Below are 109,405 nucleotides of genomic sequence, written 5' to 3' on the forward strand. Positions count from 1 at the left end.
TTTCATCCTTCGCCTTTTCTTTACGGTCCCCACCGTTCTCTTTCGGGCCCCTGACATCTGCAGGCTTTTCCTGGCCGTTTCTGTGCCCTCCAGCAAAACACTTAACCACCCGAGTTTGTTTGTTTTTGTCCTTTCCTACCAAATAGGGAGGACCTTGAGGTCGGCACCCAAGGTTCGCGCCGCTCACCACTGTATCCCCCAGGCCGGGCACGTAGTAGGTGTTCAAAACGGGTTTGCCGACTGGTTTTCTGGAAAATGTGCGCACAGGTTTTTAGCGCTATCGCTACGGCTGCTGTTGCTGTTCTCCTTTAAGATCAGGGAGGCTGGGGTGCGGGAAATGCTGTCGCCTGGGAGTGAACGGGGGCACTGAAAGTGGGACATGCTTGTAACCCGGACCTCAGATCACACAGCGATGCCCCGTGGAGGGTCAGGGTCTCAGTTTCCTATCTATCAAAGCGAGTGTTGGATTGGAGCGGATGTGTCAGAAGACGCGTTATTTCAATGAACACACTACTGTACTTAGCTCTGCGCTTGGGCACAGTGCGTTAGGAATGAGACAGCCCCAGCCTCCCGGTCGGGAGCCCGCTGGGCCCTGTCTCTCCCTCCCTGCGGCCGCCTCCTCTCTAAATCACCGGGGAAGTTAGAAGCACTGCTCCCACCCGGCTGCCTTGCCCACCTCTGAGGGTGGGGCATGTGGGAGGAGCCAGGAAAGCTACCATTAAGCAAACTCACTTGAGTGGGCATGCTATTCTGGGGGGACGGCAGCCCCTGCCACCCCTCAGGTGGGTCCTTTGGATTGTGAGGTGGTCTCTGACAAGGGATGGGGCGAGGGCTTCCTCTGACAAAGGAGGGTGTAGGAGCTGTTCCCGCAGTTGGGTGGGGAGCCTTAATTGACCACGAAGATGCTATCTGAGATCCTGAACAGCGGGTTCAGGCGGGCTGCGCTTGGCTGCTTATAAAGACACCAGCCGCTGCCTGGCTGGCGTGGCTCAGTGGTTGAGCATTGACCTATAAACCAGGAGGTCAGGGTTCCATTCCCATTCAGGGCACATGCCCGGGTTGAGGGCTCAATCCCCAGTGTGGCAGTCGATCAATGACTCTCTCTCATCATTGATGTTTCTATCTCTCTCTCCCTCTCCATTCCTCTCTGAAATCAATAATATCCTTTTTTTTTTTTTTTTTTTAAAGACACCGGCCATTGGATTTAGGGCCCATCCTAACCCAGTATGGCCTCTGTTGACTACATTTACAAGAACCCCATTTCTAACTCAGGTTACATCCCCAGGTGCCGCTATCTCTTTGGGAAACACGATACAACCCACAACAAAGCTCAATCAGGAAAGGACTTTCTGGTCAGAGGGGAACAACAGGAACAGAGGCTGTGGGCTGCCCAGGTAGGTTACCCTCCTAGCTGCCTGCCACGGCTCTCTTGCCACTTATCCCCGCTCATCTCCGTTCTGGTACCCGGCCGCTGCCTGATCAGCCGGGAGGGAGCTGGCCGTCCGCACATCCGGCCTCCTCAGGCCTCCCCTTCCAGCAGACCCTGCCCAGTCCGGGGCCCTGAGGAGAGCCCAGCCTGCCTGTCCCTCCTCTCCCTACCTCGTGGTCCCTGCCCCCACCCGAATCCCGCATACAAGATGGACAAGGACAATAAAAGCTGTTTCACAAGCAAGTGGTGATTAATCGCCAAGTTAATTAAAGAGGCAGTAATTACACTCAGATTTCAGAGGAAGGAGCGGTGTCTTAGGCAGGGGTGGGTGGTCAGCCTAAGCCTCCCCGAAAGGATCTGAAAAGGCAGAAAAAAAAATAACATTTTTTTTAAAAAGTGAGTGCTTCCACCGTAGCTGTCATGTTATATTTGTCAGAATCAGGTGGGGCGGGGGGGGGGCTTAGATTTTTAAACTTGTCTCTGTACTTTTCCGTGTCTTCGAAATATTTAAAAGCGGGCGGTTCAGTACAGCTAGCCTCCAGTGTGGGGGGTTATAAATGGCCTCACATACCTCAAACTGTGCCTCTCACTTTACACAAGGGAGAGGACCTTAACATTATGCATAAACGGACTCCCGTTTGCCCACCCGGCGCATCCTAACACCAGCGACGCTCTGACTTCATTTCTGATTGATTTTCCCTGGCAGAGGCACAGAATTCTTTGCTTTAAGTGTCAGGCTCTCTCTGTCAAGTAGTTAATGACCTATAAAGCACTTAAAACATACTGGAGGAGATGCCATTTGGAGGCACCCCGTGGTGTACCCTCGCCTATTGTCAGTAATCACCACTCATTTATTTGCTCTTATTGGTTTGGAATTTGCTATCAGGTTTCCCTAAAGCCGAGCCCACCAGGAAAGGCTCAATTCCATATGGATCCGGATGGGTGCTGGGTTTGGGGGCGCTGGTCACCTCTCGGTACACCTTCCCTGACTACCTCATTCATCCTGCAGCTGTGGCCACTGTGACCTTCCCAGTTTTTCCTTACCATCTGTCTGCACCCTTGACCTGTCTCCCGAGTCCTGACCCATTGTTATCTTTGGGACACCTCCCCCTGGTGGCCACCAGGATTTCTCCTTACTTTTCGGCTCCATGTCTGTGCTTCTGGTCGTGTTTGCTGAAACCAGCCTCTGTCCATTGGATGGGGGCATGGACACCCCTTCACCCTTATGCCCCGAGGCCAGCAAGTCAGCAGGTCTTGTTGACCTCCCCTCTGAAGTGGCTGTCAAGTCTGGTCCCCTGCCCCAACCTCTGCCTCCTCGGCACAGTCTCAGCCCCTTAAGCTTTTGCCGATCTCAGCAGCTTCCCAATCGGAAGAGGCCACCCTCCCCGGAGCCTCTCCCTCGAGTGGCCTCCTAAAAGAACAGTGTAAGGGATTTGGCTCTCCTGCTCCCCAACCTCCATGTGCTCCTCAGGCCTCAGCCTGGTATCCAAAGCCCTTCACAACCTGGGCCTGGTGTCATCTCCCCGAGCGCCTCACCTTTCCCGCCATCTCACTCCACCCATCTTCAGGCTGTTGTTCATAATATCCTCTCCCTGAACTACCCTCATCCTCCGAGGCCCCACTTCCAGGAAGCCTTCCTTGGTTTGCTCAGGCAGAGTGACTGCCCTCCTGGGGCTCCCGAGGGCCCTACCACAATGTGCTCCCCCTGGGTTCCTGTGCCTGCTGCCTGGGCACTCCGGTCATTCAGGGACATTTATTGACTGTCCCCTGGGAGAGGAGTTGTTGGGAACATCAGCTTTGGATTCAGACAGGCCCAAGTTCCAGCCTGGCTTTGTACCTTGCTGGCTGAGTGACCTTGGGCACTCTCTACTCCTCTCTGAGCCTCAGTTCCCTCCTCTGCCATGCCCCAGGCGCCTGCCCCAATTGGAGGAGGACGCTAGCCTGGTGAGGTCAGTGCTGAGTGACAGATGAGGCCCAAGGTCAGGTGAGCAGAGGCCATAGCGACAGCAGCCTCCAGGTGAGAGCTGCAAGAGGCATCCACAGGAGCCGGGGCTGGGGCGGGGTGTGGAGGGGTGGCGGCGGGGGGGGGGGGGGGGGGCGGGTGGCCAGGGCGTAGCAGGGCTTCTCCAGGAGGACCCAGCCTGCAAGGCTGAACAGACGCTTCACGAGGGAGAGTGTGTTTGTTTCATGGGTTTCTGTAACCAATTACCACAAACTTGGTGGCTTAACACAGCACACATTTATCCTCTTACAGTTCTGGAAGCCAGATCCAAAGCCAGTGCCACTGGGCGGACACCAAGGTGTCGGCAGGGCCACCTCCATCCATCCAGAAGCTCTGCTTCGTTGCCTTTCAGCCTCTAGAGCCTCATTCCCAGGCTCATGGTTCCTTCCTCCACGTTCAAAGCCAGCAGCGTAGCATCTGCAACTCTTTCTGGCTCCCAGTCCCATTGCCTCTGCCTTCTGTTACCTCCTTCTGAATCCCGCCTAGAATCCGGGATAATCTCCCATCTCAAGATTCTGAGTCACACGGCAAAGTCTCCCATGGGTTCTAGGGATCCGGCTGTGGACATCTTGGGCGTGGGCGTCATTCCGCCCTCCACAGACGGCACAAGCTCTGGAGTTACTTCTGGGGCTTGAAGCTCGGCTGCAGCATCTGCCAGCTGTGTGGCCTTGGGCAAGTTGCTACATCTCTCTGATCCTCAGTTCCCTTATCTATGAAACTAGAGGCCTGTTGCATGGGTAGGGTCCCTAGGCCTGGCTGGCAATCAGGGCTGGCCAGGGCCTTCCTTTGTTCCGGGCCGCCTCCTGGTGGTCAGCGCACGTCATAGCGAGCGATCAAACTCCCAGTCTCCCCGCTGAACTCCCGAGGGGATACTTTGCATATTAGCCTTTTATATAGAGAGATGGGAACAGTGTCTAGCTCCAGGTAAGAACTTAGTAAGCATTTAATTATTAGGCAGAGGGAGCTTCATGTGCCAGGCCTGGAGGTTGAGAGAGGCTGCAGAGGAAGGGCAGGAAAGGCGACAGGGCAGGGCGGCTGGGGTGAAGGGGTGAAGGGGTGAAGGGGTGAAGGGGTGAAGGGGTGAAGGGGTGGAGGGCGGAGCTGCATCAGCTCCCAGGGAGGTGTGCGCATGTGTGTGTGCTCTGACAGAAAGTGTTCAAACGGGCAGATTTTGTTTCCTCTTATTGATTTATAATTCACATATCATAAAATTCACCCCGGGAAAGTGTACAATTCAGTGCTTTTTAGCATAGTCACAAGGTTGTGCAACCATCAGCACTACTAATTCCAGAACATTTTCATCACCTCGTAAAGAGACCCCACCCCTGTTAGCAGTCGCTACCGCTCCCCGAAGGCGGGGTGGTTCTGGGATGGAGCGACCGAAAGCTCCCCGCCATCTCCAACCCCAGGCTCGATCCCAGAAAGAAGGCTCAGTCCTCCAGCACTGAGATGGGGGACAGGAGCGGCTGAGGGGCCCCTCCCAGCCCCTCACTTCACCAGAGGAAGCAGGGACCGCCCACTGCACGGACAGGACGGGGTGGGGACAGGAGGCGGAGGGCTGAGTCAGGGCTCCCTGTATCCACCGCAGGTACCATTTTCATAGCTGGACCCGGGCACTTGGCTCCAGGGCACCCCCACCCCCTGGGACTCACTGCACAGACTGGTCCTAACAGTCGGAGGCCGGCAGCCCTCCCCACGCACAGCACGGGGGCTCCCCCTACAGGAGGCAGTACCTGCGGGGCTACTGGAGGGAGTTGGGGGCATTGGAGGCTGGGCCCTAAAAGGCGGGAGTTGGGAACGTTTTAAGGGCCTGAGCAGCCCGGAGCCTCCCCTACTGACCCAGCCGCTCTTGGGGTGGCTGTGACTGGGACCGGAGGGGCCCACAGGGGCTCCTCCAGTGCTCCCTGCACCCCCACTGGGCTTAGCTCTGCTGGTTGCTCGGAGGGCCCCGGCCCCACACGGTCAGGGCTGCCTGGCCTCGCCTAGAGCCCGTGAAGCGGGAGGGACAGCAGTCGAGCTGCAGAGCCGGCGGGGCCTCCCCTGGCAGCGACAGGGGCTTCTGGGATCAATTAGCAGAGCCACCCTGCCAGGGCTCGGGGCCCCTGACGCCCGCTCCGCAGGCACGCGGCATCGATCGGGGCCTCTGACAGCCCGGCAGCCAGGAGGTGACGCGGCTGCTGCTGGCCCAGGGGCTGCTGCTGGCCTGTCTCCTGGGCCGGGCCGGGGCCTGGCCTCCAGCAGCCCTGCACACAGCCCGCCCCTGCCACCCGCGGAGGGGCTGGGCTCCCAGTGCCTCTCCAGCTGCTGTGGGTGCAGCAGCGGCTGCCTCCACTTTCACTGTGTCAGATGGGTCACGTGCGGATTAGAGATCGCTTCCTGGAAATGGAGGGGGGCGCGGGGGGAGGAGAATCATTCGCCCTCTTTTGTCAAGAACCGGCACTCAATCTCCAGCTGAGGAAAAGGCGCACTGACTCTTTACACAAGTGGCTCGTCAGCCCTCTGATGAGTCAGGCACAGAAAGAGGCAAGCAAGGTGTCCCCCAAGGAGCCTCCTTTCTGACCAGCTCCCTCTGGCCCAAGTCACCCCAAGGCCCGTCCATGCTCCCATCTACGAGGTGCCAAGCTCCCCACCTCTGAATCTGGGCAGGAATTCCTGCTCAAGTGCCACCTCTTCCATGAAGCCTTCCCTAGAACACCCTCCCCCACCAAGCAGTTCATCCATTGCTCTGACCTCCTTTCCACGAATCAATTCACGCATATCCCTCTCCCCAGGAGGCTCTGGCTTCCAGAGCAGGGGGCAGGGGTGGGGGGAGACTAAATGGGTGGGCTGGAGGAGGAAGGAAGGGGGCACTGGGGAGAGAACCAGGTCAGCTGGGACCCACGGTGGGAGCCAAGGCAGTGAGGTCTGGCCTATGGCACTCACTGGGGATGGGGATGGGCCGGGGAGGGGGGGGCGGCGGGCAAAAGGGGGACAGAAAAAGCCCTGCTCCTCCTCGGCCCCTCGGGGTCCACACAGTGGTAAAATTAAACCCTCTCCAGATATAGCCTTTGCAAGTAGGTTTTCAGGTGGCGGGAGGATTGTAAGTGGGGAACGATGCCAATTGCAGCAGCATTATCCCAGATGATAGAGCTTCCAGGAGGCGCCTCACACCTCCAGGTGAGCTGCGCCTGCAATTGCCAGGGAGGCCTGAGACCAGGCCCCTCCACCTCTACTGACTCCATCTGCCCAAGGAGATAGACCACTGCAGGGGGGGGGGGCCGACCCCACGGTGCTGAGACCCCGGGTGTGAGCAGTGTGAGCTGACAGGCCATCTGGGAAGAAAATTGGTCCCTTCACGGGCTTCCCCGAGCCTGGATGCACCAAGCCCTCTAAGGCTCCTTCTGCCCCCCTCCCCGCCCCGGAACCCCCCCGCCCTGTACACAGCGGGAGCCGGCCCAGCGACGCCCCCTCTGGGCCGTATGACCTTTAGCCAGTCCGCTTCTCTGGATCATCTGCTTTGGTAAAAGGGGGAGACCAGCCCCCGCTTCACAGGCCGTTTCCAGGAGTAAGTGGGATGCTGCGGATAAACGGCCTGAGGAGCAGAGACCGGCCCCGCTCGGCGCAGGAGCCGGCAGCGCCGGTGAGGACACGTCCACACCCTGACAGGTGCCGTGTGTCCGAGGGCGTCCCTGCAGCCCCTGCGGGGACGCAGAAGAATTGTGAACAGCGGCCAAGGCCATGACGGGAGCCTGATCGAATTAGGGTCCTGGCCTGTGAGTCCCCGCTGTGAGCAGAGCCTGGCGGCTGATGAGCTGTCACCACAGGCCCCCACCTCGGGGGCTGCGTGAACACAGCAAGGCTAATACAGTAGCCCTGACCGGTGTGGCTCAGTGGATAGAGTGTCGGCCTGCGGACTGAAGGGTCCCAGGTTCGATCCCGGTCAAGGGCATGTACCTTGGTTGCAGGCACATCCCCAGTGGGAGATGTGCAGGAGGCAGCTGATCGATGTTCCTCTCTCATCAATGTTTCTAACTCTCTATCCCTCTCCCTTCCTCTCTGTAAGAAATCAATAAAATATTTTAAAAAAAGACCAATAACACTACAGAAGGTGCCATGTAAGCTCTTCAGACCCCACACAGGACGGTCTACCCTACGTGCCTGTATATGTGCATCCACGTGTGTCAGTGCAATAACCGTGGCCTGCCCGGAAGAGAGCACACCCAGATGGCTCAGTGGTCAGCTCCGGGAAGGGGCTGGGATGGAGGGTCGGAGGTGGCAAGAGCATCGAAGGAATTCCACTTTCCTGTGCTCTGTTGTACCGCAATAGGCCCCGCCTCACCCGCGTAGATGCGTTAAAAAATGCATACTGCCTGGCAGTGTGGCTCAGTGGTTGAGCGTCAACCTATGAACCAGGAGGGCACGGTTTGAGTCCCAGTCAGGGCACAGGCCCGGGTTGTGGACTCGATCCCCGGTGAGTGGCGTGCAGGAGGCAGCTGATCGATGATTCTCTCTCATCATTGGTGTTTCCATCTCTCTCTCCCTCTCCCTTCCTTTCTGAAGTCAATAAAAATATAGTTTTTAAAAAATACATACCAACACCTAGTGCAGAGGGCAGGGCCTGACCCAGGCTCGGTCAGGCTCGGAGGCTGTGGCTACGACTGCAGGTCAGGGGGGCCTGGGGAGGAAGGTGTCTCGGTGCCTCATGCCAGGTCCCCAACTCTTGGAGTCTGGATTCGGGGATGCAGAGGCCCCACAGGTGGACAAGGGACATCCGCGGGCACCCAGGAGGGACAGAGAGACGCACTCGGTGAGCCGGCTGGGCCGAGGCCTCAGCCACCCCTCCTGGCTGAGCGCTCTGCCAAGAAAGCGATTGAACGACATAAAAACCCATCCCGGAAACCCCAGAGGCACCCTCAGGGTGGAGCGCGGCCTATCAATTCGAAGGTAAAAAGGGCAAATGTGCCTGTAACTTGATTTCAGGAGAGTGAGGGCTGGTGCCAAGAGGCAGTGGCTGTGCCCCTTGCCAAGGACCCGCGATGCTGGCTGTGAAGGTGGGGTTCCCCCTGCACCCGGCACGTGTTCCCATGGAAACTCTGCTTTGCAGAATCCTCTGGAAATTGTTGCCTGGGAGGGGCCCCCGCACTTCCCACACCCGCTCTGCGGTTTGGTTTCCAGGGACGGTTTCTCTGGCAAGAGCTGAGGGAGCAGGGCAGAGGGCGGGCGGGCGGCTGGGAGCCCGGGCAGGGCACAGTGGGCATCAGAAGTGCGTTTCAGACGCCGAGGCTCTGAAAAAGGTGGCGGCATGACCCAGGAGCAGAGGTGGTGGGGATGCCGGGCACGGGAGCACAGGGCAGGCCCGGCAGGAGAGCATCCCGAGACCCCCTTCGATGGGGCCTTGGGGCTGGGGCCGGGCGGACAGGGGGCAGCAGCACCGGCAGCCTGGCCCTCGGGGCTGCAGTTCTAGGCCCAGGCCACCCCAGGGTGGCTGCCACCCACCTTAGGGTCCAAGGCTCCCTTCTCCTGGGCCTCACTTGCTCCCCATCGGCTCCCTTCCTGGGGCGCTCTCTCCACTGCTGTCACTCGCTAGCCCCTCCTGAGCACCTCCCCACATACACCCCCCCCCCACACACACACACAGATACACACACACAGATACACACACACAGATACACACACACAGATACACACACACAGATACACACAGGTGCTCCCTTTGGGGCAGCCACAGAGCCTGGGCCCCCAGCCCGCAGCCTGCTTTTCCTGAAGGATTTGTGGGGAAGGGACAGCACACCAGGCCCCCCCACGCCCTCTGCACCCCCGCTGAGCCTGTGCAGAGCAGGGTTCCCCCTCCGTCCCCTCTGAGCACGCTGAGTGGTCTTGCTTGTCACTGAAACCCAGCTCAAGTGGACATGGCTGCTGAGAGGCGGAACTGGGGAGGCCCAGCCACCAGCCCCAAAATGTCCTTCAAGGTGGTCCCTCTCTCCTCTGCACCCCTTCAGTCACACCCAGGCTACCAGCCTGTCTGTAGGTGCTCTCTGTCCCCGCCCCCCTCTGCCACCTGCGCCGGCTGGGGTAGCCTGCCACACCTCGCCCCTGCCCTGCAACAGCCCATCTCCATGGGCTCTCCGTCCTGGGGGGGAGGGGGAGGGGGGAGGGGGAGGGAGGGAGGTGCTCAGTCTTCTTTGCTCCACATCTGGTGTCTCAGAACTCTTCCCCCCACTCCCCCTCCACCTTCGCCCGTGTCAAAGTGCCTCCGAGGGTCCCCACTTCACCCTGACCCTCCTCCTCCTCCTCCTGCCTCTGTCCTGCTCACATGAAAGCCGCCTGGCTCCCAGCCTTGCCCTGAACCAGGCTCCGCTGCGCTGGCAATGTCTGCTCCACAGCAGGCGACTGGTAGGTCCCTGGGGGCCCCAGAAGCCACAGGGAGGAGTTGGGGTTTTGCTCCTGGTGAGGTGGGAGCGGTGGAAGGAAGGAGGACAGGACCCGGGTGGAGAAGAGTGTGGGGGCAGGGCAGCCTGCTGGGGCCCAGAGCCCGGCCTGGGGGTAACCCTGCCAGGCTCCCCTCCCTACCCTCGGGGCCAACTGGAAAAGGCTGGTTTCCAGCCAGAGGGCCTGGGGCCCAGGGGCTGAGGACGAGAGACCCAGGCCCAGGGAAGCAGCCTCCTGGTCTGGCTGGCTTTGGGTTTCTTGGGGAGGCTCACTGCACCCCGAGCAGCAGGCTCCCCTCGCCCCCACTCCCACTGGCCGCTGCCCAGGCTGTGGAGCCAGAACCTGGACGGGCCTCAGGGCAGCTGCGTCTGGCTAAGCAGCACGGGGTTCGCTCAGCTCCAGCCTCCTGCGCCCAGAGGCCTCTCCATCAACCTCACCCAGCTCAGAGCCCTGCTTGCTGTGCGCTCGCTGCGGGGGGCAGGGGGGGGGCAGCCAGCTGGGAGGTGAGGACCCAGGGAGGCTCCTGTCACCCAGCAGAGGGGGGGCGCTTCTTCCGGAAGTCGGCCCATAGCCACCCTCCACCCCGACTTTCTACCAGGATCCGGCCCCCCACCCTTCCCTCCACACTCGAGGTTTGTGTGTGAGGGGCAGTTGGGGGCGGGGAGGGAGGACTGGCTTGTCCATTTTACAAATGAGAAAACAATGGGGAGCTGAGGGAGGGGTGGGGACAGCCCAGCAGCCTGGGTGATCTGCCCCTTAGCTCCTGACTTCCTGCGAGATGGGTTTCCACGCAGAATGGGGGGCCCCCGTGCACACTGGGTCTAGTGGAAATGGCACAGGGCCAGGCACTGGGGGACCACTGTCCACACGGGGCCTGAGCTTCTGCAACGTGAAGGGACCCCTCCACCCAGCCAGGGGAGGCCCCGGGCACCAAACCATGGAGCTGGACCGCGATGGAGAGAGGTGGCCGGGAGGGCAGGGGCTGTCCTCCATCCCCGGGGACCCTGGCCGGTGTAATGCAGATAAAGACAGAGGAGGAGGGTGGGGTCAGGACAGCCAGACAAGGGGGGCTTAGGGTGGAAGGAGGAGCAGCTGAGGCCAAGAAGGCCTGAGGGGCAGGGGATACGGAAGCAGTTGGCACCACGGGTGCAAAGGGCCAGGCGGGGGAGACAACCTTGGGGTCCTTGTTGGGGGCAGAGCTTTAGGTTGTTGAGCTCCTGGTTAACCAGCACTCCCCCCCGCCCCCCACTCAGGACATGCTGGATCCCTTCCTCTCTGCGGTGACCAGACCTCCCTGCCCCCCTCCCCCCCACCGCACTCGGCCACCTGCTCAGCCTCCGGCTCTGTCCCCAAGGCCAGCCCAGGGCCACCGGGTGCGGTCACCTTGCACCTTTGGCCTCGGTGGGCAGGGGCAGAGAGGTGGGGGCATAGTCATCGTTGCTCCTTTATTTCCCACTTGCTGTGCACACAGCACTGACCAGGGTCCCTTGCCGGGTCCCCCGTGAGAGTCTCAGGGGGCCTTGTAGGCCGTGGTACCGGCTGGTGCCAGGACAGCGCAGAGGGTGAGGAGGGCTCTGGGAGTGGGGGGCCCATGAGAGCCCTTGAAGGCTGAGGAGGGGCCCCGGGCAGAGGGCACAACTTGGACAAAAGCCTGGAGACGAGAAACACGCGGTGGGTGCCTCTGGGGGTGGGTGCAGGCCGAGGCAGGAAGGCCTGGAATGTGGGGGTGAGTGCCGGGTGCCCCGAGGCCTCACTCTTGGTCCCGATCAAGTCCTCTGGAGGGAGGGGGGCCCCAGAGCCTCTGATCCGCGCGGGACCTACGGGCAGGCAGAGCTGGTCCTAGAGGTTTTCATAGACGAGGTTAAATTCGCTCTCATCCTGAAACCTGTGCGCATTCTCCTGGGGAAAGAAATGAAAAATAACAGGTAGGGAAAGGACAGACCGACACCAGCCTAGTTCTGGTCAGAGGCAAAGCAGCCGATGCTTCCTGTGCGGCTGTGACAGGGAAGCCTGTCCTGTCCCAGCCCAGCTCGCCAGCCTCTTCCCACCACTCCAACCCTGCTCTCTGCCCTCCTGTCCCCCTCACCCCCCCCGCCCCCCTCCCTGTTGCTGCCTCAGGGCCTCCCCACCTGCTCCTCCCTCTGTCTGGGCTATTCCTTCGACCCCACCTGTTCCCCCCAAACCTCCTACTCACCCTAAGACCCCCTCCCAGCCCCGGTCTGTCCCTCCCCAGAGCCCACCTCTCGGACGGAGCCCCCATGTCTCTGTGTGTTTGCCAGGTCAGTGACCCTATTCTTGCAGCCCCAAGGCTCCTGGAGGGCAGGGACATGTCTTAGCATCCTGGCCAGCACCCCAAGGCCTGGCACAGGGTGGGCACCGCCTGGAATGGCCCAGACATCTTTAGGGGTCAAGGCCTAGTATCAGAAGAGCTTTGAGATTCACTAAACAGTACCAGCCGGGGCGCCCTGTGCCGGGGGAGACCAAGCATCAGCCCTGCTCACTCCCTGATGCTCCTCCAAGGTGCCCACGGCCTACCCCCGCCCACGGGTTCCTGCATCCGCCTAACAGCCCCTCCTGCTTTCCCGGGTCCACATCTCCGCTGTCGATGTTACTTCACTCGGAACTCATTTGAACGCAGGGGCACTCGGTTTTGCAGCCAAGTGTCACTCATCCACTTTACAGATGAGCAAACTGAGGTGTGAAAGAGAATCGTGATTAAGTACAACGCCTTGGCCCCCAGCGTGACAATCAGGGAGCCCTGCCCTGCCCAGGCCAGGCCAGGCGGGCGCCAGCTCAGACTCCGGCCGCTGAGTCCAGCCAACACCCGCCTGGGGGCAGCTAGGGGACTAACACCCTCCGCCTGACTAGCCAGTGCGGAACTCATGGTGCCCAGTGGGAGCTACCATGGCGTGCGTCGCACTGGCACCTTCTGGGCCCCCTACAGCATCCGGCCCTCATGGCACATCTGTGAGGTGGGTGCTGTCCAGCTCCTCAGTTCACAGGCAGGAGCCTCGGGCACGGGGGTGGGGGGGGGGCGGCTGCCGGCTGGTCAGGGGTGGAGCAGGGGTTCCAACCTCCCAGTGCTCACGGGGCCAGGCCAGCTGCCTGGGGAGCGGCTCCGATTCAACAGCAGGGCTCCCCCGTGGCCCTATTTCCCCCCATGTCACCATGAGAGGGTCGGACGGAGCTAAGAGGAGCCAGGCTGGCTGCCCCTGCATACCTGGGAGAGAAAGGACCTCCTGGGGGGCGGGCTGCCGGCCTCGCTCTGCATGCAGGCGTAGACCTCCGTGTCCTGGCGCTGCAGGGCCTGCAGGAGACGGCGTGAGGGTCAGAGGGATGGGAACAGAGGGGCAGGGCCTGGCCCAGCAGCTGCGAGAGCTCAGAGGATGGGCAGAACCCTCTGGGCCAGTCTGTGAGGGGCTGCCCGCCTCGCCCGCCATACCGTGCCTGGTCACGCTGCCCACCTCTGTACCTGCATTCCCTCTCTTAGAGCCACTGCTCCCCTTTCCCGCCTGTACAGGGTGACTCCTCACCGTCCTCCCCCTGCCACCTCCCTCACACCACCTCAAGGCTCCAGCCAGCAGCCCCAGACACTATGGCCATAGTGGCAATGATGCCCTTCTGCCAGCCACCCTTACTCCCCTGGCCCAAAACCCCTGCCCGTGAGGGTCCCACCCAGCCACACCATCCAGATCTCCCGTGACGCCCACCCCAGCCGACACTCACAGATGACCTGGCACCCACTGGGGTCACACTCCTCTCTCATCAAGCTGCACCTGGTTAGCCTGGGTCTCGGAACCTCTGGCTGTGCTTGGCACACTCGGAGACAGCACCAACAGAGGCCACAGAGGGCTGCTCGCTCACCGGGTGTGTGTTTGGGACGACACACACCCTCGGCCCAGCCGTGAGAGGCCTGACCAGGGCCCTCGGGATGGTGGAAAGAACCAGGGCTTTGAAATCAGACAAGACTAGGTTCAGCTCTTAGCTCTGATCCCTGCCAGCCATAGGCAGCGCCTGAACCTTCCTGTGCCTCTGTTTCCTCGTCTGTAGAATGGGAATAATCACATCGATCTCGCAGGCTCAACGCACAATTAAGCGAGATACTGTGCATGACGGGCCCAGCACAGGGTCTGGAAAATAGTAGGTGCTTAATAACTGCTGAATCATCATCAGTTGAATGAGCATCCAAGGAGGCCTGACGCCTCCCTCCCCTCTCTGTGGTCACAGCCTGGACCCTGCTTGGGACTCGGAGCAGAGCCACCCACAGCCTCAGCAAGAGGCAGGAACCTTCCCTTCCCACATGCCCATGTCACAGGGATGCCGGCTGGTTGCCAAGGCGGTGGTTTCCCTGGCAACAGGCAAGCAGGGGTTGCTGAGGCAGGCTGAGAGACAGGTGGTGCTCTGAGGCAAGAGGGGGGGAGACGCAGAGGCGAGGAGGAGGCACGGGAGGTATTGGGGCATGAAAGCCGTGTAATAAACCATCGGGCCCTTGGGAGACCCTCATGTCATGGGCATCACTCACAGGGCTGGCAAGGTGGCCCTGGGGACCAGTTCAAGGGCCTCGGAGTCAGAAAGAGGGTGGGTCTTGGGAGAGGGGCGCCAGCTCGGACAGCCCCCGGCTTTAGGCCACAGCGGCCTGGGGGCAGCTAGAGGCCTGACGCCCTCCGCCTGAGGGCCATGTGGGCACTGCACTGCGCTCAGTGGGAGTTATGGCACCGCACTGTCCGGGCCTGCGCTGCCCTGTCAGGGCGTCGTGCCTGCCCCGAGCACTGCCACCACCCGCGGCCTGGCACATGAATGGCGCTCTGTGCCTCAGTGGCCCTGGGCCTCGCCCCTGTCCACCCAGGCCTGGACCTCCACAGAGGTGACGCCCCTCCAAGCTGGACACGCTGGTCACCGAGAGAAGCGGGGAAGGGCTCCTTGCTGACATCCAGGCCGGGAGCAGGTCCGGGCTCCTTGGTGGCTCCCCCTCCCGCGTGGCCAGCTCACGGGGGCCGCCCGCCACACGTTAGTGAGCCCAGGGGTGTCTCAGCCTCACAGCCCCTCAGAGTGGAGCCAAGATCGGAACTCAGGCCTCTGGTCCCCGCTCCTCGTGCTCCCGTGTGGCCAGAGGCTTTCCGAGCCAGGGGACAGCTCCCTGCCCAGGACCCCGCGGGCCTCTGGCCACACCGGCCCCTGCCCACACCGGCCTCTGACCACACCGGCCCCTGCCCACACCGGCCCCTGCCCACACCGGCCTCTGCCCACACCGGCCTCTGCCCACACCAGCAGGTGGCCGTGCTGGCAGGAGCAGCTGGGGGCTGAGGGCAGGGAGGTCTGAGAGGGGCTGTCAGTCAGCAGCTGGCAGGGAAGCGCTGACAGGTCCTGGCCTGCTGCCGCCTTTGCATCCAGGTGTGACCTGCATCACCGGGCTGGGACTGCAGGGCAGCCTCAGTGACAGGACAGCCTGTGAGGGTCTGAACCAGACCCCCACCTTCTTCAATGGTGGTGAGGCCTGCCTGCCTCAGGCTGTGCCTGCGGGGAGAGGAGGCCAGGCCTCTGAATGGGCTGCACTGGGCTGGTCTGGGCTGGGCTGTGCTGGGCTGGGCTGGGCTGGGCTGTGCTGGGCTGTGCTGTGCTGTGCTGTGCTGGCCTGTGCTGGGACTTTTTGTCTGGGACTCAGCCCCTCCATGTCCCCTCCTGCTGCCCAGTGGGCAATGGCGCCAACCCGAATGGTATTGGCCCTGGCAGAGCTGTGAAGTCAATGCCAAGGCCTTCCTCCAGGCAGCCTGAGGACAGAGCTGAAGTCGGCTGCCTTGGGCCAGGGCCTAACCAAGGGTCCTGGATATTGGTCCCCTGTAATACCCACCCCCGTGACCAAGGAAGCGTGGAGAAGGAGCGCCTGGCATGTCTCAGGCGAGCAGCCCCCTGCAGTGCCAGGAGCCCGGGCTGGCATAGCCCCCACTGCAGGCTTTGGTGCCAGGCTGTGGGGCTGGCGGTGGGAGCCACTGGAGGTCTGAGTGGGAAGCAACAGCATTGGTGTTGGGCAGGCCCTGCTGCAGGGAGGAGCAGGAGGAGCAGGGATGAGTGGGAGGAGTAGGAAGGAGCAGGAGGAGCAGGAAGAACAGGGAGGAGCAGGGAGGAGCAGGAGGAGCAGGAGGAGCAGGAGGAGCAGGGGGAGCAGGAGGAGCAGGAGGAGCAGGGGGAGCAGGAGGAGCAGGAGGAGCAGGAAGGAGCAGGGAGGAGCAGGGAGGAGCAGGGAGGAGCAGGAGGAGCAGGAGGAGCAGGGGGAGCAGGAGGAGCAGGAGGAGCAGGGGGAGCAGGAAGGAGCAGGAGGAGCAGGAGGAGCAGGGGGAGCAGGGGGAGCAGGAGGAGCAGGAAGGAGCAGGAGGAGTAGGAGGAGCAGGGGGAGCAGGGGGAGCAGGAGGAGCAGGAAGGAGCAGGAGGAGCAGGGAGGAGCAGGAGGAGCAGGAAGGAGCAGGAGGAGCAGGAGGAGCAGGGGGAGCAGGGGGAGCAGGGAGAGCAGGAAGGAGCAGGAGGAGCAGGAGGAGCAGGAAGGAGCAGGAGGAGCAGGGAGGAGCAGGAGGAGCAGGAAGGAGCAGGAGGAGCAGGAGGAGCAGGGGGAGCAGGAGGAGCAGGAAGGAGCAGGAGGAGCAGGAGGAGCAGGGGGAGCAGGGAGGAGCAGGAGGAGGAGGAGCAGGAGGAGCAGGAGGAGCAGGAGGAGCAGGAAAGAGCAGGGAGGAGCAGGAGGAGCAGGGAGGAGCAGGAGGAGCAGGGGGAGCAGGGGAGCAGGGAGGAGCAGGAGGAGGAGGAGCAGGAGGAGCAGGAGGAGCAGGAAAGAGCAGGGAGGAGCAGGGAGGAGCAGGAGGAGCAGGGGGAGCAGGAGGAGCAGGAGGAGCAGGAGGAGCAGGAGGAGCAGGGAGGAGCAGGAGGAGGAGGAGCAGGAGGAGCAGGAGGAGCAGGAGGAGCAGGAAAGAGCAGGGAGGAGCAGGAGGAGCAGGGAGGAGCAGGAGGAGCAGGGGGAGCAGGGGAGCAGGGAGGAGCAGGAGGAGGAGGAGCAGGAGGAGCAGGAGGAGCAGGAAGGAGCAGGGAGGAGCAGGAGGAGCAGGAGGAGCAGGGGGAGCAGGAGGAGCAGGGAGGAGCAGGAGGAGCAGGGAGGAGCAGGGAGGAGCAGGGAGGAGCAGGAGGAGCAGGAGGAGCAGGGGGAGCAGGAGGAGCAGGAGGAGCAGGAAGGAGCAGGGAGGAGCAGGAGGATCAGGAGGAGCAGGGGGAGCAGGAGGAGCAGGAGGAGCAGGAGGAGCAGGAGGAGCAGGAAGGAGCAGGAGGAGCAGGAAGGAGCAGGAGGAGCAGGAAGGAGCAGGAAGGAGCAGGAAGGAGCGGGAGGAGCAGGGGGAGCAGGGGGAGCATGGAGGAGCAGGAGGAGGAGGAGCAGGAGGAGCAGGAGGAGCAGGAGGAGCAGGAAAGAGCAGGGAGGAGCAGGAGGAGCAGGGAGGAGCAGGGAGGAGCAGGAGGAGCAGGAGGAGCAGGGGGAGCAGGAGGAGCAGGAGGAGCAGGGAGGAGCAGGGAGGAGCAGGAGGAGCAGGAGGAGCAGGGGGAGCAGGAGGAGCAGGAGGAGCAGGAAGGAGCAGGGAGGAGCAAGAGGAGCAGGGAGGAGCAGGAGGAGCAGGAGGAGCAGGAAGGAGCAGGAGGAGCAGGAAGGAGCAGGAGGAGCAGGAAGGAGCAGGAAGGAGCAGGGAGGAGCAGGAAGGAGCAGGAGGAGCAGGAAGGAGCAGGGAGGAGCAGGGAGGAGCAGGAGGAGCAGGGGGAGCAGGAGGAGCAGGAAGGAGCAGGGAGGAGCAGGAAGGAGCAGGGAGGAGCAGGAAGGAGAAGGAGGAGCAGGAAGGAGCAGGAGGAGCAGGAGGAGCAGGAGGAGCAGGAAGGAGCAGGAGGAGCAGGAAGGAGCAGGAGGAGCAGGAGGAGCAGGAGGAGCAGGGAGGAGCAGGAAGGAGCAGGGAGGAGCAGGAAGGAGCAGGGAGGAGCAGGAGGAGCAGGAGGAGCAGGAGGAGCAGGGAGGAGCAGGAAGGAGCAGGAGGAGCAGGGAGGAGCAGGAGGAGCAGGGAGGAGCAGGAGGAGCAGGAAGGAGCAGTAGGAGCAGGAAGGAGCAGGGAGGAGCAGGAAGGAGCAGGGAGGAGCAGGGAGGAGCCGGGAGGAGCAGTAGGAGCCGGAAGGAGCAGTAAGAGCAGGAAGGAGCAGGGAGGAGCAGGAAGGAGCAGGGAGGAGCAGGAAGGAGCAGGGAGGAGCAGGGGGAGCAGGAAGGAGCAGTAGGAGCAGGAAGGAGCAGGGAGGAGCAGGAAGGAGCAGGGAGGAGCAGGAAGGAGCAGGGAGGAGCAGGAGGAGCAGGGGGAGCAGGAGGAGCAGGGAGGAGCAGGAGGAACAGGAGGAGCAGGAGGAGCAGGAGGAGCAGGGAGGAGCAGGAGGAGCAGGGAGGAGCAGGAGGAGCAGGAAGGAGCAGGGAGGAGCAGGAAGGAGCAGGGAGGAGCAGGAAGGAGCAGGGAGGAGCAGGAGGAGCAGGGGGAGCAGGAGGAGCAGGGAGGAGCAGGAGGAACAGGAGGAGCAGGAGGAGCAGGAGGAGCAGGGAGGAGCAGGAGGAGCAGGGAGGAGCAGGAGGAGCAGGAAGGAACAGGGAGGAGCAGGAAGGAGCAGGAGGAGCAGGAGGAGCAGGGAGGAGCAGTAGGAGCAGGAAGGAGCAGGGAGGAGCAGGAAGGAGCAGGGAGGAGCAGGAAGGAGCAGGGAGGAGCAGGGAGGAGCAGGAAGGAGCAGGGAGGAGCAGGGAGGAGCAGGAGGAGCAGGAAGGAGCAGGGAGGAGCAGGAAGGAGCAGGAGGAGCAGGAGGAGCAGGGAGGAGCAGTAGGAGCAGGAAGGAGCAGGGAGGAGCAGGAAGGAGCAGGGAGGAGCAGGAAGGAGCAGGAGGAGCAGTAGGAGCCGGAAGGAGCAGTAGGAGCAGGAAGGAGCAGGGAGGAGCAGGAAGGAGCAGGGAGGAGCAGGAAGGAGCAGGGAGGAGCAGGAGGAGCAGGGGGAGCAGGAGGAGCAGGGAGGAGCAGGAGGAACAGGAGGAGCAGGAGGAGCAGGAGGAGCAGGGAGGAGCAGGAGGAGCAGGGAGGAGCAGGAGGAGCAGGAAGGAGCAGGGAGGAGCAGGAAGGAGCAGGAGGAGCAGGAGGAGCAGGGAGGAGCAGGAAGGAGCAGGAGGAGCAGGGAGGAGCAGGAGGAGCAGGAAGGAGCAGTAGGAGCAGGAAGGAGCAGGGAGGAGCAGGAAGGAGCAGGAAGGAGCAGGGAGGAGCAGGAGGAGCAGGGAGGAGCAGGGAGGAGCAGGAGGAGCAGGGAGGAGCAGGAAGGAGCAGGAGGAGCAGGGAGGAGCAGGAGGAGCAGGAAGGAGCAGTAGGAGCAGGAAGGAGCAGGGAGGAGCAGGAAGGAGCAGGAAGGAGCAGGGATGAGCAGGAGGAGCAGGAGGAGCAGGAAGGAGCAGGGAGGAGCAGGAGGAGCAGGAGGAGCAGGAAGGAGCAGGGAGGAGCAGGAGGAGCAGGAGGAGCAGGAAGGAGCAGGAGGAGCAGGGAGGAGCCGGGAGGAGCAGGGAGGAGCCGGGAGGAGCAGTAGGAGCAGGAAGGAGCAGTAGGAGCAGGAAGGAGCAGTAGGAGCAGGAAGGAGCAGGGAGGAGCAGGAAGGAGCAGGGAGGAGCAGGGGGAGCAGGAGGAGCAGGGAGGAGCAGGAGGAACAGGAGGAGCAGGGAGGAGCAGGAGGAGCAGGGAGGAGCAGGAGGAGCAGGGAGGAGCAGTAGGAGCAGGAAGGAGCAGGGAGGAGCAGGAAGGAGCAGGAGGAGCAGGGAGGAGCAGGGAGGAGCAGGAGGAGCAGGGAGGAGCAGTAGGAGCAGGAAGGAGCAGTAGGAGCAGGAAGGAGCAGGGAGGAGCAGGAAGGAGCAGGGAGGAGCAGGAAAGAGCAGGGAGGAGCTGGGAGGAGCAGGAAGGAGCAGGAGGAGCAGGAGGAGCAGGAGGAGCAGGGGGAGCAGTAGGAGCAGGGAGGAGCAGGGAGGAGCAGGAGGAGCAGGAGGAGCAGGGGGAGCAGGAGGAGCAGGAAGGAGCAGGAGGAGCAGGGAGGAGCAGGAAGGAGCAGGAGGAGCAGGGAGGAGCAGGAGGAGCAGGGAGGAGCAGTAGGAGCAGGAAGGAGCAGTAGGAGCAGGAAGGAGCAGGAGGAGCAGGAAGGAGCAGGAGGAGCAGGGAGGAGCAGGAAGGAGCAGGAGGAGCAGGGATGAGCAGGAGGAGCAGGGAGGAGCAGTAGGAGCAGGAAGGAGCAGTAGGAGCAGGAAGGAGCAGGGAGGAGCAGGAAGGAGCAGGAGGAGCAGGGAGGAGCAGGAAGGAGCAGGAGGAGCAGGGATGAGCAGGAGGAGCAGGGAGGAGCAGTAGGAGCAGGAAGGAGCAGTAGGAGCAGGAAGGAGCAGGGAGGAGCAGGAAGGAGCAGGGAGGAGCAGGGGGAGTAGGAGGAGCAGGGAGGAGCAGGAGGAACAGGAGGAGCAGGAGGAGCAGGAGGAGCAGGGAGGAGCAGGAGGAGCAGGGAGGAGCAGGGAGGAGCAGGAGGAGCAGGGAGGAGCAGGAGGAGCAGGGAGGAGCAGGAGGAGCAGGGAGGAGCAGGGAGGAGCAGGAGGAGCAGGGAGGAGCCGGGAGGAGCAGGAGGAGCAGGGAGGAGCAGGAGGAGCAGGAGGAGGAGGAGCAGGAGGAGCAGGGAGGAGCAGGAGGAGCAGGAGGAGGAGGAGCAGGAGGAGCAGGGAGGAGCAGGAGGAGCAGGAGGAGGAGGAGGAGCAGGAGGAGCAGGAGGAGCAGGGAGGAGCAGGAGGAGCAGGAGGAGCAGGGAGGAGCAGGAGGAGCAGGGAGGAGCAGGAGGAGCAGGAGGAGCACGAGGAGCAGGGAGAAGCAGGAGGAGCAGGAGGAGCAGGGAGGAGCAGGAGGAGCAGGGAGGAGCAGGGAGGAGCAGGAGGAGCAGGAGGAGCAGGGAGGAGCAGGAGGAGCAGGGAGGAGCTGGAGGAGCAGGAGGAGGAGGAGGAACAGGAGGAGCAGGAGGAGCAGGGGGAGCAGGAGGAGCAGGAGGAGCAGGAGGAGCAGGAGGAGCAGGGAGAGCTAGGTGCAGGACGGAGGGCACCGGCCTAGGCAGGTGCACGGAGCGGATGGGAGGTGTCCAGGAGCTGTGAGGGAGAGTGGCCCCACGTGATGATGCCCCCGCGTGTCCACCCTGTGCCTAGCACTGAACCCCACAGAATCCGAGGCACCTGGAAGGTGAGAACAGTCCTCCACTCACCCATATGGCAGATGGCTGAGCACCTACTGTGTGCAGGGCACTAGGCTATGGGGGGTGGGGGTCTGAGACAGACGGATCATGAGGCTAACAGGTGGCCATAGGGCCAGGAAGATGGGGAGGTCGGCCATGGAGGCGGGGAGGTTGCAATTGTAAAAGGAGGCCAGCAAAGGCCTCCTGGCAAAGGGCCGTCTGAGGAGGGACTGGGGAGGAGGGAGTGGCCCACGGACAGTCACAGGACACTCGGACCAGAGGCACCGCCAACACCGGCCGTGGTGGGGACATGCCTGGTTGGTGGGAGCAGCAAGGAGGCCGGTGTGAAGGGGGAGTGAGTGACACGAGCGGTGAGAGGAGGCACCGTTCCAGGACGGTCAGCCTGAGCGCAGGAAGGACGGAGCCATCGCTCACCACCACGGGAGGTGGGGGAAGGGAGGGGGGGTGGCTGGAGCACGGCTCATGGGGAGAGATTGGTTTGGTCTGAGAGAGGAACCGGTGGAATGTCCAGAGAGAGTTGACTCTGTTGGCCAGAGAGGCCTGGGCTGGAGACAAATTTGGGGGCCACCCGAGTGTGGGTGGTCTCAGAACCCTGAGGCAGAATGTGACCACCCAGGGAGAGGAGTGAAGACCAAAGAAAAAGGGTCCAGGACCGCACCCCTTAGAGGTCAGGGTTTCAGTGGTCCCTGCGGAGAAGCCAGTGAAGGAGCCTGAGGAGGTGTGGCAATGAGTGTGTGTGTGTTGGGGGGGCAATTAGGAGAGAGTGGAATGTTCCAGAAGCAAGTGAAGAAAGTGTGTCAGGGAGCAGGGAGAACTCAGTGGTCGATGCTCCTGGCTGCTCAGGAAAGGTGAGGACCAGGAACCGGCCATTGGGTTTAACGACGTGGAGGTCAGTGGTGACCTTGAGAAGAAAGGTTTTGGGGAAGAGGAGGTGGGAAAGGGAGAGAGACAATGAGCACAGGGAGTCTGACAGTTCCGGGGAGTCTCGGAGAAAGCGGGGTTGCTGGAGGGGGGATGGGCTCAAGATGAGGAATCTAAGATGGGAGGAGTCCTGGCCTGTCTGCAAGCTGTCCACGTGATGTTGTATCGTTAGCCCTGTCTTACAGATCATGGAACCAAGAGTCAGCTAGTTAAGCAGCAGAACTCAGAGCAAAACGAGTGGGCTTTGAGCCCGTCTGCCCGGCCCACTCAAGTCCATGCTGCTGGATAGGGAAGTTGGTCCTAGAGCTGTCTTTCCTGTCTTAGTATATCATGAGCATCTCCCCACATGAATAAACAGCAAAAATCGACGTGATTAAAAGGAGAAATACACAAATCTACAATCATATGGGCAGATTTAAACTCACTTCTCTTAACACCCGTTAGACAAAAGAAAAATATATGTAATATTTTAACAACATCAACTTGATGTAACCGACATGTATGAAACGCGTAGCCGGGTACAATGCAAGTTCTTTTCAAGTACACATGGAACATAGGCTGACCCGTAAAGCAAGTCCCAGAAGACTTCAGAGGGTTAAAATCATACAGAACCTATTCTCTGATCGCAGTGGAATTGGTGAGAAATTTAAAAGACACACAGAATAATAACTAGAAAATAATTAAACATTTGAAAATTAAGCAAACCACATTCAAATCACCCACGGGGCAAGGAGGAAATCTCCATGGACAATTTAAACTGAAAGATAATAAAAATATATTAAAACTTGGGGGAAACGGGCGTTGGTTAGAGCACCCTCCTGATACCAAGGATGCGGGATTGATCCCCAGTCAGAGCATATGTAAGAAACAACCGATGAATGCATAAATCAGTGGAACAACAAATCTCTCTCTCTCTCAAAATCAATAAATAAAATATTAAATAAAAAACTTGTGGGATACAGCTAAAGCCACACATAAAGGGAAGTTCATAGCGTTAAGTACATATATGAGAAAAGAAGAAAGATTGGAAATCAATAATCTATCCATAGAGAGGACGATACAAAACTTTCCCCAGAGGTAGGGAACAAGACAAGGATGCCTGCCATCAACACTCCTATTCACCCTCATACCAGAGGTCTTAGGCAGCGCAGTAACGCGAGAAAAATAAAACAAAAGGATGAGGTTAGAAAGGAAGCAATGGAGCTTCCACTTTCATAGATGCCATGGCTGGGTTCATAGACAATCCAACGGAATCTACACAGAAACCATTAGAATTAATGAGTGAATTCAGCCAGGTCACCCTCTATATAAAGTCAATATACAAAAACCAATCATAAGTCTACATACGAGCAGTAGACAATCAGAAAATAAAATGAAAATGAGGGTAACACCTGATCCTAAGACCCCCACTGTGAGAATTAATGAGATAATGGGCGGGAGTCCTCACCCGGTGCCTGGCACACAGGAGGTGCTCAACAAATGGCTCCTGACATTATCATCCCTGAGATTAATGTCATTCTTGTCTGCCAGGTCCGATCCCAGCTGGTAGGGACTGGCCAGCAACGCCTGTGGCCTCCCTCTGCACCTTCAAACCTCCCCAAGCCGCCTGCCCCAGCTCCTGCCCCGCTGCCCCACACCCCAGAGGGGCTACCCGAGCCTCTGAGGCATCTCAACACAGGCGAGAAAGGTGCTCCAAGCAAAGGTGAGTCTCCTTCATCAAAAATAATCTTGTAGAAGAATATTCTTCACGTGGAAAGATGCTCATGAGATAGTGTAACATGAAAAAAAATAGCTGTATTACTCCAATTTAAAAAAAATGTATGTGTGAATGTATGTATGGGTCTCTTTGTATGTTTTGTTTTTTCAATGGACTAGAAGGTATGGAAGTCAATGTTACTAGTATTTATCCTGAAAGAAGACAGAATTAGGATGATGGCTATTTTCTTCCCTTGATATATATGAGAGAGATCACGTGTGTGTGTGTGTGTGTGTGTGTGTGTGTGTGTGTAGAGGAAGAGAGAGAGAGAGAGAGAGAGAGAGAGAGAGAGAGAGAGAGAGAGAAGAGAGAAGAGAGAAGAGAGAGAGATGTTTTATTTAACAGCCGACAGAAGGCGTAGTGGTAAAACCCACAGTGAGTTGCTGGGAGGGAAGGAGTGTGTGTGGAAGTCTGGGGCCGGGTGGGGAGCGGAGGCTGGTGGAAACTCCCTGGGTGGAGGGGCTGAGGACCCTGGGGCGCTGGCCTTGCTCTGTGCTATTAGGAGCTGTCGGTGCTGCCCCACAGGGACTGTCCCTCTGCCTCCCCCCCGTCAGCACCCGCCCTTAGTGAACGGGGCCATGTCCTAATGCCCTCGGTGGGGGGTGTTGTAGAGATCCAGGAAGGACCCACGTGTCATGTGCGAGCCAGGCTGGTGGGGACAGGAGCAGTGACAGCGAACACGGCAGAATCCTAGCGCTGGAGGCAGCCCCGGAACACGCCCCCAGGGCGCCTGCAGGACCCGCAGGGCTCTGCACCCCCCGGCAGCGAGCTGAGATCTCAGCCTGGTGGCTCTAGATCGGGGCTGGAGACCCCAGCTGACAGCGCGGCACTCATCCTGCACGTTCTCGACAATGAGCACATGTTGCTTGTGGAGCTAAAACAGGCGGCACTGAGCAAGAACACTTGTCGCCTTCCCGGCCGCCAGGAGGGTGGCTGTGTGCTGCCCGGGGGGCGGGCTTCGTTGGGTGGGCACACCCAGCTGGGCACCTGGTTGAGCCTCTCCCTCCAATAATGACGAAGACCATTAGTGAGGGAAGATGCTAGGGTCCATGGAAAGGCGTCCCTGCCCTCGTCTCCTCTTGGTCATAAGGATATAAAACCATGGCTGTGTGTAGTGTTGGGGGGGTGGGGTGTGTGAAGAATTGAAAGTCATTGATGTCACCCAGCCGGTGTGGCTCAGTGGCTGAGCATCGACCTATGAACCAGGAGGTCACAGTTTGATTCCTGGTCAGGGCACATGCCAGGGCTGTGGGCTCCATCCCCAGTGGGGGTCGTGCAGGAGGCAGCCGATCAATGATTCTCTCTCATCATTGATGTTTCTCTCTCTCTCTCTCCTCCATCCTTCTCTGCAATCAATTAAAAAAATATTTTAAAAAAAGAAAAGAAAAGAAAAGAAAAGAAAGGGTTGGTGTAAAGGGGTTGGGACGGTGCCCGACCTTTTCCTCTTTTTGTGATTCTTGTTGCTACGATGTTTGCGCAATAAAAACAGGAAGGAGCTGGTGAAGCATCTGGTTGGATGAAGGAACCGTCTTCGTTCCTCACCAACTCCTGCCCTGAGACTCTCGTTCCAGGAGGGGGGCGGCCCAGGAGGGGCCTGGGGTCAGGGCCACACCCAGAATCTCGGTTCACCTTCATCGGAAGCCCGCCAGGTGGGACTTCCTGTTCCAGTTTACAGATGAGGAACTGAAGGCTCAGAGAGGTCACAGCGAGTGCATGACCGAGGGTCATCCGCGGGAGCATGACCAAACCTGGGAGCCAGACCCACGCCAGGCCGGAGGGAGGGGGGCCAGGCCTGAGGAGGGGGGCCGGGCCTGAGGGAGGGGGGCCAGGCCAGAGGGAGGGGGGCCGGGCCGGAGGGAGGGGGGCCAGGCCTGAGGGAGGGGGGCCAGGCCGGAGGGAGGGGCCAGCCCCGGACTCACCGTGTAGAGGGACTCGTCCGGAGGCTGCTCGGGGCTGGCCGTGCTCGGGGCCGGGATCTTCGAGGCCGGGATCTTCGGAGCCAGCTGCTTCCAGGACGCCCGCATCTGCTTCTGCGAGGAAGCCCGCCAGGGCTGTCAGGGTGGGAACAGGGACTCCCCCGTCTCCTTCCTGGCAGTTCCACCGGGGAAAGGGTGGCAGGCTGCCGTGAGGCCACACGCAAACTGATCGCTCAGCGCCTGCCCCCTGCCCTCTCCAGGGATCGTGCCAAATGCCTCGGAGGCCTGAATCTCACCACTCACCTGCCCAGAGAGACGGGAAACGATACAGACCCACGAGGCACTGCCCACGGACGCGGGCCTGGCTCAGGGAGGCGGGAGCCGCGGGCAGGGTGCCAGCGAGGCAGGGTCCCCCCTGTTGGGGGCGGTGCTGAGCAAACAGCGGGCTGCCCTCAGGGCTCTGTGGCCTCGGGCAGGCCACTTCCCCTCTCTGGGCCTCCGTTTCATCAGTGACCCTCTTTTGCAAAACTGTCGCGAGGACGCAGGGAAGTTATGAGAGGGTGAGTGCGGGGCCCTCAGGCGGCCCTCAGCAGCCAACGCACAGCGGTCAGGCTCCTCTTGCGAGCTGGGCGGCATGAGCCATGGGGCTTAGGGCCCGGTGGGGAGCAGAGGAGGGACCAGCCTTCTCCCAACGCACGGCACACGGACCCACCCACGGGGACAGCCTGTGGCGCACGGGGAGGGGCGGACGCCTCGCCTGGCAGGAGGGATGCCTAAGGCCTGAAGCCTGAGATGTTCTTTGGCAAGTCAGGGAGGAAGGGCGGGGGGAACAGCAGGTGCCCAGGCCTGGAGGTGTTGAGGAACTTCAAGGTGGTCAGCGTGGCCAGAGAGAGGCGCACCTGCCCAGGGCGGGTCAGGATGGCCTCACAGGGGCGTGAGGAGGATGGACAGTGGGAGCTTTCAGCGGGAGGGGCCAGGACGGGAATGTGGTTTCAGAAAGCTCATACTGGCGGCCATGTGCAGTGCTAATGGTGGTGGGGGGCGGGGGGAGGGGGAGCCCAAGGGCTCAGAGAGAAGAGGCAGCAGGAGGTGCCCGCCAGCTCCTTCCGAGGAGGGGGCCCAGGGAGGCGGTGCCATCACGCCCCTCCTGGCAGGCACCGCACAGCCAGCAGCAGAACAGCAGCCTGTCTCTGGGCAGAAGCTAATTAAAAACCCTGGCTGCCTGCCAATCCCCAGCCCGTTACTCGGGATTAGCTCTCGAGAGCTCCTTCACTCTCAGGCCCAAGCCGGCGCCACCCCCAGTCACAGGGCGATGGCTGCTCAGGAAGACGGGGCCTCGCGGGGCGCCAGGCGGGGCCTTAAACACGTTCCCTGCTGGGTCTCACGCGCCCCTCAATAAACCTGCAAGACAAGTCTTCCTGAGATCTGTCCCCCCGTGAGGGCGGGAAGGCTCAGAGAGGGCGGGCGACTTGCCTGAGGCCACAGAGACAGGACCTGGCAGGGGCCGGGTTGGAACCCGGGTCCGATGTACCTGCCGGTCCCTGGAGTTCCCCCTCCTTCCTTTCACTGGAATGTGTAGGCCTCGTAGACAGTGGGACGGCCACTGGCATCCGTGTCACCCTTTACAGTGTGCGGAGAACTTGTTCTTATTTTCACTGAGTCCTCATAGTAGCCTGACAAGGTGGGCGTGGAATTCCCATTTTAAAAAAGGGGGGATGCCAGGCTGGCGTGGCCCAGTGATTGAGCATCGACCTATGAACCAGGAGGTCACGGTTCGATTCCCGGTCAGGGCACAGGCCCAGGTTGTGGGCTTGATTCCCAGTGTGGGGTGTGCAGGAGGCAGCTGATCAACGAGTCTCTCTCATCATGGATGTTTCTCTCTCTCTCCCTCTCCCTTCCTTTCTGAAATCAATAAAAACATATTTTAAAAAGGGGAGGGACTGAGGCTTGTCCACCTAGTCACCAGGGCCCACCGGGACACCCTGCAGGGCGGGCAGGCAGCCCTGGGCCGTCGGGGCATTCCCAGCGACTGCGAGGGGCGAAGGGGCAGGGCCGAGGCCCGTGGGCATCCCTACCTTCTTCCAGAGCAGCAGGGCCGTGCCCAGGATGCTCAGGGCACCCAGGATGCCGATGAAACTAAAGAACAGGATCTTCTCGGGGACCCTTGGGGGCTCTCGGTAGCCTGTGTCTAGGAGGAAGGCAGGGAAGCAGAGGGGTTAGTGATGCCTCACCTCACAACCTCCAGGCCCCCAATCCCTGGTCCCCTTTAACCAGGACCCCCTTCCAGCCTTCCCCAGAAGGACCCCAGACTCCGCCTCTCCCAATGTCCTCCTCCTCACACGCCCCGTGGCTGAGCCCCTTCCTGAGTCAGCTGCCTGATGCTTCCCACGGGTCCTGCCTCAGGGAGCTGGCTCCACGGAGACCTGCCTGTGGGGCCCTGGGCAAGTCATTGTCATTTCATCTCCGGGGCCTCCTTTCTCCACTCGGAGACAGGGGTCATGAGGGCAGGTATGGGGAGGCCGGAGGGGATGGTTTGTTCGGGCCAGGCCTGCACGGGGCGGAGGGAGGGGTGCTGGGGAAGCAGTGAAGGGCACAGCCCAGCCCCTGCCCTTGAGCCATTCATCCTTCCCTCCCTCCCTCCCTCCCTCCCTCCCTCCGGCTGGCACAGAGCCGCAGAGCGCTGACCGCGTGCCAGCACATCCGTGTCTGTTACTCATCACGCACATCCTGTCACCAGGCCTCAGCCCTTGCGTGCAGGGTCTCGCTCACCCCCATACAGGCCTTTGACAGGCAGGGCGTGGCCATGCAGACCCGGCCCAAGGTCACAGCCTGGCAAGCAGCAGGACTGGGAGCCACAGCCAGGACTCGGGGTTCCGAAGCCCGGGCCCCCGCCAGTGGGCGTCGGAGGGCAGGTCCGAGAATCGTGGCTTCGGTGACAGACTGTTAATCTCTTGGTGCCGTCACTCCTTTGAGAAAACACGATGAAAACTAGGACTCTGTCCTCAGAAAGACGCACACGAGCCAAGCGCTCGCTCACAGGCCACCACACACACGTGCAGACGCCGGCACGCTCCTGCCGGAGGACGCGGAGAGCACCGGGCGAGGGGGCTGGGCCAGGCCCGCACCCCAGGCCTCTGCCCTTGCCACACGAGAGGGGTGTCCTGGCACCTGCGCTGCAGGGGCTCCCCAGGAGGCTTGGTTCTGTTTAGCCAAAGGCGAAGGATGAGGCGAACACACCCCGCTTTAGACCCTGTGCCCCAGACTCTGCTGCGTGAAACCTCTGGGGCCGCTGCCCTGCAAGAGCCACGGAGGCCTCACCTCGGACCAGGATGAAGGTGCCCGGGCCCTTCACTCTGGAGCTCGGCCAGTGGACGGAGCAGTAGTAGGTGCCGGTGGCTAGCGCGCTGGGCAGCCTGGGCGTGACCTGGCACTCCGTGGTGTGGGTCTGGTTCTCTTGGCCGGCGCTGGGCTGGCAGCCCGTCTGCTCCTCGGCGCTCTCCTGGCCCTGGCGGTTCACATAAAAGTAGCCGACGGTGAAGGTTTTGAATTCTGGGGTGTACGGGTAGGTGATTCTGCAGCCGAAGGAGACGGCCTGGTTGGCCAGAGAGGCCAGAATGGGGGGGCCTGTGTGGGCCACCGACTGCCCTCCTGCAGAGGAAGGAAAAGGAGACACAGCTGACTCTGGGGGCGCTGCACCCCGCCTGCGCCCGGCGGACCGGCTCTCCCACTCCTCACGCCCTGCGGTGAGGGGGTGTGTGCCCAGCGCCTTACACACGATCCCTCTCCCAGCACACCCGGGCAGAGTGTGTCAGAGCTACGTTTTCCAGAGAAGAGGGGTCCGATCGTCAGGGAGGTCAAGCTGCTAGCTCCCCCCGCCCCTTTTTTTTAAAATATATTTTTATTGATTTCAGAGAGGAAGGGAGAGAGAGAAACATCAATGATGAGAGAATCACAGATCGGCTGCCACCTGCAGTGCCCACACTGGGGATGGAGCCCGCAACCCAGGCATGTGCCCTGACCGGGAATCAAACCGTGACCTCCTGGTTCAGAGGTCCGTGCTCTCTCAGAGGCAGCAGCCACAGGCCCGGGGCTAGAAGATCCGCCCTTCCCACCACGCCCTGACCTGTTCCCATCACGCCCCCGCCCCAGGCAAGAAGCCTCGTGGGCTAGCAGCTCTGGGTATGAGAAGAACCGAATCTGGTGAAAGAGGAAGGAAGCAGGAAACAGAATAAAGAAACCCTTCCCGGCAGAAGAAACACCTCCCAGCTGTGGACACACGGGGCGGAGGGGGGGGGGGGGGAGGCGAGCCAGGCCCGGACACACGCTGTCCCCCAGCCCAGCTCGGAGGAGAATTCGCCAGGTTCTTATGGACTCCAGCCAGCAACGCCGGGAGCAGCTTTCACACAACACAGAGGCGTCCACATGGGCCGTTTTGGCCGTGACCATGAGGTTCAGTGAGGGTTACAAAGGCAGTTTTGTGGGAGCTGCCTCCTCCCCACCCCCCCTACCCCCCATTAGCGACCCTAGGACAGCAGTTTGAGAGCCCCAAAGCCACAGCCTGCCTGGCCGGCCTCCGCCTCCTGCCGGCTCCTGAGATGCCGGACAGCGGGCAGCGGGCAGCGTCTGGGCCGGGGGACACCTCCCACACCAGACCCAGCTGCACAAGCCACTCGGCTCAGCGCGCCTCGTCCCCCCAGCACCTTCCCTCTCGGCCGCCACACAACAGACAGTTCTAAATTGAGGTCGGCAGCGAGCAGCCAAGAACATGCTGGCCAGGTTGTTAATCGGGAGAAGATCATGCGTCTGAGACGCGCACAGGAAGCAGCGAGATTTATTCTGTTGGGAAGGCGAGGCGTGGGCTCCTGCCTGGATGTGGTGCTGGCGCCAGGCCAGCTGCTTTCTGCTCAGGTCTCTCCACTCAGCCCTGAGCAGGATCCCGGGGCGAGGGCGGGCCTGGAAGAGGGGGGACAGGGACAGGGATGGCCTCACACCCATCAGTCCCTCGAAGCTCCAGCCACACTGATACTTTGAGTTTTTTTATTGAGCAACTAGAGAGAGACCCCCTCTCCCAAAGTCACTGAAGTTCCAGGGAGTGGACTGGCATGTCTGAGTGTCACGGTGGGTCGGCTTTGTCGCACGTCATTCACATGACGATGCTCACACGGGGGGAACCCACTGAGCTGCCCGGGGCTCCCCTTTGGCCGGCGGAGCAGACGGGGATTGCACAGCGACTCTGCATCCCTGCTCTGCTGTAGGGTGGCCGTTGTCGTTGTTGAACTATAACAGTAATGAGCTGTAAACAAGGAGCTTTGACCCAGGGCTGGGGTTTGTGTGAGATGGGGCAGGGGCTGGGGGGGTACAGAGGCATATGCTGGAGTCCCAGATGGACCGTGAAGGACGAGAGGCGAGAGGGGTGAGATGAACACCCCTCGCCCCGCCCAGCAGCCCCAGGCTCCCGTGGGCTGTGCCCTCGGCCTGGGGCATCCACCTCCTCCCCTCCCAGCTCCTACGCACTCCTGAGCCGGTGGGGAAGCGCTGCCCGCTTTCATCCCGTCCTCCCGTGTGGTGCTCGCATGGCCCTCCAGGCGGCCAGCGCAGACCCCGGCTCGTGTTTCCTGGGGGTCGGGAGGTTGGAACTGGACCCAGACCACCAGGAAGGCGGGCACGCGGGGCCTCTCGGAGGCGCGCCCCCTCCCGGCTCCTGCTCCTCCTCTCCGTGTGTCTGAGAGGCGCCTCCAGGCGTGGGGAGGCGGGCACGCTGCAGCTCCACGCGGCCACCTCCCTGTGGGTCCCGGCAGGAAGGCCCACCCGGTGTCTTACAGAGCTCCCTGCATGTGCGGTACAGCCAGAGAATGCGGATCTGCTGGTGCGTCACGCCGTCTCTACAGTTGGGGGGTCGGGGGGGCTATAAAAACAGACGACTGTTGCTCGGGATTCTTCTGGGATTCGTTACTTTAAGGTCAGAGGGTCAGGATCGTGAAAATGCAGAGAGAGGAGAACCTCAGGCCTCCGTGAACCTGCTGCCTCCGAAGCGGGGAGCGGGGATGCACGCGGGTGCCCGGCTCTGGCCTGGCCGCGGCCTCCACTGCCCCTTGCTTTCACTGAGGTGTCAGCACCCCGGACCCGGACCCCAGCAGCCCAGCCCCCCCTCTCCTGGACCTCCCGGGGTGCAGGCTGCTCCAGCTGGCTGAGGCGCATCCCCCAGTTACGCTCGCTGCTGCGGGCAGGTTCAGAGTCATTTTCAGCCACGATGTGCGCCTCCAACAAACATCTTAGGGGTACTGGTGAGGTCCCAGCCCCCCCATATCTGAGGCCTGGCAACGTCCCCAGTCTAACAGGGAAGCAGAGGGAGCCTGGGTGGGCGGCCGGGGGGAGGTGGGGGAGGGACATGCGGGCGTCCGGGTCTGGAGGTCATCAGCAAACTGAAAGCCGGAACGCAGCCCTCGCCGGTGTGGCTTAGTGGATAGAGCGTCGGCCTGCGGACTGAAGGGTCCCGGGTTCGATTCTGGTCAAGGGCATGTGTCTAGGTTGCAGGCTGGATCCCTGGCCAGGGGAGGCAACCAATCGATGTGTCTCTTTCACATCGATGTTTCTCTCTCTGTCTCTCCCACTCCCTTCCACTTTCTCTAAAAATCAATGGATGATTTCTCTAAAAATCAATGGAAAAACATCCTTGGGTGAGGATTAACAAAAAGGAAAAAAAGAAGAACAGAAAGCAGGGACACATATGCACAGCGGGCTAGAACTGGCCCAGGAACAGAGCGGAAGGAAATGTGTAGGAAACACCGGCTGAGCGTGACACATGCCCTGGGTCAGCTCAACACCACAATCCCACACGCCAACGACTGCGGCCTCAAAACTGCCCTACAAAACCCAGAGGAGCTGAGGGGCCCAAAGCCGGAGTGCCCAGGGGCGGAGCTGGGGTTTGACCCAGGCTGTCTGCGGAGGAAGAGAAGCAGCCTCCGGGCCAGGCAGTGGGGTCAGGACCCCGCCGTGAGGCCCGGCACAGGGCCGGGGTGCCCGCGGCAGCACCGGGCACAGCGGGCATCAGGGACCAGGGGGCGGTGTCAGCCTCCAGGCAGAAGGCACACATGTTCACAGACAGGCCAGCGCCTGGCTGCAGGGTGGGCATGAGGGCAAAGGGGCTCGGGAGAGCGCAGGGCACCCAGGCTGCCCACGCCTGCTTCTCACCACAGCCCCAGGGCGTCAGGGAGACCACGCAGAGCTTGGGGTGTCCCCGAGCAAGTGGCGCTGGGATGGCACAGTGAGTGGTGCCCATCCTGTGCCCGGTGACTGCATCATTATCTGTCACTGGTTCAGGCAAAAGGAGTGTGGGACACGGTGGGCGGGGCAGTGAGCCAGCCTCGGGGGTCCTTTAGGATTTTGCTGGTGGGAAGCCGAGAGGGGCAAATGGCCCAGGGTGGGGGGGCGGGGGAGCCTCGGATTCCTGGGCTGAGGAGCAGGGAGAGCCATGGGAGCCCCGTTGGCACAGCCCAAAAGTGCACGAGGGAGTCCACTCCCAACCCTGCCAGCGCGGGGCCGCCTGTCCTGGCACCTGGCTGGCAGGCTTTCTCCGCCCCTGCCCGCTCTCCCTGCCCCCCCCCCCATGGCATCTTCCTGTGAATCAACGTCTGGAAGGGAGCCGCGGGAGCCGTGAGTGTGGATGGTGCAGAGCAGAGAGGGGGTGCACCCGGCGGGTGGGGCCCATGGGGATGGGCTGGACTGGAAAACAGGGGCAGCCTGGTGTCCGGGAGGCCCGCTCCCCAGGCCGCCACCCAGACCGCTGCCACCGAGAACTTGGCTGTTCGTGGGGACCGCCATGTCCTCCCCTCCCCAACCCTATACAATTCCCAGGCCCAGAGGGTTCCGGGGACAGCACAGGCTACCACCCCTACGCGCTGCCTACCCCCACTTCCAGGGACGGTGCATCCTCCATCCCTCACTTCTCACAGCCCCAGGCACTGCTGGGAAGCTGGGGCCTGGCCAGGAAGGGGGGAGGGGCGCGTGGGAAAGCGCAGGCCTGGGTTTGGATCCTGCTCCGGCACCTAAAGGCTGTGCAACCTTGGGCAAGTGACTTTCCCTCTCTGAAGCCCAGTGTCTCCCCCGCAACACGGGAGAACAACAACGCCAGCTTATATGGGCTTGTCGGGGTCCACAGGGGCCGGGAACGCGTACAGCTCCGCAGGGCCAGCCCGCCTTTCCCAGGGACAAGCAGGGGGCAAGGAAGTCAGATGACTCCCGAGGCCGCCCCGTGACACCCCAGCGCAGGGCATGTGCGGAGGGGGCGGCCTCCCGAGCCTCGCCCGTCCTGCTGCCGGCACCCGTGTTGGGAAACACTTCCTACCCCCGCTGCCGCCTGATTCCTTCCTTTGCCGGCTCTTCTTCTGAACCCGTGGCCACTGGACGGCGGGTTTGAGTGCTGACAGCTCTGGGAACCAACCCCCCCACCCCCCACTCCCCAGGGATCCATAAGCTGCCCAGCTGGCCCAGCCCACAGAGGAGACCCAGGGAGGCGTCTGAAGTCGATGTACAAGGTCAAGACAAGCAGTTGAACAACAGCAGCCACACGGAACATTCTGTGTCGTAGAGGCACCGCTCGTGACCTCCTGGCTTCAGCTACGTTCACACAAGCGGATTCAGCCGGGGTCGCGCTAAAACGTGCATCCTCTGACTGCGGGCCACCGTTTAAGGAAACCTTGCAAGTCCCTGGCCTGGAGGGTCCAGCCGTGTCTGCAGGCCCTGCACAGCCCGGCTCAGCGGCCCTGGCCCTCACACCCCTGCCCGCAGGTGCCAGGCCTGCCAGGCTCTCGAGACGTTGCCGTGCTGTTCCCACACTCAGTGTCCTCCTGCTCCCTTGCTGTCCCTGAGCGCGTACCTCCGCCCCGAGCCACTCCTGGGGGCACAGCCGCCCGGCACAGCACACTCTCAGGCACCCTGTCCGGCCGCGGGCTGGTAGGACCTATCATCCCGGGCACACTCCCCTTTTGCAGAAGGGGAATGGAGGCTCAGAGGAGGGAAAAGCTTCCCTCACGCAGCACAGCCAGGCGGGGGTAGCGATGGGACGTTACGCCGGGTCCCTGGGGGTCCTTGACCCCGCACTCTTACCCACGAGGCTGTGCTGCAATTGTAAAGTCTCAATGCAGAAGAAAAGACTTCAAATGGAAGCCCCGGCCCTTGCAAAGGGAGCGGAAACCCCGAGGCCATTTTTCTAGACTTGGGTCATCGAATAGGCAGATACGATGGCGATGGAGGCTTATAGGAGTCTGGGGACAATGGTACTCAGAACGGACCCTGCAGCGTTAGGGGGTGCCTCCTGCTGCCCCTCCAGCAGAGCCTGGGCTCCCAGAGCAGACGCTGGTGGCCTGTGAGCCTCTACAGACGGACTCTGTGGCAGCCGAGGGTCCAAGGACGGCCAGCACCCTCCCTCACCACCACGATGACATCCCCGCACCCCAGAATCCGGCACCGTCCCCATCTCTCCCCTTCCTCCCCACTACCTAAGCTGCCTGGGCCCCCCCAACTCCTGGGCCAACTCCTGGGCCAGGCCTGGGCCCCAGCCCCCCTCTGCCTGGAACTCAGTCCCCTCTATGTGCCAAGCGCCAGCCTGGTCAGCCGAGGGTGTGAGAGCCCCGACGTGCTGGTCAGAGGCGTCTGTTCGGACTCAGGTCGAGTATAAAGGAAGCACTTTGATGCCCCAGCTCCAGGGGAAAGCTGTGCCCACGGCCTGTGTTTTAGGCACCGAGTTCCGCCCCCAATTCAATCCTGGCATCTTCTGCAGCCAGGCCTCTGTCCACAGGCCCCTCAGGGCCGCAGGGAGGACACAGCTGGGGCTGCAGGTTTTATCTCCGCGCTCGGCCGTCTGCCGGGGCGTGAACGCCAGGATGCACCAAGCCACGGCCAGTCCTTCCGGACACGCATCAAACAGGGCGGCGTGTGGCCAAGTGGCTGATGGGGAGGCGCGGGGCAGGCGCCGGAAGGCAACCTTTGAACAGAGCGGATGGCGGAGCTGTGAGCACCGGTGCCCACGGAACGCTGCCATCTGCCCGGCTGTCACATCTCTCCCACCTCCGCCTCCGCCTTCGGGAGACGCACGGAGGTGGCTGCCCAGGGCCATCCCCCTGGCCCCGCAGTTCTCACGCCTCCAGACCCGGCACCTTGAGTGCCCGGTGGCCGCGCAGGACCGAGCCCAGCGCAGCGTGTCGGGTGTTTGGCCCCAGCGACGTCAATGCCTCACATATTAACTGGTGTTTCTCTCGCAGTCGCCTCCCTCTTGGCTGCGTTTGAAAAGCAAGTTGCTCAAACTGTGGCGCTCATTTGAGGGGGTGCCCCCCCGCAGCCTCTGTTTCTCCCTTTGCACCCCCCTCCACCCTCGAGGAAGGGTGTCAGGATGGGGTGCGGATGATTTTAGCGTCAAGGGGTGGGGTGGGGGTTCTGGTCCTTGCCGCTGAAGAGGGAGGGGAAATGGAGAGAGGGGAATGGACTCTGCGGGGTGCCCCGGGGGGGTGCCCACCTAGAGTCCCACCAGGGAGGTGGGGCCCCTGTTGAATGCCAGCAGGGCGGGTGGGACGAAGGGACTCAGAGCTGCCGAGACCAGAGGGGGGCCCGGGCAGCCAGCTGGGGGCGGCCCTGGGACCGGGCCCTTACTTGGCTTTTAAATTATAACTCTTCAGCCCCCCCCCCCCATTATTAAAGCGAAACGTGCTCACTGTAGACACCACAGAAGGATCAAGAAGGACGCGGAACTCACTGCAGTCCCGCCTCCTGACATCCCAGTGGGAACATGTGATCTTTCCTCCCATCTCTGTACCACGTGAACTTTGAAGGGAGAGTAGGAGGCAGCCGGAGGGTGCGGGGGGCAGGGAGGGGGATTTAAGCACAAGAAAGCCCTTGAGTGAAGCTTCTAGAAGTCTTGCAACAGGGCACTGAGTGGGAAGACTCAAGAGCCTGGTGGAGTTGAAAGAAAGGATTTGCGGGGTGGGGGGGGGGGCAGGGGAGGGGGGCAGAGGGCCAACACTGTCGTGGAAACCTGAGCGCCTCTGAGGGCTTCTGAACTGGGGAGCGACACGGTCATCTTTCCTGGAGAAATGTGACCAGAGGAAACCTAGAGACGGCCACGCAGTCTCCTCCACGGCCGGAAACCCTCGCATCAGGCTCCCCCCAGAGTCTCAGCCCCCTCCCCTCCAGCCTCCCTCTAACATACAGATGCTCTGCCTGTCAGTACACTAGCTCCTTCCTGGGACACCTCCAGGGACGCCCCTTAAATCTCTCCTCCCCCAAGATCCCGTCCGCTCCGGGCCAAAACCGCTCCATGGTCCCTCCACCAGCCAGCCCGTCCCTGCTCCCTCTGGCCCAGTCCCCTGCCCTCCCCGCAGCAGGGGGTCAGCACAGACCCAGGTCGCTAAGCCAGCGGTTCTCAACCTTCCTAACGCCGCGGCCCTTTAATCCAGCTCCTCAGGTTGTGGGGACCCCCAATTTCATTGTGACAAATTGAACATAATTAAAGCACAGTGATTAATCACAAAAACAATATGTGATGATATATGCGTTTTCCGATGGTCTTAGGCGACCCCTGTGAAAGGGTCGTTCGACCCCCAAAGGGGTCGCGACCCACAGGTTGAGAACCTCTGTGCTAAGCTGAGGCTCCTGCAGTTTCTGGCCTTGACTCTGGCCCTGCAGACACCTCCCTCCAAGGCTCCCCCAGCCTACACCTTCTCTCTGTGCCCTTTCTCCGGCTTTTCTGAAGGTTGGTGCTTGTTCCCTGGCTGTGTCCGCACCCTCACCTGCCCCAGGTGAGCTCAGACATGCCCCCACGCCTCGGAGCTCCTGCACCCTCAGATCGCAGGTGAACACCCTGGGCCAGGGCTGGTCAGTGGGAGAGTGGGCAGAGGAATAGCAGAGTGTGACCTTGATGGGCTGACGGACAGGCTGGAGTGGCCAGGTGGGCAGGTGAAAGGACGCCTTCCAGCCCAGTGAGCACAGGAGCAGAGGCTCAGGGGTGGGGGTGGGCCCTGGCCGGTGTGGCTCGGTGGATAGAGCATCAACCTAAGGACTAAAGGGTCCCAGGTTCAATTACGGTCAAGGGCACATGCCTGGGTTGCAGGCTCATTCCCCAGTGGGGGGCGTGCAGGAGGCAGCCGATCAATGATTCTCTCTCATCATTGCTGTTTCTCTCTCTCCCTCTCCCTTCCTTTCTGAAATTAATAAAAATATATATAAAAGAAGTAGGGATGGAAGAGGGGGCTGCCGCCTGGGCGGAAGGGGGTCTTAGCTAAACGCACTGCTGCCAGGCCCCGCGATGGCGTGATGCTGTCTGTGCTGTGCACGGGGACCCAGGGGGTCACCCTGTAGATACAGGCTGTCTCCTGGGCCCCTAGCTCTTCAGGACGAGGTCCGAGAAGGGGAGGCGCTGATCACAGGGTTTGCAGGCCTACATTTTAATATGTGCTGCCGAGGGCCTGCCAAACTGTGCCCTTGACCTTATGCTGCGCTGTGAGGAGACATTCCCCGCCCTTGGCTTTGGGCTGTGCTCGCTCCCTCAGTCCCTCCTCATGTCCCCCGCCCACCCCCCATTAGCAGCAAGCAGGGGTCTGGCCCAGACCTCGGAGTGGCTCCAGCTCTGGCCCCACCCTTCCCCCACCACAGCCCACACATCCCGGGGCGGGAGGGAAGCAGATCTCTGCCAGGCCCTCCACCCAACCTGGTCCCCAGGGCCTAGGCCCCCCACCCGCCCAGGCTGCTGGCCAGAGGCCGCGTGGGAGGGGCTGGCACCAGGAGGCCAGGTGACGTCCCACAGTCTCCCAGGTCCCAGACCCAGGCCCGCAGACGGTCCTCACCAGGGGCCAGCAGCTTTGCCTGCCAATCTCACATCTACCTCCTCCCCTCCCCCTCTCAGCTTACTCCAGTCGCCCCTTCCTATCCTCTGTCATGGATCCCATCCCAGTGCCTGACACCCACACTCCTGCTACAGGGAGGCCCGCCCAGGCCCACAGACAGGGAGCAGGGGGAGGGCCCGAGGGAGGGGCAGGAGGCAGAGCCCGCTCCGGGTCCCTGTTCGCCCAGCCCTCCTGCGTCCACTCTCCCGGTCACCAGGCACGAGGGTCTGGTCACTCCACCTGTGCCCGGAGGAGCCTAAGGCTCAGGGGCCAGGAGGCTCACACCAGGCCCACACCAGGCCCACCCTGGGCCCAGGCGCCTCCCCTGGTGGCATCGATCTCCACCCGCTTGGAACCCCTGGGGGGCGGCCTGTCGCTGAGGCGCTGAGATCATCCTGTGACCCTTCATGTTCCTGGTCCAGCACCATGCGGGCGCCCTGCCCTCCGGGAGCTCACAGTCCACCAGGGAGGCGGGCAGCCCGAGAGAAGCAGCCCGATGGGAACGTGTCCCTGGAGGCACCGCACACACGTGTGCACGGAGACCACACGCGAGCATTCCAGCCCCGACGGGAAGCACCTGATCGTAACTACATGAATGGCAGCACTTCCATTCGGTGGGACGCTCCCCAGCAGGCACTGACGACCCAGTTCGTGAAGGGCCAGTGAACAGTTTATGCCTCGCAGGCCATATGGTCTCTATTGCAAAGACTTGACTCCGACGCAGGGCGCCAGCGGTCCTAGATGACCTATGAACGAGTGTGGGGGGCTCTGCTCCAATAAAACTTTATTTACAGACACAGAAATGTGAATACAGCATAATTTTTATGAGTCGTGAAATATTCTTCTTTTGATTCCTCCCCTCCCCCAAACATTAAAAAAAATCTAAGAACCACCCAGCCAGTGTGGCTCAGTGGTTCAGCGTCAACCTATGAACCAGGAGGTCACGGATCGATTCCCGGTCAGGGCACAGGACTGGGTGTGGGCTCGGTCCCCAGTGCGGGGCGTGCAGGAGGCAGCCGATCCATGATTCTCTCATCATTGATGTTTCTATCTCTCTCTGCCTCTCCCTTCCTCTCTGAAATCAATAACAAAACATTTTTTAAAAGTCCAAGAACCATTCATAACTCGTGGGCCGTACCAAAAGGCCGTGGGCTGGGCTTAGCCGCAGGCTGTGGTCCGCAACCCCTGCTCTTCAGGAATAAAAATGAACCAACGCCGGCCACACCATCAACCCGATAGATCTTCAAAAACACGACACTGAATGAAAGCAGCCGCCACAAAGGCAGATACGCGGTATCATTCTGATCATCCGCGCAAAGGCCAAAGCGGGCAGGACGGTGTCGCAGGGACACGCAGCGAAGGGGTGTGGGTGCCCGGGGCCACCGGGGCTCAGAGGCCCGCACTGCCCTCCTCCTGGGCCTGGCGGTGGGCACACAGGACTTTGATTTAGAGGATGTGCTGTGCTTTTCTGTGTGTGCATCACCTCTCACACTTTAAAAAGAGAAAGCAGTGGCAACAGGCCCGACAGCATCGGCGTCTGAACCCCTGCCTGGCAGGCGTCTAGAATCCGCCCGGAACGGCGGCCCAGCGGGACCCACCCCACGGCTCTGCTGAGCGCTGCTCCTCGCCAGTCAGACCTCCCAGCTCTGCCTTCTGGCCTCCCAGCCTTGATCCCTGCTGGGCCTGCCACCCACCCACCTGCTCTCACCTGCTCTCTCTCCTCCCTGTCTCGCTCCACACACACCCCCATACTCCCCTGCCCACCTCCAGCGGAGAGGTGCTCTCTGCCAGCCTCCAAAGCTCTTTATTGGGATTAGACGCAGGTGAAAGGCAGAGGCCGGAGCTGTGAGAAGGCAGGTGGGAAGCTCCTGATGTCAGAAGGAGAGAGGACCGGAGTCCAGAGCAAACGGGAGGCCAGGCAAACCCGCATCGGTAACTCCAGGAGAATCTCAGCTTCCCCCAGGCTGAGTGGGGTTGTGTCCTGTTCGCCTCTAGGTCCCCCATCTCCCCCCCTCCCCCCGTGCCTAGAACTGGTCCTCCTCAATGGATATTTGAGAAATAACACAGCCCAGGGCTCTGGAACGGCCGGGAAGAGAAAGGGGACTGACATTTGTTGAGGACATTGAGGCTCAGAAAGGTTAAGTGACCTGCCTGAGCTCACACAGCAGTGGGTGGAAGAAGGCAGGACTTGCGCCTGGCCTGCCTGGCCCCACGGCCCTTGGGGGTGGCTGAGCCTGGTGGAAGCAGGGCTAGAGCAGGTGTCCAGGCTCAGGAGAGCAGGTGCCCCTGAGACCACAGGCGGCTGCCGGGCCCTCTGAGAAAATGGAGCAAGAGAGATGCCACCCAGGGTGTGCTGGAGACCCGGGAAGGTCAGTGGCCCCGAGGAGCCGTGGGCTCACCCGGACGTTGAGCCTGTCAACTGACTTGCGTTTGGTTGGCTCTGCTAGGCTGGCGGGCGCGGACTCTCAGAGCCCTAACCATGTGCCCCAGCCACTGGGTCTCCGTATGTGCTAGCAGGCGGGCACGACTGTCACACCCATTTACCAGATGAGGCAACTGAAGCACCACGGCCTCAAGAACCTGCCCAGGGTCCCGGGGTGAGTTCAAACTCAGGCTGATCGCCCCGGGCTTCCCTGACCACACTCCCCGAGGGCCCCTGGGGACACAGGTGAGGGGTGCGGGCTGGGTCTGCGGGCGTCGATGGAGCCGGCTGCACCAGGCTGATGGCTGGAGTCTGGGGGTGGGGGGGTTAGAGGATGTGGGAGCGACAGGGTTCCTTCATCAAACCCTCAAAGCCCAGGACAAGACTGCAGGGGCGGGGCCAGGAGTGCGGGCGCTGTCTGCCGCCCCCAGACGGCCTAGGAGCCCACAGGTGGTTTTCCCTCTTGTGAAAGAGCAGTTTCTCTTTTCATGATTTGCTGCAACGCAGGGGAAATCTGTTGTTTGTTTGCAGCCGAGATGTTACAAAACGCCGCACTTCACACTGCAAAGCCTCCCCCACTCAGCCTCCAGGCTGTCGGGGCCTTTCGGGGAGGAGGGACCCACAAACAGAAACCATGGGAATCTGGGGAAATTACGCTCAAAATGACTAAGTGTGAGGTCAAAGGCATAGTCCCCAACAAGCTGCGTTTCCTAGGCCGGTCTCTGCACTGGCCCGGCTCCGGGGGGCGGCGGGGGGTGCTGGGGGGTGGGGGGGGGGACCAGACTCAAGGAGACATGTCACCGGCGGGGCCTCGAGGCCTGCGCAGGCACCGGGCATTCTGCTCTTGCCTCCCTGGGGGGTGGGGGGGAGATTATTTTTCCTTGAAGAAAGTTCTTTACAAAGGAAGGTGAGTAGAAGCCCAGAGCCCACTGCCTGGGGTCCTAGCTCAGGGCTCGGGCTGACCCAGCCCAGAACCTGACCTCTACTCGCCCGCTAAGCCTCGGACAAGCTCCCGGCCGCCCTGAGTCTCCGTGCCCTGCCCCTAAGTGGAGCCGGTAGGGACAGCACCCCAAGGGCACCTCGAGGGGCGCTGAGCTCAGAGAGGCCGATTCATGGTCATCGCAGCTGCTCCTGCTCCGTGTGGGCGAGGGCAGAAGGGCGCGGGCGGCTCCTGACCCTCACGGAGGTCGGGGTGAGGAGGGAGAACCGCCCCTAGTCGGGGGTCCGTGTCAGCGCTGCCCTGAGCACGAGGGACCCCCGTGTGGGCAGCCCTGGCCGGGCACACTCCTAGGGGTCCCCTGGCCTGGATGAACTCACCCCAAGGCCACCCACCCGGGTCCTGCCTTGGACCCGGGCCACCCAGCTTCCAAGGGGGCCCGGGACCAGGAGGGGACTCAGCGTTGGCCCCGGAGAGGCCTGGCTCCCGTTGTAAAATAACGACGCGGCCCCTGGCTGTGTTTCAGGAAGGGTGGTGCCCTCCTTCCTGGTCACAGCGACAGTTCTGTGCTCCAGGTTAGTCTCTGGCGGGCAGCTGCTGCCGCCCCTCCCCTCCCCTTCCCTCCCCGGCTGACACGGGCACCACCACCACCAACACCAAGGCGGCTCTGCACTTGGCGGGCTCAGGGTCCTGCTTCTACCTTAGATTCCTTGGGACTCTCACCCCTGCACCCAGCCCCAGTGCCCGCCCACCTTGTCCGAGGGACGGAGGCCAGGCTGTGCTGGGAGGGGGGCTGTCAGCACGGAGGGCCGAGTGCCGGCCCCACCCCTTCCACAGCCACCTTGCGAGGCATCAGCTAAGCAGCCCCTGGCCCCGAAGGCTTCCCTGTGAAGTCTGCAATGTTCAAACGCAGCAGCAAATCCCCCGAGACGGGAATTAGCGCAGGCGGCGGGGATGAAAGCGGCTCTGAAGTGCAGAGCCAGCGACCGGGGAGAAGGAAGACAGATACCTGTGAGCCGCAGCGTCCAGGGGGACAGGAGCAGGCCCAGGAGCCAGGGGGCCGCGAGGGGGGCCGCGAGGGGGCCCGGCAGGACCCACCACCGCGAAGGCCGGCTCTCCATCGGGCCTCCTGGGCAGCGTCTCTCCTTCCTCTTTAGTTCCCGGGGCAGGACAGCCCGCTGGTAGCCACAGTTCCCCTTCGTGTCCCCACACCAAGCTCCTCCCTGGCCACCCTCTGCTTCCTCAAGGCTCACATAGCCTGCGCCTCTCAGTGACCCCAACTTCCTGCTCCAGCAGTGGGAACAGCCCCCCCTCTCCCCGCCTCCCTGCCAGGCGCCAGGCGAGGCTGCCAGGTGAGGCTCTGGGCTCTCCTATAGAAGAGCTGGGGGTGCTGAGCCTCCTAATCTGCCAGGTGGGGGGCTCCTCCCCTCCGGACCCCTTTCCAGCTGGTGGCGGGTCCAGAAGACACTGGTGCCTGAGGGGACAGAGATTTCCAGAGGAACTCCAGGGCCTGGCTCAGCCGCTCACCCTGAAACTGGCTAAAGGTGCCCACGTCAGGAAACCTTCCCCTTAGCAATAGCCCAGGAACCCGCCCCCCCATAATGATCTCATCAAAGAGCAGGGCTTGGGGTGGGGTGGGAGGAGGATCAGGAAGGGGCAGGTGGGTGACGGAGGAGGGGCAGGCAGTCAGGGTGGGGGCAGGAGCCACCATTCCCAGCCCCACACGTGGGGCGGGTCATTAACCCAGCAGGGCCACCCCGTCCCTTCAGAGGCCCAGCGGACGCCCCTCTCGGCCCACCTCCTGCAGCCTCCCCAAACCTGAGCTCACTTCCCCCCAGGAGACCCAGGAATGGCTTCCCCATCTGGCCCCAGAGGACAGCCCCGTCCTCGCGTCCAGCAGCACTGACATGGGGACGGTCATTATTTGCCCACCTGAGCTATTCCCCCGGGCATCCTGGAGCCCAGCACCGGCTGAGCTGGGGGGCGGGGGAGGGGACAGGTGTCTGGAGGGACAGAGGGCAGGGTCGGGCGAGGTGGTGAGGAGCCCCGTGCTGGCGCTGGGAGGAAGCAGGGCCCAGGAGGTTGGGTTCCAGCACATGCCCTTCACCTTCTTTCTCCATTAACCACGACCAGCGTTATTATCCCCACCGTACACAGGGGAACAGTGCCCCCAGAGGCCAAGCAGCTGGCCCAGGACCAGGGCAGGTGCGGGCCGGCCTGCACACCCCACTGCGTGAAGCCAAGCCTGCACCCCCCCCCCACCGCAGCCCCCACGGGTCCAGTTTCCATGTTTTGAGCAAGCTCCCCCACACACACACCGCTTTGCACGTGAGCGATGAAAGCCACAGGCTTCCCCACCAACGCCAGGAGTGCTGCGAGGGGCAGGCAGGAGCGGGACGCCCACCAGGTGAGGAAGACGTATGAACGCAAGACTGTTTCTACCGGCAGGGGGCCGGCGGGGGTGGGGGGGGGGCGGTGGTATTGACTGCCGATCCATCACGGTGATACATGCAGCATGTGTCACGGGGAGACACAGATAATCTGCTTCACGCTGCTCCTGAGCTCCTGTGGGGAGAGGCTGTCTAAGCACCTCGATGCCATGGTGATAGGCGTCACGTTAATGCCTCGCGTGGAGGGAGCGTTCTAAAGGCATCGGGCTGTGCCTCTAGGTGTCTCTTTATGACTCGGCATCAGGAGGTGGCTGAGTGCCAGGCGGCCTCAGAACAGCCACAGGGGCGCCAGCTCCGAGCCTGCCTCCCCTCCCCCACTCTCAGCCCCCTCCCCACCTCCCTTACACGGCAGCCGTGCTCTCTGCAGCCCCGGAGCCTTGAGCGCTGCCACCTGCCTGGTGCCTCCTGTTCGGCTTCCTCACCTCTGCCCCCCAGTGCAGGGCACAGAGCCGGCACCTAGTCCGTGCTCAGTAAACACGAACGGGTGCGTGAACGGATGGGGAGTGGCGTCAGGGGATAAAGGGCCTCCCCCCAGGCTGGCTGTGCCCAACACCAAGCCTGGCACAGAGTGAACCCCCGCGGGCTTCAGTCGGGCAGGCCTCCCCGGCAGGTCCCCAGGCTGCAGGGCACGGATGTGACTGGAAAAGAGGCGGGTGGGGTCTTGGGTCACTGTTGAGTGTCTGAGCCACAGAGAGCCACCACGCCTCCGGGGAGAGGCGGGAAGGGGCCTGGCAGCAGCCAGTGGGCCCAGGACCCAGAGTGACAGGAACCATAGAACCTCATTTTCATCCAAACTTTCCACCTCCTCTCACCCAAGTGGGCGCCGGGCAGGGAACTCGCGGGACGTAGACCCATCAGGGGTCCCTCCCCACCCCTTGGGCGGAAGCTGCTGATGAGCAGGCGGGAGGGGGCAGAGGACACAGTTCTGCACAGAGGGACCCCCCCCCCACCCACCCCACCGCCCCAGCTACAGCAGAGTCTGCAGGTGAGGTCCCTGGGGGACAGTGCACTTCAGAGCTTGGTTTTGTCCAGGCACCTGTCTGCTTGTCCATCCATCCATCCGTCCACCCTTCACATTTCGCTGAGCATCTGTTTGCACCTGCACTGGCCTCAGCGGAGGAGGAAGGAATGGCAGGCCCAGGCCGAGGGCCCCGTGCCGGGGCAGGAGCAGTGACCCAGCAACAGCATCAGCTGCGAGCCCCTCCTGACACCAGACCGTTTCCACCAACAAACCCATTCCGTCCTCACGCAGTCACATCACAGAGGTGGCCTCGGAGGCCCAGGGCGGTAGCATGAAGTTTGCCTGCCCCAGGTCACTCGGCTAAGAAATGTGTCCAGGGCAAGCGACTCAGATGGCCCCAGGCTCTGTGCTCCCAACCACTGCCCCAGCCCGTCTCAGCGGCAGAGCCGTGTATACAGAGAAGGAGGGGGGCTTCGTGGAGGAGGTGGCAGCCCTGAAGGAGGAGGAAACGGGGGAGCACAGCTATCCCTGCGGCCCTGAGGGGCCCTGTCCACATGAAGACTAAAGCTTCCCCAGCTGGACCAATCGCTGGCCTCTGTTTCGGTTTCGTTCCCACATCCACTTATTAGGTACCTACTGTGTGCCAGGCAGTGGACGTGCAAAACATGTCATAGCTTTGCCCTCAAGGTGCTCCCTGTCTAGAGAGGAAAACAGATGCCCCCCAGGATTTTCACCTGCCCCGGGGGACCAGGGGGGAGCGGGTGAGCAGGGTGAGCAGGGTGAGCAGGGTGAGGGGGTGAGGGGGTGAGGGGGTGAGGGGGTGAGCAGGGTGAGGGGGTGAGCAGGGTGAGGGGGTGAGGGGGTGAGCAGGGTGAGGGGGTGAGGGGGTGAGGGGGTGAGGGGGTGAGCAGGGTGAGGGGGTGAGCAGGGTGAGGGGGTGAGGGGGTGAGGGGGTGAGGGGGTGAGCAGGGTGAGGGGGTGAGGGGGTGAGCAGGGTGAGGGGGTGAGCAGGGTGAGCAGGGTGAGCAGGGTGAGCAGGGTGAGGGGGTGAGGGGGTGAGCAGGGTGAGGGGGTGAGGGGGTGAGCAGGGTGAGGGGGTGAGGGGGTGAGCAGGCGAGTGTGAGGCCCGGCCTGGCTGCAATTGGGTTCCGTTGCCCAGGAACTGCCCACCTTCTCTGGATTTCCTCCCAGAATGCACTGTGGGCAGCAGATGCACAGGAAGCAGAAGTGCCCGGGAAGGGGACCGCTCTCCTCCCTCCGGCCATGGAAGTCACTTCCTTCCTCCTCACAGACTCTGCGCCAGGAGGAGCCCACCAGCTGGAGGGGCCCCTCACCGTGACCCTAGTGCCTGAGAACCACAGCATCCCATCCTCCGGGCCCGGGGTCCCCCTGCCGGGGCCCCACCTCCACGCTCTCCCTCAAGCCCCCTGCACTGGAGAGGGCTGGTGGAGGGCAGTCCCCTGTCCTGGCCACACCTGGGTTTGCCTTCGGGCCCCCTTCCTGCACCAGTAGCAACGGGCAGAAACCTCAGGGGGTAGGTGTTTCTGCCCGGATTTTACAGATGCAGAAACTGACGTTCAGAGAGTGTAAGCCACCTGCCCAACGCCACACAGCGAGTCAGCAGTGGGACAAGGACGTGGGCTCCCATGACTGCGCTTTTAATCGGCACGATCCCCGCAGTCCACGCGATCCCCCCAGCGGGCTGGTCTTACAACCTCCTCCTACGTACGGCCTAGTGACACAGCAGAGTGAGTGGCTGCTTGGGGTCCTGGTGGGGACCAGCGCCCAGGGTTTCCCCATTGGCCACACCCCAGGGTTAGCGTTCGTTGCTAACTGGTTTGGGGAGAAGCAGAAGGCCCACTGCAGCCTCCCCAGCCCCTGCCTCACCAAGAACAACCCTGAGGATCGGAAAACACGGATGGGGCATCCTTTCGCCCGCAACATGGATCCCACGTTCACCGTGCCAGGGCGCGTTAGGGTTAGGCCCTTGTACAACTGTGTCCTGAGAGACAAGCACCGGCCAGGAGGCCAGACACTGGAGGTCCAGGGCGGGCGGGATGGGGGGGCGGGGCAGGCGCCCAAGTCTGGAAGGTCCTGTAGGAATGGTGCCCCCTTCCCCTCCCCTGGTTGTCCTGTGTCAATGGCGCCACCTGGTGGCCAGTGGGAACGCCCTCACCTGCAATGTCTCCCTCTCTTTGTCGCTGCTTCTCCCTCCAGGGGTCTCAGGCTGCCCAGCAAGGCCAGGCCAGGGCTGCAGAGGCAACATGCTGAGCGCTGGAGGGGGCAGGGGAAGGGGCCGGCTGGGCAGGGGAAGGGCCGGCTGGGGAGGGGAAGGGCCGGCGGGGCAGGGGAAGGGCCGGCTGGGGAGGAGAAGGGCAGGCGGGGCAGGGGAAGGGCCGGCTGGGGAGGGGAAGGGCCGGCGGGGCAGGGGAAGGGCCGGCTGGGGAGGGGAAGGGCCGGCTGGGCAGGGGAAGGGCCGGCGGGCCAGGGCGCGCTGGGCGCTGTGGGAGCGGAGGTGCTGCAGGACACAGGAGCCGCCTTCAGAGCTGGCCCACGCGGTCCCAGAGCTGCTGAGGCCGGAGCTGGCCGTGAACTCCTCCTGCGGAACCTTCACCAGGGGAGCCGGTTACGGCCACCAGGCGACCATTCCCGCGGCTGTGCAGTGACAACCGTCTGGGAACCACCCCCCCCACACACACACCCCTGTGGGTTCTACGGGGCAGAGGCCTCAGGACCTGTGGGCTGAGGGGTACGTGTGGCAGCCACTCGGGATCAGGTTCCGGGCCCCGCCCCAGAGGCCTGGGCCCAGGAGACTTTGGGACGCTGGTTCTCACTTGGAGAAACTCACCGCCTGAGGCAGGTTCCCGAGGGCTGTGGGCGGCTGAGAAGGGGGGGGAGGCGGGGTGGCTTGGCCACCAGCCAGGAGGAGCCCTTCAAAGAGATTTGGTTCCCCTCCCCCCCCACCCCCCACCCGCCTTGGGAGCCAGTGAGGTCTCCGACCCTAGAGCCAGGCCCCTCGGGGTGCACGTCATCCCCTAAGCCCAAGGGGGCCGTTCCCCATCTACCATGTGGAAGAGGTGAACGCAGCCTTGGGCACGGATTCCTGCCGATGCACAGCTGGAGCCCCCTCCCCACCCGAGACGAAAGCGCTTGGCAAAGAAGAGATGCTGGTTGAAAGCTATTCTGCGAAAACCGTTCCTGGGGGTCCCTCTGAGGCCTCTTTCCGAGGGGCGGGGCGGGGGTTTGCAGAGAACAGCAAGGGTCCCGCAAGGGGAGAGGGGCAGGCACAGGCCCGAGGGAAGGCTGGGGGGGCGGCAGGGGGCAGGGTGGGGAGCGGGGCTGCGAGGAGGGGCAGGAGAGGGAGCCCAGCCCACAGGAGTCTGGCTTGGAGCTGGTTGCTGTCAGGGCTCCAGAGGTGGGTGCTGGGGGCTGGGCGGTGGCAGGAGGTTCTCCTGGGGACCCTCCCAGCAGCGTGGCCTCCTCAGGGAAGCTCTCCTGCCGCTCCTGCCGCCTCTCTGCTCTCTGCCCAGCAGTCCTCTGCCCACTGCCCCGGGGCTGGGCCAGCCCCTCCACCCCCACGGGGAAGCCGGGGTCGCAGTCAGAAGGCCTTCGGGTCGTGGACAGCAAAGAACCAGGCCGACACCTCCCTCTTCTACGGGCGTCCCGAAGTCCCCCAAAGCCCCGCAAGGAGCTGTGGGTCACTTGCTCCTCACTCAGCACAGCTCCCCCGGGTGATCGGGGCCAGGCCCTGTCCGGGGCCCCTCCGAGGACAGAGCTTGGCACCCACAGATCGAAGTCACAACCCAGCGGAGCCCGGCAGGAAGGGGCACCGGCCCAGAGCGGGCTTCCTGCCGTGGAAGCCCATGCCACGGCACCCCAAAGCCTCAGTGAGAAGCTTCCAGAAACAGACGAGGGCGGGCAGGAGGAGGGGCTGGGGGTCGGGTCCAGGCCGAGCAGCTGAGGCAGGAGAGGGGCCCGGGGAGCCGGGCTGGGAAGGCCTCCCTCACCCTCTGATGAAGCCACCTTCTCTCCTGTGTCAACAGTCAGGTGAGTAACCACACTTGCCCTCCTGCTGGAATTCTGGTGCTGCCGCTGGTGTGGTTCTCCTGGCTTCATCGCACGCACAGATGCAGAGTCAGGGCGCGCAGTCAGGCAGCTCCCGCCCGCCTGGACCTGGCGTCGCTGATGACTGACTCGGTGTCTGAGCCGAGAGACTTTCTCCGGAAGCAGCTGGTGTGGAAGGTTCGAGGCTCTGCATTCGCTGCAGCGACATCCCTTCTCCCCAAAAGGCCCTCGACCCTGGAGAGGCAGGTGGTCCTTTTGGGACCGGAGATCCCCGAGAGGCGAGCTGGTGGGCAAGAACGCAGCCTGTCCTCCGTGGGGCGGGAAAAGGAGGGACGCCAGCTGTGTGCTGGCCGGGGACCGCCTGCCGGGGACGGTCCCCCAGGTCACCCGGAGGGCGGCCAGGGCTTCCTCCCGAGAGCCCAGCCCACTGAGGCCCACAGCACCGTGCGTCCGGCTGTTCTCGTCTGCCTCGGGAAAGGGATTCATTCACAAGCAGCCGCCTGCCTGGCAGGGAGCCTGCGCCTGCGCCACCCTTGCCCGCGCCCTGGTGGCACCTTCTCCTTCCCCTCGTCCACCCGCCGGTCTGCCGTCAGCACCTCTGGCAGAGACGCACCGGACGCGGCCATTCCTGAGCTGCGCGAGGGACGGGCCGACTCCTTGTTGGGTGCAGCTGACCCAGAGCGGGCAGGAGGCCCTTCGTCCGCTGGCCAAGGGCCTGGGCCTCACTCCTCACCCACAGCCCTCCTGCCTCGACACCCCCCCCCCCCCGCGTCTGAGGGGAGGTGGCTGGGGGAACGGACACCCAAGGAGGGAACGGAACTCATCTCTGCCAGATGTTGGGCTGCGTCCGTCCTCTGAGCCACCCTGCCAGGTCCTGCTGTGCACCCATCTTACAGGTGAGGAAACCGAGGCTGGGTTTTCTAAGGCCACACAGCCACCGCAGGCAGAGCTGGGGTTTCAGTCCCGCCCTGCCTGCTCACGAGCACTGTGGCAAGCTTTGGGGGCTCCTGCCCCCCACCCCCACCCCCCGGCTAGACTGTGAGCTGTCAGCCTGGTCACCTTGCCATCCCCAGCCCCGCGCCTGCTCCACCCGCAGCAGCCCTGCTTCCCAGGCGATGCCCCTTCATCTGTGCCGGTGCTCAGGCCGCGCAGATGTAGCTCTTGCTGAACAAGCAAATGGGAAAGTGGGCGAGGAGTCCCTGTGTGAGGCCCTTCCCCTGACACAGCGGTGAGCGGGCCCCACGGGGACTCCTAGCCAAGTCAGCCACAGCTGAGCCTGGCTTTGGTTACACACTTGAAGAAAGTAGGTGTCAGAATCTGCAAACAGACGTTGGCCCTCCCAGGAAAGAGCTGGCCAACATGAGTTACAAATCGGCAACGCGGCCTCAGCAGGGAGCGTTCTCCCTTCGGTCAATCCCGAGGTGGTCAGGGGTGCCCGGGGACAGGGCTCCGTGCTGAGGCTGAGGGCACAGGGCAAATGACACCCACCGACCCGCCCCTGCCCTTCCCCTCAGGCGGGACCCCAGCCTCCCACGTCACAGCTCCCCTCCCAGGGACACGTGCCGAAGCCAAGGGGGACGGGAGGAGATTGCTAACAGCTCCTGGGCCCAGGGGTGGGTCGACCACGGTCACGGCTGTGGTCAGGTGGGAAGGGTGGGAGTGGGAAGCCCTGGCTGCTTGGGAACAGGGGGTAGAGTGAGGGTGGGGAGCAGGCTCAGTGGGCTTCCTAGGTCACTGCCCCCCCATAAGGGCCTGGGCTCCTGCCCCTCCCCCCTTCTCCCCCAGCCCTGCCCCTCCTCCCATCTCTACTGTTCTTGTCCCACAAGTGGCCAGAGACTCTCAAGCTCACGAGAAGCCCCCACCTGATGAACAGTCGTGGCCTTGGAGTTTGCCCCCGGGCCCTTCTCGCATTTCCTTCCCGTGGGTGAGAGTTTGTGCCGCTGCCCCCCAGCCCCCCAGCCCCATCTCCAGGCCAAGACATCCCTGGCCCTGTTCACTCCCCCCACGGAGGGCTCCTCCCCCCGCAGCTCCCTGGTGCGCTGGGATGACCCCTCCCCCATTCTGGACAGTCACCTCGCTTCTGGGAGGGTCCCCTACCTCCGTCTGGATCCCCCACTTCCTCTGAGCTGGGATCCCACCTGGCAAAGCCCGAGCCCTGCCCTCCCCGCAGCGGCCCATCCGGAGGGTCTGTAGGGAGAGGGACAGTCTTGGAGCCCCGCTCCCCGTCCCGGCTGCCCCACCCTGACCCCGCCCCTGGCATCACTGGCCGAGACTGGCCACTGGCCACTTCCATTTAGAACAAGGCGCTCGGGGAGGGAGCCAGAGCTCAGGCGGGGGTAACGCTCGTGCACAGAGCTTGGCCCAGGGAGGAACTGAGCCCTCCCGGTGGCACAGGCATCAGGGGAGACCGGGAGGGAGCCGGGAGGCCTGCAGGCCCTTCACACGCCCAATCTCACAGCCCCCGGGTGACAGTTCCCAGCTTGAACCCAAACTGAGAGGCGAGTCAGCCGCCGAGCCCCCCTTCTCCGTACACTGCCCGGGGCCAGCCCAGAGGAAGCGGGTGCGAGGCCTCTCACTGGAAAGAATAACCCGCCTTACGAAGCCTGACTCAGGCGTGGCAGCGAGCATTCACCTCCCTGCACACGGGAATAGAAACCACCAGCCACAGACTCTAAGACGGCCAAATCCGGCAACATCAGCTCAGGAGAGTGACCGGGCAGCCCACGGCCACCGCCCGGCACCGGCCACGGCCTCTCTCCACTCTCGTCGCCTGTCCCACGAGGGCGCTGCCGCCCACAGCTGCAGGGAAAGGACAGACTGGACCGCGCGCCCTTCCCAGGTGAGCAGCAGGGATGCGGGGCAGGTGGCGCTTCCTCCTGCAGGGACCCGTTTAAATGCTCCTCACGGGCCGACACTCGCTGCCCAGCGTGGCCTCGACCCCTCGCTGCAGGGCCCGCGGGGAGCTGTGTGAACGCGACATTTCCGTGAAACCAGCAAGACACTGACATCCTTTCCACGCGCTCGCTACACTCACCCCTCCTCCCTCGCGGCCTCTCGGACAGACGCTGTGATGGATGGAGTGGGCCTCCGCGGGGGAGAGACGGAACTGAGGTTAAAATGTCCCACGTTGGCAAACTGTACAGAAACGGGTGACCCGGGGACACCGCAGTGACAGTGCGACTCCGTGGCGACACCACGCTGGTTTTTACTGAATGGCACTGACAGGCACATGCGGGTGGCCATTGCCGGGGAGGTGCCGGTGGGGGTGGCCTGTGCCTTAGAGGAACCCAAGTCTGGATGTGGAGGCCGGAGATCTGGGTTCGAGGCCCAGCCCTGCCACTTCCTACCTGTGGGCCCTCAGCTTCCTCCTGGGCGAGGGTGAGGGCAGCAGGAGCGGAAAGTGCCTGTGAGCTGTGCCCGGCTGTGCTGTGCCCGGCTCTTCCCTCTAGTAAGAGCCACCTGCCTGGGGAGTCCCGCCATGTGGGGTTCTGCTGCAGTGGCCCCAGGGGCCCGGTTTGGGGAGTTCATCTGCCCCCCCAGACATGGAGAAGCTGTGCTTTTTTTAAAAATCAGGCTCCTGAGCCAAATTCCAAATTGGTTGTGGTTTACCAGCAAGCTGACCCCCAGAATCCCATGGCCCTGGCCTGCGCCTGTCCCTGTCCACCCTGGTCCCTCTGCCCGCCCTGGTGCCTCTGCCCTGGTGCCTCTACCCTGGTGCCTCTGCCCGCCAGCCCGTGCCACATCAGCAGCCAGGCTCCAGGCTCCAGGCTCCAGGCTCCAGGCTCCAGGCGGAGACACAGGGAGGCCTCATTTCATTTTCCCTTCCAGGCTTGATGGATGATGGTAGACTCCGCCTCCAGCTGTCAGAACTCCAGCCCGCACTTTGCCGACAACTCATCACGCAGGACCCGCTCCTCTTCATCCTGGCATCAAACGTCTGTTTGATCGGCTTTTCATCCATTTTCCCATCCATTTTCCGCAAATGTGGCGGTTTAGGGATGTTCTGAGTCTCGCAAGACTGTGCGTGCTGCACTCTGGCAATAGATCAGTGTGGTCCCAAACGTGACACCGGGGGCCCTGCTCTCAGCCACCCCTCATCCCCCCTCCACACGCTCCCCCCTGCCAGCCCGGCCCCCTCCCCTTGCCAGAGCCAGGGTGCGGGACAGAGGGAGCCCGTCCACGCTGGGTGGAGATCTGGTGCCCCCTGGAGGCCCATGGGGAGGGCAGGGCAGGAGGGGAGGGGCTGGGTGGCAGGGAGTGGGTGGGCCCACAGCCCCTCTGCCCAGCCTTCCTGGGTAAAGCCACGGATTGGGGCTGGCTCAGTCTGCGCATCCCGCGCCTTTGGGAATAAGCAAGCTTCCGCCTTTGGTAGCAAATCCCGGGTTCCAGGGCATTGTTTCCACCATTTCCCCTGGAGCGCAGAGCCTGTGGGGCTGGGGGCACCCGCCCCGCTTTCAGAGAAGGGGGCTGGGGATCTGAGACGCGGCGCCAAGGTCACGAGTTCCTGGCCGGGGGGGCCCAGGTCCATCAAGTGAGAGGAAAGGCCAGGGGCCCTGGGTGGGGGGGTCTGCAGGGAGCCAGGGCCCTGGGTGGGGGTCTGCAGGGAGCCAGGGGCCCTGGGGGGGGGTCTGCAGGGAGCCAGGGCACTGGGGGGGGTCTGCAGGGAGCCGGGGGCCCTGGGGGGGTCTGCAGGGAGCCGAGGGCCCTGGGTGGGGGTCTGCAGGGAGCCAGGGGCCCTGGGTGGGGGTCTGCAGGGAGCCAGGGGCCCTGGGTGGGGGTCTGCAGGGAGCCAGGGGCACTGGGGGGGGGTCTGCAGGGAGCCAGGGGCACTGGGGGGGGGTCTGCAGGGAGCCAGGGGCCCTGGGTGGGGGTCTGCAGGGAGCCAGGGGCCCTGGGTGGGGGTCTGCAGGGAGCCAGGGGCACTGGGGGGGGGTCTGCAGGGAGCCAGGGGCACTGGCGGGGGGGGGGGTCTGCAGGGAGCCGAGGGCCCTGGCGGGCAGGGCAGCAGGTGGCGGGAGTGGACCCTGGACCAGGGCTCAGATGGAAGCGTGAAACTCCAGGGGTGAGGAAGGGGGCAGGACCGAGCAGGGTGAAGTCAGACCCAGCAGGGGTGCTGGGGGCAGAGGGCAATCAGAGCTCAGCAAGTGCGATCATCAAAGGTCCATAAAGGAAACGCTAATCACCCCCTCCCTGCCCCCAAGGGTGCCCGCACCCTCACGCTCGCCTGCACCTTCCCACCCTTCTAGCTACACACACACACACACACACACACACACACACAGGTGCACACGTGCGCGCACATGCACACGCACACACGCACGCACGCACACGTACACACATGCACACACACGAAGCAGAGAACCTCAGCGGGGCACCTGGGCTTGTTTGTTCCTCCCGCGTCCTCGCCCTTTTTAGTCCAGTGCATCTTGCTTAGGGCTGGAGCCAGGCCCACTGGGGCAGCTCCAGCCTGCGCCTGGCTGCCTGGCCGGTCAGCTAAGTCAGGAGGGGCCTGGGCAAGGCTGGAGAGCAAAGACCTGCCTGGGGAAGGCACGGGGCCCAGGGAGGGAGGCAGAGGCAGGGAGCTGGAAGAGGCAGCGGGAGGAGCAGGGGACAGCCCTGCCCAACAGCATGTCCAGGAGGACATGAGTCCCCCCAGGAAAAGCAACGCTTGGGGGTGAGCGGTGGGGGCGGGGGTGCTGGGCAGGCCCAACTAGCAAGAGCTCCCTAGCACCCAGGGTCCGTTGTAGGGGCTCCTCTAACCCACAGTCACCTCCACCCACTCCGCCCTGTCAGCTTGTCTCCTCAGGGACACACAGGGGACGCTGCTGGGGAAGGAAGAGGGAGAAGTAGCAGGTTTACTAGGAAAAGCGAGTTTGTGATTCTCCGCTGCTGTGGCAACTCTAGCTCACCTCCCGGCCCCTCCCCCAGACCGACAGAGGAGACGGGGAGAGCCTGCCCCAGTGCTGGGGGTGCTGAGGTCTGGGGGTGCTGAGGTCTGGGGTGACAGCAGAGGACAGAGGAGGCTGCAGGGCCTCGCCCCGTGGACGGAAGGGCATGTGACCTGGCTTGGGAACGGGGCCACTGCAGACATAATTAGTTCTTTCATCTGACATCACCCCGGGTTCAGGGCGGGCCCTAGATCCGCTGGCTGGTGTCCTGTGAGAAGGGGGCGCACGGGGACCCAGGCAGGAAGGCCGTGTGGAGCCGGAGCCGGAGCGGAGCCATGCAGTTACCAGCCAAGCCCCGCAGGGCCAGAGGCTGCACAGGCCAGGAAGGGTCCTTCCCAGATCCCCGTGGAGCAAGGCCGGCTGGCGGCCGGTGTGGGACGCTGACCTCTAGGCTGAGAGGGGACAACCCGCTGTGTCTTAAGCGCCTGCTTGCGGTTCTTTCTATGTCAACCTTAGGAACTGAGACACTGAACGAAGCAATCAAGGGTCAGCTGCAAGAACGGGACCCTCCTGAGGAGTCCATTCACCCCCACTTTACCCCCTTCTGCCTCCCCCAGCCCCCCTTTCCCTCTGGCTAACACGCCCGGAGCCAGGTTCGGAGCAACCCCTCACAACAAGCAGCTGTCGGAGAAAGAAGCCGCCTTTACGGTGAAGCCACACCACCTTGTGAAGAGTGTGGAGAATCGGGAAGAGCGTGGCACCCTTTGGACCCGCAGACCCGGGTTCAGACTCCGGCTCCATCCTCTTCCTTTCGCCCTGAGGCCGCGGCGCGAGGGTGATAGTCCTGCCCCCTCACTGTGTCAGGGTTCAAGGGGGAGCGAGGGCTCAGCCTGTGCCTGGCTCCTCCCACCACTCAGAACGGTGCTCACGCAGGGCCGGTCCCTGACAAACACGCCAAGGCCATAGAATCGGATCGGTTCCAAGCCCCTAAATGTGGATGTGCCACAGCCTTCTTCTGCTCTTATTTGGAAACAGTGAGCGTTTTTCTTCTCTAACTTGACATTTTTTATTTTAAAATGTACATTCAGTAACATGTTTAACTCTTTGTTATACAGCCCTCTGGGGTCTGACGAACGCCCGGGCGTGGAGCCACTCCCACAGTTACTACAAAGAACAGCCCTCTGCCCCTTTGTGGTCAGCCCCGCCCCAGCCCCTGGCCACCCGGGGCCTGCTCTCCTTCGCCTTCTCCAGGGTGTCATCCAAGTGGAATTACATAGCGGAAGTGATGGGTGTTGCTTCTGAGATGAGGCTGTAAGAGAATAGGCTGCCCCTGTCCCTGTCCCCACTTCCTCTCCCTCTCCCTCTCTCTCCTACTCACTTGCTTTTTATTAAATACTAGAGGCCCGGTGCACAAAATTTGTGCACGGGAGGGGGGTTCCTCGGTCCAGCCTGCACCCTCTCCAATCCAGGACCCCTCGGGGGATGTCCGACTGCCAGTTTAGGTCTGATCCCACCGGGCCTAAACTGGCAGTCGGACATCCCTCTCGCAATCCGGACCGCTGGCTCCTAACCACTCGCCTGCCTGATCGCACCTAACTTGCCCCCCTGCCAGCCTGATCGCCCCAAAAGCCTCTGCCTGGGCCCCTGGCCTAAGCCGCAGTCTGGCCTCCCTGTGCAGGAGGCAACCTGGCGGATCAGGGGAAGGCACCACACCCATTACCCCACTGCTGTGGCCACTGTCAGCCTGAGCCTCAGCCATCTGCAGCTGCTGCGGCTTTGTCCGGAAGGACGTCCAGAAGACGTCCACTCTAATTAGCATATTACCCTTTTATTAGTATAGATATTGGGGTGACATTGGTTAATAAAATTATATAGGTTTCAGGTGTACAAACCTATAATTCATCATCTGTACACTGTACTGTGTGTTTATCACCCAAAGTCACGTCTCCTTCCATCACCGCTTACCGCCCCCCTTTACCCTCTTCTGCCTCCCCCACCCCATATCCCTCTGGTCATTACCACACTGTGATCTGTGCTCAGTGTATTTAAAAGAGTTAAAATCACACAAAGTATGCCCTCTCATCACAACGGAACTAAATCACAAACTTATACTGGAGAGATCTCTGAAAATGCCCGAATATTTGGAAACTAAATGACACACTTCTAAATAACCCATTTGCCGAAAAGGAAGTCAAAAGGGAAGTTTGAAAGGATTTTTAACTAACTGAAAAGGAAAACACAACAATTCAAAATGTGTGGCACTACTGCCTACGGGTTTTTGGGAGATGCTTTGATGAAGTTGAATAAATTCCCCTTCTATTCCCAGTTCGTTGAGAATTTTGAGGTTTTAAAATCATGAATGGGAGTTGGGTTTTCTAAAATGCCTTTGCTGTGTTAGTTGATATGACTGTATGATACAGTCTTTAGCCTGTTGATATAGTGGGTATGTTAATTGATTTCTTTAACGTTGAGACAGCTTATATACGTAGAATGCATGCTATGAGTACTTGGTTACGCTACACAGGGTGGGAAAAAGGAGGTTTACAGTTGCTTGTATGGAAAAAGGCACGCAGGTGGTACCATTACAACAGCTTTATTAACTCAAAGGAATGCAACTCAGAACTGTGAACCTACTTTTGCCCACCCCTGTATAATTCTTTTTATATATATATATATATATATACTAGAGGCCTGATGCACGAATTTGTGCACTAGTGTAGTCCCTTGGCCTGGCCTGCAGGATCAGGCTGAAACTGGCTCTCCAACATCTCCCAGGGGATCCCAGATTGCGAGAGGGTGCAGGCCAGGACAAGGGACCGCATGGTCGGGGCCAGGGAGAGACGCGGGAGGTTGGCCAGCCGGGAAGGGACTGTGGGAGGGCTCCAGGGCGTGTCCGGCCCATCTTGCTCAGTCCTGATCGGCCAGACCCCAGCAGCAAGCTAATCCACCGATTGGAGCATCTGCCCCCTGGTGGTCAGTGCACATCATAGCGAGCAGTTGAGCAGCCATAGCATATCATTAGCAATTACGCTTTGAATGGTTAAATGGCCGACTGGTCAACCGGACACTTAGCATATTAGGCTTTTATTACATAGGATTGTTGAATTTGCTTTAACATTTGGTTGAGGACTTATCTAAATTCATGAGAAATATTGGCCTATAGTTTTCTTTTTCTTGTGCTGTCTTTGTCTGGTTTTGATGCCAGGGTAATACTGGCCTCATAACATGAGCTGAGAAGTATTCTCTCCTCTGTTATTTTCAGAAAGAGATTGTGCAATATTGGTGTTAATTTTTCATTAAACGTTTGGTAAACTCCTCTATTGAACTTGCCTGGACCTAGAGATTTTTTTTTTAACGGAAGATTTTTTTTATTATTATGAATTCAATTTCCTTAATGGTTATAGTAGTTTTCAGATTATGTATTTCATCTTGGTTGGGTTTTGGTAGTCTGTGGTTTCAAGGAACTGGTCTGTTTCATCTACGTTAGTGACTTACGAGTATAAAGTGCGTGGGACTCCTTGAGGACCCTTTGAACAGCTATAGGATCCGTATGATATCCTTGTTTCAGTCCTGATACTCGTGATCTGTATTTTCTCTTTTTTCAGTCTTTCCAGAGGTCAGTCTTTCTAGAGGTGGACAACTTTTATTTTTTATTTTTTCAAAGAATCGCCTGTTGTTTCATTGACTTTCATCTATTGTTTCCCTGTTTTCAGTTTCACTGATGTCTACTCTTCATCATTTCTTCCCTTCTGCTGGCTCTGGGTTTGTTTTGTTCTTTTTCCGGTTCCTTTGAGGTAGGAATTTAGGTTATTGATTGGAGACTTTTCAAGTATAAGCACTTCATGCTCTGTAGTTCCCTTTCACCTTCACTGCACCTGCATTCCGCAAAGTCCCAGGCATTTGCATTTTCGGTTCTACGTGGAGGGCTATTTTTGAAGGTGGCCCAAGAGGTGTTTGGAGGAGACAAAGAAGCTGTCTGCCAGAGCCACCCTCCTCCCTCAGCGGCACCGAGGTGCTGCCGGAGGTGGCTGTCCAGCCAGGGACTCCGTTTCCAAGCTGGCCGTGGCTCCGGCGAGGCCCGATAGCAGCTCTTGCTGATGGGGGGCCAGGGAAGTACCGTATGTCACTCCCACGCCAATGTCATTAAAAAGTCAACATCCTTTCTCCCCTCTCTCCCTTTGCACTGATGGCCGAAGTGTCTGGGGGCAGTGGAGCCAAAAGGTGGGAAGTACGTGGAGGAAACCACGAACCAACCTCAAACACATATTGGTCTGCTTTATGGGTGAGAAACATGTCTTTCCTGTTAAGCCATTAATGCTTTGGGAGGCATTTGTGAGCAGCAGCGAGAATTTCCTTGCTGTTAACCTCAAAAATCAGCATTGCAACTTGAAACACGTCTTCCAATAACCCCTTAAGGACACGGCATCCATGAACGTACTTGAACTTACTGATTTTATCCAGAATCAATTCTTGGGTATTAAAGGCCTTAACTTTACTGCCTTATTATACCCACTATAATGGGAACATTACAAAAAAAAAAAAAAGTGGAAAGATTTTAGACATGAGACCTGATCAGAAATCCCGGTTCACAGCATCTGGGAGTGATTCAGAAAACCACAGCCCTGCCTGGCCGGTGTGGCTCAGTGGCTGAGCACTGACCTACGAACAGGAGGTCACAGCTCCATTCCCTGTCAGGGCACATGCCCAGGTTGCAGGCTCACTCCCCAGTATGAGGCATGAGGGAGGCAGCCGATCAATGATTCTCCCTCATCATTGATGTTTCTATCTCTCCCTCTCTCTTCCTCTCTCAAATCAATAAAAATATATTTTAAAAGAAAAAAAAAACACACAAAACAACAACACAGCCCCGGAGCTACCGCCTCCCACGTCCCGGTGGCACCTCAGCTTTGCCCTCTTCCCGTCTGACCGACGTCGGGGGTATGAGCCTCACTGTCCCGGTGCCTGCAGCCCGGGGGTGGGCACGTGGCCGCCGCAGGAGGGCTGACGCCTGAGCTACTGAACCGGCCCTCCGGCGGCCGGGCTCCATCGCTGTGTCAGGCAGGACGCGGCCCGGACCCGCACACAGCACCCGCCCCCCGCCTGCCCCCTGCCTGCCCCCCGACTGCCCCCCGCCTGCCCCCCGCCTGCCGTGCGTGTCCAATTAGGACAACAGCCGGCTCCAGGCTCGGGCCTCTGCTGGGTCATTTGCTGAACCTCTCTCGTTGGCGGCCTCTTTTTCAGCCAAATGCACTTCTGTTTAAAATAGAGAGCGGACGGCTTTATTTATAAAAGCCAATAAACGCCTCCCGGCCCGGCCCGGCCCGATGAGGGCCTGTGCCCATCTTTCCTCTCCGCGCCGCCTCTCCGATGACCAGTTTGCGCTCTGCCAACGCCTGTCTGCTCCGTCCGCTGGTTGACAGAACGAGGCACCTGGGTGGCTCTCAAGACGGAGCCTGTCAGTCAGATGACACTGGGGATGATCCCGGCGCCCCACCCCCACCCCGTTACTCATTTATGGTGGGAGAGATCCCCAGCCCAGGTCCCCGTTCCCCGTGCTGCGCCTCTCTCCCAGGCCAGCCTCCCAGGCCAGCCGCTCCCATAGAGACACCACGCGCATCCTCCTGTGATAAGGTCAGAGGACACGAGCGAGGGGGGGGGCGGGGGGGAGCGGCGCAGGCAGAGGCCAAGCTCTGAGAGACGAGGCCTTAGCAGTGGGGTCGGCGCAGAGGAGGGGCAGGTGGGAGAATGGGGTCCCCTCCCAGGGCCAGGCCTCCGGATGCCCCGGCGTTTCCCTGACTGGGCAGCTGCGGTCTCCGCCCTCAGCCGTCTGTCTGTCCCGCTGGGGACGAAGATGCCTGCAGACCTCCCGCACCCGCCTGGCCAGGCGCCGTGGCCGGCTCATTTCCTGATAAAGCTGTCAGTTGATAGAGCTGATAGGAGAAATGGTTCGCTCTCTTAGCGGAATCTTAATCGGCCCGTCCCCCCTCTTTCATGCAGTCAGCACATGCAGTCCCCTAGTTCCCCCCCCCTGCCCCCCCCAGGGAAAAGCACCTTTGCAGAGAAGCATCCAGAAAGACAGGAAGGTGGGCCTTGCGAAATGGCTAGCTGGTGATTGCGAAGTCAGAGGTTAAGAAAACGCTGGGGAGGAGCACAGGAGGGGTTCCAGCCACGCAAACCCCGCTGACGACATGCTCGCGGGCGAGCGCCCACACACGGCAGAGGGCGTAGAGGGCACAAGCTCCATAGGGAGACCCATGCTGCCCGCCGGGTCTCGTTGGAACATCGAGCATCTTTCAAGGCGCCGGGCACCGAGACGGGGCGGAGAGCAGAGTGACTGAGACACGGAAAAACTGGGGCCATCGGTTCCACGTGACCAGAGCGGCGGCGGGGCAGCCAGGACACGGGACACGCAGCGGGTCGGAGAAACTCCGGAGAAGGCCAAGCCGGAGCCCCGCCCGGAGGGTAACTCGGGTCAGCGGCAGCGCCGTCCAGCGGGAGGACATGGTCGGTGCAAGGTCAGGGGTGGTCCATGGGAGGAGCCGCTGGCTGAAGGTTAAGGTCACGCGGAGGACCAGGTCACAGTGGGGGGTGGGTACCCAAGCAGGTTTCCCCCCATATAATCTCATGCATTTTTTCAAATAGCCTTATTGAGATGTAATTTATATCCCATAAAATTCACCTGCATTCAGCCTGCAACTCGGCACCTTTGGCGTAGTTGCAGAGTTCCCTGCTAGCACCATAGTCTAATTTTAGAACATTTCCTCAATCTCCAAAAGAAACCGCCTGAGCAGGGGTTTTTTTTTTCTTTGTGTTTTAATTTTTTTTTAACATTTATTTCAGAGAGGAAGGAAGAGGGAGAGAGAGAGAGACACACACACCAATGATGAGAATCATTGATCCGCTGCCTCCTGCATGCCCCCTACTGAGGATCAAGCCCACAACCCGGGCATGTGTCCTGACCGAAAATCGAACCGTGACCTCCTGGATCATAGGTCAATGCTCAACCACTGAGCCACACTGGCCGGGTGTGAGCAGGGTTTTGATAGGGGCCTGGCTTGGGCCCTCATCCAGCCCAGAACATAAGCAATGACACAGCAGCGACCGTGCCCGGGGCTAAAGATCTGTGGCAATGACAGAGTGAAACGGACCCCATTTCATAGATTCTTTCCCGACAGGAAAAGAACTGGGTCATGAGCACTCGGGCCACTTTCTGCTGGTTGGCTATTTCACGTCAGTGTTCTTCAGAAGCGCAGCCGACTGACCAATAAAAATGGACAGAGAGGCCACATCACAGCAAAATCCAGAACTCTGAAGTTTCTGCAAAACGGGATCGGCACGGACCACTACCCCTATGTCTCATGCAGCCCAAACCGCAGCTGGTCAGCACCAAAGAAGGGCCAGGGCTCCGTCTCAGAGGCTCCAGAGGGTGACTGGAGTGTAGTCACCATGAGCTGGGGTGTGAGCGGCCTGCTCTGTGGGGTGCAGGTGGCCCATTCAAACCCAAAGTCCTCAGCGAGGCAAGGACCAGCGAGAATGGGCAGACCTCGGCGGCGGCTCCGGGCAGGGGGGCCTGCTTGGAGCGGATGCTTTGATAACTGGACCAGTTAGGGTTTTTCGTTTGTTTGTTTATTAATTTGACAGAGGAAGGGAGAGGGAGAGAGAGATAGAAACATCACTGATGAGAGAGAATCATTGATTGGCTGCCACCTGCGCACACACACCCCCAACTGGGGATCAAGCCTGCAACCAGATCAAGCCTGTACCCTCGACCGGAATCAAACCTGGGACCCTTCAGTCTGCAGGCTGACACTCTATCCACTGAGCCAAACCGGCCAGGGCTAGATTTATTTTTTTAATTGTAAGAAACAAAAACAAATTAAACCAGCTTTCACAATCAAGGGAACTCAGTTCTGACAAACTCTGGACTAGGATAATGTGGAAAAGCTCTCCCTCCAAACTGCAGAAATGCGTGACAAACTAACCACGTTTGTCCGCTGTGAGTTCTTGGCTGAGTTAACAAGCCAGAGAGGAATATCCCCAGAACAAGGGGCCAGAACAAAGAAGGAAAAGCCAGGGTGGAAATCAGGTGATCTGACCCCATCGCTGCCTCAGGGCAGGTGCAGGGGAGGGGTGGGAGCACATCAGAGGGTAACCCAGTGGCCGTGGCTTTGGCCTCCGCACTGAGATGAGATGTGGAGACAGGAGATAAGATCGCAGCCACGGAGGCGGAGAGTGGAGGTGGAGAGTGACACTGTGACTCCTCGCAAAGGCAAAGCCAGGCTCCCCTAAGGGCTGATCTGTAGGCGAAAGGGCGGGCGGGAGACCTATCCCCTGGCACAGGGGGTGACACGGACGCTTGGCTATCGGCACAGGCAAGCGCAGCGGGGGCTTAAAAAAGGCTCCTCTGAAAAATGCAAACTGCAGGTCTGCACTGTGAGTTCCACATTTAGATTGCATGCCTGGTCTGGGAGCTCTACGTCAAGAGAAAAATATCGGTCCCAGGCCGGTGATAACCAGAAACCACCTGGTAACAGCAGATGCAAATGGCTTTAGAGGGACACTTCACATTCAGGTAGCAGGAAACTCCAAAGGAAAAGCCAAGCTCATCCAAAGATGAGCTCACAATATCACATTCCAGTGTATGTGAAGAAAGGGGTCTTTTTAAAAAAATTATTATTATTCACTGATTTAGGGAGGGAGAGAGAAACATCCATTTGTTGTTCCACTTATTTATACACTCACTGGCTGCTTCTGTATGTGCCCTGGCCAGATGGAACCTGCAACCGTGGTGCAGGGGGACAACGCTCCAACCAACTGAGCGACCTGGCCAGGACCACGCGGTCATGTCCAACACCCTGTATCCTTCCATCCAGCAACACATCTATCCATCCACCCGCCCACCTACTGTCCACCTATCCACTCACCCACCCACCCACCCACCTATCCACCCACCCACCCACCTGTCCACCTATCCACCCACCCACCCACCCGTCCACCTATCCACCCACCCACCCACCTGTCCACCTATCCACCCACCCACCCACCCACCTACTGTCCACCTATCCACTCACCCACCCACCCACCCACCTATCCACCCACCCACCCACCTGTCCACCTACCCACCCACCCACCCACCCGTCCACCTATCCACCCACCCACCCACCTGTCCACCACCCACCCACCCACCTGTCCACCACCCATCTGCCCATCCACCTGTCACCTATCCACCCACCCACCCACCTGTCCACCACCCACCCACCCACCCAAACACCCGTCCCCCTGCTTCTGTGTCCTATGAAGTCCAGGCACCGTATTTAGGGACTTGACATGGAAAAGGGTGACACTGTCCCCGTCCGTAAGTGACTGCACTCCACTTGGGAAGACAGATCAGCAGACGGTCTCGGTGCATGTGTGGCACGTGCTAGGCTAGAGGTAAACGAGGAATGCATTTTTAATGCATTAATAACGTTCCCTTCCTTCATTCCACCAGACTTCTGTTTGCCTCCGGGAGGACGGGCTTTTCAGAGCAGGACTGTAACCAGAGAAAAAAGGCCCTTTTACCTCCCAGTCAAGACCGACCGAAGGCACAGGAGACACTCGCCTTGAAAGGGGCTTGGTTCCGAGAGCAAAGGGATTTCCTGAGCTTCAAAGGCTCCGCTGAGAAATGATAATCGAGTCTGGAGGACTCGGATCAGAAGCAGGTTCAAGGTCAGAGGATGTGACTTGGGGACGTTCCCATCAGGGACGGCGAGACAGGAGAGCAGACCGAGGGCCCTGCTCCCTCCTGGGGGCAGAGCAGCAGTGGGAAGAGCCGGGAGGAGCCTGGCACCAGGACCCGGGCGGCCCAGGCCGGACGCCGGACGCTCGGTGGGCACCAGGACTGGCAACGCGAACCACCTCAGCCGCCGCGTTGGAGGCGGGAGCCGGGACCCTGCCGGGCAGGAGGCGGGAGCCGGGACCCTGCCGGGCAGGAGGCGGGAGCCGGGACCCTGCCAGACAGGAGGCGGGAGCCGGGACCCTGCCGGGCAGGAGGCGGGGGCCGGGACCCTGCCGGGCAGGAGGCGGGAGCCGGGACCCTGCCGGGCAGGAGGCGGGAGCCGGGACCCTGCCGGGCAGGAGGCGGGAGCCGGGACCCTGCCGGGCAGGAGGCGGGAGCCGGGACCCTGCCGGGCAGGAGGCGGGAGCCGGGACCCTGCCGGGCAGGAGGCGGGGGACCCCCCACGGGGCCTGACTGTGCGTGGCTGTTCCCGGGGTGCCTCTGAGTTAACGAGGAAGGAGGGATGGAGCCCAAGGAGGCTGACTTAGCTTTGATGAGCAAGTTCGTGTGTTTTAATTTTTTCATTTTTGTGCCCTTAGCAGGAGGGGGGACTTGTGAGCAAGACGCAACCAGTTACAGACCATGTTCAGTTCTGTTTCTGGCCCCTGCTCCCGCCTGCAGATTTGACGCAGGATGGAGGCTGCCTTGTGCTGAGAGACAGGGGCCGGGGAGGCGTGGGGGGGGGGGGGGGGGCCAGCTCCATGGTCCTGCAGCCGGGCACGCGCAGGGCCACGCTCGGAAGGGCCCCGCATTTAGGGTTTCTTGCTCTGTGGTCACTGCCTGGAAATCCTTACCAATTTTACCTTTAAATTAGTACTTTGTAAGTGAAGTCTGATGGGATAATGGACATCTGAGGGCTGGAACCCCAACCTACACGCAGTTCTGTCTCCCACTGCCTCCTGGGACTAGCCCAGGGGTGGGCAAACTTTTTGACTCGAGGGCCACAATGGGTTCTTAAACTGGACCGGAGGGCCGGAACAAAAGCATGGATGGAGTGTTTGTGTGAACTAATATAAAATCAAAGTAAACATCATTACATAAAAGGGTACGGTCTTTTTTTTTTTTTTTAGTTTTATTCATTTCAAACGGGCCGGATCCGGCCGCGGGCCGTAGTTTGCCCACGGCTGGACTAGACGGTTCTCAGCCCCCCTCCCCTCCACCCCAGCCCCTGCTCCCTCAGCCCAGGCGGGTGACTGGGTCGGGTTGCGGGTGGGCTGTCTCCCTGACCTCCTAGCGGAATCTAGGGCAGCTGTTCTAACCCCGGGCTGGCGGGGCCACAGTGTGTCTGGCAGGGAACTCGGTGGGAACAAATCTCTGTTCCGAACTTGCTATCGCAGAGGAGGGGGCCGGTGTCACTTGGTTTTGGCAAAGACTCAAAGGCAGGCAGAGTGGGAAAGGGAAGGCGATGGGTGTGCCCTGATGGGAGCCTCTGGGCCCGGGAAGCTGGAGGCGGGCTCAGTAAAAGCCGCCGTTGTGTGGTTGGCTAAGGTACCTCTTTGGCTTTCTCTGGTTGGCCCTAAGTTGGAGGCGGGTGGGGGAAAAAACGAGGGAAGCTGTAGGTTATTAACTTCGATCTCGTCATTTTGGCTCCATGTAGTAGAAGTGGGTTAGCTCCTGGGGCTGGCACCAGGGACAGGAATGTGCCTTCCTGAGGTCTGACTGGCAGCAGGCTGGCCTCCGGGCTGCTCCCTGCGGGTGAGGGGGTGGCTCCTGGGCAAGCTGCTGCGGGTCATGCATGGGTCAGAGTCCTGTTTTGATCTATGGTCTGGCCATTGCCCTTTAGTATATCCAGTGTCTCATGATAATTATGTAAGAACTAGAGGCCCGGTGCATGAAATTCATGCACGGTAGGGGGCGTCCCTCAGCCTGGCCTGCACCCTCTCCAACCCAGGACCCCTCGGGGAATGTCCAACTGCCAGTTTAGGCCCAATCCCAGCAGTCGGACATCCCTCTCACAATCCGGGACTGCTGGCTTCTAACTGCTCGCCCACCTGCCTGCCTGATCACCCCTAACCACCTCTGCCTGCCTGCTGGCCCGATGGCCCCCAACTGCCCTCCCCTGCTGGCCTGATCGCCCCCAACTGCCCTCCCCTGCTGGCCTGATTGCCCCCAACTGCTTGCTTCCCCATGCCAGCCTGATCTCGCCCCTAACTGCTTGCTCCCCTGTGGCCTGATCACCCCTAAATGCTTGCTCCCCTGTGGCCTGATCGCCCCCTAACTGCCTCTGCCTCAGCCCCACCACCATGGCTTTGTCCGGAAGGAAGTCGGACATCCGGAAGATGTCCGGTCGACCCGGTCTAATGAGCATACTACCCCTTATTAGAATGGATTGGTCCAATATGCCCATTCTTCCCTTTGAAGGGTTCAGTGGTCCATTCAGCAAGTTTAAAAGGTGACCTTGCCGAGTGGAAATTATCTGCCTCCACGGTCAGATCTCAAGCAACTTCACAGAGCAAAGCCAGAGGCCGCACGTATTGAAGTGCGGTGCCTCACACAGAACTGAGCTCGCGTTTGACAAAAGTGTGGGCGTGCACAACCCGCTCTGGGAGAGAGGCCACGGCGTCTCCTCTTTCAGCCGCCGAAGCTCGATCCTCCCACCTCCCCTGCCCGGCTCACACTGTCTCCCCAGGCAGCCACTGGGTGAGTTCTGATAGAGGACAGAAAAGCAAGAAAAGAGGCCCTGGCTAGTGTTGCTCAGTGGTTAGAGTGTCAGCTTGCACACAGAGGGTCTCGGGTTTGATTCCCGGCCCCAGTCGGGGTGCGTGTGGGAAGCAAACAATCAATGTGTCTCTCTCACATCAATGTTTCTCTCTGTCTCTCTCCCCCTCCTTCCCTCCCTTCCACTCTCTCGAAAAATCAATGGAAAAAAATATCCTTGGGTGAGGATAAAATAAATAAATAAAATCAATAAAAAATATATTTTTTAAAATGTATGTTTTCTTCCTAAATTATTAGGGCAAGTAACTTAGCAAGACGCCCTCCTGCAGTGGGGAGGGAGGGGTGCTGTGGAAGAGCCGCCCTCAGTCTCTGCCTGTCTCTCTCTCTCTATTTTTTTCTTTTATTGATTTCAGAGAAGAAGGGAGGGGGGGGGAGAGAGAGAAATAGCAATGATGAGAGAGAATCATTGATGGGCTGCCTCCTGCATGCCCCACTCTGGGGATCAAAAGCCCGCAACCCAGCATGTGCCCTGACCAGGAATCGAACCGTGACCTCCAGGTTCATAGGTCAACGCTCAACCGCTGAGCCACACCGGCCGGCTCTCCTGCCTGTCTGACCGCGGGGATGGAGGAGCCGCCCCTGGTTCTCTGGGGTCTGGCCTGGGAGCTTTGCTCTGGGAAGTCCATTCCGGGAGGCTGGTGCCCCTGCTCCCTCAGCCGGGCACTCCCATGGCCATGACGTCACTGTGGCACCACCTTCCAACCCCGCGAGGAAATGGGCGAGGAGGTGAGGGCGAGGCCAAGGCCATGGGCGCAGGGAGGGTCCGCAGCACCTGGGTCTGCCCAGCTTCGCCCCTGAGCCAGCAATGACTGGGCGGCCCATTTACCTCATTTCTTTTGTTGCAGATGTCTTACTGGCACAATGAAAATTAAAATAGCAGGGTCCGCCCCCTCCCTCCACTCTTCCACTCAAGATACACCGAGCCCAGGTTGGTGCCAGGCAGGGTGCCATGCAACAGACCAGGCCCCGCCGTGTGGGTCTTCCAGCTACCGAAATGGGGTGGGGGAGGGGGTAACGGGGGTGTGTGTGTAACAGGGGCGGGGGAGGGGGTAACAGGGGCGGAGGGGAGGGGGTAATGGGGGGGTAACAGGGGCAGAGGGGTAACAGGGGCGGAGGGGAGGGGGTAACGGGGGGGGGTAACAGGGGCGGGGGAGGGGGTAACAGGGGCGGAGGGGAGGGGGTAATGGGGGGGTAACAGGGGCAGAGGGGTAACAGGGGCGGAGGGGAGGGGGTAACGGGGGGGGTAACAGGGGCGGGGGAGGGGGTAACAGGGGCGGAGGGGAGGGGGTAATGGGGGGGTAACAGGGGCAGAGGGGTAACAGGGGCAGAGGGGAGGAGGTAATGGGGGGGTAACAGGGGCGGAGGGGTAACAGGGGCGGAGGGGAGGGGGTAACGGGGGGGGGGGTAACAGGGGCGGAGGGGAGCAAATGAGCAAATTAGCACATGAGCAAATCAGCAGCTGAAGGACCGGAAAAGCCCAGGAAGGAGATGAACCTCAGCTGCCCAGCCCCCACCCCACTTCCCGTCGGAAGGCAAATCTCCTGCTCCGTCTCCCGCGGGATCCTGGGGGGTCCTGGGGGCCCTCACTGGCCTTTCATTCAGTTCCCATCAGGACAACTAGAGCAACCCTTTCCCACATACACCAGACCCTATTGTTCTGCGCAAACCCCCCCCCCATGGCTTTCACCTCCCCCAGAGTCACAGCCGAGGTCTCACAGCCATGCAAGGTCGGACCCCCGCCCTCTCCTCCCCCTAGTCACCCGCTGCCATCCAGCCACCTGTCCTCGCTCTGGGGACCCTGCCGTTGAGAGGCGACCGGTGTCAGGCGCGTGCCTGTCGGGCCGGCAGGTTATTAATTGTTCCGCTTTCCCTCTCGCAGGGCCCTGGTCTGGATGATGAATGAGGCGGCCGCACTGGCCTCTGCCCCTGCTGTTATGTCTTCGCTCCTCCGCCCGCCGCTCTCTCCCTGGATCGCGGCCGCCTCTCTCACCCGCTGCGGGCCTGTGCCCGCATGTCACCCTCAGTGATGCATCCCCTGACCCGGCACTTCCCCAGCACGCTCCCCTGGCCCAGCCGCCCCTCCTCCGCCCTCACCCCTGCCACACTGTTGATGTTCCTTATTTGTTTACTAGAGGCCCGGTGCACGAATTTCCTGCACTGGGGGGGGTCCCCCAGCCTGGCCTGTGCCCTGTCACAGTGCAGGAGCCCCATGATTGATCGCCCCAAAGAGGGAGGCCCCACCCACCCATCCGGGGCTCCTTGATGGATTGCCCTAAAGAGGTAGGCTGGAGCCCTAACCGGTTTGGCTCAGTGGATAGAGCGTCGGCCTGCGGACTGAAGGGTCTCAGGTTCGATTCCGTTCAAGGGCATGTACCTTGGTTGCGGGCACATCCCCAGTGGGGGGTGTGCAGGGAGAAGCTGATTGATGTTTCTCTCTCATCGATGTTTCTAACTCTCTATCCCTCTCCCTTCCTCTCTGTAAAAAATCAATAAAATATATATTTTTTAAAAAAAGAGTTAGGCTGGAGCCGGGGGTCCCACCTCCGCGCCGCCAGGAGGAGGTGGGACCCCCAGGCGGACCTCGCCTCGTGAAGCCCGGGGACCTGCCTCCCAGGCAGGCTTCGTGCTGCACACACAGCGTCCAGCCCCGCCCCGCCCACCGGCCTGCGCCCACTGTGTGCGTAGCCACTTAGGCTTTTATTCGTAAGGATTGTGTCCCCACCGCCCGCCCCATGTAGGCCTGGTGAGGGCAGGGCTCTGTGTCTCGCCCACTGCTGAACCCCTAGGGCCTGAAACAATGCCCAGCACCTGCAGGGGCCAAGAGCAGACCCGGAGGGAGGGCGGGGTGCTGCTTGAGAAGAGGTGGTGGGAGAAGGCTTCTGGAAGGGGTTGGCACTGAAGTTAAGATCCGAATTAATTTCCTATTGTTTCTGTAACAAAGGACTACAAATTAGTGGCTTAAAACAATACAGATGTGTTACCTGACAGTCCTGGGGGTTAGAAGCCCAAAACGGGCCTCACTGGGCTAAAACCAAGGAGTTGGCAGAGCAGCGGTCCTTCCCCGAGGCTGGGGGGAGATTAGGTCCTTGCCTCCCAGCTGCTGGAGGTCGCCCACACTCCTGGCCCCTGGCCCCCCTCCGCAATGGTCAGCCAAGTCCTTCTCACCTCGCTAGCCCTCCGGCTCTGCATTCTCTGCCTTTGTCATCCCCATTTACGACCTTTATGATTATGCGGGGCCCACCCACCCGATAATCCAGGATAAAGCCGTTATTTTAACGATTAGCAAGTTCATTCCATCTGCAACCTTAAGTCCCCCTTGCGTACAACATAATACATTCAGGGGTCCAGGGACCGGGATGCGGACATCCTCGGAGGGGGCATGACTGAGCCTACCACAGTGGGATGCTACTTTGGAGAGGAAGAGCTGGCATTGAAGGCAACATCTGAAGGACAGGAAGGAGCCAACCATGTGATGAGCCAGAAGAGCTTTACAAGCAGAGGGGGTAGCATGTGCAAAGGCCCTGGGGCAGGGAAGAGCATGGCCTTTCAAAAGCAGAAGGTAGACCAGAGTGGATTCAGTGTATGAGCAAGGGGGAAGTGGTCCCAGGTGAGGGTAGAGAGGGAGGGGAAACTCAGATAGTGCAGAAATAAATGCCTGTTCCAGAGCCTCAGTCCATGGCATTTTTATCACTGCAGTCTGAGCTGACAGACACCAGCAATCCTCGGCGTTCCCAGGCTGTGGCAACATCACTCCTAACTGCCTCTGTCCTCGCACAGAGTCACCTTCCCTCTGTGTCAGTGTCTCTGTGTCCAAATCTCCCTCATATCATAAGGACACCAGCCACTGGATTCGGGCTCACCCCAACCCAGGGGAACCCCACCTTAACTTGATTACACCTGAGACCCTATTTTCAAACAAGGTCTCATTCACAGGTTCCAGGCAGACCTGACCGTGCGGGGGGCAGTGTTCAGCCTGGGACAGCTCCAGTTCCCTAAGCCCTCCCTCCCTAAGCCTCTCTGGGCCACCCGCCCGCTCTCCTTGAGCTGCCCTCGCCCGGAGCCACCTTCTCAGACACACTCCTCTTGGCTGTGGGTCTGCATACAGTTCCCCGTCCTCCTCACCCATCGCCCTTTCCCAGCCTTTGATTCCAGCTACAACGTTTTCTTGATCAATACGTCTTTCTACAGTGCATTTTCCCACCCGAGTGAGTGCAGTTTAAATCCTCCAGATACCGCCTTTCAGGCCAAGGCTCTCCGTAAAGTGCTTATCTTAGGAAATCTGGGTAGAATCCAAGTTTGATCTCGATACCAACTAATTAGTATACACACAAGCTCCCTCTGCAAAATGGTTCCGCCCGCCCGCCCGCCCGCCCGCCCGGAGAGCTGGCTGCAGCCGCACGCACAGGAGGCCGGGAGAGGAGGGCCCGAACGCAGCCGACGGCTCTCCATCGGCCCCGGTGGACACTCACCGCTGCGTCCTGTAGGCAGATGGCCTTGGACCCAGGGCCACTGGCCACCTCCATTGGGAAAGGAGGCAGTTGGGACCCGGAAGTTCATGGGGCTTCCTCAAGGCCACAGCAAGTGCACGATAAAAGCCCGGAAGCCTGCCCCCGCCTCTCCATCCCCCACCTGCCCGGTGAGGCCGCCAGCCCACGTCTTGGCAGGACCACCAGCGGGTCTTGTGCGGTGCCAGCTCCTGGTTGTGCTCGTAACAGCAAGAGTCCCGCCTCCAGTTAGCTCAGGTCCTGGAAGATGTGCCACTACTTCCTGCCACGGGGGCCACCGCCCGAGGGATGTGGGTGTTTTTTTTTAATATTTTTTTGATTCAGAGAAGAAGGGAGAGGGAGAGATAGAAACATCCATGATGAGAGAGAATCATGGATCGGCTGCCTCCTGCACTCCCCCCACTGGGGATCGAGCCCGCAACCCTGGCCTGTGCCCTGACCGGGAATCAACCTCCTGGTTCATAGGTCGGCGCTCAACCAGGCCAGCGGGTGGGATGTGGGCATTATTGTCCCTGGGGTGGACGGGCCGGTGAGGGGAAGAGCTGACTGGTGTTTAGATCATGTTGCGCCCCTTCAAGCACAGCCAGCTCCGCCTGGCTCAGGGGCGGGTCCCTACGCTTTAGGTCTTCCCAGCTTTCAAGTGACTGAGCATCAGCCCCCACGTCCGAGCCGCGGTCTCCTGCAGGTGCAACGCGCACGCAGGTGCCCACCGCAGGCACGGTGCTCACCCAGGCCCCCAGGCCGCGGAGAGAGCTGTTCTGAGTGGCTTCCACAGCCTTTTCCAGAAACGTCGTCACCCAGTCAGTCGGAGGTCAGTTCTTAAGCCAGAAGTAGCCCCTTTGGAAGGAACTCTGGAAGCTGATGGGGCCGACGGCACCGCACAGGGCGCTAACGGCAGGTCCGGGAGGAAGCGGCCTTAGCACGAGGCCTTAGTATCTCGGATCTGGGGACCTGGGGTTTGGGGGGGAGTCAGGGGGGTGGGGGTGGCATGGCCAGGCTCACAGTGGAGTGGACACACAGGGGCTCCGCCATGAGGAGGCCACGCCACCCCGCACACGGCCGACCCTCTCCTAGCCGCGCCCGCGCTGACTCAGCAGCAACGCCGCGGCCGGATCTGGGGGGTTGCGTTCAGAGCACAGGGGGCCTCTTTTCAGAAGGTCTTTACCTTTTCTTTTTTCTTTTTTTTTTTTTAATATATTTTATTGATTTTTCACAGAGAGGAAGGGAGAGAGATAGAGAGTTAGAAACATCGATGAGAGAGAAACATTGATCAGCTGCCTCCAGCACATCTCCCACTGGGGATATGCCCACAACCCAGGTACATGCCCTTGACCGGAATCGAACCTGGGACCTTTCAGTCCGCAGGCCGACGCTCTATCCACTGAGCCAAACCGGTTTCGGCACCTTTTCTTTAAATAATTACTGGAGCACCATTTAGACCCCGGAAATGTGTGCTCATTTTAAAGTGGGCCGTCGGAGGGGTTTTGGTAAATGCGTGCACTTAGGCCACACTTTTTACTGTCCTCAGCACTGGCGAGCTTTCAGCTTTCAGAGGTGAGGTGAATTTCTGGGAATACGCGAACATGATTGCAACCAGCCTGATTAGTAAGGATGTTGATCAAAATAAGTCCTACCATTTAGGACCCAGAACAAAACAAACCTCAAATGTGGCTACAAATGAATGGCTTTGTGTGTGGCTCTGACTACCTCTGAGTTCTTTTTAAGGGAAGTTCCAAAGGTTTTTCTTGGTGAATGACATGCCCAATGTAAATATTCTAGAGGTCTAAAGATCACTGACGAGGGTATAAAGTACGTTGTCCACTCCACTGAGGAAGTGTTTTGTTGTTGTACAGTAGGTCCTTGGGTGACGTCGGAGATCCGTTCCCACGGCGCGACGTAACGCGATTTTCGCCGTGGGTCGGAACCCACCTCCATAAGCACCTACGTCACCCACATGGAGCACAGACACAGCGGTAATGAAGGGAAACAGTACAAGAACTTAAAAGAAAGATAACAATTCCTGACCTTTACTTGTGGTAAATAAATAATAAAAAACATAAAGCACATGTGTACACACGTCGAAATGACGGAACTTTTTTTTTATAAATAAATGGGAGATAGCGACGTAACCACGAAACGACGTACCTCGAGTCTGACGTAACCCGAGGGCTGCCTGTACATATTTTACACATACTTCTACCTAATTTTTTTAAATCCTCACCCAAGGACAGGGAGAGGGAGAGAAAGGGAGGGGGAGAGAAACATTGATGTGAGAGAGAAACATCAACTGGTTGCCTCCCATACATGCTCTGACTGGGGACCGAACCGGCAACCTTTCGGTGCACAGGACAACGCTCAACCAACCTAGCCACTCCCGCTGGGCACGTCTGCCCGATTTCTAAAAGCCTTCCAGGAACCAAATCTCACTAGTCAGAGAGGCACTGAAGTCTAAACTCCAAGGCTTACAACCGCGGTAAAGGGAGATTAAGGTTAAAGTTTCAGAATTGAGGCCTGCCCGTTCTGAATAGGCCCTTCACACTCATGCTGTAAAGCAACAGTCAATTACCTTTCAAGTTGAAAGACAAACCTTACCTGCAGGATATTTTGCCCAATATCATATTCCAGTGGCATATTCGCACTTACCACGTGCCATGCGACAGCTCAGCCTTTAGGTGAGTTAACGTGTTCATCACAAAAACTGTGAAGATAAAGAAAAAAAGAAAACTTGTTCAGCACAACTCATCCCCACTCTATGATGAAGGAACCAAGGCTCAGAGAGGTGAAGTAACTCGCCCAGAGTCACACAGCAGACACGCGATGGACCAGGGTTGAAATGGGCCATCCAGCTCCTGAGCCTGAACACACACCCCTGCACCCCATCCGGCACCATCTCACAGTGGGGACCCGGAGGCAGAAAGGGCCAACGGTGACTGCCACGGGGCGCGAGGTGGCAGGAGGCCGCAGAAGCACTTGGGGCTGCCCCGAGCCGGGGACTCCTAACCTCTTGTGGGTCACCGGTCCTGCAAGACTCCAGTGAGGGCTCTGGAACGGTCTCCACAAGCACGCACGTGGGCACAGCACACCCAACTCCACGTCGGCCGTGGGCGGTCTGAAGCGCGTGGGACCCGGATCAGAAACGCGCCTGCTCCCCTCCCCGATCCTGGAGGACTGTCACCTCGTGCAGCCTTTCAGAACTCTGGATTCATTCATCCCAATAACCGAAACGTTTAGAATAATAAACCACCTTCTTCTTCAAGACCGAAGTCCCTGCCTCCTCCCCACACAGAAGCATTCTGAGGAGAATTCTGAGAAACCAAGGCCGGATCCCAGGAGGAAGCTAGCGCGGGGGGCAGGCTGGCAGCGCCCGGGGTGATGGGCTGCGAGCGTTCATTCATTGGCTCACTCAGTTTACGAAGGGCCTGCTAGGGGCCGGTGCTTGGGATGCAGTGGGCACAAAACCCCAACCCGAGAAGACCCCTGCCCGTCTGCTGAGGGAGACAACGAGCCAAGAACAGGCCGGAGAGCAGTCTGTTACCGTGAGAACAGAGGAAGGGGGGATCCGCCTGCCTGGGGCAGAGAGGGTTCTAAGGCAGGTGGTCCGGGCAGACCTGTGAGGAGGTGGCATTTAGAAAAGACGTGGAGGAGGTGGAAGAGCTGGTCACCTGGGCAACGAGGAGGGACAAGTGCCCACGGGGTCCAGGGGCTGCTGTGTAAGGGCACAGGACAGAGCATGCTGGGTGCATTTAAAAGAGGGGTGTGGCCCCGGCCAGGGTGGCTCAGTGGTTGAGCATCGACTTATGAACCAGCAGGTCACGGTTCGATTCCCGGTCAGGGCACATGCCCGGGTTGCGGGCTCGATTCCCAGTGTGGGGTGTGCAGGAGGCAGCTGATCAATGATTCTCTCTCATCATTGGTGTTTCTCTGTCTCTTTTTCTCTCCCTTCCTCTCTGAAATCAATAAGAAAATATTTAAAAAATAAAAGGCCAGTGTCACTCAATGGTTGTGTGGCACAGAAGGGTCGCAGGTTCGATTCCCAGTCAAGCGCACGTACCCAGCCCCCAGTCTGGGTTGGTGTGTAAGGCAATCAATCGATGTGTCTCTCTCATATCAAGGTTTCTCTCTCTCCCTCCCCCCTCCTTCCTACTCCCTCTAAAAAGCAATGGGAAAAATATCCTCAGGTGAGGATTACAAAAATAATAATAATTAAAAGGCCGATGTGGCTGGAGGGCGAAGAGTAAGGTCAAGGTCAGCAGGTGAGCTCCTAGAGGCACTGGGCCTGGTGGCGAGAATCAGAAGCCACCAATGAATGTATAAATACCGTAAGTGGAAAAACAAATCAATCTTTCTCTCTGTCAAATCAATCAATCAATCAATAGAAAAGGAGAAGCAGGTGGAGGTGTGGTGGCAGTATTCCAGATGAGAGACACGGGCGGCTCCAGCTGGCTGGCAGCAATAGAAGTGGCAGGCCCTCACCGGTGTGGCTCAGTGGATGGAGTGTCGGTCTGCGGACTGAAAGGTCCCAGGTTCGATTCTGGTCGAGGGCATATTCCTTGGTTGCGGGCACATCCCCAGTGGGAGTTGTGCAGGAGGCAGCTGATCGATGTTTCTAACTCTCTATCCCTATCCCTTCCTCTCTGTAAAAAATCAATAAAATATATTTAAAAAAAATAGAAGTGGCAGAAGTGGACGGCGTCTGCATCTATTTTAATGCGGAGCCAATGGCATCTCAGGACAGACTGTGGCTGGGGGGAGAGAGGAGATGAATGAGTGTAAAGATTTGGGCCTGAGTGGGGGGGGGCGAGGAGGGGTGCAATCCCTGAGAGGCAGCAGGCCTGCGGGCATGACGGGATGTGTGGAGGGGACAGCCGAGATGGATGTGCAAGCCGGGCGCACGGGGGTGCTCAGGGGAGAGGGTCCGGCCAGAGATACCAAGGGCAGCTGTCAGGCATGATCAAAGTCACGAGAAACTGCTGCCAAAGGAGAGAAAAGGTAAAATTAAAAAATTAATGTCTGGTTCACACGGAAATGTTAATGGCATTCAGAGAGAGAAAATCATGACTATATTCATTAGGGCTGCACAGAAAATCAAGCCATCATTTATGAACTTGGTATAAGCTGGGACTGAGCGGATGGTACTTTCAGCTCTCAGCTGGGCCTCTTTCCCTTCATCCTACACTGATTTGTATTTTAAAAGTATACAGCAGCCTGGCTGGTTGGCTCAGTGGTTGAGCGTTGACCTATGAACCAGGAGGTCACCGTTCAATCCCCAGACAGGGCACATGTCCAGGTTGCAGGCCCGATCCTCAGTGTGGTGCGTGCAGGAGGCAGCCGATCAATGATTCTCTCTCATCATTGATGTTTCTAACTCTCTCTTCCTCTCCCTTCCTCTCTGAAATCAATAACAATATATTGGAAAAAAATTTTAAAGCTATTTTCATCTACCATTTGTTTTAGGCCAGACACCGAGCCAGGCCCCCTTCTGGCATTACCTCATTGATTCAATGATTCAATACAAGGTCCCAGAAGCGTGCTGGACACAGCAAATGCTCAGTAACCATGTTTATCTCACTCAACCTCCATATACCGAACAATTCCTCATGAGGGAAGGAATGCTGTGCCCCACCATCAATGAGGACACGGTGCTGGGTCCAGGGCGGCCCAGCGAGGCCCAGCAGAGCCCAGCCAGGGTCGGGTCTGACGCTGACACTTCTCATTGCACACCTGATTCCAGAACATTCCTGGGAAGGATTTAGTGGCTGGTCAAAAAATATATGCACCAAATGTCAGTCCAGGTGAGACACGCAGCACCGTGTAGACTCCATGCGGACTGGAGAATACTGACCCACTCCTGTGGGCCCTGGGGTGCAGAGACGCCAGAAAACCAAATCTGGGTGCTGCCATAGCTGCTGGGGGGCTCCTGCCTCCAACACCCCCTTGCTGAGAGCCAGCTCTGCACAGGCCCAGAGATGTGGACACGGAGGCGGAGAGAGGATCAGTGGCCGGGAATCAGTGGAAGGTGGCCAGTCAGTGGCGCTGACAGACCAGTGGAAAGAGCCACAGGCAAACTGGGGCGAGTGGAGAGAGCAAGCAGGGTGCGGGGTCAGGGACTGGGGTTGCACGTCTAGCTGTTCAGGAAGCAGCTTCCTGCAGTTTTCTATTTAGCGCTTTGTAATCCGATCCTGCGGACAAGGAAGCGCCTTGAGACTTTGCAAGGCGGAGAGAGGAGAGACGTTCTTTAGAATTTTTGACCCTGAAATGGTCCTGGAACCGAAAACGTTTGGAAACCGCCACCCAAGTGTCTGTTCATGTCTCTCCATTTTCTCACACAAGGGGGGGGGGGGCGGGCTTCCTGTCCCTTTTCTCTTTCATTCAAACCAGGAGCAGCCGAAGTAAAGGACAGCGCGCCTCGGAAGATGCTCTGAAGGCGGGGGCCAGGGTCCCCAATGGCAGCCGCCGGGAGGACCGCGGCCAGGGCTGCAGCCAGGCGAGGCGCCGACAGGGGGCGCTGCCGCCTTCCCGGGGCCGCCTGCGCCCGAGGTCCCGCCGCCCGTGTATGGGCGGTGCTGCCCCCTTGGGATCCCGTGCGCCCCTCGCCGCGTCGGTCCCCTTTTTGCTCGCATTCACTTTAAACTCCGCAGCGCCGCCTCCATCCTCGCACCCGGCCCACCGCCTGGCCGCCCGAGCCGCTCACAAGAGGCCGAATTCGGGGTCTGCGGGAGGGCGGGCCCTCCTCCAACTCCCCCCCCCCCCCAAAGCCTCCCACAGTCGCCGCCCGCCGGGCTCACGTCTGGAAGCTCTTTCGCTAAAACAAGTCGCACATGCCTCGACCGGGATGGAGATGCACCTCCCCACCCCCCGCCGCAGGGGTTCAGAAGGAGGGGGACCGGGATTGGGGCTCAGTGAGGACGCCTACACACACACACACACACACACACATACACACACACACACACACACACACACACACACACACGGCCGCCTACAACACACACGGAGGCGGCGCACACCAGCTTCTGTTGCCTCCCCGGGCGCGTGCCGCCTGCACTCTCTCGCCTGGCCTCCACTCCCACCCCGCGCCCCCACCCCCACCCCCACCGCGGCCCCCAAGCGCGTGCGGGATCTCCCGCGGACCCCCTCCTCCCCGCCCCAGTGCCCGCGCGCACCCCGCCTTGCCCGCGCCCCCTTGCGCACCTGGCCGCAAACCAACGCCATGAATCCATCCGAAGGGCGAAGGGCGGGAGGATCGCGTGGGATTGAATCCACCCGCAGCCCGTGGGCAGCGTTTCCGCCCCCGCCCCCGCCCCCGGCCCGGGGATGGGGTAGAGCGCCCACCGGTGTCCGCAGCGGCAGCGTGGGGGCTTGGATGAGGTCTTCCCTGGAGCCCGTCCGAGGGTCTCGGAGCGCCGGCGCCTTCGGCCGGAGACTTTCCCAGGCTCCAGAGGGGCCGGAGCCGCCGCTCCACCTGCGGGAATTCCTTGAGACAAGAAACAGGCGCCTCTGGGGTGGTGAACACACGGCACAACACACGGACGGTGTGTTCTGGAAGTGCGCGCCTGGAACCTATATAATTGTACCAACCAGTGTCACCCCAATACATTCAATACAGTAGGAAGAGAATGGAGAACAGGAGCCCCGCGGAGGAGCTTGGTTACCGCGCAGCCGGCGGAGGGGACCCAGGCCCGGACAAGGTGATGGCAGGAAGGATGAGGGGACGGAGCCCCGCGCTGGTGGACGCTCCGTCCGATGGAGGGGTGCAGCCAAGCTGGACGGAGCACCTCACATCCGGTCCCCAGGGCCGTGGGGGGCTGCGGGGGGGAGAACCCCAGTAAAGACGTGGTGCCAAGGCCAAACTTAGCCTCCCTCCCGCGGTCGCTCACACCTGCCCTGCACACCTGAGGCCGCAGTGGCCACTGCTGCGTTTCATTTAGCAAATAGTAGTTTAGCGGGCCTGGTGCAGGCCCCAGGGAAGGACGGGTGCGCACTGGCGCAGTCACCGGCACCGCCAGAGCAACCACAGTGGTTAGGCCACCAGCCCCCTGGAGCCGTAGCCTCCCGTTTCGGGTTGGGTTCCCCGGGAAACCGGAAAGGAGTCCCTGAGATGCGCCTGCTCACCGCTCACTGGGCAGCGATGAGGGACCAACCCGGGAGGGAGGAAGAGAAGCCGGAGGGACAGGAGGTGAACTGGGAACCTTGGCCAGTTCCGCAGGGAGCTGGGAGCTGGGGTGGTCCTGCAGGGTTGAACCAATGTAAGGGGGCAGCCCTTGGCACCCCTGCGAGGAGGACAGCTAATGGCCGTGGGCTGCCCTCAGTGAATGGGCAAGTCTCAGGCAAGAGCCCAGCTGAGGGTCGCCACAGCGACACTCGCCGGCAGCGGCAGGAATGGCGCCTCAGTCCTGGCAGGATTCTGGGGGGCGCACGGGGCACCCACTATGCTCCGTGAGGGCAGCCTGTTTCGTCCATCCTGCCCTCTGCACATCCGATGTTTTCCTACCACTTGGGCTGCAGGGGCGATGATGGTCGTACCACAGCGCCTTCTTTCCAAGTTCCTCTCCTAAACGCAAGCCCGACCGCAAAACACTAACAACCCAATTAAAACCAGACAAAGAAGCCCTAGCCGGTTTGGCTCAGTGGATAGAGCGATGGCCTGTGGACTGAAGGGTCCCGAGTTCGATTCCAATTAAGGGCACGTGCCGGTGTTGCAGGCTTGATCCCCAGTAGGGGGCGTGCAGGAGGTGGCCAATCAATGATTCTCTCTCATCATTGATGTTTCTATTTCTCTCTCTCCCTCCCTCTCCGAAATCAATAAAAACATTTTTTTAAAAATCTTCCATGTACACTGCATCGGCACATCTCATTCTCCAAGGTCGTTTGTCCTCACTTCTTTTTTAAAAAATATATTTTTTATTGATTTCAGAGAGGGAGAGAGAAACATCAATGATGAGAGAATCATTGATCAGCTGCCTCCTGCACGCCCCCTACTGGGAATCGAGCTGCAACCAGGGCATATGCCCCTGACCAAAATTGAACCCAGGGCCTTTCAGTCCGCAGGCTGACGCTCTATCCACTGAGTTAAACCAGCTAGGGCTGCTCTCACTTCTTAAGTACATACTACCGCTTTAATAAATTTACTGTGCTCTGCTAAAAAAAAAAAAAAAAAGTGCTACCTGGCCCCCCTTGGCCTGCCTCCTGGCCCGGCCCAGAGGCCCTCACCCAGAGGTCAGGCTGGAGCCTGCTGCCAGATATACATGTGATCCATGAAGGTGTGGCAGTGGGTCCCCAGGGCAGCAGAAGAGAGAGCCTTTTCACTGGAGTCACCCCATTGCTCTGTCACCCCAGGGCCTGTGATACCCAAAACAATCCTGGAACTAATGGACACCATTGTGCGTGAACCCCTCATAGAAATGGCCTTGCCAAGCCTCCCTAGACCACCCCCTCAAAATAAAGTCCAAACTCCTTAGCCCCACACGCAGCCCCTTCCCCACATTCTGGCTCCCCTGGCACAACCTCCCAGCCCCTTGTCCTGTGTTCAGGATCTGGCCCTGCCCCAGCCGCAGGGAGAATTCATAGCTCTCTCCCCAGCCCTCAGCCTGCTGGATTCTGGTTCACCAGTTAGGGGCTCTGCTGGACTGGGACCCCCTGAGGGACCACATGGATTCACTCCCAGGCCTTCCAATTAGCAAACTGGTGACTGAACAGGAAGTACTTTTCCTTATTTGTCCTAGACTTGCCACTGTCAGAGACGCAAAGGGTGCACTTTAGGGCCTTCATTACAGCATTTAGTACCCCAAACATCTCCTTCATGGCTTGGGGTTCTAGGTCAGTGGTTCCCAATGTGGGGCACAAGCCCCACAGGGAGGCAATTTGATTTTTAAGGGGGGTAATTCGAGAATAAGTTATTGACAGCGAATTTTGTGCATTTCCTATGGTTCTTAGGAGCCTCATATACAGTGTATAAATATAGTGACGTATTTATGCATTTCAGTTCTCTATTACAGCGGTCGCCAACAGGTATTCCGCAGACCACTGGTGGTCCGTGAGGTCCGAAAGGTTGGCGGCTGCTACTCTATTATGTTTTGAAATTTTATTTGCTATTTTTTCATATCACTCCATATTATTATTTTTAACAATTTCTTAGTGATTTCTTCCTCCGTATGTCAACTGTCCTTTCGTTCTTTTATTTTTCTCTCTCATGGATGCCATGTTCTATGGAAGCTTATTTAGATCAAGTGAATGGCCTTTCAGGCTCCGACCACGTGCATAGGAGTCATTTTCTGAATAATAAGAATTCCATGTCACAGGGAGGGGGGCATCAGGACTTAGAGATGCTTAGGTGGGGCGTGGCCAAAAGAGGTTGGGGACCACTGCTCTAGATCCTTTTCAGGCCCAACCTCATTGTCTATAATCCTTCCCCGTGGCGGGTGGGGGAGTCCTCCATGCCCTCATTTTACTGGGATGCCTCAGCCGTTCGGCCGTACACCAATACTAAGGCTGGTTCTTGCCAGGCGCTGACTGCTGGGCCCAGGCCGCGGCGGGAACGCGGTGCAGCCCCGGTGGACGTTAAACAAAAGTCACCCCACACTCAGCCCTCAGTGCAGGCCGATGAGGGCCCAGGGGTTGCCCAGATCCCTGCGGCTGCTTCCCCAGCTGCAGCTCCAGGTCCCCGCGGGGCCGGCGGCCATGGGCACAGCCCAGGGAACGGGTCCCATCACCCACGTGCCAAGCACAGCCTTCTCCGCTCCCGCGACACGGCCCGGACGGAGCCCGGAGTTCTGGAGGCCGTTGGGCCACAATCCCGGGCTCTCCAGCCGCGCGGCTCACAGCCTCGCCGCGACGAGCGCACTTTCCTACCGCACGCGGCGCCCGAGGGCGGGCGCTGCACGGGACAGGCCAGCGAGCTCCGGCCGCGCCCCAGGAGGGTCCTCCGGCCGCGGAGTGGGGCGGGGCCAGGAGGCGGGGCTTGTCCGGGGCCAGGAGGCGGGGCTTGTCCGGGGCGGGACCTGGAGGCGGGGCGGGACCTGGAGGCGGGGCGGGACCTGGAGGCGGGGCGGGACCTGGAGGCGGGGCGGGGCGGGGAGGGGCCGGTAGGGCCTGAAAAGGCGTCCGTGCTCTTGGGAGCGACCTCCAGGCGGACAGCGACGGCCGCCGCGCGATCACGGGCGCTATGGGTGAAGACCCCTGTCCAGGGACCCTTGGACCCGAGCGGGAGGGGGAGGCCACCCGCGCGCTGCCACCCGCCCGCCCACTCCCAGGGCCCGCGGCGGGCAGGACGGGAGGGTTCGCCGGCCACGCCGCCCTCCCTCACGTCGCGTCTCCGAGCCGGGCCGGCAGGGTGGTGGGTGGGACACGGGAGTCCCAGGTAGGAAGTTAAGCTTCCGGGAGTTTAGGGGTGCAGGTGCCCAACCCCGTGGGGAGGGCAGCAGGGTAGAGCGGCCGCTCCGGGCGGCCGAGCAGGCAGCCCCGACCGCCGGCGGCAGCGTGGGGCGGGGTCAGAGCGGGTCCGGGGCTGAGTCCGGCTCCAGCTCTCCCTCCCTGTGACCTCGGGCCTGTACTGCACCCCATGCCTCAGTTTCCCGGTCTGCGGAGCGGGGTTCTTAACATTAAGAACCAGCCTTAATACTTGTGTGGCTGAACGGATGGATGCATAACTTACTGTGAAGATGTGGGAGATGGGCCCCTGCATCTCACCCTCAGCAAAGACTCGGAAAATGTTGGCTATTATTATTATTATTGTTATTATTACTGTTTACTCCAGTTTACAGAAAAGGAACCGAGGCTGGGTTTTCATAACTTTGCCCACGGTTGCGCGGCCAGCAAGTGGCAGAGCCCAGAGCTAGCCAAGCCCCAGACTATTCTGGAAGGTTCTGTGGTGAAGCCCTTCCAAGGTTTTCCTCACTCAGTGGACCCAGTTTCTCTTCCCCTCCCCTGGGGATCCCCAGGCCCACCTCCGGGTCTCTCCCCGTCACCGTGGGGGCAGCACAGGAATCCTGGGTGTCGCTGATGCCCTGCACAGTGGGGGTGAGGGGCTGGGCCCAGACCAAGGCTCCGAAGTGCGGCTCCAGGACCGAGCTGATGGCTTTCAGGTCTGTTCTCGGAGCTGAAGTTGGCTGTGCCCTGGGGCCACATCGCCGCCAAAGCCTGGGGCTCCCAGAAGGGCTCCCCCATTCTCTGCCTGCACGGCTGGCTGGACAATGCCAACTCCTTCGACAGACTCATCCCTCTCCTCCCAAGAGGTGGGCTGGCGGGAGGAAGGCCAGGGCGAGGGGCAGGGCTGCGGGGGAGTGAGAGGGGAGAGGCCAGTCCGACACCTCTCCCCCCTCTTCCCTCCGCCTCAGACTTTTACTACGTGGCCATGGATTTCGGGGGCCACGGGCTCTCGTCCCACTACAGCCCAGGCCTTCCCTATTACTATCAGAACTTCGTGGGTGAGATGCGGAGAGTCTCGGCAGGTGAGTAAGAGGCAGAGTGTTGGGGAGCGGGGCACCCCCTCTCTCGGTGGGAGTGAGTGTGGTAGCCAGGAAGCAAGGCTGGCCTGGGGGTGACCTGTCAGGCCCCAGCTCTGCCCCGAATCCCTGGGTGACTGGGAAGCTGGAGGAGGCCGGCAGGAGGGCCCACTCCCTCCTGCGGGGTCCGCCCCCGAGGGGGGCGCCCCAGATGCTGGGACAGAGGTGGGGAGGCTGGACCCCAGCCCTGGCTCTGTGCTTTCAGCCTTGAAGTGGGATCGCTTCTCCATCATGGGCCACAGTTTTGGTGAGTACCCGCGGCCCGGGCCGGCGGGGCTCCGGCGGGAGGGGGGGCGGGGCTCCGGCGGGAGGGGGCGGGGCTCCGGCGGGAGGGGGCGGGGCTCCGGCGGGAGGAGGGGGGGCTGCGAGAGGGGGCGTTGGTACTCAGGTCCCTTTCCCCTGCACTTCTGGGAACTTCAAGGGAAATGAAGGGGTTCATTCGACATTGACCTTTGGACACTGAGGCTTCTGGGCTCAGGTAACTCCCTTGAGGCACCTATGGCCCAGTAGGTAGTTGTCTCCCAATTTTTTTTAATATATTTTATTGATTTTTTACAGAGAGGAAGGGAGAGGGATAGAGAGTTGAAACATCGATGAGAGAGAAACATCGATCAGCTGCCTCCTGCACACCCCCTACTAGGGATGTGCCCACAACCAAGGTACATGCCCTTGACCGGAATCGAACCCGGTACCCTTCAGTCCGCAGGCCGACGCTCTATCCACTGAGCCAAACGGGTTAGGGCTGTCTCCCAATTTTTAAAAAAATAATTTTTATTGATTTCAGAAAGGAAGAGGGAGAGAGAGGTAGAAATGTCAATAATGAGAGAGAATCATTGATCGGCTGCCTCCTGGACACCCCACACTGGGGATCGAGCCCACAAACCAGGCATGTGCCCTGACCAGGAATTGAACCGTGACCTCCTGGTTCATAGGTCAACACCCAACCACTGAGCCACGCCGGCCGGGCAGTTGTCTCCCAATTTGATGAGGGAAATACGGCCCCCTGAGTGGTCAGGTCTGATGAAGGGGCCATCTGGCCCCAGGGAGGGAGCCCCAAGGGTGGCAGGAGCCCCATCACTGGTGAGAGAGGAGCTGGGAGGAAGTCTGGTAGGTTTTGATGGCTGGGGAGCTTCAGCCACTGCTGTTTTGTCTCGTAGGTGGCACTGTGGGTGGAATGGTGAGTAGAAGGCTTTGCAGTGATCACCTCTGGCCGGCCGTGGGTGCTCCTCCAGGTGGGGGTGGGGTGGGAGAGCAGGAGGAGGAAGTTACCTGGCACAGGAAGCGTCTCTTGGGGCCACGAGTTTCGGGTCAGCGTTTCATTAGCTGTGCCAGCGGCTTGGTAGCTCCCAGCAGTAATCGCTGTGGCAGACAGAGCCCCAAACGCAGGCACCCCCGGGCTTCGGAGCTGGGTGCTGGGTGCGGACGGGGTGGGCAGGGGAGAGGAAGGTGCCCTAAGGGATAGAGGGTCTCGTTCCGGCCTCTCGGTCAGCACCCTTGCCCCAGCCTGAGAGGTGTTTCAGGAAACACCAGGGAAAAGTTTGAGTCCCTTTCTCTCCTCTTCATTCTCCCCTTTTTGTGTCGCACACTAGTTTTCCTGTATGTTCCCCGAGATGGTGGATAAGCTTATCTTGCTGGACTCATCCCCTTTTGCGCTGGACTCTAATGTAAGAATGGGGCTGTCCCTGGGGAGACCCAGGTCCCAGGTGGGGCCCTGGGCACTGTCTCCTCTGGTGGGTAGCAGGGAGGTGGGGGGAGTGGCAGAGGGTGGACAAGAGGAGTCCGCCTCCCTCCCTCTCTCTCTCTCTCTCTCTCTCTCTCTCTCTCTCTCTCTCTCTTACACACACACACACACACAGGACAGAGCTATGCTGCTACACTGCTTGGGGTGGGGAGGGATCTGCAAATGCCAGGTCAGCCGGGAAGTGCCAGGGGGTGGGACAGAGCAGGAGCGGTGGGTGCGGAAGCTCTGCTCACACTCAGCCAAGGGCCTGTGTGCCCGGGAACATGGCACAGCAGCCCTGGGTGTGGGCTGGGGGGAGGTGCTGACCCTCCCCCACCGCCACCAGTGACAGTTGCAGGCTCCTCCCCGGCCTTGGTCGGGGCATGTGCGAAGGCAACCAATCGATGTGTCTCTCTCACATCGATGTCTCTCTCTCTCTCTCTCTCTCTCTCTCTCTCTCTCTCTCTCTCTCTCCTTCCCTCCCTCCCTTCCCTCCCTTCCATTCTCTCTAAAAAATAAATGGAAAAATATCCTCACAAAAGAAATATATATATATATATAATCTCCTCAGGTGAGGATTTTTAAAAAGTATTAAAAAATAAATAAAAATCAATGGATAAATATCCTCAGGTGAGGATTAACAAAAACAAACAAAAACCGAGGAGGTTGGGCCCTGGCCAGTGTGACTCGGTGGGTCGTACACCGAGCGCGGGGGGCACGCATGGTCGGGACTCGGAGCGGGAGGCGGCCTGCAGCTCTGACGCTGTCGCTCTGCTCCGGGGCTCGGCTCCCGGCTGTGGCACAGCCCCTTCGGCAGCTGCTTTCTTGTCTGCCGAGTGACCATAAGCTCCGTAAGGGCGAGGGCCACGGTGTCTTTTTGGCGCCACGTGCCCATCCCGGCTTAGCAAGTGCGCAGTGAGCTCGGTGCATCACCCGTGGGTCCGATGAGATGGTGGCTGCCACTCTGGCTTTTCATCGGCTTCACCCGCTGAGTTGACAAACACGGTGCCCGGGGCTGGTGACTGCTTGGTCCTCCCTGTGCTCTCAGCAGAGTGTTGCGAGCACCGTCCCCCCCCCCCCGCCCCCCCCCCCACTCCAGCCTCTTCCCAGGGTGAGTAGGATGGAAAGGGGTACACTCAGGGGCAAGCTGGAAACCCCTGGGCGGCACCCCCGCCAGTCTGCACGCCACCATTCGGAGTGACAGCATTAGTTAACCAGGTGAATTCTGGTTGAAGCATCGTTCCAACCACCAGGTGGTCCCTGACTTTGCCGGCCATGTTCCCCTCCATCGTCCAAGCTGCCCCTCCAGCTGTCATCCAAGCTGAGCCTCCGCCGTCCCCACCACAGGCTGGGCTGGGCCAGGCAGGCAGCCTGCTCTGGGTCAAGGGTTAACTAGCAGGCCCGATCCCAGTTAACCCGCCTGGGTCAGAAGGCATGGCCAGGGCTGCTGAGGGCAGAGCCTGGGCTGGGGGGGGGCGGGCCCTGTCTGCAGGGGGCGCTGCCCAGAGAACCACGGGTATTTAGGAACTGGAGAACCTGCTGACCTACAAGCGGAAGGCGATAGAGCACACGCTGCTGGTGGAGCAGGCCGCCCAGGAGCCCCCGCGTGCGCTCAGCCCCCAGGAGATGCTGCAGAGGTGGGTGCCATGGGCGAGGCGGGCTGGGGGAGACGGTGGGAGGACATGGGAGGAGCCAGTCACGGGGCCGGAGGAAGGAGCTTCGGTGGCAAGTCCACACCAAGCCTGCTTCTCTCTGTGCCCACCTGGGCCTCAGGCCCCCTGGCACCATTGCAGCTGCAGCTGCCTCACTCTCCCCTGTGCATCGACGCCCCCTGCTCTCCCCTGGCACACTCTCTCCGTCAGCACCTTTGCTCCCTCTGGGCCCCTCCCCAGGCCTGTCCCGGGCCCTGGCTCACCGCCCTCCTCTGGGCCTCAGCCAGGTGGCACTTCCTCTGAAGCCTGCCCCGACCCCCTGGCTGTGGGGAACCGCAGGTCGGGGTGAGCACGCTGGCTGTCACACCTGGGCCTCCAGCACCTGTCCTTGCCTGGTGGGCAGGGCTCCGTGGAAACACCCGCCCCCACGGATGTGACAGCCCCTCCCCCCGCCTGCGCCCTGGCGGGGTGGCCTCCCTTTCCCTGCCCACTGGCCCCTCCTGACCCACGGCACCCAGCGCCCTCTGTCTCCCCAGGCTCCTGAAGAATAACAGCCACGTCGGCGAGGAGTGCGGGGAGCTGCTGCTGCAGCGGGGAGCCACCCAGGTGCCCACAGGTAAGGTGCTCACCGCCTGGCCCGCTCGTCGGCAGGGTTCTTGGTGAGGAGCCATAATAACCAAGCTTGTCTTGGGCCAGGCGTGATCCTGTGTGCTTTGCAAGTAGCATCTCATTTAATGCTCCACTGCCCTCTGCTCAGCCCGTTTGGAGCTGAGGCTCGGCAAGGCCAAGTGACTTGTGCCGTCAGACGGTGCTGCACACCCCGGAGGCCGCTCGCTGTGCGGGTCCTTGCGGTGGGGCCCGTGTCCGAGGCTGGGCTTTGAGGGTGTCCTGAGGGGCCGAGTGGCTTTGAACGGGAGAAGTGGAGCTGGTGGAGCGCCGGCCCGTGTTGTCTGCTTCGCTTCCCGTTACATTCACTCAGGAAACTGTTGGGGACCACAGGAGAGACGGCTGGAAAGTTGTGAGGAGGACAGTCTGAGAGGGGGAGTGTGCGGAAGGCCGCCTGCCCTGTTTATGGGTGTTCCGACTTAGGGGAGCGCCCCTAATTATCCCTTGACCTTTCCAAACAAGTCTGTGCTCGTGCAGACCCCGGGTGTTTACTGGAATCCTTATGCTTAATCCCCGCATGCCCTTGCCTAGAGGACAGTGTTAACACCTGTGTCCTCCCAAGATTATTTACCCCACTGGTTGTGTCTAAAAGATAAACTTTATCTCCAGCTGCTGCTACAATAAAAGGCTAGTGAGACAGGCAATCGAGGCTGCCTGGCTGCTATCAGCCAGGTGGTCCCTTAGCCCTCTCTCAACAGCGAAGCTGTCACCTGTTCATCCATCGTTCAGGGGTTGCTGGTCAGCCCGGCAGGACACCTTTATGGAGAGAGCTCTGTGCCCGCCCCCAGCCCGGCTGACTGTGACTCCAGTTTATAAAGTACCCAGGAGGCGGGATCAGAACCCAAAGCCTGTGGGCGCTGGGCAAGTTGCAGAGTTAACCGGCTGCTGGGAGTGAGCGGTAGGGAGTGGTGGGGACTGTGGAACTGGCCCAGCCTGTCCTTCTTATGGTAGGAACTCGGGCCTAGTCTGGTCAGAATTTCCAGTTGCTCAAGAGAAACCAGAGGCCTGCTCTCTTGTATTGTTTTCCAGAAATTGCAGAAGCCAGAGGTCAAAGGGACTGGACAGGACCCGGCACTGTTTTACCTCGGCCGCCAGTCTGACCTGTTGTGGGGGATTGTCAGTTATCATTTGAGCCTCTGCCTGCCCCTCCCTGCAGATCCTCATGGACAGAGGGCAGAGCGCCTGGGCCAGGCTCCCCACGTGCCCACACAGATGTGCACCCAGGCGGCCCCTGGAGCAGAAGTGGGCTAATCGGGAGGCACAGAAGCCGATTAGGCCAGGCCAGGGTCACGTGCAGAGATGAGCACAGACGCTGAACCCGATGACTAGGGGGTGGGAGAGGAGGCGGCGGAGTGGCAGTTGCCTGGATCAGTGTGTGGGGACCAGCCCCTCTGCAGTGGTCGTGGCCCTTTGGGCCCTGGGTTAACCTAAAGGAAGACCAGGCGGGTTCCCAGACGCCATGGGAACAGGGCGGTGACATTGGGGGAGCTGCCCCCCCGCACCCCTTCCCCCCAGAGACCCTGACAGCCCCCATCCGTCCTGGAGCAGGGCAGGGGACTGGGACACCTCCATCACTGGACCTGACCCCTCTGAACTCTGTGTTCGCTTCCTAGGGCTGCCGTTACAAATCCCACAACCCGGGGCTTACCTCTCCATTCTGGAGGCCAGAAACCCAAGGTCAGGTGCAGGCAGGGCTGTGACAGACTCTGCGATGCCTCTGTCCGAGCTCCTGGCGGCCCTTGGCTGTGCGCATGCTCCCTTGGGGGAGGCCGGAGCTAGCAGGATGCAGAACAGGGCGTCGGGAGGCGCAGGAGGTGGGCGGAGCTTGCAGTGTGACATTCAGGTAGAAGGGGCTGGGTTGGCTTCCTGGAGGAGGTGACTTTTGAGCAGAGCAAAGTGGTGCAGGTGAGGGCGTGCTCACAGGGAATCCAGGAGGGAGGTGGCCTGGGAGAAGAAAGGTGCCGGCCAAGGCCTGTGGGAGAACCAGGGGGCTGTGAGCAGAGTGGAGAGGGGCGGGTCCCTGGCTGCCTTCTTATTTGCGTGCTGCCTCTGATGGGCCTAGGCTTCTGGGAACAGCTGGAGGGATTGGCCTGAGGGGAGAACCCAGCTCTGGCTCCCTAATGACTGCAGTGCCCAGCCCCTGCCACCTGCCACCGCGGGGACCGAGCCCTCCCCACAGGCTGTGTGGCCCTGGGGTAGCGGGCAGGATTGGTTTCACTTGTGTAGTTTAAACCCCAACATTTGGCCTGGAGGGGATTTTGAACAGGTTGTTCATATATAAAACAGAATTCCCAGTTTCTGTTGAAAAATGGGAAGGCCTGGCAACATTCTGTTTCCCATGAGCAGCAGCTGCTGGCACGGCCCATGGCCAGGACTGGCACTGCTGGCTGGAGTCTGTGACCTTGGCCCCGCATGGAAGAGGGAGGGAGCGTGGAAAGGCTTCCTGAGGTTTATTCTCTTACCTTTGAACTTGGGCCTCCTGAGTCAGAAAGCCTCCGCCGGGCCTGCTGGCTGGGGTGGCAACCTCCTCCGCACCTGGTCCTCCCCGCTCCGAGCAGCCACGCTGTCTCCTGTCCCCGCCCAGGGCTGCAGCAGGCCCCGCAGGGCTCAGGGCCCCCTCGCTTGCCGATGCCCACACTAGGCCGTCACCTGTGCTCTGACCGACTGGCTGTAACTGGCGTCCCCACACCCTCGGGTTCAGTCATTTCCTCGAGTGGCTCACAGAGCTCAGGAAAACGTCTGCTCAGCCCTGGGTCATTGTACAGGACACCGCTCAGGCCCAGCCAGATGGCAGCTGCGCGGAGCAGGCGCAGGGCAGGGTGGGGCTCGCAGGCTGCCTCCTCCCCGCACGCTGCTCCCGGCCTGCCTCTCAGGCAGCTCCTGTGCTCCAAGGACTGCATGGAGGCCTCATCACACAGGCCTGGCTGATGGACTCGATCCCAGCCCCCGCCCACTCCCCGGGGCACGGCTTCATCTTCCAGGGGAGCCCTCCCAGCCTGTCAGGAAATGCCAAGGGGTCCGGGCTGTGTCAGGACCTGGGCTCAGAGACCAAATATCACGACAAAAGATGCTCCTAGCACTTTGTCACTGAGTTAAGTTTTGTGGCTTTTCCAAACCAAAGGAAGTTCTACAACGCAGTGGGTATTAATGGACAGATGCATTGATGAGTTGATTGATTTTTTCGTTTTTTTAGATTAATTTTAGAGAGAGGGGAAGGGAGACAAACATTGATTTGTTGTTCCACTTATGCATTCATTGGTTGATCCTTGTTTGTGCCCTGACCGGGATCGAACCCACAGCCTTGGCGAAACCGGACACCCTCTACCCAGCTGAGCTACCCGGCCCTCCCGGCAGCCACTTCTTGAGGGGACATTGCCAGGTGTGGGTTTAGCATGGCAGCCGCCCTCCCTGGTGGAGCCAGGATCACTCACCAACCTTTCGACCCTCCAACCTTTCTTTTTGCTCGATTTCTCTGACGAGTGGTGATGTGATGCCTCAGTGTTGGGTACCTTATGGTGTTTGAAGACCCGCAGGGTCATTTAAGGTTCTCAGAGACTCTGAGGCCAGGAGGGGCCATTCCTACGTCCATCCTTCTGCGCTGCCCTCTGGGGTGGCCGGGGAGGCACCGGGGTGGCCACATGGCTTATGGCCAGGTGGTGGCGGACAAGCTCTGCCCCAGCTGAACCCCCAGGGCATGTTGGGGATGGTCCCTGCCAGTCCAGGCTGAAGGGCCAGGCTCCCAGGGCAGCTGAGGCGAGGCCTCGCCCTCACCCACACCGTCTGTGCTTCCCTCCCAGGCCTGGTGCTGAACAGAGACCGGAGGATCGCCTGGGTGAGTGCCACCGCCCTCCTCTCTTCACGTGCCTGTCGGCCTCTCTTGTGGAGAAATGTACATAGCAGAGTATTTATCCTTTTCATCCATTTGTAAGTACACAATTCAGTGGCATAAAACATATCCATGATGCCATGCAACCATCACCACCCCAACATTTCACATCTCCCCAGTATAAACTCCTTACCCATAACCACGGACTCCCCCCACCCCAGCCCCTGGCGACCACATTCTGTTCTCTGAATCCGACAGCTCCAGGGACCTCATGTAAGGGAGAGAGAGAGAGAGTCAGAAACATCGATCAGCCACCTCCCAGGGAGTCATGCCGGGTGTGGCCTTGTGTGTCCGGCTTATTTCGCTCAGAGAACGTCCTCCAGGTTCACCCGTGCTGTATCTTGCGTCAGAATGCATTCCTTTATGGCCGGAGAACAGCCGCTGGACGGCTACTCCGTTCATCCGTGGGGGGCACGGGAACCTGTCTGCGGGAAAGCACCCAAGGTGATCTTAGTCTGAAGAGTAGGAAATGGCTGGGAGGGGTCCAGGCAGAGCAGGCAGAGCCTGTGGGCTGTGGCCAGCATGTGTTCATAGGAATCGAGTCTTCACCACCATGCACACAGTAGCTTAGTCGGTCCTTCCGGGAGCCTTCGTGAATTAACCCACCGAGTACACCCTGATCCCATCAGCTGCCCACTGAGCTCGGACGCAGGAGACCCGGTGCCCTCAGAGGGCTCAGACTAGAGCACCCAGCGCGACAAGTATCTGAGCCTCCTTAAGTTCACCTCCCCAGTAGCCATATTAAAAGAGTAGAGAGAGCCGAAACCGGTTTGGCTCAGTGAATAGAGCATCGGCCTGGGGACTGAAAAGGTCCCAGGTTCGATTCCGGTCAAGGGCATGTACCTGGGTTGCGGGCACATCCCCAGTGGGGAGTGTGCAGGAGGTGGCTGATCGATGTTTCTGACTATCTTTCTCCCTTCCTCTCTGTAAAAAATCAATAAAATATATTTAAAAAAAAGAGTAAAGAGAAACAGGTGAAGTCATGTTCAATACTTTTAACTCAGGGCATCCAAGATGTTGTCACTTGAGCATGTAATCAATATAGAACATTAAGATCGTTGACTTTTTTCTTATCAAGTCTTCAAAGTCCAGTGTGCGGTTTACACGGCAGCCCATGCCAGTGTGGCCCAGCTCCCCTTCCAGCACCACAGTCCCCGGCGGCACAGGCCTAGCCATCGGAATGGTCAGACGGTGGTCAGGGCTGTCGGAGGCCAGCAGGGACTGTGGGCATCACGCTGCACTGTCTCATGGCACCTGTCCGAGCAGGCAGGTGGCTGCGCTGGCAGAGCCCAGGGCCAGGCTGGCAGGGCAGCCTGTGGACCAGGAAAGGGAGTGGGAAGGGGCCACACCTGAGACCTGAAATCTAGGCCCAGAAGTCGCCCGGACCCCTCTGCTTTCAGTCACACGGCCTCGCCTGGCTGTAAGCGTCTGGGAAACACCGTCTGGATGGGCAGCCGCAAGCCCAGAAAGATTTAGGGGGAAAGGGCCTCCGGCCCGTGGCAGTGAGAGGCCCTTTGGGAAGGGGGTGTGGTTGGGCCCCGGGCTCCATCCTGGGGTAGGTGGGTGAGGTGCCCCACCAGGCTCCCCAGGGCCAAGAGACAGGTCTCACCCACAGCAGTGCCCGGTGCCTGGCCAGTGTGGGTCAGTTGGTTGGAGCGTTGTCCCATGCACCGAGGGGTCACTAGTTAGATTCCTGGTCAGGGCACATACCCAGGTCACAGAATTGATCCCTGGTTGGGGTGTGTATGGGAGGCAACCCATTGATGTTTCTCTCACACACTGATGTTTCTCTCGCAAATAAATAAAATATATTTTTTTAAATTTTTTTTTATTGATTTCAGAGAAGGGAGAGGGAGAGACAGAAACATCAATGATGAGAATCATTGATCGGCTGCCTCCTGCATACCCTACACTGGAGATCAAGCCAGCAACCCGGGCTTGTGCCCTTGACCAGAATCAAACCAGGGACCCTTGTCCCCAGGCCGACGCTCTGCCCACTGAGCCAAACCAGCTAGCTAGGGCAATAAATATTTTTTTAAAAATGCCCGCCAGTGTGGCTCAATGGTTGAGCCCAGCCAGGAATCGAACCAGGTCAGTTTGATTCCCAGTCAGGGCACATGCCTGGGTTGCTGGCTCACAGTCCCCAGTTGAGGGCATGAGGGAGGCAGCTGATCAACAATCCTTTCATCATTGATGTTTCTCTCTCTCCCTTCCTCTCGGAAATCAATAAAAATATATTTTAAAAAAGAAAACAGATCCTCGGGTGAGGATGAGAAATGATTCACTGTGGTTCTTGCCTCTGCAGCCAGAGCACACCTTCGATTTCATCAGCAAGGAGCTGTGTGCACACGCCATCAAGAAGCTGCAGGCCCACACGCTGCTCATCAAGTAAGTCTGAGCCCAGCAGCCACCGTGAGCACCAGGGATCTGCAGGCCTCCCAGTGCCACTCGCTTGGGAAGCCCTCGGCGGCTGGTTGGGCAGCACACCTTTCAACAGGCGACGGTGGAGGGCACCCCACCCTATGCTGCCGCTCCTGCCTGCCTTTCTCCCCCAGGCCAACACCTCAGGGTCTCACGGCAGTGAACACCCTTTACTGTGGCCGAGATGCCACCCCCCTGCACTGCAGCCCTGCACGTCCATGCCCAAGGCAGGATCTGTGACCTCCAGGGACACTTCTGTCTCTGGTGCCGAGCACAGGGTCTACAGAGTATGCACTCGAGACATGCACATCCAAACTGCTGCGCACCCGCAGCGTGGCTACTCTCACCTGAGCGCAGTGTGGCTGGCGGATGGCCGGAGCCCGTCCTCAGAGCGATGGGACTGTCCAGCGGTGCGGCCACAGTGGCAAACAGCCTGCGTCTCTCAAGCAGTTACCACATGGCCCTCTGGCTGGGCAGTCCCACTCCCAGGTGCAGACCCGTCAGGCCCACACTGGTGCGGGATGGTCCAGAGCATTGCTCACAACCACCACCAGGTGGGGCAACCCCAACATCCGTCCACCACGGACTGTTTCCGTCCTAAAAAGGAAGCACTGACCGGTGCCAGAGGACGGCCGGACCCTGAAGCATTCGGCTCCGTGGAGGAAGCCAGCACGGAGTCCACCATGGGGCGCCCCTCCCATGCAAGCCCAGGGAGGGACTGCACAGAACGTCAGCTAGGCCTGCAGTTGTGTGTGGGAGAGGACATAGGTTTGGGATTTTTTTTTTTTGAGATGAAAATGCTCTAAAATTGACTACTGGTGGTTGCACAACTGAATATATTTAAAACCAAGGAATTATACACTTGAAATGGGTGAAATTATCTCAGTAAAGCTATTTTAAAAAAAAAAAAAAAAAAGAAGAAATTCCAGCCAGTGTAGTTCAGTGGTTGAGCATCAACCCATGTACCAATGTTTGCCAGTTCAATTCCCAGTCAGAGCACATGCCTAGGGCTAGGTCCACAGCAGCAAGCATGCAAGAGGCAGCCAATTGATGCTTCTCTCTCTCTAAAAATCAATAAAAACACTTTTTTTAAAAAGGAAAGAAAAAGTACAGACTCAAACCATTCACTGGCTCTACATTCACTGGCTGTGACCAGGGCAAACTGGACTTCAGGTGTGGGTGGGTACCGAGTGGCTGAACCCAGCTGTGGACGAAGGGGGGTAGCTCAGGCCAGGGTGCAGGGCACTGCTGGAGGCGGACCCGAGATGAACCCTGGTTTCTTGCTTTCCAGAGCAACTGAAGGATTTTTTGACGTGAGGAGAGAATATGATGCTGACAAGGGGCTCATACTGTTCATGACTGACCAGCTGAAATCTGCCCTAGGAGAGGTGGGTGTGGGGCTCAGGGTGGCTGGGTATGGAGGGGCATCATGCCCTTTGGGGCTCTACCATGCTACCTCTTCTTTTTTAAAATATATTTTCATTGATTTCAGAGAGGAAGGGAGAGGGATAGAAGCATCAATGATGAGGCTGCCTCCTGCACACCCCCCTACTGGGGATCAAGCCCGTAACCCGGGCATGTGCCCTTGACCAGAATCGAACCTGGGTCCCTTTAGTCCACAGGCCGGTGCTCTAACCACTAAGACTCCTGGTCTGGCTCAGCCCCAGGTCTACCAGGTGCCCCCGGAGCTACCAGGCCTCACTCCCAGCTGTGGGCAACGTAAACCGGCACAGAGTAGACTGTTCATTGGCAGACTCTCCCAACTTTATTGTCCTCACACCCAGGGGGCCAGGCCCGACTCAGCCAGCGGCCATCCCAGTTTCCTAAGGTCCCAAATGGGAAAAGATGGCCAGTCCCCTCACTGGGTGCTGGCTGCAGGTGGGGGTGGGCCCCAAGCAGGAGGGCTGGGACTTGTGCTTGACTGTCCCTGGGGAGCACCTGGCCCCGGAAACAGGAAGCCCATGTGGCTGCGTGGCCATCAGCGGTGCCCTCCCGTCCTGTCCGTTGGCTCCCTCCCGGGCGGGTCGGATAGAGCAGCAGCATCGCCACTTGCTCCGCCCAGCCTACTTCCCCAAGCTCACCGCTCAGCATGCCCAGGCCCCCAGGGCTGGCACACTTCCCTCCCAGAGGCCTTTCTCATGAACTCAGAGCCAGGCCTGAATCACCCAGGGACGCCATGACAACCACAGGGAGGCAGCAGACCCCAGGAAAGCCCCACCAGAGGGGCCCCTGGAGCCACCACTCACCACCTGTCCCCTCCTTCCCCAGCGGTTCCAGTTTGTGGAAATTCCAGGCAACCACTACGTCCACATGAACCAACCCGATCACGTGGCCAGTATCATTGGCTCCTTCTTACGGAGCGGGAACAGGATCCCAGCCCAGCTGTAGCCCTGGGCCCGGGGCCTGAGACCTCTGCTCGCCACACACCACCGACGCCCAGCTCCGGGCCCAGCCAGGCAGGCGCGACGGGGCCAGGCCTCACTGGTCTGGAGCAGCAGGAGCTGGCAGAGCAGAGGTGTGGGGTGTGACTTCTGGCTCCAACATTTGTGAGTTCACAGGGGAGACTGTGTCTGGATTCGGGGTCTGTGTTGTGGCTGGAAACCGGCAGTGAGCTGGGAGTGCAGGAGGACTGGACAGGCCGCCCGGCTTGCAGCCAGCAGCTCTTGCGCCTTTCCTGTGTCCGCCTGGATGAATAAATTGTTCTTTTCTCTCTCACTGCCTTTGGGGCTTTCACAGCTGCGGGGCTTGGCCACTGAGGGTTAAGGGGAGAACATGGCGGACACTTAGCTTTTAGCGGGAGATGCAGACAGACTGGGAGGAGACAGGAGCAGCAGGAACCCCTTCCTGGGCCGGTGGCCCCTGAGAACCAAGTCCTCATGCTGGGCAGGCTCACCAGCTCCGGGCTCGGGGCTGCTGAAGACAAGGGCTGCGGTGGCACTGTCCTTTACCCGCCGCCTGTGGGCTGATGCTTGGTGCTGTTTGACGTGGCAGCTTCCGGGCCGGGGCAGTCTGAGAGCATCTAGGCCTTCGTGTCCTTGCTGGCCATCCCCACCACCCTGTCCGCGCGGCTCAGTAGGGACGGAATTTGCGTTGGGCCCGCATCAGCTCAATCCTCTGCTTGTCCTCCTCGAACTTCTTGCGCAGCTGCGCTAGATCTGGGGCGTGAGGGGAAAGGGGAACGGCCAGGATCAGACAACGTGCCCGTGGGAGCTGCGCCCCATTGCCCCCATGAGTCTGCCTGGCCACACACCCTCTCCATAGCAGCCTCTGCACCACAGCCAGCACCTGAGGCCACACACACACACACACACTCCTCCTGCAGTCTGGCCCCAGCACAACTACATTCCAGGTGCCTGCCTCTACAGCCCTAAGTAACCCAGACGACCCCACAGCAACCTCTAGGGAGCAACAGTGGGACCAGCACACAGGTGCTGCCGGGCTGGGATCCCAAACCCAAAGCCTGTTGGGAAATCTGGGCCTAAGGACACCCTGGCCCAGAACCCAGGTCCAATGCCTGCCTCTGGGGCTCAAGACTAGTGGGGCTGGCCGAGGGGCTGGCTGACGGGCTGGGGGCGCGCCCTTACGCTCCATCTTGGTCTCCCGGTGCTGCCAGGCGTAGAAGTTGAGCAGCTCCTTGCGGGCGCGCTTCCGCTTCTCCCTCTCCAGCACCCGCAGGCTGGCTGCCTCCGTCCGGGGCAGCACGGGCCGCCGGCCACGGCGTGTCACCTTCACCCAGCCCTCCTCGTCCGGGACCCCTTCCTCCTCCTTGGCCTTCGCTTCCTCCTGCAAGGACATGACCCTGTGATGGCCCGGGACCCGCCTGCAGCCTCGGGAGCCTGCTGGGAAGAACCTGGGCACCCAGGGGCACCTGCTGCCCACTCCACCCCAGCAGTGAAGGTGCCTCCTCCAGCCTCGGACCGTTCCTCCTCTACAGACCTAGTGAGTAGACGCCACCAGCTCAGGTGACCGGGACTCAGCAGGGAAAGGGGTGTCTAGACTGCATGGTGACCAGGTCAGCTGCCTCCCCCGCCCCCTCAGGAGCCACCCACACCCGTGGCACCGCCTTCCCCACAGCGACAATGATGTGCAGCCCCCCGCGAAGCCCTACCTCGGCCATCTTCCTGTCGTACGCCTCCATGAATGTGTCCACTTCCACTCGCAGGGCCTCCGGGTCCAACACGGAGTCTGCGTAGTCACTGATCCACTCTGAGGGAGGGAGCGACGGACACAGGCCTCCTCAGGTGACGTGCGGGCCACCCCAGGACCCGCCGGGCCAGCTGGCTTATCGCACACAGGCCACGGGCATGGAGACTGGCCCGGGTTCGGTAAGGGAGGTTCTAGTGGTGGCAAGCTGGGCCCCACCTATGCCACCCAGTGCCAGGCTCAGGCCTCCCACGCGCTGCTCTCAGAGCAAGTGAACATGGCGATGCTGCCCCCACGAGGACCCCACCCACTCACCCAGGGCCCGGGAAGGAGGTACCCCCCCCGCCCCCCCGCCTCCCAGCAGCACTGACTGTGAATGCCGCTCTTCACGGGGTGACTCTCTGTCGAGACCAGCAAAGGGCCCTTCAGGGCTAAGGCCGCTGACACCCCTTTCGGCTTCTGGAACACCACGTAGGCCACCTGGAAGCCCTGGGGGGAGAGAGGTCACAGCGCCGGGCCTCTGTCCCCCAGCCGCTCACCCGGCACGAGCTGCCCCTGCCCGCGCCTGACTGTCACTGGACCAGCGAGATGTGCAGGGCTGTCCCTGAACATGAAGATCACCAGGAGGTTGTCCCTAATCCACAGGCAGGATGGGTGTGTGCCAGTTACCCGCCTGAGCCCCCAGTTACCCACCTGAGCCCCCAGTTACCCGCCCGAGCCCCCAGTTACCCGCCCGAGCCCCCAGTTACCCGCCAGAGCCCCCAGTTACCCGCCCGTGCCCCTAGTTACCCGCCTGAGCCCCTAGTTACCCGCCTGAGCCCCTAGTTACCCGCCTGAGCCCCTAGTTACCCGCCTGAGCCCCTAGTTACCCGCCTGAGCACCTAGTTACCCGCCTGAGCCCCTAGTTACCCGCCTGAGCCCCTAGTTATCCACCTGAGCACCTAGTTACCCACCTGAGCCCCTAGTTATCCACCTGAGCCCCTAGTTACCCGAGCACCTAGTTACCCGCCTGAGCCCCTAGTTATCAACCTGTGCCCCTGGTTACCCACCTGAGCCCCTGGTTACCCACTGTGCCCCTAGTTACCCACTGTGCCCGTTCCCACCAGGCCTTTCTTCCGTTATGGGAGGGACTCGGGGAACGGCGTCCTGAGCCCTGGCCAGGAATGGATGGACACACAGGGCGCAGACTAGTTCCAATTCCACTGCAGCAGGAGGCGTGAGCTCCAGGCCACAGGGAATGACAGTGGGGCTCAAGGAGGCCCTCGGGGTGGGGGTGGGGGTGGGGAAGAGATGGACCCAGAGCTTTCAGGACACTGGAGAGAGGCGACAGGAAGCTAAAGGTAGTGGCAAGTCTGGGGTAAGGAGTGGAGGGGTTTACCTGCCAGCCCTCCTGGACCACATGTCTGGCCTAGAGCCATAGGGCAGGCCCTGAAAGTCCCACTGCCACCCAGCATCACCGTCCCCTCACGGGGTCCCTGCCCTAGCCCCCGTGCCCCATGCTGGCAGACCCCAGGAATGGAGGCTTACCGCAACAGGCTTGGGGTGAAAAAACTTCGACTTTGGCTCCTTGGGGCTCTCGGTGAGCTCGGGCTTCCCCTGCAATTCCACTGACTGGACGGGGCCACAGGGGGAGAGGAGGCGGGCCAGGCACTCCTGCCGAGGCGGAGGGAGCAGTGTGAGGGCTGCAGGCCCTTCCAGGAGCCTCCCTCCGCCCCTGGAGATCCGGGATCCCACGTCTGTGCCCCAACCGGGGACACGCAGGGAGGGCTGGGCAAGCCACGGCCTCAGCAGGGGTTAAAATCCTCTCCTCCCAGGGCCCGGGACAGAACCTTGTCAATTTACACGTTAAAAACAGGGGTAAGAGGCCACCCCTCCACTGGCAGGGCCTCAGGAGGTGGGGGAGACGGAATTCAGGCCTAAGTTCTGGCTTTGTGACAGGATCCTGCGGGAGCACATGCCCAGAACGCACTGGCTTTCTCACCGAAGTGAAGGGATTTCTCATTGGAAAGTACATCTTGCTGAAAGATCAGTCTTTCCTATCAATTTCTCTGGGTAATGATACCGAAAGAGGGATTAGGTTCTAAATAAATCTATAAACAAACGTTTTAAATGTAAAAAGAAAATTATTGCAAGAATAGGTGGGGACATTTTTGGTGTTATTCCTAGTATTCTGATTTTATGAGCCAACCAAGAAAGTTTTACCACCTGAATCTGCCTTTTAAAAACAGTGAAACCTGCCCTGACCGGTTTGGCTCAGCGGGTAGAGCGTCGGCCTGCGGACTCAAGGGTCCCAGGTTCAATTCCGGTCAGGGGCATGTGCCTTGGTTGTGGGCACATCCCCAGTGGGGGGTGTGCAGGAGGCAGCTGATCGATGTTTCTCTCTCATCGATGTTTCTCTCTCATGGATGTTTCTAACTCTCTGTCCCTCTCCCCACCTCTCTGTGGAAAATCAGTAAAATATAAAAAAAAAAATTAAAAACAGTGAAACCTGTGCTGCTGGAAGGGGGGGCGGGGAGCGAGAGACGAGGGATCTCTGGGTGCAGGTGGTGATGCTTCTGTTTGTGAACTCCTGTGGGCTGCACACATCTGGCCAGGCCTTCAGTAAAGGCTAAATTAATGGCACCCTCTCCTCTTAATGGTTTCTTCTCTTTAATTGTAAGCATTCAGCCCGGCCAGCATGGCTCAGTGGTTGAGCATTGACCTATGAACCAGGAGGTCATGGTTTCATTCCCAGGGCACATGCTGGGGTTGTAGGATCGATCCCAAGCGTGGAGTGTGCACGAGGCAACCGATAGATGATTCTCTCCCATCATTGATGTTTCTATTTCTCCCTCTTCCCTCATCTCTAAAATCAATTAAAAAAATATATTTTTAAAACAGTAATCGTTTAGAAATTTTTTTGAAAAAACAAAAGTAGTTTCTCTTCTGTAAAGTTATATAATACTAAATTTACCAAATTTGTAGAGAAAAAAATAGGCATGTCTAGATAGATTTAGAAATAATTTTATTTTCTTACAGTTTTCCTACCTTTTACTATGGACAGGGGAAAACAGCATGCAGTTGAAATAATTCTAGGTAATAAAAAACTTTGGGCTCCTCAACATTAATATTTTTAAAAACATACCTTTAGCTCGGCCGGTGTGGCTAAGTGGTTGAGCATCGACCCATAAACCAGGAGGTCATAGCTCATCCCGGTGAGGGCACACGCCTGGGTTGCAGACTCCCGGTGTGGGGTGTGCAGGAGGCAGCCGACCAATGATTCTCTCTCATCACTGATGTTTCTCTCCCGCTCTCCCTCTCCCTTCTGCTCTGAAATCTGTAAAAAACTATTCAAAAACACATCTCAGGAGAGAGGCTGCCCTCTGGATGCCCGCCCTTGGGGCTCAGGTAGCCGCCTCCATCTCTCTCACGGCTCAGGCCCTGGTGGGGGCAGGGGAAGCACGGCTCTGCCCAGAGCCCCACCCGCGCCCGCGCCCGCCTCCCGGGCACCAGCTCACCTCTGTGCAGTAAGGCGGCACATTGAGGACAAAGAGCGTCCTCTTCTGAGGCCAGGAAGACTTGGCGCCCTCTCGAACTCTGTGCTCTCTCATGTACAGGTAATGGGAAGCCTTCTGCTCCCCAGAGAACTTGATGGGAACGGCTGGAAGGAAAACGGGGCAGGAAAGGATGGGGTGAACGTCAGGTCAGGCTGCCCCTTCTAGTCCCATCTGCCTGTCCACCCACCCACCCACCCACCCCGCCCTGAGCCCTTCCTCTGGGCAAGACCTGAGCAGGGTGCTCTTCAGTCTATGACAGTATCTGAGCCAAGAATCTGCCCACGAGGGCCCCGAGCTAACAGAGGCGGCAATGATTACAGGAGGGAGTGAAACGAGGACAGTTTGAGGTAAACACCGAAACCCTCCCGGTGGCCGTGGCCGGAGCCCAGCTGGTGCTGACAGCACCCCCACCCCCGCCCCATGGCCTTTTCTCACCCCCTCCTCCCGCCACCAGCTGGCAGGCCACTCTGCCTTCTCTGTTCCTCCAACTCGCGGGCCTCACACACCTGTACCCTTTCCCGGAAAGAGCAGCCCTCTCCTCTCCACCTGTCTTTCTTTTTTTAAAATATATTTTATTGATTTTTTACAGAGAGGAAGGGAGAGAGACAGAGAGCCAGAAACATCGATGAGAGAGAAACATCGATCAGCCGCCTCCTGCACATCTCCCACCGGGGATGTGCCCGCAACCCAGGTACATGCCCTTGACCGGAATCGAACCCGGGACCCTTCAGTCCTCAGGCCGACGCTCTATCCACTGAGCCAAACCGGCTTTGGCTCCACCTGTCTTTCTGTGCCTTCGCAAGTTCTCTTATGGTCCTACGTCTGTATTTGGAGGATTATTTGGGAAATCGCTCATATTCCCATACATTTTAATCCTCATAAAACTAGGGGCTGGCTGTCTTCTGATCCTCCCACCACCTTCTTCAGAGCACAGGGGACGCAGCGCAGCCCCGCACTCAGCAGCTGCGTGCGGAGGGAGGCAGGGAGCAGGCATAAAACGAGGCTGCACCGGATCCGAAAGAAACCGGGAGGCAGCACAGGGTGACGGCGGCGAGGCCTTAGGTAACACCCCGAAGGCTGCCTGGCGGAGGGGGACGAGCGCAGTCGGCACCGCGGGTGGCGGAACTCTGAGAAGGGGCCACACCAAGTGCAAAACCCCTGAAGAGTCAAGAGCTTGCAGCCTCAGCGGAACAGAGAGCTGGACCTGATGAAGGTCCGCACCCGCCAGAACACGTGGGGCCACGGGGTCCATGGGAGCAAGTTGGGGTTTTACTTTAGGCGCTAACTGTAGCCACCGGGGAGATTTGGGGGTGCGGTAGGAGTGTGAGGCAAAATCTGATTCACATCTGACTTTAGCCCCGGCCGGGGGCGCTCAGCTGGTGGGGCTTCCTCCCCGGCACCCGGAGGCTGCGGTCCGACTCCCGGTGAAGGGCGCGTGCGGGGGCGGCGGGCTGCAGGCCGATCCCGCGTAGGGAGCGTGCGAGAAACAGCACATCGACGTTTCTCTCTCTCCCTCCCCCTCGCTCTAAAAATCAATAAAGATAATTTTAAAACAAAGAGAAAAACAGACTTGTAGATGCAGAGAACAGACTGGTGGCTGCCCAAAGGGAGGGGTTTGGGCACGGACCCGCCCAGGTGAGAGCTGCCGGGGCCGGACTCGGAACCGCAGAGGCAGCGGGGAGTGGACGTGCTCGCCGAGGGGGGCAGGTGTGGGGCCCGCCCCGGGGAGAGTGTGGACAGAGGCGGGTTCGCCAAGGGAGGTGCTGGCCAAAGTGGGCTCGTCCCGGGAGAGGCGATGCTGGGAGCCGCGTGGGCCTCACGCCCTGCCGGGCCACGCCGCCCCCGAGCCGCCTCTGGGCGAAGCCTGGCTGTACCCGGCCCCGCACCTGTCCCGCGGCCCCTCACCTGAGTAGCCAGGGGGGCTTGGAATCCCCTCTTCGGCGTTCCGCGCCGCACGCTTCCTCCTGCGCGCCACCATCTTGCCGGCCGGAAGCCGCGCGGGCCGCTGGGAGTTGTAGTTGGGAGCTGGGAGGTACGTGTTTCCATGACAACGGCGCAGCGTGGGGTTCCCACCCTTTCTTGGGCCACTTCCTTCCTGGAGCAGAATAAAGTCAGGACGTAAATGTGGGAGTAAATGAGGGCGTGTGATCTCTCTCATCATTGATGTTTTTCTCTCTCCCTCTCCCTTCCTCCCTGAAATCAATAAAAAAATATTTTTTAAAAAGTACCGTTTTTAATTTTGATGAATTTTTTGTGGATACCCCGTTGTCTTTGAAATATTTTAAGGAATATGAACTTTTTAAAAAAAAATTTAAAATTGATTTTGGAGAAGGGAGAGAAATATCAATATGAAAGAGAAACATCAATCTGTTGCCTTCTGCATGCACCCCAACCAGGGATTGAACCCACAACCTGGGTATGTGCCCCGACTGGGAATCAAACCAGCAACTTTTCAATGTGACATTCATCCAACTAAATCACACCAGCCAGGGCTGAACCATTTATTGAAAAGATGATTCTTTCCTGCACTGAATTGTCTTGGCACTCTTGTTGACAATTAAATGACCAGATAGATGAGGCATTATTTCTGGACTTTCCATTCTATCCCATTGATCTATGTATTTTTTTGAAATTTTAAAATTGACCTTTTAGAGGGAGAGAAAAAAACGATTTGTTGTTCCACCTATCCGTGCACTCACTGACTGATTCCTGTATGTGCCCTGACCGGGATTAAACCCGAAACCTGGGCAGATCGGGATGACACTTGGACCAACTGAGCCACCTGGCCAGGGCTGATCTATATTTCTATCCTTACCCTAATACCACACTGTCTTGATTACTGTACCTTTGTGGTTAAGGTTTGAACTCAGAAGTGTGAGTCCTTCAACTCTCTTCAAGACTGTTTTGGTTACTTGGTTTCTTTCAACAATGTCTTGCAGTTTTCAAAATATAAGTTTTGCATTTATTTTGCTAAAACCTTTCTAAAAATATTTTTTTATTGATTTCAGAGAGGAAGAGAGAGGGAGATAGAAACATCAATGATGAGAGAAAATCATTGATGGGTTGCCTCCGGCATGTCCCCTACTGGGGATCAAGCCCGCAACCCCAGACATGTGCCCTCGACTGAATGGAACCCAGGACCCTTCAGTCCTCAGGCCAACGCTCTATACACCGAGCCAAACCGGCTAGGGCTATTTTGCTAAATTTATGTATAAGTATTTTACTCTTTTTGACACTATGCTAAGTGGAATTTTTTTTTAATTTTAGAGGATGTTTATTAAAGCTGGGGACAGTGAAACAAGGAAATGAGCCTAGGCTGGGCTGCTTTGGCTCACTAAGAAGTCAGAGAAAAGGGGGCCTTGGGGACAGGTTCAGGGGGTGGAATCATTTTCTTAACTTGATTTTTAGATTGTTCATTTCAATTATCACCGACGGATTTTGTACCCAGTAACCTTGCTGTTTATTTGGCTCTAGTAATCTCTTAGAGGATTACTTAGCATTTTCTGTATACCAGACCATATCATCTACAAATACTTTTACTTCTTTCTTTCCAATCTGGATGCTTTTCCTTTCACCCTAATTGTCCTGGCTAGAACCTCTTGTACAATGTTAAATAGAAGTGATAAAAGCAGACATCTTTGTCTCTGATCTTAAGAAGGAAACTTTTACATCTTTAACCCAGGGATTCATTCCATGGTTACCAAAGAACATACTATAATTTCAGTTCTTTTACATTTGTTGAGATTTGTTGTATGGCCCCGGGTATGATCTGTCTTTACGTATGTTCCATGGGCATTTGAAGAGTGTGTATCCTGTTGTTGGGGAGTATTCTGATTGGATCCTGTTGGTTGATGGTGTTAAGTTCTACATCCTTGCTGATTTTCTTCTAATTGTTCTACCAGTTGTTAAGAGGTGTTGGAGTCTCCAAGTAAAAATGTGGATTTTCTGTTCCTTCCATTCTACTACATTTTGCATCATTTTGTAGCTCTGTTATTTGGTGAGTACATGTTTAGGATTATGTCTTCTTGTTGCAATGAACCTTTTTTCATTATGTAATGTCCTCTGTACCTGATTTTTTAAAAAATATATTTCTATTGATTTCAGAGAGGAAGGGAAAGGGAGAGATGGAAACATCAGTAATGAAAGAGATTCATTTATCGGCTGCCTCCTGCACGCCACCTATTGGGGATTGAGTCCACAACCTGGGCATGTGCCCTTGACCAGAATCAAACCTGGGACCCTTCAGTCCACAGGTGGATGCTCTATCCACTGAGCCAAACCGGCTAGGGCTGTACCTGGTAATTTTTTTAAAAAATTATATTCAGTTGGACAGCAAAGTGCTTGGTAACTTTCTTTGCTCTTAAGTCTAATGTACCTGATATCAAATATACAGACAGTCCTCAGGTTACGTCAGACTCGATGAATGTCGTTTCGTGGCCATCTCCCACTTATTTATATTAAATTCTATCATTTCAATGTATGTACATATGTGCTTTATGTTTTTATTATTTATTTACCATGAGTAAAGGTCAGGAATTACCTTTTAAATTTTTTTACTGTTTCACTTCATTACTGCTGTGTATGTGCTCCATGTGAGTGACATAGGTACTTATGTAGGTGGGCTCTGACTTACAGCGAAAAGCGCCGTGGTAACAGATCTCCGACATAACCCGAGGACCTACTGTAGTTACTTTATTTTGCCTCTTCTTTTTTGAGTACTGTTTGCATATTTACCATTTTCCCATCCTTTTACTTTCAACCTACTTATACTGTTATATTTGAAGTGAGTTTCTTGTGGATAGCATATAGTTAGGTCACGTTTTTTCATCCACTTTGCCAATTTCTTTCAACTGACAGATGTATTTAGAACATTTATACTTAATGTACTTTGTGGTATTCTAGGGCTTACGTCTCACTTTTTTTTTTTTTTCTGTTTAGTTTTTCCTGACTTCCAGTAGATTGCTTGAAAATTATTTTTAGAATTCCATTTTGACTTCTCTACAGTGTTTTTGGGTGCACTGCTTATCATTTTAGTTGTCAGTCCAATAATTACGTTATACATTACAATATACTTTGTCCAAATTTTACCAATTTGAGAGAATTGTGGAAATCTCCCATTTAGATCCCTTTGCTCTCTCCCATTTATAAAGCAATTGCTTTAAATATTTCCTATGTTGAAAACCACATCGATGTTATAACATTTGCTTTAACAATCAACCATAATTTAGAAAACTGGAGAAGGCAAGTATTTTATTTACCAAGGTTTTGTTTTGCTATTTCTGTTGTTCCTTCTTTTGTGATATTCTAAGTTTCCTTTTCAAAAAATTTTTTTTTTAAATATATTTTATTGATTTTTTACAGAGAGGAAGGGAGAGAGATAGAGAGCTAGAAACATCGATGAGAGAGAAACATCGATCAGCTGCCTCCTGCACATCTCCCACTGGGGATATGCCCACAACCCAGGTACATGCCCTTGACCGGAATCGAACCTGGGACCTTTCAGTCCGCAGGCTGACGCTCTATCCACTGAGCCAAACCGGTTTTGGCCAAAAATTTTTTCTTTATGTTTAGAGAACTTCAACCATCTTTTCAGGATAGGTCTACTGGCAACAAATTCTCCTACTTTTTCTTCATCTGAGAATGCCTAAATTCTCCCCAATTCCTGAAGGATATTTTTTGCTGGGTATAGATTTTGTTGACAGTAATTTTCTTTTGCTACTTGGTAAATATACCATTCCTCTGACCTCATGGTTTCTGATGAGAAGTGTCACTCAATTTTTTCCCCCTACAGGCATCATTTCTCTTGCTGCTTTCAGGATTATTTTTAGTTTCCTAAGCATCCTCGACTATGCAGGGTCCTGGTGTGACTCTCTTTGTGTTTCTCTTGAGGTCCTGTGAGATTCTCGAATCTGCAGCATTACATCTCTTGCCATTTCTGGGGAGTATAGGGGTGGGTTGCCAGGGGCGGGGGGAGGAAGAATGGGGAGTTATTGGTTGCACAATGTGCATGTATTTAATACCAATGAAATGTACACTTAAGAATGGTTAAGTCAGCCCTAGCTGATTTGGCTCAGTAGATAGAGCATTGGCCCGTGAACTGAAGGGTCCTGGGTTCAGTTCTGGTCAAGGGCACATACCTGAATTGCAGGACTGATCCCTGGCCCTGGTCGGGGTGTGTGCGGGAGGCAACCAATCAATGTGAGAGTTGTTCTCTCTTGTCTCTTCTCCTTTTCACTCTCTAAAAATCAATGGAAGTCCAGCTGGTGTGGCTCAGCGGTTGAGCGTCGACCTATGAACCAGGGGGTCACGGATGCTCGGTGTTGCAGGCTCGATCCCGTGGGGTGTGCAGGAAGCAGCTGATTCTCTTACTGATGTCTCTCTCTCTCTCTTCCTCTATCAAATCAATAAAAATAGAGGGTGTCCTCGGGTGAGGATTAACCACCACAAAGGAATGGTAAAGTCAGTAAAATGCAGTGTACTTATTCCATCAGTCAGGCTGACCATGCTTCATACCCAGTGCGGTACT

The 109,405-nt window shown here is 59.5% G+C and overlaps 3 protein-coding genes across 5 annotated transcripts; 1 reads left to right on the top strand and 2 right to left on the bottom strand.

Annotated features, from left to right (window-relative positions):
* Positions 1-11,260: 11,260 nt before the first annotated feature.
* On the bottom strand, positions 11,261-72,575 carry NFAM1 (NFAT activating protein with ITAM motif 1). 3 transcript variants are annotated; one of them, XM_081084296.1, is made up of 6 exons: positions 42,961-43,189; positions 29,039-29,368; positions 27,796-27,908; positions 25,724-25,834; positions 13,060-13,146; positions 11,261-11,738 (listed from the first exon to the last, which is right to left on the bottom strand). In XM_081084296.1, the coding sequence occupies exons 1-6, from the start codon at positions 43,070-43,072 to the stop codon at positions 11,679-11,681; spliced, it is 813 nt and encodes a 270-aa protein (XP_080940422.1). In that variant the 5' UTR covers positions 43,073-43,189; the 3' UTR covers positions 11,261-11,678. The 3 variants fall into 3 exon arrangements, with proteins under 3 accessions (XP_080940422.1, XP_080940423.1, XP_080940424.1); XM_081084297.1 differs by lacking the exon at positions 42,961-43,189 and adding an exon at positions 72,320-72,575 and having other exon boundaries at positions 11,266-11,738; XM_081084298.1 differs by lacking the exon at positions 27,796-27,908 and having other exon boundaries at positions 11,266-11,738.
* A 10,833-nt stretch (positions 72,576-83,408) lies between these two features.
* SERHL2 (serine hydrolase like 2) lies at positions 83,409-97,912 on the top strand. Its single transcript, XM_081084375.1, has 12 exons — positions 83,409-83,520; positions 84,436-84,585; positions 84,688-84,801; positions 85,061-85,102; positions 86,013-86,032; positions 86,445-86,519; positions 88,100-88,212; positions 88,764-88,843; positions 92,691-92,725; positions 95,085-95,167; positions 96,492-96,588; positions 97,469-97,912. Exons 1-12 carry the CDS (start codon positions 83,517-83,519, stop codon positions 97,586-97,588), a joined length of 933 nt encoding a protein of 310 aa, XP_080940501.1. The 5' UTR covers positions 83,409-83,516; the 3' UTR covers positions 97,589-97,912.
* On the bottom strand, positions 96,017-104,865 carry RRP7A (ribosomal RNA processing 7 homolog A). The gene is made up of 7 exons (XM_081084376.1): positions 104,785-104,865; positions 102,841-102,983; positions 100,871-100,996; positions 99,715-99,832; positions 99,309-99,406; positions 98,785-98,983; positions 96,017-98,355 (listed from the first exon to the last, which is right to left on the bottom strand). The coding sequence occupies exons 1-7, from the start codon at positions 104,855-104,857 to the stop codon at positions 98,270-98,272; spliced, it is 843 nt and encodes a 280-aa protein (XP_080940502.1). The 5' UTR covers positions 104,858-104,865; the 3' UTR covers positions 96,017-98,269.
* Positions 104,866-109,405: the final 4,540 nt, after the last annotated feature.

This window comes from Myotis nattereri (genome assembly GCF_964212035.1).
Source record: "Myotis nattereri genome assembly, chromosome: 2".
NCBI lineage: Eukaryota > Metazoa > Chordata > Mammalia > Chiroptera > Vespertilionidae > Myotis > Myotis nattereri.

What these genes read in the sequence shown, in the direction of transcription:
- RRP7A (XM_081084376.1), bottom strand. Translation starts at nt 104,857, where the DNA reads ATGGTGGCGCGCAGGAGGAAGCGTGCGGCGCGGAACGCCGAAGAGGGG. An exon ending in TGCCGCCTTACTGCACAGAG is followed by an intron (nt 100,997 to 102,840) that starts GTGAGCTGGTGC and finishes CCGCCTCGGCAG; the next exon opens with GAGTGCCTGGCCCGCCTCCT. An exon ending in TTCACCCCAAGCCTGTTGCG is followed by an intron (nt 99,833 to 100,870) that starts GTAAGCCTCCAT and finishes CTCTCCCCCCAG; the next exon opens with GGCTTCCAGGTGGCCTACGT.
- SERHL2 (XM_081084375.1), top strand. An exon ending in AGCCACCCAGGTGCCCACAG is followed by an intron (nt 88,844 to 92,690) that starts GTAAGGTGCTCA and finishes CTTCCCTCCCAG; the next exon opens with GCCTGGTGCTGAACAGAGAC. An exon ending in GAGACCGGAGGATCGCCTGG is followed by an intron (nt 92,726 to 95,084) that starts GTGAGTGCCACC and finishes TTGCCTCTGCAG; the next exon opens with CCAGAGCACACCTTCGATTT.
- NFAM1 (XM_081084296.1), bottom strand. Translation starts at nt 43,072, where the DNA reads ATGGAGAGCCGGCCTTCGCGGTGGTGGGTCCTGCCGGGCCCCCTCGCG. An exon ending in CCCTGCTGCTCTGGAAGAAG is followed by an intron (nt 25,835 to 27,795) that starts GTAGGGATGCCC and finishes GCTTCCTCGCAG; the next exon opens with AAGCAGATGCGGGCGTCCTG. An exon ending in GGAGGTCCTTTCTCTCCCAG is followed by an intron (nt 11,739 to 13,059) that starts GTATGCAGGGGC and finishes TTCTTTCCCCAG; the next exon opens with GAGAATGCGCACAGGTTTCA.